Consider the following 144,179-nt stretch of genomic DNA (forward strand, 5'->3'; position numbering starts at 1 on the left):
TGTGTGTGTGTGTGTGTGTGTGTGTGTGTGTGTGTGTGTGTGTGTTGCTGCAAACTACAGTGTCTCTGTGGTGTGTTAGCATATGAAGCGTGTAACGGCCCCAGCGTTAACATTGGCCCTTTGGCCCCAACAGCACCCAGATACCCCCCCACCCCCACCACCCCTCAGCGTGACAGAAGTCCCTCTGAATGGAGCCAAGCTGTTTCTATTCAGCTTCAAATGAATTCTGCTGCCTTTCACCATCAGCCCCTCAGACCCCCCCCCTCCTCCCTCCTGCTCGCTATTCTTCCCTTTCTGCCCCCTTTTTTTTGCCCTTGGCCCCTTCTTTTCTACCCCTTCTCACCCCTTCTTTTCATTTTCTCCTCTCTCTTTGTCCCTGAGCTCTGTCACCAGTCTCTGTACATGTACAATATCACATTTGTCAGAAACCTTTGATTTAAGTTTAAATGCAGGGAAATGCTGAATGCCAGTGATTGGAAACTTGCTCTGGTCTGCCTGTTTGAGGTGACACGTCTCATCATGCACCAACATTACCATGAAATGAAAACACTGGTCACAAGTGTGAACGACTTGCTTCCTTTAATTTTTTGGGTAATTTCCAGGATGTTCTGCTGGCTCTGACCGCACTGAGGCCTGAGCCTGTGTCCACACTAACTACCCAAACCAAAACAAATGTATCCAAAATGTTTGTGTCTTGGTTGTAATGTAACACATTTGAACATCAAGGAAAACTGGGAAGATATGAAGGTATTGCTTATCTTGCATTCATTTAGGAATAATCGGAAAGATGTGGTTTGAGACTGCCGGGACATGTCCACAAGAACGTCCCCTTAACCAGAACGAAATCTGAGAAAGATAGAAAAGATTTCAGCACTTGACTTGCTAAGTTGGAAAACATGTTGATCATGCCAATGGATAGAAGGTGAAAGTACGTTTTTTGTTTATGCCAAGAAACTTGTAATGAAATCATTTATTACGTACCACTTTTTGGTCATGTGTAATGTCCTGTGGGTTGTAATAACTGGTAAAAGTGGTCTAGATTATGTCAGATCAATAAATTGTAACCTACAATCTTAATAGTGTCCTTGTTATTTCAAATAGTAAGACTTGAGGCTTGTGAACGAGTCAAGTTTAGAGGAAAAAACGTCCCCGTTCATGAACTCTGAGCATCCTTTCACCTTGTAAATTTAAAGGTCAACACAACCAGATAAGAAAGGAAGTTGTTTCAGTTTGTTTCTGTTGTTTGTCCAGAGACAATGCATTTTTAAATGTATGTTAAAAACGTTCAAACTTGTACAAGTGACTTTTAAGAGCTGTGACTACGTTTGAAAACATTAGCAATCACAGTGAAAGGTCAACTCAAGAAAAGCGTGTTTAGAAAACAACACTTTTGCTAACAGTATCTGTTTGTTAAACTGGAAAGCTGAAAGGAAAAGAAAAGGTGCATTTTCAGTTTCAGCCTTGTTGTCGGGTGTTGTTTGTTGTTGTTAAATTACCTTTCATATTGGTGCTAACTGTTAACATACACAGGATGCAAGTTATTCAAGTCTGAGTACAACAATGTTATCAACCCTACATGTAGTTACTGTGTTGCATTAGAGAACTATCGAGCCTGTTCAGTAGAGACTTTCTCTTCATAGACACAAGTCAAAGAGATAAAGGCATAAGTCTAGCTCTAACATGTCTAATAGATGGATTTTGCTTTTGTTGTGTTGTTGTGTTGAAGTGGTCCAAACACCAAAGAGGGCTACTCCACCATTGTCAGTTTGTCAATCAACACCTTGAGAAACCTCAGTTCATACATTCAAAGCTTGATCCAAAGGAAACTGGACAGGTTGAAGGCAACTTGATCCAGTTGCCTTTGGATCAAGCTTCAAACTTACCATGGCCTAGATGACTGAGAACCTACACAGACATCTCACCTCGTACAATGTTTAACAGGAAAAGACTAAAAAACACTGTTAGAGGTAGATTTTTTCACAAACACCAAACTTTCAAATCAGGTTTCAAGCCAGCAGCTGACTATTTGTGTTTCTTATTTGGTCTTCATTTCTCTGTATCCTCCTGGAAACCCCCATGACTTTCCTCTCTTTGTTCCTATTGGTTCATCTCCTTCAGCCCTACAGACATACTTGATTTCCCATGTGTTGCTTTACTAGCCTTGTTTTTTCTGTTTTGGGGCTCCTGACTATGTGATCAGTACATTATAGAGAGGCAAATGGTTTCTTCTCTCGAACTGCCTTGGTCTCTTTAGAAGTTTCACCTTTCACCAAACATTTACATGTCAGTCAGGTCTCATTTGCATATTAAATGACCCAATGATCAAGGACGAATGAGTAGAATCAGCTTTAATTATCAGATGTGTGTGAACAGAGAGTTTAATGGTCAGCGACATTTGTGCATTACCTCTGATTAATAAAATCCAGTCTGCATGTGGGGCGTCGTTGTACCTGCTGGGGGCGTTGTTTTTAGGTTTTTAAGTTTTTAAGTTCTTGCTCTGGTCTCCTTCAAACTTCAAGGAAGCCAGTCAAACGTCTTATAAAGTTGTCATACCATGTAAAAATCTAGAGCCTAATAAAAACGCTTCTTTCTCAAATGTCAGCCATGTGAAACTGTCCAACCTTAAATCACAGGACGGATTTTGAAGTCACGTTGAAGCAGTTTCATATTCTAAATCCCAGTCTTTAACATCCACCCTCAAGCCCCACTCCTCCAACCCCACCCTCTCTTCTCATTCAGCAGCTAATATTGTCCTCCTCCTTATTTCTTTGCCACCGGCTGCTCGTCTCAGACGGGGAAATCCTTTGTCCCCAAACAAAGGCTCACCACATGCACTAATCAGGTCTGGAGCTGGACGTGTCTGCGTGTTTTTCTGTGATAATGTGCTCACATGACACAGATTCAGGAAGTGAATATGATTTATCATGGACTATATTGTGTGAGAACGACAGTAAGTCAGACAGAGGCAGACAATGAGAGAGTGTCTGCAGACATTGCTGCGTTGCAAAATCTCAAAGTTAGCACATGATGCACAGGAAGTGTGTTTGTGATTGTGCTTTGAAAAGAGGAAGTTGGTAAGTATGAGAGCAGTGATAAATACTTTACCCACTAAAAGTTAAGTAAACAACATGAGAATGTAAACGTGGTAGTTTAGGATCTCTAACCCTTTATTTAAAGTATCTCACCTTTAAAGATGCTTTCATATGAACAGAACAATAACAATGAATATATCTTAAGTTTGAGGATTAACAGATTAGAGAAAATCGTGTTAATGCCGTTATAAGTGTGCCTTGGAAGGAGTAAATAACAGGAACGAAAAAAAGGAACAGAAGTGAGAAAAGCATGGGTACTCCAAGATAGCCATCTGCAATTTTTTACCAAAAATGTATTTGTTTTTAAGTATTTATATTGCAAGCCTAGGTCCTTCAGTGCACACATGCTAGTTAGCAATTACTGTAGTCTCTGCGGCATGTTGAGGTGCATCATCGCAACAAGCAGTAGGCCTTGTTCCGGCAGCAGAAGCCAGGCTCTCCAGTAGAGGTAGCTCCCCCAACCTTCAGTGAGGTGAACTGGCACCACTACCACCCGATGTTCCTGAGACCCAGCCTCCACCTTCAGACAATGTAGTCCCTCAACCACCGCCCGATGCCCAGCCACTACCATCTGACTGTGCCATCCCAACCATCACCCGACGCCCAGCCACCACCATCGGACTGTGTCGTCCTCTAAACCATCACGACAGCATCAATGAACGGCCTGCTCCGACACCACCTCAGGGGCTAGCTAGTGTGGACAACTTTTTTTTAAGGTAAATCAAAAAAAAAAGGTGTGTCTCACTTTATCTGAGGGGCAAGTGTGTGTCAGTAATCAAGCGCTAAATGACTTAAAACTTGTGTGTGAACAACTGAAGTAAAGAAACGCCACACATCTTGTTCCAATCAAACAAGATGAATCCAAAAATGTGAAGGCCATGAAGCATGAGGTCGAAAAGACAGGAGTGAAGAAAAGACTTCTGAGACAAAACAGGAGGAGCTGTCAGACTCCTGCTCACAGATAAAGACTGCATGCTTCCTTTTCTTATCACGCTGATTACATCTTTACGGGAGCAAGACCGCTCACCAGAGCTACACCCACGCAAACGCTCACTCACAGGTGAACGGCACGCGATGCCCTTGACATCTCTGTACTGTACACACTGTTCTCCAGGAGACATTTTCTCCTGGTTGTGGTGCTGCCGTGATGAAGGCTGTGGGCTTCTGAGTGCTGACTCAGTTTTAGGAAGCTGTGGGCAAAAGCTGCAGATAAAGTATTTTTTTTTAGCTGATGTAAAATATAATCAGGCCAAATATTATCAGGATAACCCTGCCTGAGTGACGCCAACAAGAGGCGTTATGACACCCAACGATGGCCGTCGCCATATTGAGAATGCTGACTCAAGCTAAATATAGGCAATCTAACAGACAAAAAGGTGGAGCTGAGGCAGGCTTTAAGTCTCCTGGCAAACGCTGCAACACACCAACCTGTCAGTCAATTCCGCTACATCCTTCTTCAAAAAGTATGCTAATTTATGAATAACTCTTTGCCATCAAAACAGATGAGTTATAGTTATACCCCTTAGCTATATACCCCTAAGACCTTAGCTATTGAGACCTAAACCACTTTTTGGTGCTGCTCCAAGATTCTTAGGCATTTAGAGACAACCACAAGTGGAGTTAAACTGCAGCTTTTGAACTTCGGAATTGACTTCATTTGGCGTGGGTGGAACTGTTATTGAGAGCAGGAAGTAATCATTGATACAAGCCAAGAACTCACATGGGAAAAGATGCAACACTATTTTTCTCCAAATGGCAATGTGAACATAAAAAAAGTGAGCAGCTCAAATGAAGAATAACAAACATTTACAGTGGGTCCAGCCTTCAATTGTTCCATAATTCCCCCTATTGGTTTGTAATAAATTAGCTTAAAATCCATTTGTTTTACTGATTAAGTTTGCCAGGATAAAGAAAAAGAATGGGCACTCCTTGACTTTCAGTGTAAATGACAAAAGGAGTGTCACTGCATCAATGAAGAGGAGACCCTTCTTCTCTCAACCCACAGTGACATCTCGTCTCTGCTGTGTCAGCCGCCGTCTCCACCACCCATTCACATGTTAATCACAGAAATCATTTGCACCTACATCACCCAGGGGACTGGGGAGCACACAGGGTGACACACTCAAGCAGACACACACACACTCAGAGACGCAGACAGGCAGGCGCTCGTGTTTCCTGTGTTGTGAAAACGTGTCCTGCTCTTACATACACACTTATCTTATTTCCTGTGCTGTAAGTTTCTGTGTGTCATTTGTGAAATTATGCTCACTAAAATGAAAAAATCATTTTCAAGGTTGCATGCTTACTACAAGTGTTCTAATGTGTTATGACACCCAAAAAAAGTTAACTGCTTTTATTTATCAGTTATAATGCAAGCATGTTGGACTGCATTTTTAGTAAGAAAACAACTGAAAACACACAAACACTTCCAGGGAGGTTCCCTCCAGCTGTGTCATGACAGCTCCAGACACACACCCATGGCCTAAACTCTGGGAAGACAATGGCGGCTCCAGTGTTATCAACAGCTCCATCACTCTCTGGTTCTGCTTTGCATCCCCTGACTGCTGTCCTGTTCTGTGTGTGTGTGTGTGTGTGTGTGTGTGTGTGTGTGTGTGTGTGTGTGTGTGTGTGTGTGTGTGTGTGTGTGTGTGTATGTGTGCGTGTGTGCGTGTAAGGAGTTGGGGATTGTGTAAAGGGCTTGGTCAGCTTCCATAAAGTGTATGCGTGTACGTGTGTGTGAATCCCAAAGAGAGGATTTCCCCTTCACTGGGTGTCCATCTCCCTCAGCCTTTGGCCCATTTCTGTCACTTTGCATTCGCACGTACATATCTAAAAAAGCCTGATGGACTCTCTCCTCTCACTTGCGTGCCTTTGTGCAGTTAAGCACTCAACTTACTATTTAATTATCAACCTAGATTTGGCAGTACTTTCCTGAAGAAGTAAAAGTAGGTCAATCATATTGTTTACTCTGATATGACCAACTTCCTTTTTTCTTCCATATCTTGTGATGTTATGTGAAAGATGTTTTTATGCAATATGTTGCCTTGAGAGAAATGTCAAGAGCCAACATCAGCTTAGTCTTTCTACAGTGTTTGCTGACCCTCGTGCACAGAAAGGAAAATTGAAAAACTCTATAGAAGAGTATATAACCACATCATCTGCATATAGAATGATGTTGATGCTGAAGTTTCCACACAATGTGGTATAAAAACAGCAGGAAAAAAAACATTCATTTAAACTGGTTTAGCTACAGTACATTTTATATTGGACTAACTTTGGACTTGGTAGTTTTAGTTTTAAAATGCTTTATTGTCCCGTGCCATTGTGTGTGTGTGTGTGTGTTTAGTGTTTCTCTCTCGCCCTCTCCTGTCGCTCAGCAGGTTGGGGCTCTCCCCACTACAGCTGGTGATTGAGCTCACCTGATGCCAACTATTAATCAAGGGACTCAGCATAAAAAACAGGGAGAGAGAGGAGAGGAGAGGAAAGGAGAGAGGTTGTGGGTCATACAGTCATCTTGTGGAAGCGAGAGCTTTTTTTACTTCTTCAATGGAAGAAGGGTGTTGTTGCCATAGTTAATAGTTTCTTTAGTTTTGACAGTGTTTGGCTTCTCTTTAGTTGTGTTTTAAAAGAAACTAGTTTTCAGTTCAATTGTGTATCCACTCTAAGTTGTTCATAAATAATTTAGTTTTCCAAATTCCCCGTCTTATTTCTTCAATCCTGATTTTCAATTTTTATTGTTACTCAGTTCATCCCTTAGCCATTTCGGGGAACGTAACATTTATATATGAACTTTTCCGCAAAGTCTGTGTAGCCGGGGCTACACATTACATTGTAAAGCACGGTTTCTAAACGGTTACCAATCACATAATAGATGGAAATTGCCATAGAGAAGCATTCCGAAATGCATCAGATACATTGTGAATAGTAATTTAGATATTGAGTTGAGATTGCTTTTTCACAACCACCAGCTGATATCAGCGGAATTTTTTCCCTGAGTAGGTAATGGAAAAGTCAAGGTGTTGTGCTGTTGGTTGAAGTGGACAGAAGTGCAGGACTGTTGCCCTGAACTTTTCACTACTGCGGCCTTAAGTGAAAACAGGAAACGTTTCAGTGAAGGGCGTCCTTTGAGAGTAGGTCTGCAAACAAACAGACCCACTGGAAACAGATGAGAACAAGCATGAAGAAAACAGGAAACACAAATGGGGAGGGGAAGGGGAGAGTTTCACAATGTTGAGCTGTGAAAGTGTATTATGAGTTTTAATGTGATCCTATTCTTTTTTGAGACACTATTTCAGGAGGACGCAATGGAAACGTTAGAGAAGGACAAAACAGGAAAGAGGAAGGGGGTAGAGGGGACAAGGGTGCAAGAGAGGTGCATTGACGAACCTTGAGTGGAAATATTTATGTAATTCAGTGAGAATTTTCCAAATTAGGTTGCCTCGCTTGCACAGAATCACCTTTGTTTATCAAGAACATCTTTGACATTCCTTGTCAGACCTCTGAAAAGACAGCGTGTGTGTTTCGCTTTCTGAACAGCTGTGCAGACGTCAGCAAGTGGACTCAATGTACAGGCAACAGTCACAACAAGACATGTTTGCACTTGCTGTAGATGCTCTGCCTGCTGTTGCAGTGTTTACGATTTTACTTTGTATATTTAGAAACTGGAACTGTGGACTCGAAAGGAGTGACATTGAGGACTTGTGGACTCAGTCAGACAGCGTGCACCATGCCCCACTGGGTCAGTTTCTGGAGCATGAGCACAGTGGAGCGCAGCCATGAGCAGCTGTACACACATCATAGGAGAACTACAAGATTAGGTGGGAATAAATATGCAAACAAGATGTTATTATGTCTTTCTGAGGATGATTTGTTGTTCGTTTGGTGCCTGTTTTGACTTAAAGTTGATAAAGTGATGGAAAATACAATCATGAGTCTGTATTTTGTGTTTTAATTTGAAATTGACCGGACTCATCAATCTATTATGTCAAGCTTGACACATGCTTGCAGCGAACTGTAGAAAATAGCCTTGCAGTGAATTTAAAACAGAGCAGAGGAAAGTGGTGCTGCTGGCACACCCCGGAGACGTTCTGTGGTGCTCGCTGTAGAAACAGGAGCGTTGATTCAAGTGGCGGCGAACAATGGCATATTGCGCTGAGTGGAAATTGGCAGTTTCTCTATAATTGTGCTTCTGAAACGTTGTAATGCAATGGGAATTCCCAGAATAGGACACCAATATTAGGCAGTGGCAGAAATCAATATGAATGTACAGAGATGTAATGACGGCGGGGCTTCGTTACAGAATAAGTCAAGTCTTTTTACGCAACTTCTTCAGACTTCTTGTTTTTCTCACAAATGATGTCTACTGCACCTCGTCAACAAGTGCTGGCAAACAGCTGCCGATGAAACAACAAGTGGAAATGTGCAGAGTCGTATGCATTACTGCCAGACAACACGGGTGTGTCTGTCCTTAAGTCCTCATCTTACACAAAGGGTCATTGTATCACTGTAATCCAAACTACTGCATAAACAAGGTGGACTCAGCGTCATCCGACCGCAACCACAATGTGATGTGATTGAATTGTCTCATCCCTTCCTGAAAAACATGCAGGAAATATTAAACACTGGAACACTGGCGTTAAACGATACGTAGCTGAGGAAACCCGGGGCTTTTAGTGATTTTATGACGTCTTGTTAATGTTGAATTTTTAAACCTTTATTAAAGAGAACAAAATTGAAGTTTATCCTCATAACATTGGGATCCTGTGTCAGGTGATGACCCTGATGAAGGCCACTAAGTGCTGCTGGAGCTTTTTGACCTTTTCAAGCCCTCTCCATGCAGAAAACCCCAATCTGCTTCTCCAGTAACTGGGAAACTTGGACACTGGTAATGTCTCATGTTGATGTCTATAAATATCTCCATTGGGACAAATAGGTGCCTGTATATAGAGTCAGAAAGAAAGACAACAAACTCCTTGTGACAGCAGATGATGAGGTCTGAGCTTGATTCATTCCGGCGCCGCGTGGCCTCCCTCAACCTCAATAACAACCGACTAAGCTTCACAACAGCAACCACAAGTCAGGAAATGAGTCGGGATCAGCAAGTTCAGGCAAGACCCCTCGCTCCTCGACAGCTGCTTCAGCCCCACACGCAGACACTCAGATATCCTGGCATGTTCTGGAGCTTCCCATGCAAGTATGGATGAAAAGTATGGGAGGAATGCGGTAAACACTGGGGAAAAGGAAGGAGGCCCTGAAGCAGCGTGGGTAATCACTGGGCTGGGAGGAGGAGATGGCGAGCAGGATGAGGGACATTATGTGGTTGTTTGTTGCTGATTTGCTGGTCGTTGTGTGACCTTAAGTGAAGTGGCCCCTGTAATTAGGATGCTGTAGCAGTTATTACTATAAGCATCTGGTTAGTAGGACAAACCAGAGGAGGAGGACCTGCATGAAGACAGAAACTTTGAAAGTCAACAATATATTTCCTTTAAAAAAATCCATAAAGCATTAGGCAGGGCCAGATACACAACATTTCATCAACATTTCACAACATCCCATTTCAGCTGTATAGCGTGTGATACAGACAAAGTAAAGCTAATCTTTATCTGTCTGAGTTGTTGTGATAAGCACATGCAGAGGTTGCCAGTGTTATCTGTATCTTTGCTGCAGAATATGTTGATTTTCTAAGCCAACAGCAAGTGATATGACGGACATGGTGGCCTGAAAGAAGAACAACCCTGATTGCTAACTACCAACAAAACTATACTACAAAGAGCAAAAATGCCATCCCAAAAATGTTTTGCCTGTTGGTGCCCAATGCATCCTGGTACATGTAGGCACTGCAGCCACGTATCTGCAAGCAGGAGTTTTTACCTTTCTTTCTCAGTATTCCTACCAACAAAGTAAGTGGATGCCTTGTGCGTCAACAGGAACAAGATTTCTTGTTGATTCCACTAAGGGAAATCTGTAAGTTATGAAAGAAAATATTCCTTACAGAACTCTATTGACATTTAAGTTTGTGCAAGGTGTGATCCTCTGCGCTTTTTGCAAAAAGTTTAAGAATCACATTTTTTACAAGTTTGTTAGAGCTGCAATGAATGATAAAAGAGGGCAAACTATTAACCAGACTTACAAGCAGAGAGCAGCACAACTTGAGCTGAGTTTGAACTCAATACATCCCTGAAATCACACTATGACTGCAATTTTTTAAAGAAACACTCGTGTCAAGTAGCTGTTTCAGGGAATCCCATGTGATTGGATAATTTCTGGCAAGTCCAAAATGTAAGAAGAACCCAGCTATGTACCATTTCATTAATGGAAAAATCCTGAAGCTATGGGATGCTGAAATGATTGTACACATACTATTATTTTCACACACAGAGCAACTCTATTGTGCAACAACAACTACTGACCCATGCAGACCTAGACATCAAACCTAACCTGAACCTTACCTGTTACCTTTTGGATGAATTCAAATGCAGAATACAAGCTATAAGCCAGGCCTCATCAACCAGCATCTATGACTTACTTCACAAATTCTTTTGTGCATGATAACGAGCAAATCCCTGCAGCAAGGCTCCAAAAAACTCGAACAATGCTTTCCAAGAAGAGTGGAGGTTGATAAACACCAACACCAAAATCTGGACACTGAGATTTTCAATAATCACATATGGGTGTTATAGTAACTCTTAAAGTTAATATCACACCATTAGACCATAGTTCGGACATTGAACAATTCCTTTGTTGTCCTCCAGTCAGGTTTTCAACCACATCACAGCACTGAGACTACTCTGGTTAAGGTATTTAGTTGACCACAATATAATACTCAACCAACTGGAAAACTGATAAAACAATAAGTGGAAATGTGCAAAAATCAATGGCAGATTAGACTTGGACTTTGTGAGAATATCTGGTATACGTATATGTACTATGGATATGTGTTTAATTAAAGGTTCTTCTCCCTATGCCGAGCTTTGCATGCTTTTACATCTCATGTTAAACCAACATTTGGGGGAATTCTCATTCTGTGTCAGATTGACACAACTCGTTGAATGTTTTGAGTGCTTTGTAAATGTTAACAAAAAGTAAAGGGTCTTTTCTATACAGCAAAACAAGAACTGACTCTGCTTGACTCGACCCCACAACCCCCAAGTGTTGTGTGGCTGTGGGCCACCCAGGCTGCCACTCACTCACACCACCCACACAGTGGGACACCATTGTTCAGATGTCTGGAGTCGGTCCAGGAGAACAGGCCTTGCTCTACTCCATCCCCACTGGAACAATTAGTACAAGGGATGACCTCTGACCGACTGAGTGGCAGGGAAGAAATTAGCTGTAAGGAACTTTGAGGGACGTAAAGCCAGGAGTCTTACACGCTCCTGAAGATAAACAATAACGTGGGTTTTTGGAGAGAGCGGGTAATTTGCTTCAGCTAAGAGGATGTGGTCTCCACTTTGCTGTTCAAAAGTTGGGATCAAAGATGAAAAGATAATCCAACATTTGCAGCGGCAACCCCTGAACTTTGGTGCAACGTGCTTGAGGAAATCCTGTTACAAAAGTTTGGAAGTCCTCTGAACACTTCATTGATAAGCTGTGCATTTCCACTTGTTGTTTTGTACTACTGCTGTTGCAATAAAGGCATTAGTTGATTAGTTGAAGCACATGCAGTACTTTTCTGATAGGCCAACAGATGTTTGCACTCTTCAGCAAACATATTTCCTTATATTTAGATATATTTATACAAAAAGACAAGCTTCTTTGATGGAAGTCGAATTTCTTGAAGTTGGACTAACACGCCAGCATAATACTGTTGGGGGTCAGTATTTGCTTGCAAGTATACACCTCTGAACAGGCCTAGGAGTTCTGGGCATGCTCCACAGTTCCAGCCACGTAAAAGACAGCTCGAAACCACCACGCATTTCTGATCAAATGTGGAGACACAGTTTATGTTGTGTCACCTGAAGGAGTAAGACATTTTGAAGAACATGGATTTAAGAAGAACATTTTGCCGAGTACTAACTTGTTTGTTGCGTGACGTAATATGTGTACCAGGAGAACGTCCAAAAGTAACTAGCTTAAAGGGGGCATATTACCACTATACTTTAACCGAGTCAAATATACTTCTGTCAATAAATCAAATTCTCCTCTAGTGCTTGTATACTGGGACAAGGATAAAAGTCAATTTAAATGGCCTTATCAAGCTATGATCAAAGATTGAATTGACTGTGCATGTAAACTTACTGACTATAAAATCATACTTCTGATTGCATATTTATTATTTCAATCCCTTTTTTTCTTTTCCAGATATTAAGTAATTTGAAACTTATTTAGATATTGATTAAACAGATGTTTTCCTTGAAGTCCACTTAACAACAGGACGTCTAAAGGCTAAGTTGCCTGACTGCAACTTGCCTTTTGTCACTATTACCATTGAGACCTAGAGTAAATATAACCATGTAAACATGGTAATTTAAATCCCGGGAAGCCGATTTTCTTTCAACGCTTTAGCAGTTGTGACAGTGACACACATAGATAGTGAGCAGTCTGTCACTTTACACTCAGAGTTGAAAGCTGCTAGCTAAATGCTCAAGATTCAGCAATTACCACTCTCAATGCTGGGCAACCTGAGTAACCAACTGTCACCAGTTGTGCCCAGCACGTGGGCACAAACGCACCAATACTTTTACATTCCCAAAAAACAAAACAAGCAGTAAATGTCTTTAGGTTAATTGGCCACTAAATTTATTCCAATCCATAAACGGCCCCTTTTATAGTCATCCATGCGTCATATTCATCACTCCCAGGACACACGTGCACTCCCCTCTCTCCATTCATCTTCCAACACATATTTCCGTTCCCACAGAGGATGAAAAGAAAAATACCCATAATCCTTGGCATTGGCACACCATATCCACCCCAACCCTTGCACCGGTTTTATTAGGCATTTGAACCAGGCCAGATTTGGCACCAATGGAATACTCTCCCCTGCCAATATCCCCATCCGACTGACTGACTCCCGGTGTAGCCACAACACTTTCAATCCCATCAGCCCTGCACAGGGCCAGCTGCCCACAGGTCTCGTGCGTCGCTGCGGTGTCTTAAAGGATCTCTGTGCCGCTAATGCCACTTAAGCACAAAGAACTTCATCCGAGGAAGGCTCAGCGCTGACGGTGCCCCACTAAAGATCAAACGTCACTGTCCGAGGGCCAGCTGCTCACTGACTGGCCCTTTGCCTGCTCAGCATACTACAGCAGACTGCCAAGACAACAGGAGTGGGGGTTACTGTACCACCGCCAGAGATGACTATATAGGCTACAGGTGCCAGAAGGAAAGAGAGCAAGGCCTAACTGAGGGCTGATGGCATGTGATGCTGAGGAGATCTGATGTCATGCTGCTTGAGTTTTCCTTAACTCTTATTTGGGATTATGTAAAGTTTTGAGTTAAGGCTTTTCTGTCGGAAACATTGTTGTGTAGCCTACATGGGGTTTCCATTTTCTCTCCACAGATATAAAATAAAGACAAAGTAATTGATACACAAAATTACTGCTCCTTAAAATTTGTACAAACACAGTACATCTTAATTTAATCTTTTGCGGAATAAAAGCTTGTCACCAGATTAATAGGTCAAAGCTAGATGAATGGAATTTACCCTGTTGTCTGATGTAGTGGGTGATTGTTCACCCTGTGCACCATCCAAGAAAAGGTTCATTAATGCACCACTTTGTCCCAATGTTGACATAAGACTTAATTGGAACCAATGCCAATGGTCTCATTGAATTCTTCAAAGATGGTCAACATCAAAAATTGCAATCTAAGAGCAAATGAAAACCAACCAACTTGGATACTGATATGGTTTATTTTCTCCTTGTTCCAATAATTGGTTAGTGAGGTCACATTTAACGCAGTTAAGTGTATCTGGTCCCATTATTTTTTTTCACATAAATGTTTCCTAAGACAGGCATTGGATTAATCCCAAGTCCCCCCCTCTGGCCCAACAACAAATTTGTGTGCATTGCTGAACAACTTAGGGGTCCCTTTTCTTTCATGAATCAAGATGTAGTGGTCATTGAGTAAGTGATGTAACTTCTAAAGTTAAAATTTGGGCTAGGGGTACTCCCATTACAGCACATCAAAAACTGTTATTTGGTCGATGTTGCATGCTTAACATTATTATTTTGTCTGTTTATGTGCTTCATCTGAACAAACAGCTCTGTGCCTCTTTCTTAAAAGTGCTGAATCTGTATTGTTTATGAGAAAAATTTACTTCCTGCCTTCCTGGCGCCTGATCATGGCTTAGCCACAACACAGGCCCCTTTCCCATTTCCCCTCTGTGTTCAGGAAGACCGGCTGTGAGGTCAGGAGGTCACAGCCTGTTTAGCAAAAAGGGACAGTACACGGTGAGATGTGTCGAGACAGGCACTTTGGGTTTGACAGGACTAGAGGTACCAGATAGAAAATAAGTGTGAAAATAAGTCTAAAGTTGAATCCATTTTCACTTCTGTACTCCTGAAATTTCTAGAAACTTTTAGGCAGGCTGCCTGAAATCTTCCCGACTTGCTTGTTTATACACGCACCTCACAGCAGAAGGCTGTCCCTGTCAGACGGGAGGTGGTGGTGGTGGGGTCTAAAGGCCCTGACGCACCAAGCAGACGGCAAAGAACTAGTAGCAACAAGGGCTGCCAACTGGGGCCGATGGATAGCGACGGGTAGAGGCCGAGCCAGACACACAGCAAAAACTAGGGCGACGACCGCTCACCGACGAGGATCGACGGCCCTTGGTGTGTCAGGGCCTTAAGGAGACAAGACACGATGTACAACACAGATCGACGGCCCTTGGTGTGTCAGGGCCTTAAGGAGACAAGACACGATGTACAACACAGAAGTTGTGAACAAAGCAACAGGGCCTAATGCTATAAACATTTTCACACTTGTAGAAAACTCCTGATATTTGCCGGAGGAGCTCGATGTGTGAACCTGAGTTTCTCCTGCAAGACCCCTAGTATTTTTTTTGCAGCAAGACCGAGTGAGCTGATATTATCTGGAGAATTCACCTCAAGCCAATTGGAGGGGGGAGTGAAATTTACAGTATATCCTGTGACTGCGTAGAGTGTATGCACGCGAGTGCTACCATCTCCGTGCATGTAATGAAGCAGCTACATTACATTTTCAGTTCTGTAGTATGTTGTTCTACTCTCTTGCGTTGAAATGGTGATTGCGTTGAACTACACGTGGCATTGATAAAAAGGCAAATATTCACATTATAGCATCTTATAGCGGACTCTGTTGCTTGTCCGCTACTTACGTTCTTTTTTATGTCACATCTTACCTCAGGAGACCCCCCTCTCGTCTGACAGGGATAGTCTCTCGCTGTAAGGAGCATATGAGAACAGCTAGGTCAGGAGAATCTCCGGAGCAGGCCTCTTGAAATTATGTAGATAATGTATATAGAAAACTGCTTATGATGACAATTTGTTTACGTTTTGTGCATGTGTGTAAGATCTGACCTGGAGATCATTCAGCAATGTCTTTTTTATTTTATTGCTTCTGATTTTGGAGTTTCAATGGGGATGAAAATGTTTTAATATTTAAGAAAATTAAATAACTCAAAACACTTGTAAAACTAAATATATTCATGGTAAACCTAAGAATCTAGAAATGCCAGAGATTTCATGAAGGACAAAACAACACGATGAAAATAAGATTTGAACAAGAAATTAAATACAGATGTCTTGGGAATCAGAGAGGAAGAGACTTTATCAAATCAATCAATCTGCTCAAGAGGGATTCCCCTTCATTGGTCACGGTATTGATGGCTTTCCAAATGGGTGGAATCCGCTTTGTGCTATCAATTGCTGATTGATCTCTGGTCCAGTGGGACCTCTTTGATGTTGAGAACAAAGGTTTCCTATTGGGTTACACGGGTCACGATTGATGATGCGTGAAATCAAGGCCTCGGAGGGGAAGACAGGGGAAGATGCTCATCTTCCCATAGGAAGATCACTAATTCTTCAACACATGGTATTCTACAAAAATGCTTTGTAAAACTGTTTACATCTTGAAAGGCTAATGAACAGATAAAAGCAAACTTCAAAGCAGTGGTTCAGGTTATTCTGTTGTTGGCAAAGCAAAGTGCCATGAGGTTGATGAATATCTAGAAGAAGGGCATTTTTTCGCCATGAGTGAATAAATATTTCTGTTTACCAAATCTGGGAGGAGACAGGAGCCATTTTTGACAAAGAAGCACTGTCTCATCCAAGGCCTTTGGCTGCTCCTCTTGCTTTCTCTCGTCTATCAACCCCTTCCTCTCTTCACTCCCCTTCCTTTCTCCAGTTTGGGGATAGATTCGCTGACAGATGGACCTAGGATGTCCGGACGTTTGAGTAGGGAGGGTAGAGAGAGTGCAGACAAGAGAAGGAGGAGGCTGAGAAGGGTTGATCTGGAGGGAGGGAAGCCAAAAGAAAGCGAACAACAGCAGAGGTTGCCAGAAACAAAGTGCTTCTCCTCGTGGGTGAGGAAGACATGTCTGATTCCAGGAATGGAGACATGATGAAGAGGTGGAGGAAGGTGAGGGTGGAAGGGGGTCAGTGCATGGGATGAGTTGGCCAACACCTGGTGGGGATTACTGGGAGTAGGGGGGCTCTGTTGTGTTCTTGAGGAAAGATTTTTCTTTTTTGGCAAGTTGCTGTATAAGAGGCTTGGAGTGGTTGTTGAGGAAGTAGAGCTTTCCAAAACACTCAGACACACACATAGGGTTAACAAAGATCATGTAGTGTAGGGAACAGCTATTGTTTTTCTAAGACTTAATTATAAGTTGCCATTAAAGGATGAAGCTGGTATTCTTCCATGTGTTTTAGGTATGAAAAAACAACAATGCATTGGCCAGTTTTTTAAATACTTTCCAACTCTCCTGTTAAGATTTGCAATATCACCAGGTCACACAAGTAGAAAGGAATATTTTTTTCAAGATCATATATTATTTTACTTTTGCCTTTACTTGGATAAGAAAGACAAAGTGTGACAGAAAATAGGGAGAGAGTTGGGAGTGACATGCACCAGACAGTGTCAGGACTGGGAGTTGCATCTGTGACCAGCTACGACAAGGACTGCAGCCTCCGTCCTGAGAGGCGCCTGCTCCACCAATTGTGCCAAACCAGCACCCCCAGTATGTACAATTGATTGCTATCATTGCCTGCTAGCAGATGTCAATGTGTGCACTGTCGACCAAATAATGAGTAACATCTGGTGGTTCTGAGTTGGTTATCTTTAAAAAAAATAATAATAATTCTGTTTGTTTTAGCTCCAAGTCATTCACAGCACACCACACAGCATCAATACATATCATCAAAGGCTAGAGGACAGTATTTAAGTATACTTTCTTTGTGTTTTGTTGTAAATTCCAAGTTTTAAAAGTTTGTATTTTGGTTCAGAAATAGTATTAAAGAAGTGAGTAAGAATGGAACCAACCAACCAATAACCCTAGCCCTAACCCAAAAGTCAGCTTTGGAGATATTTTGTGAGCTGGGAAATGTATTTAACATGCTAAACCTTAATTTAAGCCATGTTTTTCTTTTATGATTGACACGCTGACAGTTATTAAATTCAGTTAGCTTTGTATTTGTATAAGTGATAAATCTATTGGTAGCTGTAAGGATTGTTGCAAAGATTTAGCTGTGATTTAGGTTATTTAGGTAAGATAGAGGACTTGCCAGGTGACTGCAAAAGATTGGAAGTGACTCTGCTGTCCTGACATTCAGTGGAAAGGTCAATGAATCATTAGGGTGACGAGAAGAATCAAGCGGTGGCTGTGACACCAAAGCCTTGCTTATTAAAATCTTTCCCCTGAGCATGAACATTTGTCATTTTGCATCTAGCTAAAACAGGACATGGTATGTGTATGTGTGAGACAGGTACAGCTCAGAGGCACAGTAAGGTGTTCTCACTTTTTGCTGCAATGGGGGGAGGGGGGGTAGTGAGAGAGTGTCCAGTGGTACATTTCAGTTTTTGAATTCAATATTTTCCATGTTTCACAATGCCCACATCAACCCTCCTCTTACCAATTCAAACATGTTTTATATATGGTGCACCTATGTTTTTTGTCCGTTTATCATTTTAAAAATTGAGGATTCACACCCATGAAAAGGAAAGAAAAAACCTTTAGTTGCACGGCAGAAGTGGTGGCTTTAATGTTGGTTATAGTAGGTTCAAACTTACGTACATTTGTATTGACAATGTAAAGGTCAAATCTACTTCACTCAAAAAAAAATCAGCCATAAGAGAAGAAAGAACAAGAAACGACGTATAAGGAGGAAAGTCACAAAGGTGAGTGTGTTGAAGAGAAGAAAAGAGGAGATCAGCAGGTAAGGATATTTGCGTAAAGCAGTTGACAAACAGCAGAATGAAAGCAGGCAGGTGTCCTTTAAATCCAATCAGTGAGGGTAAGGAGGATGGAGGGATAAGGGAAGGTGAAGGAAACGAGGGATCAGGCCGGCCGGCGTGGTGGCAGGAGACACTACATTGACGTACAGGGAAGTGGGCTACACCACAGGTGCATTGTGGGAGCTGACCCAGAGACTGAACAGAGGGCTTTAGCTTAGTGTGGTGCTGAAAGTACAAGAATGGACAAAGTTATACACAGAAAAGTTATTTTCCATGGAAATATCATCACACATGTGACTGGAGGTCAAGTTGTAAACAAGCTTCCTTTCAGCATGTTAGCTGCATTTGCACGCACCGATGTAAGAAACTGTGAATCTTCAGCATTCGACCGATGAGTGTGTGGTAGAAAACATTAGCTGCTGTGAGAAGGATGTGTGATCCCTCCCTCTCCACACCTCTGAGGTGGACCACTCAGGGACAGACTGTGAAAGCAGGCTTAGAGATAAAACCAATAACCAGGAGAGGATCCTCGAGTCTGGAGCCAAACACATGACTGAGCAGACACATGGAGGCCTGACGACAGAGATAGAGAGAGAGAGAGAGAGAGAGAGAGAGAGAGAGAGAGAGGGAGAGGAAGAGAGAGGGGAGAGAGCACAGAGGCAACAGAGGGATGGAGATGATTCAAGTGACACAGTTACTCACATGAGGAGAGAGAGTATCATGCTCTCCGTCTGTCCATCACACAGCTGAAGACAATATTTGTTTAAGACTGAGAGTCTGTTGTTGGTGTTCAGACACAAGCTCAGGCTAATGGTTTTACAATGGACTAGTTAATAAAATCATCAGCCAGGAGCATGACACCTGTGTCCCTGTGTTTTACACTCTGTCCTGGCACAGGGCCTACATGTACCAGCATGCTTTGTGTGTGAGATTATCAATGGAAAGCTGGTGAGCATGTTTACCTAACTGAGTAAGCTTCTTATGAAAACTTCCAAGTGAAAGAAAGTCTTTCAGAAAATCTTTTTAATGGCTAATTTTGCAACTCATGACTTGATATTTTCATTCTCCATTCAACTTTATATAACTTTTTCAATAATTGATTAATCATCAAGAGGAGAAAATGTCAGGAAAAAAGTGACATATACCCCTTACAATGAGCCAGACCAAAAGCTGACATCTTCAGATGTTGTTCTTGTTTGGGTTTTGTATTTTATTTTATTGATCAGGTGAGGGTAGGTGGCAGTAATGCACTTGAGAAGGTTTAGATTTTATGAAGGATTTCCAGCATGGAGACCGCCATGGATGGTAACATTTTTGATACAGGAGTTTCACCTTCTAGTTTTTCAGTAGATATTTTTACAATGTTTGTGTAGTAACGCCAACACAAGTGTCAACAGGTTGTTTAGGGCAAATCTTAGTCCACTTCATTCAATTTTAAAGAATGATCAAAAGTTCTACGGGCACTAAAGTGAAAAATCAGAGATGATAAAATGGTTGAAAAGTTAAGGATTCCGTCGCAAAACCAAAGTGATGAGTATAATGTTGACCATTTGTGAATTAGGAAAAGTGTGTGCGTGTGTGTGTGTGTGTGTGTCGATAGGATGCGTCAGTCACATCAGCCACCCACATCCAGATGGCACCTCTTCCAAATCTGTATTCCTCGGAATCCACTGGAGCAGAAACGCACACTTCTGAGAAGGCACAAACTGTGAGTCATGTGAGTCACTCACTCACTCACTCACTGTGAGTGAGTGAGTGAGTGAGTGAGTGAGTGAGTGAAAGACAGAGCGACGCAGGACAATGTCAGGAGATTCTACAATGATTGGACAGGACTCACCAAACAGGTTGTGGACGGCCAGGAAGGAAAGATGTGTGATCCAGTAGAGTGACCTAAGACCTAAATGGCTCCGGACCAAAATACACCAATACGCCAGGAAGTCCACCACTTCCTTATCTGAGGAACTGAGAGTGTTCCCACGTTTTGTCCCTGTTCCAGAGAAAGAGGAACCAGATAAAACAACTGAAAACGGAGCCATGTCGGAAGCTCGGCAGCATTTACGGGATGTGGAGTTAGAGAGTTTGCTGTTTTGTTTCTGGGAATAAGACATGCAGTGAAGTGACTTGACGCACTCAGCCGTAGTCTTTGAGCGTTATAAAGTTACGGCATTGGGATATTTGACTTTCAAAGCTGTGTTAATAACATTTTTAAATTACTAAGACCAGTTTATGAAATGCATTATTTATTGTAAATAGTCAAGTGTGCAACTTTGTTTAGTCTAATCAAGTTCTGATTTTATTTTGATTTTATTTTTCCCATCTGTTGTTTCTTTTCATTTTGTTTTTCTGTTACGCTGAGGTCTGATAAAAACAACTTTTTGATCCTCTGTATGTCTGGCACATTTGACAAATTCATATGTCTATATTGAAAAACCAGAGGCCTCAATCATTTCGCTTTTGGATGTCAAGTCAAGAGCCCCTGAAGTCAAGATTTATTTTTTATTTTTTTTACTTTATGGGACTTCAGGGGCTCTGTAAGAATTCACCAAGCACTCTGAGACAACTAAGCCAGTGCTCAGAATGTGAGATTCTAGATAGATAGATTCTAGCACTTTGCTACAGGGCTTCACTGCTAATTTAAGTATAATCATTCTCTGTCGTACTCGTCCAAATGCTGATTTACAGCCTTGTTAATGTTTTCAGAGACACTTCCTTCCCAAAAAGCAATTGTGGTTTATCTTTAATCGTTTTTTTTGAAGCCTTATAAATGGATCGTCAAGGCTCAAACGAGGAATTATCAGTGCATGTCTCAGCAGCTAAACGTTCCCAGCTGTTTAGAAAAGTTAAACCGCAACAATGGTGGAGGAGACACTCGTCTTTTTGGCGGGAACATTTCCCAGGTGTTCAGCTGCTGCTGATGTAAGGACATGACTCCTTTACATAGTTTTCATGTTATTTTTGTGATAATTCCTTCAATTAAAGGCAATATTCAGCACCACAAACTATCTTAAACACACCGAAAGGACATTATTGAGGGAAGGAGAACTATTCTTTAGTAACCTAGCAACAACGAGCACTGGCGAGAAGCTCTCTGACAGAGGTCGTGGGCGCAGCCAGCGGCAAAAGCGATGTCTGTGGACACAGACCCTAAATATGAATTTTTTTTTGGACACATCTTGGTTAAACAACGGCTGTTTTAGCCTGTACATAAACATGGCTTTTTTTTTCAATGAATCAGTACACACTTGCTCTCTTCTTTGTATGATACAAATCAAGCACACACGTTCAGATAGTAAGGATATCTGTGTTTACTCTCTGCTGTGGCATGACCTGTGTGCTGACGGGGCAGATGGAAAACCAGCATTGAGGAAACATTTCACGGTCAGCGGACATGTTATGTAAATATCTTAAACAAAGGAATGCAAGAAGGAAAAGGCATTCAGCGATTACTGCAGTTAATTACTTTTTCCTAGAAAAAGGCCAAGGATTTGAGTTAGTTAGAAATACTTTTTAGTAGCTTATTGGAGTGTAAGTCACTTATGGACATTAACTGGTTATATGTCATGGAAATGAAACTATTTGGGGTTGTGTGCACTGTGCCCAGGATACAGGAAGTCTGAGGAGAAACAAATAACATTTTATTGGCTCACAAAGGAAGGGAAAAGGGTGAACCTGCAGCCAGAGGCCTTGTGTACATGCATCCCTCTGTTTCCTGTGAGTGAAAGAGAGGAACAGGAAGGCCAAAGAGAGGGACAGAGAGAAAACCCAACTCAGGGATCAAATGACAACAAACAGATCATGCAGGAGCAGAATTCCCTTTGAACCTTCCCCGTGCGGAAGTCAGCTGCTCCCCCCCCCCACCCCCACCACCACCCCCACCGTCCTCGCTCTCTCTTTTCCCCTCACTTTTATTTCATCCACCGTCCCGCTCCCCCTCTTTCCACCGGAGATGAGCTTTCAGCACACTAAGCCTTGTAAAAACAGGCCACGAGTGTTTAAGCTGAGACCGGTCTGCAAAGATGTCCTGACATGCTACGCTGCAGCAGGCTGCTGGTACTCAGGGCCACGTGTCCCTAAAAAATGTGCTTCCTCTGGACGTGTTTTCTTTGGGTGCGTTGATGTATTAGCAGCTAGTGCGGGGGAAATGAAGAGCAGAGACAACAACCAGTGTTTGAAAGTTTTCAATCAAATTACATCTGTTGTTTAGCAAATGTTTGGATTTTCATACAAGAATATAAATTGAGTGTTGTTGTTGTTGTTTTAAAAGAGTTTTTTGGTTTTTTTTTCTGCCTTTATTGGAGAGACAGGACAGTGGATAAGGCTGGAAATCAAGGAGAGAGAGAGAGTGGGGAATGACATGTGGGAAAGGAGCCACAGGCCGGATTTGAACCCGGGGCCGCCCGCTTGAAGAAGTACAGCCTCCATACATGGGGTGTGCGCACTAACCACTGCGTCACCAGCGCCCCCGTGTTGTTGTTTTTTTAAATTCAATTATAGGAACCAAACAGTGAGCAGAATATCCACTGCGTCTTTAAGTAACATTATTTACCTTCATATTTTGGAAACAAATCTGTACCATGGGAATATTTTCACTCATCTCACTGGAACCTATTCACATGGTTTTTACTTTAAGTACAGACAAATCTAAATACTTGTACACTTGCATATATTTGGATGTAAATGAACCTGTTACATAAACACCTATTTTCACCCTATAATTTCAGCATACTTTGCCCTCCTCACCATTGCACTGGCTCGTACATACTCGGACATTTTAATGTTAAATGTTTGTCAAAGTAGAAATTTAAACTGAAGTAGAATTGCTGGCAAATGAAGCTGATTGATGACTGATGAACCTCCTGAGTCAAATGTCCACGTGAAGTTGGGGTGAGCCGATGTGTGAAAGTGTCAACAACAGCAGATTAAGGGTGGTGTGAGACTTTTTGGAACAAATGCTCAGATCCTGCAGTCAGGTCATGTTGAAAATGTCAATCACACATTTGCTCACTGTTTCTCTTTGCAGACTTAGGGCACGGTCTCACTGGTCATCTGTACCGTGCTGTACTCAAGCACGATTGCCCGCCCCCCCCCCCCGCTGCGCCATTCCCACGCAGTTTACAAACAGGTGGACGAGAGAGAGAGAGAAAAAGAGACGCGCAGTTGAATCCGCGTCTGCACATCAGAGAAAAACACAGAGAGCATGACAGCTACTTTACAGCTTATTTTAAGCTATTTTAATCAGACACAGCCATAAATAAATTAAAAAATAAAATAGACGTGCGGCCGAGTCCACAGGCGAGTCCGCGGCCGCACATCGGCGAACAACACAGAACATGACAGCTGCTTAGTGGCTTATATTGTGTCATTTTAGTCAGATACAGCCATGAAACTCTGGAGTTGTCCATAATGAAGGCTGTCAGCGTTGTGTACCCGCGTGCTTGTGCATGAAGTGTACCGTGCCGAAGCACACCTCTCAGAAGTGTGCCAAAAGCCAAGGAAGTGTACCGTGCTTGGGCACGGTACGGGTGGCCAGTCTAGTTCCTGATGCGTATATTAATCCTGTGTTTTGCTGTATAAATGTGCACCTAAAGATCAAGCCTGTGCTAATTTGTCTCCTGTTGGAAAGCCAGGGATTGCGTTTTACTGGCTCAGTAGTAAGAACTTTAACTGCCAATCATGCATAACTGAAAACCTGTTTTGTTGTTTTTATGAGCGAGGCAACGGAAGCAAGTTGTTAAACCCTTCTGGCAAACAGACGGCTTTTTATCCGGCTGAGGAAAAGTCAAACAGAGACATAAAAAACAAACAGAGGAGCCACTAGTTGAACAGTGCGCAGGTTTCAATATTTATCTGTCCCCTACTGCACCTATTTGAACAGGTGTCACAGTGTGTGTGTGTGTGTGTGTAGCTGTGTACATTAGATAACCTACAATCAATTACTGCTAAGGCCACATCCTGAGTTCAGAGGTAGACTCACTGTAACTCAATAGGCGTGGGTGCAGAGTCTTCTTCTCCTCTAGCCTGTCTTCCTTCTGTCCTTCTTTCTCTCTCTCCACTCCCTCCTCCTTTGTCTCTGGTCTCCGTTTATCGCATCATCCCCTGGAGGGGGTTAAGGGGGAATTTCCGAAAAGATAATCCTCCTTTTTTTCAGTGACATGCAGGAAGCAGCAGAAGAGAGAAGAGGAGGAGGAGGAGGAGGAGGAGGAGGAGAATGTCTGTTGATTCAGTTGGGAGCAAAAGATAATGTTTACCTTCCGTCTTGTGCCAGCTATGAAGCAACAACTCTACCATGTGGAGTAAAATGATGATGAATGTTTTTTAAATTATCATCTGACCTTAGATAAAAATATTTCTGGACAAAAGCAGTCAGAAGGCAACATTTTCTTAAAGTCAAGGTGGAAAAAACTCAAGACAGACTCAAGAGCACAGGGATGGCTTCCACTTTCCCCTGAAACAAACATACTAAATTCTTGTCAAATTATCAGCTGTTTAAACTGAAGATGACTTTAAGGAGCAAAATGTAATTCTGACACGCAGCGTTTAAAATGAGTACTGCAGTCCAACATTCAACATAATGAAGAGAGCTGTCTCTCCATGCCTCCTACTCCCTGGAGTCCATGAGCATGCAGGTTGCCAAATCGTGGACACAGAAGCTTCAGTGTTTAGCCAGCTCAACATCAGTCTGTAAACCTTTCTGTGTTCTAACCTCTCTCCATTTTTCAAAAAGCATCTCCAATATTGATCCTAGTTTGAGCACATTTCTGCTCGTGGAGCTTATTAGAAACATGCAGAGGCTTTTTAGGTCGGGTACGATCAGTTATATCTGAACCAGATTGCTTGCCCGCCTCCATCGCTGCAACACCTGTTGGTTTGCCTGGCAAACCGAGGGGCGTCCAAAACTGTGGTGTTTGGCAGATAACTGATATCTGAATAAAGGATCATTATTAGTAACCAACACAAATACACATGAGATAATTGCCTTCAGAAATACCTCCACAGCCTGTGAACTCAAGGACAAACATACAAATACAAACACACTCAGCTGAGCGGTAATGTGCGAGCATGCTCTCCCCCGGTGGCAACAGCTCTTTACTCAATATCAACAGGAAGCCCCTCCTCCAGGAAGCTATTAACAGCTGATGTGATCATGTTTACCACACATAAAAGACACACACACACACACAAGGCTTTACACCAAACTGGTGTATGTGCACTCTTTAACAAGGCCTGTGTGCACTTAATGAGATCGAAGTGGAAGTGAGGCTGGAAATTGGTCGTTAAATGTTTGCTCATGACTCTGCCTCCTGCTTTCGTACACAAAAGGTTTTACAGCACAGTTTGTTTTCTGTTCTTGAGTTTGAGGCCTTCAGGGGCCTTTCTGCAAAATGAGGTAGTTTTCTTATTTCTTGAAGGAGTCGCTTAAGTTCACATTTACCACAGAACAAAGAACAAACCACACACAGTCCCCGCTTTCATTTTATATACCAGCTATACGATTTGCAATCCATTGACGTCTTGATATTTACAGGACAGTTACATCATTGTGGTGATTATATCCCATCATGCTCTTGGTGTAAATGTCAGTGAAGCAGGAACAGAAGTGGTTTCTGGCTGCAGCTGACCTTGTGTGTGCAGTGGTTCGTGTTTTCTGTAGTGATGGAGGCTGTAATGTTAGCGTGGTTGGTTAGGTCTAGGTCTAGGTTGAACTCCCCACACATCCAAAACACATACAGCTATTTGGTCAAATTCTTTTGTTTTCAATCATACAATAGTTTTTCTACTGTGTTACAATTAAACATTAATCTTAGAGCACATTTAGGCTTTTTCATGTACATTATTGTGGACAGGGGAAGAAAGGCAGTGATGAGATTTCTGCACAATGGACAACAGAAACAGAGACTCTGCAAGTTTCTTATTTTGGCATTGTCTATGGCCCACAGAAGCCTGTGTCCCCCCCCCCCCCCGAACCGGTCCCTTCTCTGAGCAGGCCGCTGCACTTTATGTAACTGGAAGAGAAAAAAGAAAAAAGTAAGAAGGAGGAAAACCAGTAAAGCCAGAGAGGAAGCGAAGGATGTGGTGAGGAGAGCAAACAGCAGCCAGCGGAGAGCTCCCTCTTTGTGTGGCTTTTTTTTTTTTTTTTTTTTTTTTTTTTTTACAGCTTCCTCCCAAGCCGGCCGCATCGCTCACCACATGTCCGCTGCTGGAAAAACATAAACAGCTAAAGTCTCCACGCTGGGTGGAGGCAAGACAAAACATTTCACAGTCAGCGGTAGAGACGAGAGGCGCAATGACACGTATTACACGAACAAGCTTTACAAGATAACATCATGGGGTTACATGGCTTTATGGAAGACAATGACCAGCAGAACAATGATAATTACAGCAGAAACATTAGTGTTGAAGAGAACTGCAGACTAATGATACTTCAGTGGGTGAAAATGTCAAAGTAACTAATAAGTGACATTGCACTTGACCTTCTCTGTTCATTTTAATGCACTATAGGGTCAATATTCTATATGGAAATGACTTTAAGTCTGCTTAATGAAGACTCAGGGCATACAATAAACTAATGATAAACCCTAGCCTTTTCACATGTTCACCTCACAGCCGGAGACCTTCCCTGTTGGACAATCATCTGATAAAGTGGGGAGGGGGGGATCTCAGGAGGCAGGACGCAAAAGGATGACTCGGAACTTGTCGATGAAGCAAAAGCCTGCTATGACAGTTAAAACAAAACAACTACGCATTTTTGGATGTATTAATATTATCATCATAATCGTGGTAAAAATCAAGCAGAAAAATGTAGATGAAGCAGCTTCACTATTTGCACATTTATTGCACCGGTTGTTCACCGATCAGATAATGTAAACTTCATCAACCACGCTTGCTAGCTCTTGTTAAGTAGTCCTGATAATTACCTGCTGAGTTCACACTCACTCCACCTTCCTGCTAACATTTTACCGAGGGGCGTGATGAAGGAAAAAGTCTGGGTAAAGTCATGGTGACAAATTTGGAGTTAGCAAAATAAAACATTTATGCAGTATTGTATCTCATTTATTGATATGAAACCTGTTTTATGGGATGTGTAATTGACGCATTATAGAGCACATGCTCATTTTAAATGACAAAAAAAAACCAGACACAAAAATGCGAAGGACTTGTGTTATTGCATACACAGCCGACTGCTAATAAAACATTTGCTAATATACAAATGCACACACGTTAATACACACACATTAAGAGAGGTCATACAGCAGACATGCACCGTCTGTTTTCATAGCTGCAGCTGTCCTCGATGGATGTAACACGCACGCACACACACACGCACGCACACACACACACAGTGGAATGTCCCAGTCAGACTGAGCTACGGTGTACAGCTGGACATATTTAAGAAGTGAAGAAAGACACGGAGAAGAGATGTTAGTATCCTCCCCAGCACACACACACACACACACACACACACACACACACACACACACACACACACACACACACACACACACACACACACACACACACACACACACACACACACACACACACACACACACACACACACACACACACACACACACACACACACACACACACACACACTTCAAGCCCTGCCCAAATCCTGATTTACCCACTGACCCCTGAGAGAGACCACCTAAGTGGACATCAGAAACCTCATACAGACACACACACATATATATGTACAAAAGCACACGCTCTTGAGCAGTCTTTGGAGTAAGCAGTGCAGTCTGTGTCTGTTTCCCGCGGTCCTCATGTGAATTCTTCAGGCGATCCATCCGACTCCTCGCTCTCCGTCCTCCGCCTCTCCTCTGACTTCTGCACGTCTTTGAGAATCTGGGACTGGTTGAGGAGACACTCCTTCAGCTTGTCCTCAGTGAGGGTGAGACGCTCCTCCAGCACTGAAACCGTCTGAGCGTTTGAGGACGTGGGAAAAGAAGGAAATGAGAAAGCAGTCACAAGCCGTTTTCACATATGCACCCCTTAAAATATCTCGATAATATCAGGAGGACTGCTCCAGATATTCTCCTGACCTGGCTATTCACATATGCTCCTCACAGCAGGAGACGATCCCTGTCAGGTGGGAGGGGGGGTCTCCTCAGGTAAGACGTGTTATAAAAAAAACGAGGCAGAAGTAGCAGACGAAGCAACAGAGTCCGCTACACAGCGCTATAATGAGAATATCTGCCTTTATATCAATGCTAGAATCAGACTATCAACAAAATAGCGGAGAACAACATTCTGTTGAACAGAAAACATTATGAAGCTGTTTAATTACGTGCAGAGAGATCGTAGCGGTCTCGTTCATTAAGTCTATGCACTGACTCCAGTCACAGGATATAAGCATCACCACTCTCTCCTACTGGCCCGAGGTGAATTCTCCTGAGAATATTCTGCTGTGTTCTCACATCAGCTCACTCGGACTTGCTACAGAGAACAGACTAGGGGTCTGAAAGGTGAAACTCCAGGGTTGGGAGTTTGAGTGAAAAATGTGACTGTTTGCATTCACACATACGGCAAATATCAGGAGTTTTTCAGGAGTTTTTCAGGAGTTTTCTGCAAGTGTGGAAGCCCTAAGAGAAGAGTTGTGGACGAGGAAAATCAGAGGAGCAGAATCAATGGAAAGATTCATGAGATACAAGCTGAACGTGAGCAAATTCTGAGCAGAGAAAGATTTTAACAGATGAGACTGAAGACCTTGAAAAAAAATCCATGCCACAATAATGGAAAATTATGGTGACATTGATTGGTGAAAATGGTATGTTTTTTTTCCAAGTAATTGAAGTTTCATTTAAGTAATTATACCTTTTTAAAAAAAAAGATGGAAGCAGAAATGCAGGAAATACTTCAAAAGGCATTTTGTCGCGAATAGAAACAGAACAACATTTTAGTCTGAACACAAAAGAGGGGAAAACAATTCATCAGACTTCACTGCTTTGTATTCTGTGAAGGTTCCACCTTGTCACTTTCGTCTGCTGACAAACAACAGAATACAAGCTGCTGTGTGGTGGGATGGCAAGGAAAGGTGTTTTTATAACCATCTAATCAAAAAATGTAAATGTGTTTTAGATCTAAAATAGTCAAAACCTTCTTTTATTGTCTTCTGTGTTGTTTGTTTTTTATGCATATCTTTGTCTGGGGGAGTTTATAGCCTATTTTGGCATAATGTCATATACTGTTAATGTTCTTTTCTGGTGATTTCACACTCTGCTGCTGACTTGAATCGACAGTTTGGGACTTCACTTTACTTCACTGACCTGTGTGAGAATATCCAACTGTTGCACGATGTGCTGTAGAGTCAGGTCCAGACTTGATGGATGACCAGAGACGACTTCTAGTGGTTGTGTATGCCCTCTCCCCTCTTCATCTTCCTCTCTCCTTCCTTTCCCTCCCCCGCTGACCCCTGTCTGGCTCCCGGTGGCGGCGGCACCTGTCCAACAGACACTTTCCTCTCCCATCCATCCTTCCACTCTTGTAGTGGCCATGTGACACGGCGGCAAACCGTTTGAGTGCTGACTGTTGGTGGCGGTCTGCAGGGGGAATGAGTGTGTTTGACCACTGAAGAGCTGCAGAGCAAAAGACAGAGCGAGAATGTTTTGTTTTTTTTCTTAGTTGATTGAGTTGTGGTGCATTCTGCTCCTCGCCCGTTCTACAGGTGTTACCTTTTTGCCTTAAGTGCTGCACATATAGGCCCGCCATGAAGTTTGCCTGCAAACCAAATGCCAAGCTAACACTATCAAATATCCATTGTGACACATGTAATATCTTTGAAGATGCCCCTTAACGCCCAATATCCCTCAACAGCCTGTTGGACATTTTGACAGGCAGCGAAAAAAGGACCAGATATTCCAGATGTTTCTGAATATAATGTAAGTGTAATTATTGTCACAATAGACCAGACATATAAAACACCCTCAATGTCTTAAAATATTTAACATAGCCTGTTTCACGCCCCCGTACAGAAGCAGTGGCCATGGGTTAGAAACCAACCTCGACACTTTACCACTCTCTGCTCCCAACATTTCCTGTCTCTCTTCAGATCTCCTATCTTAATAAAGTAAAACACTCTCAAATAATAACTTAGCAAAAGTAATTTATTGTAAAGAGACCACGAACAATATTAAACATACATGTTATGTCACTTCCCTGTTTGAAATGTACAGAGGTCCAAGTGTAATTACGCAGGCTAACATGGAAATAGTGATAAATAAAGCTGTTCAGGGTTAGACAGCACAACATCGCTCCTGATTCATTGTTGTGTGGCGAGGCCTTGAGCCTGTTCTAACTCGGCAGACTGAAGGAGGGCGATGACTCACACTGCTGGATTACTGACTTAACAACTGACTTTCTGATCGACTGACTAACCTGCTGGCTAAACACAAGTTCACAAGGTTATTTTGTAATCCAAGGCCTGGAGAGCTAAAGCCACAGATAGAAAAAAAAAAAAAAAGAACTACGACTTTTTTTTATCATCTTTACTTTTCTTGGAAATGTGTTTTGAGAAATGGAGTATAATGAGACTTGTGGCGATGGAGACTGAACAAAGTGAGGGAACATGCTGTTCAGCTTAACCAGGGACAAGTTGAAATCATTCATCATTTTTTCCAGACAGGGACAACTTAGCGTGACCTCATATTTATATTGTTTCACACATCCACTTGCACCTTGATGATCTTGTTTTTATGATCGTGGGAAGACAAAATTGAAATTGGATTAATTTCCCAGCCCTATCCCCGTGTCTGTGTCCTTGAGTCTAAATAAGAAAAAGCACTCAACACATAATGAAGTAAAACAGAGAAAATCCACAATGCTCACATGTATGTGGACCTGGAGACTGGTGGTATTACTTGATCAGTAACAAAATTATTTAAAGTGTACAGTTATAATTTCATTTCAAATAAATCAAGTAAGTAATCATTTCCGACCTACCTAAGACATCAGCATTAGTTTTTAGTTGAACATTTACACACATTAGCAGAGACTCTTTAAACAGCTGGACTACATCAGTGTCGAGACTGAAGTGAAGAAATGTTGGGATATATCCCAAAATAATAGTCATGTTTTGTATAAAGGTTTAGGGCGGCAGGTGGTGTATGGGGAAAAGAAGGTGAAAAAAATGAGAGATGTGTCAGGAGGATGGAGGAGGAAGGAAGAGGAGGGAGAAGAGGAGGAGGGTGTCACACATTCTTGGCCTAATGCATGGAGCAATCGATTCCGACTTGCTTCCTGCACACTGTCCACACTTCAAAGAGAGCGCGGAGGGAGGCAGGAGAGGAAGGAGGGATGGAGGGAGGAGGAGAGGAAGAGAACACGAGTGTGTGTGTGTGTGTGTGTGTGTGTGTGTGTGTGTGTGTGTGTGTGTGTGTGTGTGTGTAAAGAAAGGAAGGAGGGAGGGAGGGGGGGGGGGGGAGGGTTATGCTTAATTTCTGAGTAGAGGTGAACAAAGCTGTCAGTGTGTGGCTGGCAAGTCTTACTTGCTATCTAGTCTTGTTGCTCTCTAGTCTTTATTTTCTTCTCTCTTTATCCCCTCACATCACTCCTCCTTGGCAACATCTGGCCAACATCTGCTCAGCTCATTTTACACACAACCGAGGCAGACCCCCCCCCCCTCCCCGCCAGGAAGTTTGGGGGCAATCAAACATTAACAGGCAGGATTTCCCCGCTGGCCTGAGTGTTGAATGCAAACATACGAGCTAAGTGAAACCTATAAACACACAAACTCTGAGATTTAAAGTCAGTAAAGTCTTGAAAGTTTCTGATTGGCCAATTGTAATATTCTACAGTCTTTATATTCAATTCAATTCAATTCAATTTATTTTGTATAGCGTCAACTCATAACAAGTGTTATCTCGAGACACTTTACAGAAAGCAGGTAAAAGACCTTACTCTTTGTCTTTTAACATTACAAAAGAGCAGGTAAAAGACCTTACTTATTGTTATATTACAAAGACCCGGCCTATCCATCATGAGCACTTTATAGTCAGCGCTATATAGGATAAATCAGACACTGAATGACAAAGCTCACACCAAAGACTCTAGAGGACTAAAATCGATCAGCAAAAAAAAAGAGAGGTAAACGTAACATCAGTCTTTTGAAAAAGATAGTGGATAATGTGCTTTATGGTCGAGTGCTTACTGGAAAATAAAATGTTTTGGCAAGAACATGTAACCAAAAGTCAAGATAGAAGAATGTAGGCAATCTGTAAATTGAATGAACTCACTGAAGCCTAATTACCGACGGCAAACCTGACAGAAGCCGCAGAGAACATATTTGTGCAGAAACAACTTTACCAGGAGATGAACTATATTACAAACTCACATGGAGTTAAGATTGTACTGTTAAAAACAGAAGACATCATGTAATCTCTGTTTTTCACTGTGGAATGTCAGGGGTCACGGCTCGCAGTGGTTGCGGTCAGTAGTGACGGGAATGCGGAGATGGCGTTGTGCCAGCCAGGGGGTTCATGTGCGATGGGAGAGGAGTGGGTGGTGAGGCTCGGGTGGCAGAGCACAGCAGAGCAGAAAGTATCCGCTGTGATCATAAGGGGGCCGTGGGAGTGACGTGACAGTGCCCCCACTGATGGTCGTGAGGACACAATGTGCATGTTGTGGACGTGGCGTTGGGAATGAAGGGCTGATGTATATTCTTTGAGATACAGAGGCTCTGTGCAGTTTAGCTCGACTACAATACATTCAGTTTAAAATAAAATGCTTAATGTATGACATGAAGACACATTTCCACATTATTCGCTGGATAGAAAATGTGGTGTTGAGGTGCTGGTGGCGAAGTGGTTAGTGCGTGCGCCCCATGTATGGAGGCTGTAGTCCTTCAAGCGGGCGGCCCGGGTGCAAATCCGGCCTAGGGCTCCTTTCCCACATGTCATTCCAAACTCTCTCTCTCTGTTTGATTTCCAGCTTTATCCAAGAAGAAATTACAATTCAACGCCACAAATGATAAAAGTGGAATTGGCAAAAATGTAAAACTCACTGAGGTATTTACGTCTTCTACGCTGTTAAAATGAAGTGATAGGACAGGGATCTTGAAACCACATCTTTAGTTGTACATTTGTAGAGATCTTATAATACAACTCTGACCTCTTGCAGCGGGGACTCCAAAAAAAACAACCCCTGAAGGTGTTTTGTGTTATCTGTCTTCAAGATGTTCGCAACAGATCTTTTTATTTCCTATCTCTCCAATAAAGACACAAAAAGCCTGAAAATAAATCTTCAAAAAAAAGAAAATGTGGTGTTATTAGAGTACATGAAGTAGTACTGACGCAGCATTTGTCTTTGTATTCAAATGTTACCTAAATGCTACTTTTTTTTTTTTTTTTTTTTAAACGGGAGTTTTGAGTTTTATTGCTTGAAAGTAACACTCGGGTATGTTTTTTTTTTCCATACACAGAACTGGCTTAAGTGTTGCTGTTGTTCTAATAGCAGACTAATAATAACAGGCTAAACCGAGAGATGGGTGAGGACTTGACTCGTGTGACTCGCAGACGGTTTACCTAACACGGCGATGTCATGAGAAGAGCGGCTCTCTTCAAAATGTCAACAGTAGCTGTGATGTTTACGACCAAAAGGATCCCGCGGCGAAAACCGATCAAAAAGGAGTCCATCCTTCTATTTCTACATCAAATCACAGATGTCTGATCAAAAAAACATGATTAGCATCAGCTCCAGAATTAGCTTCCTCTCTCTCACTTGGCAGGACAGCTCGCCCACTGTGACCCTCACATAAAGAAGCTGTTTGATCTTAATTGAAGGGCCTCTCTGATGTCGAGCCTTTCCTCTCCACCTCCTCTGCTCTACCTGACTTCCATCCTCATCTTTTAAAAAACGACCTGATGTTTATTACTGAAAATCCTCCGTGTCAGTCAGACTTTTTACATTAATTGTTCCTATAGTTAACAGTGAAAAGTAAGGTTGCCGTTTGATACTGCATCTTTTAAAAAAACAAAACAATCTCCAAACTGTGGATTATCGACAGTACATTACAGACGACAGAAGCTTTAAAACCTAAAGATCGTCAGTCATATTATTAACCAAAAGCAGGCATGAGCAGATGACAGAGAGCACAAATATATCTTCAACATTTTGATATATCAGCAGAAGTGACTCTGATGCTGCATGCTTCTTGCTGTAGGTCAGGCTTACTTTTTGGGTGACACAAAATAGCTGAAATCTAAATTGTAAATCTGAATCAGAAGGTTGAACACGGCTCATAAGGTGGTCTGTCACGTTGGTCGGAGCATCCTGTCTGTGCTGGAGGAGACACAGATGGGCTCTTCTGCCTCGTGATGTTTAATATTCAAACTGCCTGCCCCTCATGATGCCGAGCTCTGAGTTTGAGTTCTGTGTTAAGCAAGGAGTTAAGGTAGAGATTTGGTTTCATTAAAAGCCACTCCATGATGTACATCACACGGTATATTGGATATTTGTACAAAAACAAACATTTGACAAAGCCTTTGGTAATCAGACTAGGGAGGGATGTGTGCGTTTAGTCGACTAAACCTGTTAAATATCATCACCCTCGCTAGTCGGCCCCTTAATAACACGATGGTTAAATTGATTATCAATATTTCTTCATGTTAGCTGCTGATGCTGGTCAAATGTTATGCTCAAACTGCAACACAGCCAACCGCCAGTAGCTGGGGTTGTAGTCATAAACTGGCTGTATCTGACACAGCGCCTTATAGTGAAGGTGGCTGCCCTAACGACACGTTCACTCCACCTATACCGTTTTAGAAAAAAATACGTGATGACAACATATAGGTTAAAGTCCTCTGCGTCTCTATGTGAGAACCAACAGATGCTCCATTAGTATCAGACCCGCAAAAGCCGCACGTGATCCATGGAAACGCGACTTATCTCTGTTTCATCTCACTGTGTCTGTGTCATGCAGGTATCAGCTGGTGGTTATAGGTGACAACAATGAGAGATTTATCACGTGTTACGTAACAACCTTCTGTAGTTTGGTGATTTGGTCACTGGATGTAAGTCCAGTTCCTTCTGCTTGTATTAATATTGTTCTATTTTGTATTTTGTATTTTGCGCAAATGTTCCTTGTGTAAATACAGAACGCTCTCCACGCTCTACTACCCGGATGTAAACAAGTAGAGTGAACAGCAAACATTTTGAAAGATTTAGAAAGATTCAAAAATAATGCTTTATTAGGAACATTTAAGTTTTTTCAGCAGAGTAGCTTGAAGGCTTCAAACAATCACCAAATCAGAATGCGTTAATAATGGTTAATAAAGCTGTGTGTGTGTGTGTGTGTGTGTGTGTGTGTGTGTGTGTGTGTGTGTGTGTGTGTGTGTGCTTTACTTGCTTTTGAGCCCTTATCAAGTATGTCATGATGAAATGGCATGACATTAATCTACTTGTTTATGTGAGACTTCTAATAAGATTCAAGATATAAAGTGTTTGTTGGTGATAAAAGTGCTTTGTGTCTCAAATCAGGTGATGGCTGCCTCATGGTTTGGAATTGAGGATGAGTCATTTTGTAAATATTCAAACTGTTATGTAACTTCATACATGTAATGGAAACACTTTTTAAAAATACAAAATGTGACATTTACAATCATCCAAGCTCTTTATCATGCACAGAAAAATACAGACATCTTTTAAGGATTGTTTTGGCAGGGTCAAATTAGAATATATTTGGACAAGAATTATCAGCAGCTTTCCTTGACGCTTTTGTAAAACCCAAGTTTGAAAACAGACCGTAGCCTCGGCTCATTTCCTGAATTAAATGGTTGCTGTGGCACACTGAAATTGGTCTTGTGATGGTAAGGGGGGGCGCGGTTTCCTGGTCACAGGATGCCATGTAATTCGGTTAATAAAGCAGTCTCCACGGAGGGAGGAAATCCTTGTTAAAATTCAAAGGCGCTATTAGCTGGCCCTGACCTTCCACCCTACTTTCACTATTTTTGACGACCAACACACAAAGCAGATGGAAACCTCTTTGACACATGCACACTAAGCTGTATCCACACACACACACACACACACACACACACACACACACACACACACACACACACACACACACACACACACACACACACACACACACACACACACACACACACACACACACACACACACACACACACACACACACACACACACACACACACACACACACACACACACACACACACACACACAGAAAGAGTTAATCTCTCAATTACTACCACACACCTTAATTTAAAATCCTGAAGTCACACAGAAGAATCCTTGATCTCTACTTGATTAAGAACAGCAGTTAGGGAACTTATTTTTGTAATTCTAAGTCACATGGCAGTAAAAAAAAGATGCACGGTGCTGTGTGTTTCTGGTACCTGTGAGCAGGGAACTGCTGACCATGTTGGTCAGTTTGACTTAGTTGAATGTTTATAAAAGCTCATCAGAAACCAAATCAGTGCTTTATAACCTCAGCAAGTTGACCTCTGCCAGTTAAATGCAAGACCCTAGAATGTTTTTTTTTTTTGCTAGTGACTACTGAATTTGTAAAAGCAGTCAAAGTGCAAGCCCAGTATGTGTAGTAGAGCTCTATTATTTGTACAAGATACACCTCCACCTCCTCCTGTTCCAGCTCCTTACCCAGAGAAGTTCAAAAAGTCAGCACTACAAACTGCTTTACAGATGTGGAACCAAAACTAAAGTGACCCCTTCAGGCAACAAAAGCTGCATGTAATTACAAGCAAATTGCAGTCAAGTTGTGGTGTAAGTTGCAGAAGCCGCAGCAGCTGCATGGCAAGGCAAATGTTGGGACCCTTACTTGCCCTGTATGACATTTGCAGTACCCTCATTCATATGAATGGTGCTGTAACAGTGCCAAACAGAGGCCTGAAGACAGAGACCTCCAGTCCAGAACCTGCCTTCCAAAAAAGTTGTGGCTTAAGTTTCAAACACATTAAACGTGATAGAGCATCTGTGAGATCAGATCACCAAAAGGCACTGGACACCAAAGTGAAGGTAATACTTAATAAGTGAGTGGCAGTGGCAAGGTACATGATGAAATATCGAGTTAGTAAAGATTTAAACGTGTCATTTACAACGTGTCACTTATAATCAGTGGCGTAGCGGTAACAGTTTGGCTTCAGTGCAATGTAAACAAACAGCAGTAACTCTGCATGTCGTCTTTGGAAGATAAAATAGTCCTCTGAGGAACTGCGTAAAAATGACAAAAAAAAAAAAAAAGATTTACAAACAAAGTAAAAGTAGCAGCAACAGTTTCACATGCAGTAGTTATATTTGGGATTTCAACACAAGGAGCAGAAGTAAAGTATTTGCTGTAAGAGCAGCAACAGGAAACAGGAAGCAGTATCAGCACACTCTGTATAGACTCACTGCTAAATATAAAAGGAACCCCCCCCCCCTCCATTCTGGTAATGACCAAAACACACCCAACATCCTCCTCCTCCCCTCCCCTGCGCACCTGCCCTTAGACCTCAGTCAGGTGGAAGTTAGAACTGGCGAGAGATCTGAAGTGTGTGTGAAGGTTGTTTCCTGTCGGTATTGCCAAGACAACACATCAGAGGATTCTTTTTTCATTCCTGTCTGTCACACACCCATACCCAGGTGCTCTACCCGCACCCACACTATCACAGCGTAGCGCACACACACACACACACACACACACACACACACACACACACACACACACACACACACACACACACACACACACACACACACACACACACACACACACACACACACACACACACACACACACACACACACACACACACACACACACACACACACACACACACACACACACACACACACACACACACACACACACACACGGATGTCCTTGCCCACATGAAAATACACACGGACACACCCGACTAGAAGAACAGGTAATCAAACTGTCACATGAAAACAAACACATAAACACAAGTCATGTAACCATCATTCAACTGGAACCACTGATCTGATGTAACAGTGATGAAGTTAGGTTGATATTTTTTTTATAACGCCTGAGCTAAAAGACGAGTTGGAAACAGAGAAGAGGTTCATGTGGCTTTGAGGAAGTGGATACATCCTCTTTATTTCTCACTTTGCCTTTCTCTCTCTCTCTCCTATCTGTCTGTCTCTGACATCCACACAGCAGCCGCCCACACACTGAGACGAAAATATCCTGCCTGCCGCTGGATTGCCAATAGATACAGTGTGTTTTCTGACCGCATCTCACACACACACACACACACACACACACACACACACACACACACACACACACACACACACACACACACACACACACACACACACACACACACACACACACACACACACACACACACACACACACACACACACACACACACACACACACACACACACACACACACACACACACACACACACACACACACACACACACACAACTTCGGCAAGGGGTGAAAGAGCAGCAACAACCTGCATGGTTTAATGCCAGGTGAGCCAGAAATGAAAACACTGGTGTACGCCCATGAACAAAAAAAACAAAAACAAAAAACACAAGTAATTACAATTAATTTTAAACAGTAATGAAAATAACAATGGTGCTGTAAATTAGCTCTCAGATAACATGATAGGCCACTGAAATGTACACTTGGTCTTCATTATACACATACCATCGATAAGGACAAAAAGAACAAACATAAACACACACATGCACACAGAGGCACTTAAAGTAACTTGTCTTGTAATCATACTAACTGTGGAACTAATAAACTGACACACATAAAAACATACACACACACACACGTCAGAACAACACTTGTCCATTTCTCACACATTACAAGGCTACATGCCAGTAAGCAACACAAAACAATAATTCCTTCAAGAACACAAATTCTATGAGCACCAAAGGCGTTCATTCATAACAAATGCTTCTCACTTAGATTTTTGTGTGACAAAGGGCTCATGTTGTCTCACAGTGTCAGCGTTTATATTCGATAAGTTACTGTGCACACAATCGACACCTCAAGGTTCAAGGTGTGAATTCATTTCCAATCCAAGCAGGAAGTTTAGTATGAAAATGTGTGAAAACTGACACCTGGAGAGGGAAGAAAACACAATCCTGGCAAACGGAGACAAGTGTTTCATTTTATAATAGTTGGTTACTTCTATTTCCATCCATCCATCCATCCATCCAACCCTACTTAGCTAAGACCAGGTCACAGTGTCATCAGGGCTAAGCAAGTTTGTCCTTTTCAGCTCATCATGAGGGATCCACAGGTGTGTGTTTCAAAGCCAGATAAAATATGTAATCATGGATAACATGGCTGGAAAGAGGGATGTCTGACCTAACTAGCTTGGCCTGCTGCCAATGCAACCCTTCCCTGGTAAAAGGGCAGAAAATGACTGAATTGATATGGTCAAAATAATGATGTAATTGTTCGGTTGTGAAAATGCATGTCCTGCACAATGCTATTACAACAAGTCTTTTTTAAAACATACCAGATCATTAAATTAGATTCCAATCATTTTCAGTATCCTCTTTGTTTGATTTGTTTAAATCAAATATATCCTCTGAAAATAACTCGAGTCCCGCTGTCTGTGACGCTTTCCGAGCCTTCCGAGCCGTAGCTTCACTTTGTTTACATCGCCGGGCCGGCCGGCCGGCTCATCACCTTGCGTATAAAAGTTGTTTAATTGAGGGACTAGAGAAAAGAAGAGTAACATAATGAACTCACTGCTTAATTGATGATAACGCACGACCTGGCACTGTTTAGCTCACTGAGAGAAACAGGTACATCGTTTATCTGATCAGTGTTTTCACTCCTGTAAGAACAGGAGAACTAAATCAGAGGATGCTAGATCAGAGGAAAATAGAACTACTGGCCAAATAAAATCAGTCTGACCAGTCAAAGTGTTTTTGTTAGGACGTAAATGTAAAATAGATCTGATAAGGTGTTTAAAAAGGAAGGAAGATTCAGGTTGTATTTCACTGTATATCCTCCAAATGTTCAAGAGTGTTAGGTATATTTCATGAAAAACATGGTTGGAAAATATAAATACATTTCCCTCAGTTGAAGTTCATGAAGCAGCAGTTATATAACACATAATGGTTTATAGTTTTTTGTTGCTGCTTAATGGATAGAACACAGCACTTACACTGATAGGGTTACAGGTTCCCACTCATGCTAAACATGAACGCACTGTTTACAATGGAGGGCCGTCGTTGAAAGCATCCTCCAAAAAGGGTTGCTCAGTGTTCATTAATTATGATCAAGCACTCGCAGCGTTGGCTTGGAAACAGGCTTTGTTTGCCATGAACTGGTTTTGTTTTGAGTCTGCAAGAAGACCATCCTCTTTATGTTTGCTACTTTTTGTCTGAAGACCCCTTCAATGAATTAACTGCATTTTAAGAAAATGAGTCACGCTGGAGTCGTGATGAGGACCACAGCCTTTTGAAAAGCCCTCATTATCAGCAGTTGTCTGGCTCAAAAAAAAAAAAAAACTTATGTTAATGGTGAATGCAATACAAACCTTTGATAAGTCCAACATGATCTAAAAATAGAGGGATTGGTTAAGAGCGCACAAATGGCTGCAAATGTCCTAATATGGATATTAAATCTGTTAAAGTTGATTTAAGGTGAATGTTGAGGTAAAACAACAAAAACAAACTCATGAGAGTCAAAGACATGGCATGAATAAATAATATAATATAATTTCATAATAATAATTTGATGCACTACATATTGCAATTTGAATAAGATTCAAACTGACAAACCATATGTGCAGGTACTTCAGTGAATCTATAATCACAGTTATTAAGTCAGCCAGCTGTTAATGCAAATGTCCATCTCCCTCTCCTTCATTAAAAAAAAAAAGTGTCTGTCTATGACCTGTTGTCCCTGCGCTCAGTTTTAAGAGGACACTCCACTCGCTTATATAATAACACATAATGCCAAAGATGAGTCATTGTCATGGGACACAGAGGTTAAGCTTCCTGCAGCTCCCATGAAAAGCAGTGTTACTTTCATTTTAGCGATGCCGCTGAAAAACATGTATTTATAGATAGAAGGACAAGGAGTCGTGCCCAAAGACGCACATGCACAAACACATTTCCATAAACATATACAGCACACTGAAACGTTTACCAGTACGCACAAGTACGATAAGAAGCAGCAGTGACATCGAGCACAGATTTCACTGTTATTCTGCGTTTTGGGCTAAAGGGCCATTCCCTTTTCACAGCCTTAATTCCATTGTTCTTGCCATCGATTTTGATTAAGATGTAAAAGCAGTTGACTCATCGAGTAAGGTAGAATGTGAAATGTTAAACCAATATTGCATAAAGCTGGTCTCACCATTTTGGTTTGTATCTTGTCACCAACATTCGAGCACCAAGATATGCGCTGTATAGTTTGCAGTTGGTAATGCCAAATCCCCTGATTTAAATGGAAGTAAATGTGTCATTGACCTCAAACACTGATCCTGTTTTTAAGAAAAGAAAGGCAATTTGACATGGCCATAGACTGTATAAACACGAACATGGTCTCATTGACGTCAACCATTGGATTCTGAGAGAGGCCGCCTTATTGGAAATGCTATCTCAACCGAACTCTTGACTAAGAGGTAGAGCTGAGGCGGGCCGCTACAACATGTTGACATGTGCTATTCTTGTTTATTTCTGCTGTTAAAAATGAACAGTCTCTAATGAGGATCTCTTGGCTTTTGCAGCCAGCCTCAAGTGAACACCCAAAACGAACTGGGTGTTTTTGGACTGCAGCATTCACTTCCCTTTTCAACACTGGATGTCGCCGTTTGGTTTCCAAATTTAAATCGCGTTGTTTGAAGAGGATGAATTCCGGTTGAGAGACGACTGACTCTACCAACTGAGCCACAGCCACCCCAAAATGATGATGATGACAAAGACTGGATGTTTTCATACCATAGCTTTGATAATTGAAATACTTAATTTCCAGAGTTAAAATTTACTGTTTAACAGCGGTGTATGTGCCACATTCTTGGAGGTGACAACAAATAGAGGGACACATTAATGCCAAGTATATTTGATGTGCCTTTTAATTCTGCAAACACACAACAGAAAGACAATTTTTAACAATTTACAATCAACTTCAGCATATTTTTTTTTAATTTTCAATTCAGCATGATCTCAATAATTGCTAAAAAGTCATATAGTATGTGTGTTTTTTTGTTTGTGTGTACTTTTCAGTGCAAAGGTCATTCTTCAGGCAGGCTGTGGCGGAAATAAGAAAGCATGTGTGGCAGTGTGGCTATAATACATGAGAGCAGGAAGCTATTAACATGGCATTACCAGACCAACAAGGGGCAGGAAATTAAATTTGGCTGCCTCTGAGAAGGTTATGTCCCAGCCCTCCCTCGTGGCGGGTAATTGATTATTTTCCACAGCTTCTGTTCTATATATTTTCCGCTCCACTATATTTTCCACTCTATATTGACAGAGGAAAAGGATCATGCCTTAGCTTTGTAGGCTGGTTTGCCACTCTTTATCAAAATAAAATCATTTTGAAGTTTTAATTAACTTGACTGACTTGGAAAAGGACAAAAGGTTGAGAAGTGTGATGGGTGGCAAATGTTATTTTCTGTTGTGTTGTTTACTCTGTTAAAGGGTGTCTTTAAAATGTAATGACAAAAGTAAGAGATTAGTCCATATGTCATTTGACTTTGAGCAGGTACACAAACACTATTCTTGCTTGCTCCAATTAAGAGCACAGACACAAATCATTATTCAGGCCGTGAAGAAAATCTACGACAAGCGATGTGACAATTTCACACACAAGTAGGGCTGCGCCAGTACTGCTGGTTCCATGCTATCTTTGTGCTATCTTGATACTTGTGTACAAACCATGCTTAAAACCAGAAGGTGTTCAGCGTTGGCTACCGCCCCCTAAACAAAGATACAGTAGAGGCAGCTGAGTGCAAGTGCATAACTAAGTGTCAAATTGTATTTTAATGAAGCACTTTCCTCTTGTTATTCCACCAATTGGTATTTTAGATCTTCTTGTTTAGCCAGATAGAGAGGGTAAATAAGGCCTCTCATTCTTGTCTCCAAATAAAACTTCATGCCCCCCCCACCAGCCCAGTCAACAAAGTGTAGCTCAGCCCCTGGTGCCAACTTTATATACAGTATATTTCAATTTTTATGTTTTGCCACTCTGCAAATGTTGCACCTGTTCATTTAAATTTAGTCTGTTTTTTGTTTGTTTACTTTGAATCTTCCCAATTTGAAAAAAATCAAAAAAGATTTAGAGGTTGTATTTTATAAGTCATTTATGTAAATACAAATAAAATGACGTCCCATGCCAGTTACAGGAGAACTCTTTAAATCATTTGATTCCCTAGACAAAAGAAAAGTGAGCAAGGTGAACAATAAAAGGTAATTTTGAGACTTCCACTTGTGATTCAATTCATCTTTAAGGGGGCATCCACATCTTGTAATCTCACATTTAACTTTAAAACTTTTATATCACTATTTTTAAAAGCTCATGAATCACTTAGTATAACTTATGAAAATGAAACCGCTAAGTGGGACATAAATAGAGCAGTGATATCACTTTTTTCCCCTTGAAATTATAAAGAATAATTTACATAACAATGTTCTGTCTACCTCTGAACATGTATTATGCTGAAATTATGTAACTTCTGCAAATTTCAAAATGACAGTAAACATCACCTGACATAAAGCTTGCTGTTGATTCATTTTGAAACATCGCTCAATTCTTGTCACGACTTTCTTCACACCAAGCTGAGAGGACAAAACAAACACAACCTCGACTCACCGAAATTATGCAACCAAAAGGCAGAGAAATGTCTATACCTAGCATGGTGGGGGTTTTATGTGGAATTACATTTATAGACACGAGCGTAACAAGGCAGTCAAGGATCAGTCGGGGGCTCTGAAAGGCTTAAATGTGATGGTGGGTGTGGTGGTGGTGGGGGTAGCTAGCTAGTGAAATTTGTCTAGGAGAGTCAGAAAGACAGACGAGCATGCCATATGCCAAGAGTAAGATTACGGTGGCAATAACACCTTGGTAAGACTGTAGACGTTCATTCTACAAACACCCACAAAGCAAATATACTTTTCCAAAACTGAAGGTGTACTTTTACCAAAATGGATGCACACGTCGTCGACTCTAACACACAGCCACACCTGGCACGTCAGTTTACACACTCACACTTGATCCCACCCATGCAAATACACCCACACACGAGTCTGCCCGTTGTCCTGATGCTGTTAATTGTGTTTGCCAGGAGATACAGAGCCACCGTTTAATGTGTTTAACTTCAACCATGTTTTTTTATTTCCAACTTCCCCTCACCTGTTACTGTAAATTGGACTGTTGCCCAACAAAGACAAATTGACTCTGCCTGAAATATGTTTTTATTTCAGCGTCAGGCATCCTATTTTGCCTCTGGCAGTCTGGAATCTCATTACATGTAAACGTAGAAACAGACCTCCTTTACCCCAAATTATTATCCCTCTGTATGAGGACCCACAGACGTACAAAATCAAGCAAACAATAGCCCTTAAAATACTGATGAGCCAAGGGTTCAGAGAGTTTTCATATGAAGGCTAAATGAAGACTACAGCCAGCATCCAGATAATGAGTGCACACGGCATGTTGTGTCTGAATAACACAGAAGAACAATTTCACAGTCTGGGTTTGTACGCTAAAAATAATACTAGTGCGTGCACCATCACAAATAAGTTAAACAAGACAAAAAAGTAGATTTAAGCAGCACATCTGATGACAATTGTTGTATTCAATACATGGAATAAAACAGTCATTTCAGGAGTATGAAAAGTGCTCTACACAGCTGTCAATCAAATGCATTAAAGAGCACAGTTCTGTTCTTGTCATTTCTCTGTATCCGTGTTATAAATACCAAGACCAGGCTATGTTCACTCTGTCCTCAAGGACAAGTTGAGACAGAATCTCACACATTGGACACAATGGAAATGTTGCAACAGGAGCTGGGGATCCGACCTTCCGGTTGACAGACGACTGGCTCTACCACTGAGCCACAGCCGCCCAGTTAAGATTCTAGACACCTTAAAAGTGTTAGGAAATGGATTGTAAGTGGGAGAAAAGACACAGATTCCCTGTGAAGAAAAACTCAAACAAATCATTCCATCAATTAAACGTGTTCTAGTAAACAAAAGGAAACCACCATTAAGGGCCTTCTAGTGCAAACAATGCATTAAAAACACATAAACTACAGCACACTTATAAAACACTTTTGTGATGTTTTGAAGTTCTAACAAGCTGTTGCACTATTTTGACCTATATGATCTTTTGCTAGAGGAAGTTCTCGTTTTTCCTGCAACTGCTCCTCGGGGAGGTCAGAGGTCAGGGTCAGCAGCAGAACAGTACTGCTGGAATAATCAGTGTTTTGCTCAAGGACAGTTCTAGAGGATGTTTACAGTCACGGGGACTTGGACACGAAACATGACCCTCCAAGTTCACATGTGAGCGGTAGATTTAATCAGCGATGCACATGTGGACAAGATTTAAGAGTGACATTTCTGCCAAGCCGTGACCCATGCACAGAGCAAAGCCTCACTTCAGGCATACACGTAAGCCCAATAATTTGAGTCATCACACTTGAGGGTGTGTTGATGTTTTTTCTTCCCCTTTGTTGTAACTTTCACTTCCCTTTTCTTCATTAGCTCTAATTTTCTTTGTACATCCAACGAGCCAGTCAGCAACTCTAGTTCCTTTTATGTCATCCAACACTCATTTTTTCCCTCTCTGTCTTCTACTATACTTCCTTCTTCCACTTCCACTTTTCTCTCTGCTACATTCAAAATGGCATGGGCTCTAGTTTATTATCTGATTCCCAGTATGAATGTGTATGCCCTACAATAACTGTTAGATAATCATCAATGTAGGACACCAATGACAAAACAGCCCAGTTATAAAAATGGGTGGACAGTGTTTGTTGCTTTGGCAATGATAGACAACAGTCATAAATCACAAAGTAAAATCATATTTAGAAAGCGTTGCCAACCCTGTGTGCTATGACTCACTACAAAACATTCAAAGTTATGTTCTAGGGTTTTGTGATTAGCTTCCTGTCACCTAAAGGCAGGGTTGGTCATTTTTGAAAAAACTAGCATGATTTTGAAAGTAGCATTCCCTCAGTGCCCTGTCTGCACCCACCCCTCCCCTCTGTGCTCCCTCAAAAGCCACGCCCCCTCACTTACATGTACGAGCGCCATTGTTCCAGAAGATCATCGCTTACATTGTGTAGAAACTAACTCGTCTCATGTCTCATTCAGCAGTAGACTCACATTATAAACACCGTCATAGGAGTGTGGGCCAGTCCCAGCATGGGGTAGAGAACGAGCAGGGAGACAGGGAGGCATGTTTGGTTCCTTAAATTGGTAACTCGTGTCAAAGTTTTGACATGATTACAACTGCTACAGATGAGGGATTTTCTTTGTTGCTTTTTCAGAGCTCATGAGTTGTTAATTTCCGTCAGGACCTAAAGACAATTTAAACCAAAATCTTCAAAAGTGTATCTGGAGATAGTTATAAACCCTGCCTTTAAAGTATACACTTTTATCAAATTAATTTAGATAATGTTGAAGAGAAAGTAGTCAGTGGTTGAATTGTTGTTAAGCTTACAGTTAAGGACAAATACAAGAAACAACACTTTGTATTTAATCTATTTTACGAGTAGCATTATTTTTACATCTTCCTTTAGACGTTTCCAAGCAAAGTTTCTTGGCAGAGAAGAAATGAGGCTTCACTGCGAAGTTCAGCGGCTCATATCCCGACCTGAGGGTTTTTCTTCAGTTTCTTTCCCACCAAAGTCTCAAGCGAAGGCGAATCGTTTCACGGCGAAGAAGTGAATGAGCGTCATTGTGGCTTTGCACGGGATTAGCCCATTTTAAAGCCCCTTAGTAAGATTTGCCCACATTATTCGCATTTTAATGGACATTCCCACCCACACATGCACACGATGCCTAAAAATCTAAATCCGTGGTAATGAATAAGGCTCCAGGGGGCTTAATGCAAGGAAGAAAATTTCAAGGTTCATTGACCTCACTCACTATTTTGCAGTTACAATGAGAGCATTGAGGTTTTTACAAAGAGGATCACAAATATGGTCATTGTATCTGTGCATGAACATACAACATTATGTCGACATGAAAAGCAAATTTGAAGCTAGTCTTACTTATTGAAACATAGTATTTTATCCTTTATATAATTGATCAGCTAGTGCACACACAAAGGCTGAAGTCACTATTTTAACATATGATATATTCTGGACACAGTGTAGAGTTGCCCTTTCACAGATTCATCACACAGCAGGAGACTCTCTGTACCTGACATGTTCTCCAAAACGGGAAGTCTCGCTTTTTGTTTTGGGACATGTCTGTTGCCATTTTCAACTCAGTGTTCAAACAAGTTCAGGAGTGGAGGTGCAAAAGGGACTTTTATGTCCACATTAAATGTAATGCCATGGTTTGACATGTGCTTGTGGTAATATTTACGCATGAATGGTAAGTCCCTATAGTAACCAGTGAAACTTGATGTAAGGGTGGAAGAATTCTCTCCCTTGGCAGGCATTACAGCCTCCATCACTGGAGAGTAAACTAATCACAGGACATTTTGGAATTGATATGACTTTCTTTATACCAGTGGATCTCAACTGGTGGGTAGGGACCCAAAGGTGGGTTGTGAAGCCATGTTCAGTGGGTCCCGAAAGTGAGAATTGTGTCAAAAAATGAAAGGAAAGTAACTTTTTTTGAAAACTTTCATTAATATTTGAAATGATGTTAAGGATTTTTCATAAAAGACTTGGTTCTGCATACTTAGGCAAACCACTGCTTTATAAATTCTACTATACATGTTTCTAATACACTGTTAATTGAAATGTACATGCCATCATGCACCCTTATTGTCAATATAAATCTTGCATGCAGCATATTCAGTGACATTTGGCCTATGTTTACATAAACAGTGCATAATCATTCACTCCATGTGTACCGATTTGGTACTTATTTTCTTTGCACTACTTAAAATTTTACGATTGGTGTTTTGGTTATAAAGCACTATGAATCAACACGTTGATAAATGCATAAATTAGGTAGGCCATTCTGCCCAATAGCTTCTGTGTAAAAGGTTGACGAAGAATCCTGACTTAATTATCAGTCTTTTCTAGTTCAGCAAAGCAGAAGCAGTACTAGAGGAGAGCGTAATAGTTAAAGATGCAGCAATTTGGTGAATGTTATCTTCATATATCTATCATGGCAGAAAATGAAATATTGGGCTTGAAAACAGAAATGTCAACAGCAATCAACAGACAGCCCTAACACCCTCCAGTCCCCCTCCAAAATGCCAACCTGCAGGTATCACTGATAACGGGTGGCTAAATGAGTGACAAGAAAGGCCAGCTGATTGGGGCGAGAGAGGCCTTTCATAGAGGAAGCAGCAGCAGCATCAAAGGAGGGAATAGAGGAGAAAAGGCTGGGAGGGTTACTGGACTGATTGGCAGCTGGAGCAGTGGGATAGTAGAGGTCATGCTGTGCCTTTGCCCTTCACTGTACAGGCAGGAGGGAGCAGAGAGAGCTGCTGCAGGCCCCCAGCAGCCGCAGGTGGGCTTTGTGGTCTATCGTCATGGGTCCTGTAGCATCAAGCTGCTTCTCAGCCCGCTATCAGAGAGACAAACAACAAGCAGGCTTATCTGTCCATGTGTGTGTCCACAGATTTCCATATGTAACTGTGCTGTGCTCCCTTCTAATGAGAAATTGCTTTTCATTTTTGTGTGGATGGTCAATATAATGATCATGCATCAGAGCAGCAGCAAGTCACGACGCAACACCTTCAGTTGCAGATCAGGTATTTAAGCCTCTTCAGACATTCAATCTGTAAATCCTCTGCATCATTCAGGTCATTGCTTTTTCCCTCCCACACATGTTACACATCCTAAGTTTTACATGGACACAGCAGCAGTGCTCACATTAATGTCCAACATTTCTTGGTATTTTGTCTGTTCTCATTTTGTGCATCACCCTCTTGAAAAGCTCTTCTCTGGTGGCAGCACTGAATGTCAGATTAGACCACAGTTTGAAGCGCTAAATTAGGCTGACTTCAGCTGCTAAGACCCTACGCATGAAACAATGGTATGTTTCTAGGACTATGATAGATTTTCTGAGAAAAAGAGGATCATGTAAAGTGACTGGGTGCACATGTGTAAGCTAGAATTCACAGAATCCCGCAGACGAACAAAACTTTAGGAGCAGTTTGATCATTTTGGCATGATCGCACAATTTTTCAAAACTAACGTTAAAATGTATAATGCAAAGGGCTCTGCTTTTGTGACAAACGAGAAGTGATGTGACCTAGAATAAATTCCGGGAAACCTTTAAGCTGCAGATCTCAGTTTATATTAAGCTCCTCTTCTGAGATGTTAGAAACATTTAACATTTTTTCCCCCCCGATTACTTTGTCTGTAGTTTGAGAGGAAGTCCTGTCTGGACAATGCTAAACCTGTATACTATGAGCTTTATGAGATTACCAAAAAACAAAGAGATTACTAATTTAATGGTGTACCCAAAGCTGATTAAATCTAAGTTCAGCCCATTTATCTAAGCAGACAATTGCCACTATTCAGAATGGGACTAGGTAGTTGATATTACATTAGATTATCTATTAACTATGCATTTTAGGAGGCACAGTGAGATTGGCAGGAAACATTTTTTTGGTAACCCCTTTGACTCTTCTGAGCTCACCCTCCTCCTCTGCTCAGAGCAAAAGGCATGGTAACGCTAGATGCTGTGTTGCCAAAATGTATCGTTCATATTAGCCTACAAGGACGAGGTGACTGTCAGTCTTCCTGGATTTGTGCAATGCTAAGTCTTGGCACCATAGACTTTATAAGAAAAAGACGTATTCTCAGTGATGTCACCCAGTAGTTTCTGAAGAGTTATTTCGAAGCTGAATGACGGCAGTTGCCACATTGAAAACGCTATCTTCACCAAACTTTTGGCCAATCTAGTATCATGTAAAGAGTTGACGTCAAGGCCGGCCTTAAGCCTAATGGCAAATCACTACAGCGTGCCCACCTATCAGTCAACTTGTCATGTTCCTGAATATGCAAAATGATGCATCAAAATGGATGATTAATAATAAATAAATGAGCTACAACGACTAAAACTGCCTTTAAACTAGTCTGTAAACATGGTTAATACTGCTGTAAAAAATTGGCATTTTAATTTAAGGTGTTCATGGGGTTTCCTTGGCTTTTGGGCCCAGCCTCAAGTGGACACTCAGAGAACTGCACTTTTTGCAGCTCAGCATTGGCTGATTTTTTAAAAACAGGAAGCTGCAGTTTGGTTTGCACTTTGAAAATTGGAAATGCAATTTCTAAATTTGCGCTGCATAATAAATTGTATCATTATCATTGGACTCATGATGGACAATGTTACAAACAAAAGTAATGTTTAAAGACTGCATAACAGCTAAAGGCATTGTTAAGTGACATCTTAAAAGCTGAGAGTCAATCATCATTAAAACATTAGAAGAAATCTCATTCGTTTTACAGGAAACAATCAGCCAGTTGGTCTGACCTTTTGCCTACACCTACATGCAAACTATTAGGAAGTACAGGCCTACACACAGGTGATTAAGTATGGGTCTGTATCTAGTTCCTCAGGAAGTTCATGTTAAGTCAGCCTGAAAAGGTCAATAAGAAGACATGATATGATGTGCACTCGAGTACAACCTGGAAAAACATTTTGAGCTGCGCTTAGGTCCAGGTGTGTTTATGATGGTGGGGGAAGTCACCCTACAGACTGGTTATCTATGACATATTGTATTCATGTGTTATTTTAAAGAAGGAGAAATGTATTCAACAGCTTTGAAGAAAACTTTGCAGAGGAGGGACAACTCTCCAGATGTAGGAGAGGTTCTTTTAGGCAATCTTCTGAGAACCACAGAAAAAAATCTTCGAGACAAGGAAAGCATTTTAAACAGTGGAGGCCTTATTGTCATTTACATTGAACCACCTCCACAAGGGCGAGGGGTTAACATCAAACAAGCCAAGCCTTCAAGCCCACACAGTCCTGAAACAGGTGGATCAACAGACTGTCAAATGTTTCCTCCTGGGCACTTCTAAACACCAAGGTTATTGTGCTCCACGAGTATGTTAGGAACAGAGGAAATGTGGTCCACTGTAAAGGCAGCAAATTCCTACTGCCTCAAGCCATAGACAATAGGAGAGCGGGTTGAAGGAGATGTGAATACAAGAACAAAGATGAAGATACAGAAAAAGAAAAAAAGAATAACTGGTGTGTCTGCTGTAGGAGCGGCAGCATTATGATTACATGTCGCGGAAACCATGTTTTCACTGGAAGGATGCCGACTTGAGCTTCCTTAAATAGCATATCCTTATCCCTGCATAATGTTTTCATCCTATTTGCTAATTTTAAATAAACTTCTGTTCCTTTTTATAACCCCGTTTTTAGGTTTACATCTTTTATGTTTAAAACGGAGATACTGCAATTTAAGAAGGTAAAAGACTTTGGCTGACAGTTAAGTAGTAACAAGATATCATCATTTCAGTCATGCATCATTATTGCATACGCTTCTATGGATATAAGAACAAAGATGAAGGGATGAGAGGAGTATTTACTTCCAAGACTCTTTTTGTTGCCAAGATGAACTTCTTTCTATCATATAAGGACATTCTCATCCCCTAAAAAAGACCCGAGTCTGTTGCAATTGCACAATCTTTAGAATGAGCTTTTCTTCTTGATCTGAAGGCTCCTCTGAACCCTTACTACAGCTATTGATGCCTTTATTCAAAAATTGAAAGACCACTGAACTGAGCAGGATTATAAAAACATACGCACCATCCATGGGGGAAAGTTAGACTGACTGGATTGTTGTCTTTCTTTTCAGTGGATTCATGGACATGAATTTGTCGTGTTAGCTTGGCCTCTTATTAATCGCGCTCACATGAGCCCTTCTGCACATAGCTCCAGCTGTGTCACACTAGTTTATTGAATTTATCTTATTACGGCCAATTGCTGTCGGTTCAGGCCCAGGCCTTTGAAGTGCTGCAACTGATTCATCAGAGCAGCAAAGGGACTTTCTAAGAATAACCGTGGGAAATAAATGGGTGACTTCCTTTCATTAGGCTCACTTAATTGCTCAAATATATAGTTGGTCACAAGGGGAGCGTCTGCACAAAGGTGGCATGTGGACACTTTGAAAAAGAAAGCGGTGATCCTGACTTTGTTCCATTGATACATTTTATTCCTCAAATATGCTTTAAAAGAAATAAAGATGTAGTCACTGTTTGGATTAGTTAAAAGTTAAATGTTGATGATTTGTAACTGAAGAAATTAGTTTGAGGTTGTTGAACTTGCACTTCCAGAAATCCAGAAAGTTTTAGATTGATGCAACAAAGACAACGCAAAAATCATCATGTAATCTGACATGTTGGCATATTTTCTTAGACTTCAATGTCAGGAATTTTTATTTGAATTAAACAACAACTCTTACATAGAACCTAAAATCAATTCTGGTCTCTTTTTTTTTTTTGAAGATGTATTTTGGGGCTTTTTGTGCCTTTAATGGAGCGGTAGGACAGTGGATAGAGTCGGAAATCAGGGAGAGAGAGTTGGGAATGACATGCCGGAAAGGAGCCACAGGCTGGATTCGAACCTGGGCCGCCCGCTTGGAAGACTACTGCCTCCATACATGGGACGCGCGCACTAACCACTGAACCACCAGCGCCCCCAATTCTGTTATCGTTACCAAGTTGAGTTCAGAGGACTTCTGGTAAAGTCCTGCACAGCTGATTATTTATGAGAAGAAAGATTCAGATTCATGCTCTGTGAACATCAATGTAAAGGGAATTTGAGAGTATATGGTTCCCCAAAGTCACAATAAATGGTGCACAAGAAGAACATTAGATAATTTACACGTTTTTAATGTTGGCTAGAAATGCTTTCATAAACTGAGTCTGAGTTTTAGACTATGATGCTAGTCACACATCTAGCGTCTCTGAGGAATACAAATCTAAAAGGATGCAGTAAATGCACCTCATATTTCCCCAGTGTTTCCAGACACAGACTATACGGGCTAACAAGGAAAATTTGCGAATCACTTTTGAGTTTCAATCGCCATCTAAGATCATATCAGGTAATAAAACAATACATCCCCTCATTCTATACTCACCACACAAGTGTGTGTGTGTGTGTGTGTGTGTGTGTTTTATACAAATGTAACTGTTGTTTTTTCTATAAACTTCTTACATTATATTTTATCCCTTTAACTTTCAGATACGTTTTCATTACATAGATGAGTGAATAGATGAGTTACAACCATATCACGTAATACCAACATCCAACATGAGTTTAGCACTACAATTTCTGGAGACTGAAAAACATATATTGGTCGGGACCCATTCAAGTTTCCCAGGGACCCACTCGAATAAACACCCCTGGGACCCTGGGACTCACTACATTGTAAAAACCTATATCAACATTACTGATGACTTCGATAAGATATCTTCTGATACCATCGTTTCTTTTTCCCTAGATGGATCATCTCCATTTAATGACATTATTTGGAAAGATAAGAGAAGCATTAGTTACAGATCATGCCCAACGTTAAGTATGCGGAACCTGAGAGCACATTTCTTATAAGTCCTGGTCAAAATCATTCAGATATTAATTAATACCCACATCACAAAAAAAAGTCAACACTTGACATTTGTCCCTTTTATTCCAAATGAAGTGAAGTCCATTTAAATGGGACAAAACAAATCAGCATGTATTCTACAAATCATACAACTTAGAAAGTCAAGCATCTTCCATTTATGTAACACATTATTTTCCAGCAACATCACATTCACGTGTGAACTGTCAGATAACACTGAGGAAGTACCAAGCAGCCAAGCGTAACGCAGCCCATTCACAACGTGCACTGTTCTTCTGAATGGAAGTTACATAATTGTGCTCTGCTAGACTGAGAGTTAATACTTGAACAAGTGTGTTGTGACTGTCTGCAATAAACACGAGCGGCAGACATGGAAGCCAGGACACAGAGAGACATCTTAGAAGAGAGTGAAGGAGCAATCCAAGGTTTTTTTATTTTAATCTTCCTCATGCCTCTATAAAGAAAACAACTGTCTTAACACCAGAGGAAATGTTGCTTCTCGAGTCTAACCCAAACATTAACCCTAACCCTCCCCCTTGCAATTTCCTCATTTTTACAAGTCAACTTAAACTGAAATAAAAGACAATCAGGATTTCTGTTTATAGACCATTGTGTTTGCCATACAGTATGGAGGGCTAAGATACATGTGGGACAGCATGGTGGTTCATCTTTCCATTCATTGACATGACTCAAATCAACCTGGAGAATGATGGAGATAAATGTACAAAAAGCAGATGTTTAGATTGAAAGTGTTGTGAAAATCGCGTACAAATAGGCTCATACGCCATGAAAGGTACAAATAGAGAGGACGAAATATTCTTCAATAGCTGCAAAATGCACCAAAGCAGCTATTAACCTCTTTAACCCAGCTGCTCACATGGGCGGACTGGTGATTGCGGCGAAGCCAAGCTTTGTTTTAATCCACAGAAACTGATGGAAAATATCACGTTCTGAATATGAAGGACAGGTACGCACAATGATGCCCAAGACATCTCGATATTTGGTATTTGACATAAAAATGGCACCATGGCTATGAGTCTTTACTCACTGTAAGTATGGTGTAGTATTATAAAGGCAGGGGCTCTTCAAGGAAATTGATGAAGAAAATGGTGAATATCCATAAGGGAGATTAGACTGAGTTGCATTGCCACACAAATACCTGCTAATCAGCTTCAGCACTTCAGCAGCTAATACCAAAAGGACTGCAAAGTACCTGTGGGAAACTCATTTGCTATTCAGGATAACCCCGCTGCTAATTGCTAATTGTTCCCCTGAAAGACAATGCGAGCTCAAGGCTAGCCCTGATCCCTCTCTCAGACTATGCTAGCTAACTAACCTTTCCCACGTTCCCACACATACCGGGCTCACAGCCACCGCAAAACACTTAAGCGTCTTTCACCAAGAGCATTACAATCTGAAACTTAACAAACGGTCAAACAATAATAAAAAGGTATTAGCACTCTGAATCTAACAATATGAAAACATTTTTTGGAGAACATAATCGCAGCTTTTTGGCATAAATCTGCATTCTTTTCAAGCCAAAGCTACATCTGATTAAGATTTTCTCACAAGATCAACAGGTTTCAATTAAGTCAAGAAACAAGGTGGCAATAAATATAAAGGCAAAACAATGTGTTTCACAGAAAGTGAAAAAAGAAACAATTACAGTTACAACAAGTCAAAGTGCAAATAGAGAAAAGAGTTATTTCTAAGACATACGTAGCTAATACCTTAATACAGTCAAGAGAAGTACAACAAGCACACCGCACACTAAAAGCTTAGACACAAACTGATGAGAAAAGAACAACTTTAAATCTGCTTTTAAGAATGTTCAGTGTTGTGGCCTATCTCAAGCCCTTAATGAAACACCTGCCTTGGACCTGTGCCCACACACAGCACCCACAACCTGATTTGTTTCAGGGTGCTTCTCACCAAGCGCTCATTGTTGCTAGGTTACAAAAAGTTACCTTCTGCTCCCATCTGATAATGACAGTTCTGTGTTTTTAAGATAGTTTGTGGTGCCTGAAAAAAAACATGAAAACAATTTAACTTTAAAGTTTTCAAAAGGTGTACACATCAATACACTTTAAGTATTAAAATAATACGTTTCACCAGATGGTTTTGTGTGGACATTTCAACATAAAAAAAGAGAATGTATCTATAGATGGTGCAATAGGCTGTTTGAGGCTTTACGATGCAGTAAAACTGTATTCAACATATGTGAAACGGAAATGGGAGGCAGGTTACAAGGGAAGTCTTAAGCAGATAAAGTAAAGAGATATAAAGAGATCAGATTAGATTTGGAAAAGGAAGAGGAAGTGAGTGGATACATCAAATAATAGAATCCTATTAAAGCCATCCATCAGGGCAGCTGTGGTCAGAGGTGGGGGATCCAGTTATCCCTCTCCAGGGAACAGTGAGATGAATGACTTCCTAACAGGTGGACTATGAGCTTAACAGGAGGGGGGGCTGGCTAAGAGAGGAGGTGAGGTTTAACCTGGGACTGAGCCAGTGTTGGGTTACAGCTGTACCTCCGGAGAGACCCTGACCCCGTGGCTTTCTCCACTCACAGGAAATGGATTTGCTTTCTGAAACCCTTTCCCACTAATCCCCCCATCACTGACACACATAAGGTGGTGCAGACACAAGTGTGAGGATTCACACACACTGTAGGAGTGTGCACAGAAGACAAATGTTTAATGAAATATAATGCTCAAGCACATTCTTGTGCAAAAAAAGATGAATTGGGGCGGTTGCACATAAAAAAGGTTTTCCACAAACAGATCAAACACAGATTAAGAGAAAATGAGCCACAGTTACTCCCTATTCCCTCAAGCAAACAAGAGACCAGCCTGACTTTCTCAACCCACCACCCAGCAGAAACTACCTAACTGTAATTAAAGTCCGACTCTTTCACTGCTCACCTCACCTGTCTCAAGGTAGATGTCTCTAAATTGTAGGAAAAAAGAAAACACAAACACATATTCTGGAAAATCAATCATTTGTTTTTCCAGGAGCCTGGATGAGCTGTACAGAAATAATCATGGCCAGCAACGGAGCCATGAGGCGTCTGATCTGCCTACGCGGTTCACCGGGCCACATCCTCTCTTCCTCCACTCGGGGAGAAAATAGCCTCAGTGAGCAACACTGCCAGATACTGAGGTAGTCTGTTATTTCCACAGATACACAGACACACTTGTGCTTTCATTATGTCGCTGTCACAGCAGTCGTCTGCCACAGGTAATTTTAAAAACAGAACATTTTGTCATTATGACTTCATGTGTTAGCCTGTCTGCACGTTTAAGACAATTTCAAGAATATAACAGACAATTTTCGACGGCCTATAATCTTTATTTAACGATCCAGTTAGAAAACAGCAGTCGGAACTAGGGCACCAAATGAGAATGGGAGTGAAATTCGAACATATTCTCAAAAAAACAGTTTCAATTCAGCTGATTTCTACCAACTTTTGATCCCAGTGGAACAAAAAAAACCATGCTTGTTGATAGCCCCAATATGTTTTTTTGTTGCATAAGCATCTGTACAAATACATTTTATCCTTTTGAACTAGGTCTCTTTTTAGGTACACTTAAGTGCCTGCTTAACCTCGCGAGTTGTCCTGTCTGTTTTAAGGACCCCTCTCTAATGTTTTCTTCCCTTCTAACCTGTGGTTTGTTCAGTTTTAAGGGACCCTAGGTGTCTCTTGTATTGTTCCTTTAAGTGTCTCTTCCGTTACTTTTACCCTGTGGTTAGTTCTTTTTAAAGGTGAACATCAGTGCCTGTTTTCTTCATCTCTTGTGTTGTTCTGTAGGTTGTGTGCTTCCTTTAGCCAATCTTCATTTCAGTCAAAGGTTAGGTCTACTGTTTGGTTCATATTAAGGTCTGTCTTTTCTAACGAATGTTTGGTTCTATTTAAAGGGGCCCTTTTTAATGTCTGTTGTCTTCCTTTACAACATGTGTTTAGCTCTGTTTAAAGGTACACTCCCCCCTTACCTAACCTGAGCAGTTGCTTTGCACTTTTAATATTGCTGAGGATAGATTTGCCTAAAAAGCAAGTCAAGAGCACAACATGCCTCATGCAGATACTAAAGGGTACCTTGTGTTTTTTTATGAGATGCTGCTGGTGAAAATAAAGCATCTGTATGACTCTGAGCATGACTTGGGAATGAAAAGAGAAAATGTTTTGCCAACAGGACAGTCGGTAAAAAAATTTACATGTCAATTTATTGTTACTCTTAAGAAAAATTCTGAAACCTCAGAACATGACGTAACATGTTTGTTTGTTTTGGTAAATGGACTTTAGCTTGTATAGTGCTTTACTAGTCTTCAGACTTCTCAAAGCGCTTTTAAACCGCAGGTCACACCTACCTGACCATCAGTATTAACTAATCCCATTCATACACATTTACATGCAGCGGACAAAGCAGTGGGAGCAACTTGGGGTAAAGTGTCTTGCAGCTGCAGGAGCTGGGGAATGAACCCCCGAACTTGACTCTGACATCTGATCCATAGCCGGCATTTTCAGAAAAAATGTCCCTTTCATTGGAACAACTGAACGGATGGTAGTGAGCTAAAGCTGTTTTATTTTATTACAAGAGTATATCGATGTAACAAACAAGTCATGGTTGTCTAAATTTGTTTATAAAGCAATATAATAATTTTGCAGACAAAGAAACACATGTTTTTATTATTTGCCAGTCCTCACTACCTTCTCTGGGGCTCAAATACCAGAGAAGCCTGAAACCTGGCATCGAGAGAACAGATTCTAAAAGCAAGCTTGGAATTATTAAATCACATGATCACACGGGGAAGGCTGGAGTACTCTCATAATCAAATCTTGCGTCTTTTTTCATCTTATCAGACTTCTATTTTCATCTCCCTTCCCAGCCTCATCCTATTTCTCCAGGAGGGAATAACAGCAAGCAGGGAAGTATATAAAACCCATCATCTATGCCTTTCAGGTGTCCCTGGTACCTGCAATAGACCTGCCTGGTTATTTTTAGCCTCCTGTCAGCACGTTCTTAGTAAAGGCCCCTGAGGACACTCGCTGTACCCTTGAGAGAGCACATTCAGAGCACTGGGGGTGGGCAGATATGAGGATGGTGGAGGTGACGTGAGACCAGGGAAGCCCTATGGGACTGAGGGTTTGCAGCTCTCAATTCATTGTTGTCTATAAGGAAAAAACAAGCTAACTCTACCACTGAGCCACACCCGCCCCTAAAGCTTGTAGATTTAGAATTAAAGGTCGGAGTGCAGAGGGCTCCAAAGAAACAAGTCGGGGTCAACCAGGCAAAAAGATTAGCTCAAATGAAAAGGGACAGAAAAAACTACATTATGCTTTCTTATCCCTGACATTACATGTAAATATGTACTACATCAACGTTTAATTAATTTGCACTTTACACAAAGGACCCCTAAAGTAACAGGGCATCTGAATAATGTACTACTTCTATTAGTCGTCTCTGTCCTTAAATTGCTCTTGTTGCTGTATCTCTTTAAAAAGAGAAAAAACAAGATCCCAATCTAGATCTTAGGGATACCATAATCATCCAGTCACATGCATCTACATGTCGCACATTCTGAAGAAGAAGGACTCTGATGTCCTTGAACACTATAAAATCAAAATTTTCAATGTTATTCTTGAGGTTCGTTTTTGACTTTGTCAAAAATAACTGTTTTTTTTTAGCTCTGTGATTGATTGGCGAACAGTCCAGGGTGTAACCCCGCCTCTCACCCAATGACAGCTGGGATCGGCTCCACCCCCTCGCGACCCTAAACAGGAAAAGGTGTGAAGATAATGGACGGATGCATGTCTCATTACTTCATGACTAGTTTTCATTAACCACTTAATGATTTTGTTTTTGAAAAGTTATTTTCACAGATAGAGCCCAACTGTTCTGTTCGTCCAACACAACACAATCCCAAAATATTTGATGACAGTTGTATAAAATGCACCAGGGCACAGAGGCACAAGATTGTTTTAGCGATTCAATTACACAACTGTTCATTTTTTATGGCATATGTTAGGGTTATTTAATAAAGAATGGACAAGAAGAGGTCGCTCATCAAAACATTTCAATGGGAAGAATAAATGAAGTCTGTTTTCCCAAGACTACAAAAACTCAAGTGAGAGGTGTCACAGGTAAAGATAACAGACCATGCAGAGGGAAAACAAAGTCCTTGAAAGCAAGCTTTCAATGCTGTTTGAGTGCAGATTTGCAGGTATAACGAATTTGTTGTGCTGTTGCAGCTGTTATGTCTCCTCCCACTTCTATTTTTCTCGCCCTGTTTCATGTGTCCTCATTGGCTTTCAGTCAGTCTTTGGCGTCATTGCTGGTTTAAATATTTTTCAAGCTATTGGATTTAGACTGATTCTGGACATGTTCCAACATCAAACCAGCCATATGTCTCTCAGGACACTGCAATTGTTTGGTGCATATCTCAGATCATGTGTTCAAAAGTTCAGACATTGCAACCACTCAAGTAACCAGCTGCTTCCTTTCAGTGAGTGTTGTGTAAGGTATGGATAAAAGACCAGAGGTACAGGAGGAGAGAGAAAGGGGCGGGACAAGAAGGTTGGGAGAGGTGAGGCAGGGGAGAGCATGGGAATCCAAAGAGAGAATCCTCTTGAATAAGTGATAAGGCTTGCCCTCCTCGTGCATTTTTGATGAGGAAGATCAAGTTTTTTGAACACTTGCATCCAGCGCCAAGAAGACTGGAGCAGCCTCAGGGAGTCTCGCAGCAGAACACAGTGTTACAGGACATTCACCGTGTCCTGAGACAGGTTTCCACTTAGACTCCGGTGTCACTGTGGTGATTGATTAGTCAGGAGGTGTCATGCAATATTTCAGTTACGCAAGATCCCATCAGATGCACTCAGGGTTTTCTGTCCATTAAAAAGAGGAGCTCATATAACAGATGTTCTTCTACTGAGAAAAAAAAAAAGATCTATTTTACTCGTCCAGGAGATTTAGAGCAACATGAGCCGTCTCTTCTTTGTACGACACCACAACATTTTGGTTTTGATGTTGAAGTTAAGGGTTTACTTTTCTTGCTGTCTTATTCTGAGTTTGGACTTGAGCTTTTCTAGTCATCTGACTACTCAAAGTGCTTTTAAACCGCATGCCACACCTATCCATTCACAACCGTTCACACACTGATGGCAGAGGCTGCTATGTAAAGTGACCATCAGTATAAACTTATCCCAATCATACACATGCATACGCAGTGGACGAAGCAGCGGGAGAAACTTGGGGTTAAGTGTCTTGCCGAAGGCCACATTGGACATGTAACTGCAGGAGCTGGGGATCGAACCCCCAACCTTCTACAGGCGACCAACTCTACCACTGAGCCACACCCGCCCCTAAAGCTTGTAGATTAAGAATTAAAGGTCGGAGTGCAGAGGGCTCCAAAAAAACAAGCCAGGGTCAACCAGGCAAAAAGATTAGCTCAAAGTTTCTTCAGTAGGTCAACTTTGCTATCCAACACTATCTGGCAACACATTGCCCTGCTCGATCAAATACTTGGAAGTGCACATATATATATATATATATATACAATATTTTGTAGATTATCAATTCCTACAGCTTGTTAACGAATTGTTCAAGGGGCAAAAATACAAGATGCAGCCTTGAGTCTAAGACCAGGTATATTTAAAGGAAGTATTAGTTTGTTGTTCACTGTTCACCAGGTCCAGAACGGGAGGAGAAACATCTGCAGAGGTTTTATCTTTTCAACAACATCAGAGCCTGTAATTAAACTGGTGAACACACTGAAGACACAATAGAAAGAGCTTTGTGAAACGCCAGGAGGAGAGGGTGGGGGGACGACATGCAGCAAAGGGTCGAGGCCGGACCCGGAACCCACAACGAGGACCGCAGCTGAACCACCAGGCTATCCCGCAGCCCCCAGCTGTCACATTTTTCAACTATTGGCCATTTAAGTATTTATTTTTTATGAAGGGCCGTTGCCGACTGGCAAAATAAGAAATGACAATAAGCTAACAGGCTACAAAGTAGGTAGTAAAGTAGTATCCCCAAATCCAGGTGTGAAAAACTTGTTGCATCATTCCCAAGAAGACTCAAGGCTGTACTAGCTCAAAAGGGTGCTTCTACTCAATACTGAGCAAAGGGTCTGAATACTTAGGACCATGTGATATTTCAGTTTTTCTTTTTTAATAAATTTGCAAAAATTTCTACATTTCTGTTTTTTTTCTGTCAAGATGGGGTGCTGAGTGTACATTAATGAGAACTAAAATGAACTTTTTGGATTTTAGCAAATGGCTGCAATGAAACAAAGAGTGAAAAATGTAAAGGGGTCTGAATACTTTCCGTACCCACTGTAAACTTGATTCTCAGTGTCACTGTGACGATTTGAGTTGAAAACACCACCAGCAGCAGGCTCAAATGAATGTAGTTAATTCCATACAAGGTGTACAAATGTTCTGTTTGGCTGTATGTTTTGTTATAATATGAGTTCTGCATAAGTTAGAAATGTGTAGTCTAGCAGTGAATGGGAAACTACAGCATGAATGAACCAGTCTGGCTGTGCTTCCACTGAGTGTGTCTGCCTGAGTTTAACAGTGTACGTTTGTGTGTGTGTGTGTGTGTGTGTGTGTGTGTGTGTGTGTGTGAGGGTGTTATGCAGCCTCTGGGAGCCCTTGTCCTGGTGGAAAGTGAATCCCTCCCCTCCACCCCGAAGCTGTTACTATCTTTAGCTCGTTTCCGTCGTGTCTTGTCACTTGTGTTCTCCTCTACAGCACTTAAATCTGGTATCTAAACCTCCGGGCCATCCAATATCCTGTACTTCCCCTGAACAGGAAGCTTGAGAGGACTGGGGGGTGGGGGGGGGGGGGGGGGGGGGGGGGGGGGCAATCCATTTAAGTACACACTGCAACTCCACAAACATGCATAGCCCTGTTTATTGATGCACCTGAGTAGTCAATATGAACGATGGAAGAACAGAAAACTTCACATGATACAAATAATGCTCTCCTCCACACACAGTGCAAGGACAAATAACACACACACACACACACACACACACACACACACACACACACACACACACACACACACACACACACACACACACACACACACACACACACACACACACACACACACACACACACACACACACACACACACACACACACACACACACACACACACACACACACACACACACACACACACACACACACACACACACACACACACACACACACACACACACACACACGACAGGAGGCTTGTAAGTAGAGGACACCTTGTCTGGTCAAACTGGCGTCACAGCTAACGTCTGCAGGGACACGAGAGATGGAGCAAGAAACCAAACCTAACCTTCTGCTATCCAATCACATACACACACACACACGCACACGCACTGCAAAGGCTGGGTGCTGTTTTTTTATCAGCAGTATTACTGAAAACATTTAGCCTCAACTCTTTATTCATGGACTTACCAATTTGGACATTTCAGTCCTTACAAAGATAGGCACACCATGAAACACAAAAACACACACACATTATAACGCTCGGCTGTCTGCTGTGGCCTCATTTCACGCTTGCCATTCTTCATGTGTTTCACAGCTGACTTGACGTCTGTTCAGTGCGATGGCTTTGACACTGTGCCTGCCTTCGCCTACTCTCTGCTGCCACTCATCTACAGGACAGTCTGAATCAGCACGCAGACTGCAATACATTTTTAAGAGACGACCAGTTGCACAAATTAACAGTGTGTGTAAGAAAGAAACCACGGCTCACTTTATGAGTTTTCAAGAAGCACACAACATGCTTCTTTGTCTAAGAAACAATTTCCACCACTTTTCAGGTTATTTCAAAATGCTGAGTCATATTGCTGAATGTGTTCCTGAAGACACATTCTTCATATCACAAATGTACAAACTGAAAATTAAAAATTACAATTGTCTACCTACTTCTATTTGAAAGAAAAGATGACTTCTAAAACTTAGCCAGGTCTCATTAGACTGCCTGCACCCACTAAGCCCATCAATTTGTGACAGATAAACAGCAGTTCTGAACCAATTTTAGATGTACAATTTCATTTTCATTTCAAATCTCTTGTTGACTTGTGATGTTTGCGTTGGCTTTTGAATGACTTTTGTTTTATTTGCTTTAAAAGCCGTATTCAGACTGAAGTTTCGAGCCACAATATTAACATCACTGTGATAATTTGCCTTCAATCTGAATGTCCCAGAGGCGTAATGGGGGGGGGGGACGAAGTGATCCCACCTCTGTACCGTCTTCAGAGGTAGTAACAGAGACATTACAGTGGCTAGACGGTTTCAGCGGGGGTAACCAGTGCTATGTGTGTGTGAACATGTGTGACTGTGTGTTTATGTGGAGCTCCCCATGTCGTGCTTCTGCAAGCCATAACGCAATGTGAATGTACAGACTGGGACACCAATTTAACGCCGTCACAGAATCAATATGAACGTACAAAGACGTGATGATGACTGAGCTCAGTTACAGTACTGAAGAAAAAGCAGTCTGAAAAGGGCCACAGCTTTCTACCTCACCCTCAGACAATCTTTTATCTTTTATCTATCAGCGTGTACAGACATACGTTTGTCTCTGTGAAGCCTCACACGCAATGTGTAATGATGGATACGGAATGGTGGGGAAACGACGTTCAACCGGCATCACCTCGGAGGCTGAAAAGCACTAAGTGTGTGTGCATGCCTGAGTGTGTGTGTATGTGAAGCTCCCGCTGTATTCTCACACACAGTGCCCAATTTTGGCTACCTCAACGCCGTAATGCAATGTGAAATCACACAGTTGAACACCTATATTACGTCGATGTTTCGGAACAAAGAAGTAATGATGGTGGAGCTTCGTTATGGCGCTCTTGTGTGGCTCATGTGTTTTGTTCTATGTTTATTTGTCTAGAAAATTCACTAAACTAAGTTAAAATTTAAGATCATTTTTATTTGATTCTGTCCAGAGGCCTCTCAACTTGACATCCCTATAATTGAATTTTGGGAACATGTCAAAAATTAGACTCAAGTTGTGTCGGACAAAAACCAAAAAGAGTCATTTCAAATTGCTTTCATTGAAAAAATGAAAAGTGATATTTTTAGATGAATCTGCTTTCCAGAGTAGATCATAAAAAGAGTATAAAAGGTTGCAGTGCTCAAGGACACGCACACAAAGCAGTTATACTTGTTGCTGTTTGTTTTTTCAGATACGTCACATTATGGCTTCTGGCATGTCAGTCAAAGCTCTGTCATGTCAATGGAGAGTAAGGGCACCACCCTGGGCCTCTGGGTGCTCTGTAATGACATAGAGTTTGCTGATAGCTCTCCATTCAGAAGCACTGAGCCCTGCCAGTGACGCTAGCTCACTGCAGAGCTGAATGGTTAATGTAGAGAGAGAGAGAGAGAGAGAGAGAGAGAGAGAGAGAGAGAGAGAGAGAGAGAGGGAGAGAGAGGAAGAGGGAGAAAGACAGGGTAAAGAGAGAGAGAGAGAGAGATAGAGAGAGAGAGAGGGAGAAAGAGAGGGAGAGAGAAAGAGAGGGTAAGAGAGGGAGAGAGAGAGAGAGATCAAAAGGACAAAGCTACAGCTGATGCCACATCAATGTCATTGTGTCAATACTGACATCAACTCCATACCAATTCAAACTTTACCTTGCACAGGACAGCATGTGCACAGGTCTGTCAGCATGTGCTGCATTTAGTGCCAGTGAAGCAAATCAAAAGAAAAGTAAAATAATGTAAAAGTGATAACAGGAGAGGGCAGTAAATTAGGTACACAAAGGTCACCAGTGGGAGCAGGAACTCACTGTGAGTGCAGGAACTACCCCACATCAAGCCACCCACGTCCTCCCTCGGGCCATTCGCATCTCCTGTCCCTTCCCTCTTTCAGTTTCCGCCCACACTCGGACCCATTAAGGCAATGGGGGGGGGGGGGGGGGGGGGGAACACGGATGCAGGGGCGGAAGGGGAAAGCTCTTAGAGGACATCATCAATGATGGAAGAAAGAGGAGGTAAGAAAGAAAGAAAAGACTGGAGGGAAGGAGGAGAGAGAGGAGAGTTCCTCAGTGATGACAACAGGAGCTGACAGGAGGAGTAGCACTGGGTGGGGGGGGGGAGGAGGGGGGGCTCCACGCTCTGGGCCGAGCTAAACAGGGATGACTCTCACACGCACATTCACACTCCAAAGCTCAGTGACTCATGTATGCATATAAAAACAGACTCCGAGTACATTCAAACACACACATAGGTTGGCACGTTTGCCGAGATGCACACACGTGCAGGCTCATTCACTCATTCACTCAACGTATAGACTCTCAGAGGCTACGGCAAGCTACAGGGGGCACTCGTGAGAGATGGATGTGCGATGAATGAAATCAGTAGCTCCGTGTGTTGCATTGTGAATTCTAGTGCATTTCATTTATCTAAAGCACCAACAGTGAGTGGGCATGTATGAGCCCGGCATTCATGCTGCTATTTTTGGCTCAGCTAAAAATAATGTTCATGTATTAAATGTTTGTGACACCATGGTGCAGAGAGTTAGTCAGTGAGTTAAACAGGCAGGCACAGTTCCAGCTAGTCTATTATTAGAGCTGCGGCTGCTGCTGCTGCTGCTGCTGCTGCTGCTGTGGCGGCTGCTCCCCGGTTGGGGCCCCCCTCGAGGAGCAGTGCATCGGCACGTGGATTCCTGCTCCCCCCACCCATCTCTCTGATCTCTCTCTCTCTCTCTCTCTCTCTCTCTCTCAGATCTCTCAGGGGTCTTTCCATTCAGGCATGCTTGGCTGATTCATGTCGGGAGTGAAGAGGAGCTCCTCCAAAAAAAGAAGAGGGGAAACAGAGGACGGTGCAGAGAGGATGAGAGAGAGAGAGAGAGAGATAGAGACACATCTGAGAGAGACCCTGCTGTGTCTGCCACGCAGTGTGAAAAAAAAAAAACAGTTTCTAGATAAATGGGATTTGCAACAAGGAAATCAGAAAGTGAATCCAATAGCACTCAAATATTTTGCACTAATGTGTCTGAGCTTTTTTATCTTTCTTCATCTTGTAAGGCAATGACTTAACATTACATCGTTTCACAGCTAAGAAAGTAACCTCTGTCCTTTCCAGAAGGTTGAGGCTGCACATTTTCCTAAAATAATCACATTCAACTTTGGTTTAACGACATTCATTTAACCCACGTGCAATTGTTCAGGAGCTGTGCATGGGTTCAGTTATCAATGCACTGTATGAATCAAGTAAAATAAATTAAAATGCAAATGTAAAAATAATCCAAAAGTCCATTTAAAGACATTCCTTTGTTTGAAATGTTACCGGAGATGATCTTTTAACAGTACATCCAGCCATTGCATAGTCAAAGTGAGTTCAAATAACTTCCCTTCCTCTGCCCATTCATCCACTTACTTTCATGTTAACAACAGAATGTTTCTGGTTATGAATGGCTTCTGCGCAGGCCTGTGTTTACTGGAAGTCCTGAACCAAAACGACTTATCTGACTTGGCCATCCTGATTCTAAATGACTTCCACTTGGCTTGGTCCATTCATGACTTTTCCTCCCACACAGCAGCCAAAGGCACAGAAGGAGACACTAAGAGAAATAGTGCAGCGCGCTAGAGGAACATAACTTCAGCTGTAATTTCCTAAAAACTGTTCCTTCAATTGTTTTCTTGGCTGGTTAATGGAAGGGGGGGAAGGTATTGAAAGTGAATTCTTTTGTATCTAGGAATTTTTATTTTCCAACAGCATAACAAGAAAGAGAGTAAATGAATGGGAATGTTTTTGCTTATCCGTCCCTCAACTCTGAAAAGAACACAAAAACCTCTTCACAACTTTCATTGTAATTTAAAAAGAAAAGTCACAGCCCAAAAAAACACTGTTCATCATTTCACTTTAGGAATTAGAAAAGGAAAAAAAAAAACATGCCTCAATAGTGCTCAACAATAAACATCAACGAGCTGGAGCACGTTCACATGTGCATGCTGAGGGTTTGGACATTAAATATTAGTTACCACTGAATGCTCCTTTAAATATTTGATTTGCAATGATGCACTAATAACATAGATATGACCGATGACTTTCTCTGCACCTGACTGAACTTCTTTATGTTATTAATTGTGTGACGACCTCTGACTGTCAGTGCTCCTCCTGTTGCCTTGGGTCTCTCCCCCAAGGTTTCCCCCATTCAGGTTGCTTCCAGGTAAATAGGGACAAAGGCAGGTAATTGGATTTTATGCGCCTGGGCACACTGGGCCTGGTTAATTAAGCTCTCTCTCTCTCTCTCTCTCTCTCTCACTTGTCATCATCAACTTTGGTTTGTTGTCTTTGTTTTGCCATTGCAATCAACACTGATTTACAGACTGCATATCATTTCATAAGGATATTTTTGCCTTAGTTTTCAATCAATAATTGTTTAAATAAACTGTGTGGTCTCCCTGTTTGTCCAGCTCACTGAACATGGGTTGTGACAATTGAGCGATGTAAATATAATCCATTGTTATGATTGTTTTATGGTGTATGGTTTGTTGTGTTACTGATGCTGGCTAAGTTAATGCCTAATGCACAACTGGAGGAACATCAACACGGTTATGTGTCAATATGGATAAGGGACCTGAGTTGAGAGTACATGTAAATTAATTTTGTCTTCAGAGAGCTTGATTCTTGTGACCCTCAGAGATACCACAGATGTTCTGTCATTCTACTTTTCAACAGTAGGGGGCACCTTCCTACATGAACTACTTTGAAAGAATCCTATTTAAAGATGAGACATGCTGCTAAACCCAACTCTTACTGCGCTTAGTAGCCACACTTTGGATCTGCAGCATGTTAATGTTGTTGTAAGAAATGCCTTTTAATGGATTCAGATGATGCATGATGAGACATTTTGTTGGATGCAATGATAGAAACAAAAATGTCTTGCATATTGACATAGTTTTTCTAATGCTCAGTAAACCCGTGCATCAAGATCCACCTACATAAATCTCATGTTTCTCCACGTTTATCCAGGATCAGCGTTTGTGGAGTAAGCGGATAGCACTAATTCACATCCAGGATTTCACCTTGCAACACATCGTGAACTTGGCTGCTAATCAAGTTCAAGGCCAGGTCACTGCCCTGCAGCCCCACATGGGTTCTGCTGAGCCACAATAACAAACTACAGAGAGAAATGATCTAGTAAATTCAACGTGGCATTCACATGGTTGAGGGGAAGAAATGCAAACAGCAGCTGAAAAAGTTGGTCTTTTATGGTAAAGTGTATATTTGCCTGCTGCTCTGACACAGACTCTCAGTGGCTGGCTGTGGTTGTTGTTTGGCAGTACTGACAAAAGTATTTACCTAACGTAATACACACCCAGCCTTTTGTAAGTTTTTAAATGATTGTTAATAAAGAGTTTAGCAAATTCCATGATGGACTTTGTTTTTTACCCACCATGAGTTGGAAAAATTTCAGATTCCCTCAAGTGGCCTTTTTTTGGTCGTTAGAATGCCACTACGAAAGAGTTAATAAACTGTTGTTCAGCTTTCAACATCTCAAAGTCACAATTTCTTGTAACTTATAGTACACTTTATGACTGTAATCTCTGCAGTGATATGACGCTCTGCAGCACTGACGTGTAGAGTATGAAGATATGAGTATTGTGTGCGTCTTTCTGAACATGATGCTAAAGGAAGGATTTACAAGAATAAACACAGATTTTAGAAAGAAGACAGAAAGCAGAGTGTTGCTTTCTGTCGGCATTGATGTTTCTGAAGTGAATGAGCTGTTGTCCTGTGACGCATGTGCATTTAGTGAAGCATGATGGGAAATGTTTCGAGCAGTCTGCACTGCCACCTGGTGGTCATTGGAACACATTGGTATTCCTGTTCATGCGCTCCAGTAGGAACAGGTGTTTGAATGGATGTAATGGATGATGCAGGCTCCTTTTATAAATGTGTTTTGGATTTAAAAGTGGCTTTTGAATCTTTTTAACAAGTTTGTTTTCTGCTTGTTTATTTTTGTCTTGACATTGAGTTTACTTTTGTATGAAATGGGCTATACAAATAAAACTGAATTGAATTAACTGAATCCATGTCAATATATTACACACTGACTGCTTATATCGTATTTCAGGGATGAATTTCCAGTGACTCCCTATATCTTGCTTTCCACCGCATTACTCTCCTATGTAACTGTGCTTGTAAACATCTGTGTGCTGCTATCATTGTACAACAGTTTCTACATTGTCTGTCTTTGCATCAAGTATCACTATCTCTCGAGGAGGCTGTTTTCCCATGGCAGTGTAGAGAGTTCAGTTCAGCAACATGATTACGTGCATAACCTTAGTTTGATCTCACTTTCTTGTAGAAATGTGACTGTAGATATAATAGGCCATCTTACCTTGGCGCTGTGAGCAGCTCGGCCCAACTCTATGACCTGAGGATCAGTGGACTGTGTGTCTGCCACCGTTTGACTGATCTGTGGAGAGAAGAGAAAGTAAGAAGGTTTACATAAGATAACACTTTATTATCCATTTGCACAGAATTTTGTCTCGGATCACAATCAAATCACAACACACTCAAAACGCCGTGCATAAAAACAGCATATGTTACATTTAAAATCACAGCAACCAGATATATCTTGAGAGTGCAGTGATGGCATGTAAACAGGGTCATTGTAAACTAAGCAAGAGGTAATGATGTTTTCTCAGGCAGTCAAATATTGTCAAGCCATTTTGAAAAGCGACCGCTAGTGAGCCTGAAGTGATTGACACGGTTTTCATTCATGGACTTGGGAAGTTTCTCTTTCTTCCAGTTAGTTTTTAAGGCCCAGTAGATAATGTTGTTGAAGAATTCACCACTGGCAGACCTGAATGGCTCTGGGCTGCTGGCGGTGAAGGTGGGGTCCTCTGGGGTGGATGTCAGTCAGGTGTGGCGGGGGATCCGGGGTGGACCTCCGGCTGTGCTGCTGCAGGACGTCCTGGTAAGATTTGGCGTCGAAATTTGTCCTCCACATCAGCACCTAGGGGGGATTGAGGGACCAGAAAAACTTCGGTGACCCATATTTCTCAGATTCTCTTCCATTCAACGTCAAAGTAAAACCTCTGAATATAAACGTTATTGAGTCATGAAACACCAACCTTACAATCAGCTCCCCCCGAGGCAAACAGATCTCCAGCCCTGGAAAAGGCAACTGTGATTACAGCACCCTGAAAAACAAAATCAACATTATCAGAGAAGTTAAAACTCACCCTGACAAAAAGCATAAAGGTCTAATTGGAACTAAAACTGGAACTTGAATTAAGCTCTTCAGATTGACAATTATATCTGATACTGTGTGATGATGTTTGCTGTGCTGCTGTATGACCTTGTGTCCATGCAGGGTGTAGATGAGGCGCCCTTCCAGCAGGTCCAGGATCTTTACAGTGCTGTCAGTGGAGCCACTGATCAGGTAGTTGTTGGACGGGTGGAAGGAAAAGCTGTTGATTCCTGCACTGTGGACTGATACAAGGTAGAAGAGGAAGTCAGAGACTGAAACAGAAATAGTTAAATATCTACATAGTTTGAACATCATGCTGGAGAACACTTGGGTTTATTCTACAGCTGGAAACTGTGACTACATGGACAGTGTTGTATATTATAAAGACATCTCTAATTAATTTGTTTTGTAATCACAGCTCTGATGTGTTGAGATACCTTGATAATGCTGGATGAGCTTGTTTGTCCGTAGATCCCAGATCTTTAGTGAGCTGTCAGCTCCTGAGGATGCTAGGCAGGTGCCACTTGGGTTGAAATCAACGAACGTTGCTGATCTGGAATAACAAGCGTCACTCAGTGAGCTGCTTCAGTTTCAAAGTCTTGTGTGTACTGTATTATACAGCTAAACCATCTATGAAAAATATGAAGCTATTTAGTTTTACATCAGACTTGTAAAGCATTTTGAAGAACTCTAACTATCTTAAGTGATATTTCAAATTATAGTCTAAAATCAAAATCTATATTTTCCTTCTCCTGGAATCCTGTTTTCAGGGGCGTGTCCAGACTTTTTTCAACTGGGGCGGCCCACCTGGAGCACTGACTTATGCAGGGGTGGCATAATGTTTGTGGGCACATGAACCCAAATGAATTTAATTATTTACTCCTTCTATCCTCACAATTTGATATGTAAGTAACGTATAAACCTAAATAGCTCAAATCTTTAGGGACTCAAAAACAAAGTTGTATGAGCAAAGTCAAAATTGTATTGATTACCCCAAAAATTGTGTGCTAACTCTTGTACTCTGTCCAACTTGCAAAATTACATTTATTGGCAAGTACCGGTAAGTAAGTCCATTACAAGTAAGACAGCGTGCATGGAAAGTATTTGTTTACAATGAAAGCACCATTAGCCTGTTGGAAACAGCCAGAATAGTGGATTTGTAGTCCCGCCTCTGATTTGGCAAATAGCCACTCATAGATTTTGATTTTGAGGTGGCCAATCTAATTTTAAAGGGGGGCCCATGCGACCCCTCTGGACACGCCCCTGCCTGTTTTGAAATGTACTGGTTCTTGTGTGAACGTACTCGTGAGCAAAAACAAACACGTTATATAATCTCAACCCCAATGACCTATTATCACCATCTAATGACCAAACATACACAATTATACACACACTAAATTGACTCCTACAGGGGAAAAAGATGAGAAGGTACCCTACATACAATTACAGCAAAAAAGACTATTTGATATGGTGACTGAAACAGAATTAAAGTCCCATAGCTATACCTGAAAAAGAAGCCAAAAGTTAAGAAGAGTTCAAAGTTTGAGCTAAGAAAAAGAGAGATACAATAAAACTGTTTTTTTTCAAACCTACTCTCCATAGTCAGTGAAACAGTTGATGCAGTGTTTGGTTGACGTGTCCCACAGTCTGACGGTGCGGTCGTCTCCACACGAAGCTATCAGCCGTCCATCTGGAGAAAACCTTCATCAAGAAAAGACAACACATGATTATCATACAAAGTGAGGGAACATCAACTTCTTAGTAATCTTCTGTTTAACACTCCTAATGTTATAAACTTCACCAGCTATTTTACTTTCTTTTCACATTTCAAACACACCGATAATGATTAGAGTGCCAAATATTTTGAAATAGTTCAGATAAAAATCTGTATCCAGAATCGGTGATATCCAGAAGGTGCTCTTTATCTCCTTAGTTTATGATACTAAAAAACTTGTAGCAGGGCCTCACAGCTGAGCAGGAAGTGGTCACCACTACACTATGTATGAGAATGTTAAGTAATACTGTATGTCGAGGAAAGCCTTCTTCTGAGCACCTAATAAAAATCTCCATGTTTGAAGATTACAATTTGATCAAAATGAAAAGGGTATTTCTAAAGGAGCAATATGTAACGCTGACACATAGTGGTTAAAATGGTTATTGCAGTCCAAATTCAAAACATTGGAGAGAGCTGTCTCTCCCTGCCCCCTCCATCTTAGAGTCGACGTGCACACACCTTGCCAAGTCAAGTCAAGCTTCAGTGTTTAGCCAGCTCTGCATCGTTCTTTTCTGCGTTAACCTCGCTCCATTTTTCAAGAGCATCTCATTTTATCCATGTGTTTGGTTATGGAGCTTATTAGAAACAGGCAGAGGCTTTTTATATCGGGCAGTTATATCTGAACCAGTTCACTCGCCCGCTTCCATCGCTGCAACACCTGTTGGTTTGCCAAGATAACTAGTCTCATATCTGGCAAACCAAGGGGCGTCCAAAAAGGCCTTTCAGGCTGACTTAAATCTGCCTACCTTCTCTGGTTAAAACAAAAAAACAGACCATTCAGGACCAGAATCTAAACTTAGGAGGAGGACATACTGGCTGCTGCTTTGTTGTCAGAGACGCTTGTATTTCAACATAGCATGTTTCCTTAATGTCTGATGATGAAATATGTCATTTTATGATTTAATTCAGTAGAAATCTTACATATTGCTCCTTTAAGTTTAAAAAAATCCTAATAATACGTTTATTTTTCTACTCTAAAACCAGTATTGGTCTTAAATTTTAAATTTTATATGTGTCAGGCTCTATTTAAAAAAAAAAATAGTCTTGAGGTGAATTTTTGTTGTATATGCAAGGATAAGTATTTGACAAAAAACTTGTACTAAAGCAACTTTTTAGACAACCTGTTCAACACACTCACACACAAACACACGTCAGCATTAGAAGATGGAGAGGGTACCTGGCACAGCGCACCCAGTTGGTGTGCTGGCTGAGAGAGTAGACAAAGCACTGTCGCTCAACGCTCCACACTTTCACAGACTTGTCGTCAGATGCTGTCACCAGTCTGTGGCCATCGTGGGAGAAGGCAACACTTCTTACAGGAGCTGTGTGAGCTTTGAACACAGTTGACTCTCCTTTCCTATGAGACGCAGACACATCAGAAAGGGGGAAAAAAACAGATTAAATACCAAGCCTCAAAAAGTCCCACATAGCATGCAAAGTGGTAATGGTAACTTGGGCCTACATGGAGGGAGTCCACAGTCGGACTGTTCTGTCCTTGGAGGAAGTGGCCACAAGGTTACCAAAGGGGGAGAACTGCACAGAAGTGACAGCATCTTGGTGGCCAACAAAGCGGAAAGCCCTCCCCTTTGGAGCCAGATTCCAGATCATCAGATTCTTATCCGCTGACCCAGAGGCTATAGGAAGAAAAAAGAAAGATGAGTGGAGAAAAATGTTGTCAAGAATTACACAATGGATATAATTACTGATATTCAAAGAGGCCATGACATTGAATAAAATGATCTCAGTAAGGCTAAACTGAAACAGTTGTTGATGAAGTCTCTGTTAATTAGGGATTCATGTTATTGGAATTTGGCCAGTACAGTATTTGAATATTTTCTAAATCATTTTGGCAAACTGACATGTATACAACAACTTTTTTCCCTTAACTACATACTGTAGACCATCAAGTCTCTTTTGTTGCAGAATTGACATGTAGTTATGACCACTCTTAATATACAGGCCTACAAACACACACAGACAGACTGTTCACTGAGACAGAAAATTCTTGGAAAACTCCTATTTGTATGTTTACAAATAGGAGTTTTTACAAGAAGTGGAAGTGTGAAAGCCCTAGGAGAGAGCCCCACCACTGTGAAAGAAACCAACATGATCATTCTAGGAAAAAAAAAGTTTCCCTCTATGTACAGAATGTCCAGCATGTGATCATTTTCTAAAGGTGCACAGTCTCTACATAAGATCTAACGTATCTACGGTATCATACCGGACACAATGGCTGTGATTGTCCCTACTACACAATTGTGCACCAATTAAGTTGTTTTATGGTATAGGAAGTACGCAAATACATGATTTAACACTGAAATCAGTATTCCAAAATGTGTGGGAATCAACAGCATAATGTGTGACTGTGAATGAATACAGGAATACATCTGAGTAGCATCTTACCCAGTTGTTTGCGGTTTGGGTTGAAGTCTGTGCAGGTGACAGCATCTTTATGCCCTTTGAAGTGTCGCTCCAGGGTTGGGTCGTCCTGCAATCACAGTGCAGAGTGAATCAGTGAAACTACCTACTTCATCTGCATATTCTTCATTTAACAATCAGATTGGGGAAAAAAACAAAAAAAGTAAGGGAATATCGACATTTCAATGTAAAGCATAAAAAAAAGGTGCTTACAAGACTTTAGGTCTGTTTGATGAAAACTGTTGTGTTTGTAATATTGGAGGGCTGTGCATGATAGCCCCAAATGGTACACAACCCGTCTGAGGACAAGAAACAGGGCGGAAGAACTTAATTTCCCAACAAATGAGGCTTCAATGTTGCAAGGACCCTGAAAGTATTTAACACCTCCCAATCAGAAAATCCAATTAGTTGTGCTGCAGCTCGCAAACTCGCCGACTCAGCTGCTTTAAGTACCAGTACACGTTGTCAAGCTACACACACTCTTGTTTAAAAAGTTCATTTAAGTACTAAAATAAATATGCACTTACCAAAACAGACGCCATTTGTCAGAAAAAAAACAAATGTTGTTAAAAGGAAAGTCGAGCCCCCCCGCTGCTTTGTAATGTTACTTCCATGTCTGTCAAACAAGTTCGCCTTCAGCAACTGACTCAGACCAAATCTATCGATCTCAGATCATACGAGTTCCGGTCGACAGTCTTCTAGCAGCCTACTTTTAATCGTGTGGAAGTTCATTGAGAGCAAATGTGTTAAATTGCATAAGGAGTCGAATAACATCCACTGTTTCTACAGCTACACAACTATCTACCTGTGGCTACATTTTGTTTGGCAAACGAAAAGACAGCCTGTGCCGCATTCAGGAGCAATATGAAAACGAGTGAACGAGAGAATCCAAGACGAAAATTCAAATCACAACTTGAAGATAGCATTCGTAACAAGATGTAAATTCATATGGCAACCTAACAGTACATTCGTCGAGAGTTGATCAAGGCATTTCTACATCAATGCGGCATATTTATTCGAAAGGAGCTGCCATATAGTCAACTGTAGCCTTTAAACAAGTAAACACGTATAAAAGAATGGAAATTAAACAGACATATAGTATCGGATACCCATCAAGGTTAGAATAAGTGGACATTTCGACGGAGCCGTCAACGAGTAGGTACTATCATTTAATATACCTTGTATTGCTATTGCCCCCAAAAAACGTATTTCTTCCTCTGAGACTTGAACGCGGCACGTCATTAAGGTGGAGCGTCTACCGCTGCTAAGCAACTAGCCAGCCATATCATACGAAACTGCGCTGAGGGAGCGGTGACCCAGTATCGGCTTTTCTGATTGGCCCATGAGACAGCGGGGACAAATCAGCGCGGAGAATGTTAAAAAAAACGAAATGTAACGTTATGTATTGCAGTTTAAAAAGATGTCGCTCAATCGAGGAATCGGCAGTGTTGAGGTAACGTTAGTTTAATTGCAACATTACATTACTTCTGTAACCTGGCAACGTGTGACATTCTACTGTCGATGATTTTATCTGCCGTGAACACAAGCCTGAGCCAACACAAACACATGTAGCAGTCATAGTAAGCTAGCTGGTTAGCTGCAGTCAGTTTCAAGTTGCCATATCAACGACAGTGCGCCGGTAATAACATAACGTGGACCTCCCAGGCTACCTTGATGATTTGTGTCATTTGTTAACCCGTATTTGTTTATGGTCGTCCAGCTAACTTAACATTAATACTTTGTTGTCTTTTCCTTCTAGTACATGAAAAAAAGGACACCAAAAAATGCCAAGTATCAGCATGTTAAAACAAGGCTGGATACAGGTATGTTGTTCATCTACTGGTGCACAATAAAGTGTCAAAGTACTCTCTCATTCACTCCATTTTTAATAGATCAGTGTCTGTTTAATTTAGCTGATAGAGGGTTAACACTCTCAGTCTTTCTATTGTATGCATGTGTCTAAGTGTGTGTATGAATGCGTGTATAGGTTACTGTATATGTGTTTATATTTATTTTTTTATTTGTGTCTTAAGAGGTGAGCTCCCTTGTCTAAGCCTGTTGGCTTCTTGACCTCTCCTGACACACCTTTTTTATGTTTTTGTTAATCCTATTTTGATGTATTCTTATATGTGTGCTGATAAATTAATAATAATAAAATCATTCATGATCTTATCGATATTCCAGTTTGAATGTAACAGTCCTTTTCATGTTGTAGGTTGCAGCCTCTCAAAGTATATGGAAAAACTCGAGGAGATTAAAAAAAGTAAGTAACATGTGTTGTCGAGAAATAAGAACAGCCAAGTGTTCTGCATGTGTTAAAGTGACCTCTATATATATGTCATGTTGTGCATTTGTAGGATGCACTGATACATGTCAAGGTGTTGTCTGTTTGTGTTGCTTCTGATTAAGAAGAAATGTTTCATTTCATTTGATTTTTCATTGTCAGACAGAATGAAATCTTTCAGATTTAATCAACAGTGTAGGTTCCTCGTACATGAGGATACAGTGGTTAACCCGTTAAAGAATAGGGCCTGTCTCTGTCCTATGGTTTGCCTTAAACTATCGGCTCCATGACGTTAGTTCAGTCTTTTGGTGTCTTTGGTGTCAGCAAATGGATCCCCTCCTTAACGTTTTTCTGTGTGGATGTGAATGAGAGGCATTTGCTAATTTGGCACTCCCCTTTTCCCCATGGATTGTTTGTTCCTTTTCTTTGTCTTTCCATGTGGAGTGGGAGCTAAACTGCAGAGTCTCTACTCCCTGGTATTTCCCAGTTGAAGTAGTTCTTTGCGGACAGTGATCTTTTTGAGTTGACTTGTCTCCTGTTTTCTCTGCGATAAAGTGAAAGCAATTCCTTAACAGTAGGTGCAAAGTAAGCAATTTCTGCCACTAATACGTTTTTTTGTTGTTGTCTTTTTCTAGATTACAGATATAGAAAAGATGAAATCTTTAAGCGGTTGAAGGTGACAACATTTGCACAGTTGGTAAGAATGAATGCTTTTTCCCTAGCACTACTTTAACGTGCTGCAAGACTTGTGTCATTTTGAATAGAATATCAAGCTGACAGAAAACATGACTCACGTATAGAGCTTTTTATTGGAAGACTAATGATGTGATTAGTTCTGCATGCATGTGAATTACATTAACTTGGTGTGTAACCTACATCTACAGACTCAAAGGCAGCATTCTTTTTGCACTCACAAATATTATCAGTTTTCTTCTTCGCATTAGCATCTTTGGTTTCCCTTTTTTTGCACCAGATACTTCAGGTAGCCTCCATATCAGCCCTGAATGAAAGTGAAAATGACGCTGACTCACATTTACCAGAAGGTAATGTAAAAAGAGCCGGATGACTTCACTGAAACACTGTAGATCTTTATTCATCTCTTAAACCGATCCTCATTGGTAACTTACATGAATTTACTTGATACCCTGTAATACATAGTGTGTGTTATTTGGATATAAGTCTCTAACAGGTCTGTTGGGGACTATCTGTTGCTTTGCAGACAGTGTGTCAGCGGTGTCTGATGCAGACCTGGAGAGTCTCTCTGAACACACCAACGGCTCCCCTCAGGTGTCACCACATTCAGATCGCCAGGAGGCAGGAGACAGCAAGGACATCTGCCACACTGCAAGGTCAACACTACTGAGGTACTGTTCGGCTCGTTATCTGGTAAAGCGCCACTAAACAGCTCCTTTTATACATTATTCATAGTTTTCAGTCAGGTGACCGGCGTGGAGGCTTGGAGGGCAAAAAGAGCTTTGGAAAGTAGCAGCCACCATTGAACACTCTGTGGAGCGGCGGCACTGGTTTTTAAATTTTTTTTTTTTTTCAAGCTATATATCTGCTTGGAGAATCAGGACAAAAATGACAAGATTTGTGTTTTTGTACTCAAAATTAGTTGGCCCTTTCATTTTTGTGTACACACCGTGCAGCGAGCCGTTCAGTCACACTGAAGTCCACACTCTTAATCCCGCCCACAACATCTGTATCAGCACTGGATCAAACTGTGCTTCCATGTCTTGTCCCTGAAGACATCTTCCTGTCGCACGCCCCCAAAACTCCTCACAATAACCCTCCTTTAATTTGTGCTTTACATCTTCTCCTCCTCTCACCTGCGTCTCTTCTCCACCTGCAGCCTGAACATGAACCCCAGGAGTGTAACTCTATCTGTGCTCCCTTCAGGGGGGGGCACAGGACTGGGCCTCTGTAATGACAGAGCCCTCATATTGTGGGGAGGATACGTAGACGGAGAGAGAGTAGGGCATTGCTTATGTACAAATACACAAGAGGATAGTGGTGTGTCTTTACAGTTATTGTTTGGCTCAGCTCCATATGTCCATGTGTTGCATTGACAGTTTTTCTTCTTGGCTTTGGTTTCCCCCTGATTGGTTTGATACTCCACAGGTCATCTTTTCACTGTTTTCAGGAACAAAATCAGTGACTGAACCATGAACCAACAGTCACAGGGGAAGTAGAAGTGGGGCTCCAAACATGTTCACCATAGGAATGACCTGTCCCAATGGCCAACAGGTGTCAATATATATCTTAATTGGGATTTTTAAAGACTGTAGAGCTTAGCAGAAAGGTTTACAGACCGATGCAAAGCTGGCTAAACACTGAAGCTTCAGTGTCCAGGACATGGCAACCCGCATGCTCATCGACTCTATGAAGGACGGGGCGGGGGGAGACAACTTTCTTCAATGTTTTGACTTTGGACTGCAGTACCAAGTTTAAACTGTAGGTGCCATAGTACAAGTCCTTTTAATGATGCTTTTATAAGTATGTGTTGCATTTAAAATGTAAGGAATGTTAACAATGTAATGCCCCCAACAAATAAAAAATAAAAACTTATTCTCTTCTTATTGGTAAGGTTAAAAATGCAAAGAGCTGTTCGGAGCAGATCCCAGAATATAATGAGTTAAATATAGATTACAAAGGCACACATCTATACATAGGTCTGTATTTCTACATGTATTACAGCCTCTACCTTTATTTTAAATCACTTACAGTGTTATTAGTGGTGTGGGAGAGCTGAACCTCGACAGGAATATTCAGAAAAAGGAGAATGAGTTTGTGTTGATCTCTGAGCCAGTTGACAGGCCCTACCCAGACTGCCCCTACCTGCTGCTGGACGTACGGGACCGGGACTTATACGACCGCTGCCACATCATCAGCGGTAGGTGCAAGAACATGAAGCCAGGTCGTTCAGCTGCTAGTACCAAAGATATGAACTGTTGTTTCATTTATCTCTTTCTGCTTCAGCACACAGTTTACCCATCGCCATGCTATCTCGAACCATGAACCCCTACACAAAAGAAGTGCTGGAATATGTATCCTTCAACACAAACCTCACAAAAACTTTAAGTACAAATGCGTCTTTTTGTGTATTGTGTTGTATGTAATGCGGTTGCCACTTTCTTTTAAATCTTCTGAACTTAACCCACGACCTGTGTAGAAAAATGCTGCAGGGAGGATCATCATTGTGTATGACGAGGACGAGAGGATAGCCAGCCAGGCTGCCACCACCATGTGCGAGCGAGGGTTTGAGAATCTGTTTATGCTGTCTGGAGGTAAGATATACTGCAAGCTGTCTCATCTACATCTACATAAATTAATAGATTACAAAGTTAATCAAGTCATTCCTCATACATTTGACTTATTTGTAATGTCAAACTAATCCTAAAGAATAATGAGATAGGGGGGGAAAAAAAAAAAAAAAACGGTTGCAGGCTCTGTGTGGTGAAAGAGTTATCATGCCTCTTCCAGGTCTCAAGGTAATTGCTCAGAAATTTCCAGAAGGCATGACGACAGGTTCCATCCCAAAGTCCTGCCTGTCCTCTCCGACATCATCGGGCAGAAAGAAGAGCTCTGTGCAGCCGGTGCACGCGGCAGAGAAGAGATGGAGGTTTACTTCGGAAGAGCTGGCCAAGCTTCATGAGCAGATGGACGAGATCCTCATCCCCAGTAACTCCAGCAGTAAGACAGAACATATATTTAAAACATTCATTTGGGTGTCTGGAATATCCTTATAAAAAAATTAGCTGTGCAATAGGGTGGAGCGAGAATGACCAATTGGTTAGCCATATTAAGCCGACTTATAAGATTGTTTCTATGCTGATTAGAGCTCTCAAGAATTGCCGTCAATGTTGTGCTTTGCCTCTGTGCAATGCCTGTCAGCACCTGTGTGTCCGATCGGACTCAAAGCTGATCGTTTGCTCTTACTGACATTGTTCCCTAAAGCGTCTGCTAAGTGAATTGTAGAATTATGTGCCAGTCGTAGATATGGAGCTAACCTTCAGGTTCTTTGAAACATGTAAATATTAAAACCTCATCAATAAGGCTGACTAAGCACTAGATTATTTTGAACACTTTACTAAAGCAACAGAGAGGGAAATAGAAACGGGGTGTCGGGGGGGGGGGGGAGAGGCGAGCTAAGAAAGAAAACAATAGAATCAAGCTGATTTTTTTGCTGGTGCTCGCTTGCATCGCCTGCTGTTAGGACAGAGAATGTTTTCATCGTGTATTTTCTTCAGAGTATCACAGCTTCACCATGCGTTAACTATGTAAATTATTAATGTATATACTCTGAGATTACATTTTTGTGTTTAACAAATATCTTTAATGATATCATGTCTAAATTGCTGCACAATCCTTCAAATGGTTTCCATTAGCGAGACCTGGCTTGGCAGTAATCCGTGAATATTTCTGCACTAAAATTTGTATCTCCTTGACCTAAATGTCAGTCCTACAAATCATATTTTTGTTCCCTTTGATGGCTTTGCTTCCCCTCAGTATTGTTTGTGTTCACTGCAGGCCGCATGTCCAGCCGCATGTCGACCAGCAGCTTCCAGTCTAAAGCGTCCAGCGCCCCGAGTCGACAGAGTTCCTGCACCGCTGGGAGGGACAGCGCCCGGGTTCAGAGCAGCAGACCGTGGAAATAATACCCAACACCCAACTTCTTCATCCATGATTTAAAAAAAACAAACATACCTCCAGAGAGAAGTCCGTTCATTAAAAAGTTGATTCTATCTGCTCCATAGCTTTTAACAGTCTGTAACATGATCCTCTGAGATAAAGCTGCCCAGTAAGGTGGAATAAAAACAACTCCACAATCCTTTATATATTTACTCAAACACAAGAATGTGCACATCCACATGTTTCTAGTTCCCTCAACTACCTTTATGTCAGAAGTTCTTATTACACAGCGCCTAAATGAATTCTTCTCTGAGGTTTTGTATCATTTCTAAATGTGGGAAATCAAACACACCTCGAGAAAGTGGGAATGTAATCCGCTCAATTTCCCTTCAAAATCAACTTAGGCCCCGTGTCCTCCTAGCGTTTTATGCAGGGGCAGAAAAGTGCTGACTGTGCGCTTGGAAGCTCTTGTATGAAGCGTTTGTGCGCTGAGAAGAAAAACGCAGCCCGTCCATCCCGTCTCTATGACAACAGTCTGTTGGCAACGGCCGCTGTATGATCGACACTGCTCTGTTACTTTGTACTGTATCTTTTTTTATTTAAGATTGTTTATTGACCAATCAGACACGGAGCAAAGAGGATGTGGGTGCAAGACATGATCAGTAGCCGGCAAAACTACGGCGAGTATCAACATTACATTTGGAAAAATGCCCCTGTGACGCCAAATGTGGCTTTCTGAAAAGATGAAAGATTTTCAACTTCAATGCTAGGAGCAGTCGCACATAAAAAAGTGCTCGTAAAAAAGACGCTGTGCGCCGGGCTTTTTCTCCAGACGGCCGCTTGATGCCGCACGGGCGCTCTCTACTCATTGGAAAAAAAAGACGCTGGCGCACTAGGTGGACACGGGGCCTAACTCTCGAAAAGATTGTGGGATCAAAACAAAATGTATCATTTCAGACTTGGTGCACTCTTCATGGTCTTTTGAAAGTTACGTCAGACAGAATCATGTCACCTTTAATGTTGTTTTTAATATATATTTAATAAATGCCGTGTATTTGAATGTCTGCACAGTGCCTCATCTGTGAACCTGAAAAGTGATGAATCTGTTTGCACTCGATTTAAATTTTTCACCTGACGCTAATCTCATCCTTTTTTGTCTTTACCAGTCAATGAACCTGAAGAAGTCAGCACTCATTTTGAACGGTTACCTGTTTAATTGTCTCACTATTTTACAGAACTCTCTCCATACTGACACGACAACCTCCCCATTGGTCGGTGGCATTCTTATGTGACTTTTTGTTTTGTTATGGAGACTGAATAATTGAATGTTGATTTGTGACATGAAGGATATTTTGGGATGTACTAAATGAGGATATAATTTATCATACTAATGTGACAGAGTTTGTTCTATTGTGTAAAATAATGAAAAGCTGTGCTGTATTTTTGTAATTCTCGTCACATTGTCCCAAACTGACGACTTCTCAGCCTTCACCTGCGACATGTTTTGGTCCTGTGATGCTGTTACTCGATGATTATTTGTGTTTGTGCATCACATAACCTGATTTCTTGAAGCTTTCACGAACACACAGACTATAAGTATCACAACATGGCAGTGTCACTAAAGGAGGGAAATGGGCATTTTGTGATTCCTGTTTGACAAAAGAAAAAAGAGCAGCACTTGCATTCCAACAGATGCATTTTTAAAACAGTATTGCTAATTTGTGGCCTTTTGTTTGGTTAGCGTGGTTGTGACGTGTTGCGTGGTTCATGAGCGACTTTCCCTGAATCCTTGAAAATGTGTAAAAATTTAAGGCTTTGTTTGTGATTTGTTTTCACTATCAGTCTTAACACACACACACACACACACACACACACACACACACACACACACACACTAATGATCTGATCACAGGATTTAGTTTGTAAATGAATGTTGAATAAATTATATAGATGTTTACTGTATCTGAATTATTTCTTAGTCTTAACAGTAACTTTCGGAAATGTTGATAGAATATATTTAATAAGCCTTGAAAATCATTGAGGTTTACTTCATTTACATGACCTCATGTCGAGATACAAATAAAACAACAGAGGGATGATTCTCAGTAAAAACAATCACACACTGTGGTTAAGTGGTTTGAGGTAATTATCTTCATTTATCCAAGAAAAACGAGACTCAATTTTGAGAGTTTATTGTAAATTATTCCACACACACACACACACAAGTATATATAGCAACAATGACTGATTATTTCTTGTCCTGTAACTTTGAATTAATTGTACTTAAAAATGCCTTCTGTTAAGAGGGAAGGCTGATCTGTTGTATCAATCGTCACACCAAAGGTCAGTTTTAGAAAATTGAAAAAATGCTTTGAAAGAGACTCGTTTTTCTTGAATTAATACATTAAGAATTGTTTGTTTTCTAACAGCGTACACCGACATCGGCTCAAAGTTGAAAGATGAGACGGGAAGGAATAAATTGGGCTCAAACTAAATTAAATAAAGTTTTATTTAAAGCTACTGTGAGGAGTTTTTAGGTTTTGATGAAACAGAAAGACATTAATATTGAGGCCTTTATACGACCAACAAAATCAAATGAGATCATCAGTGATAACATTGACCGATTCTATATGGTCATTTTTAATGTCTGAAAGCAGTGCTAGGGGGCCGGTGTCAGGAGAGAAGTGGGTTACAGGAAGCTGCAGAAATATCCTTTGATTACAATTAACAGCAAATATTCCCAATAGTGATATAGTTGACTGTTAAAAACAACGCAGGATGATAAGATTTGTCAGAAAACACATCTTACACACGCACAGGAGGAGATCGGAAAATACATAAGACATACTCTTTTGTCAATAGATGGCGCTAAAATCGATGCAAACAGTTCCTTACTGGAGCATTGTAATGCCACACATAATTAAGCTGTATTCTTATATTTAAAGTTTAATTTTGTTTTTGACATCTGTAGGTTACTTTTTATTCTTAGACTCTGTAACTGTGTGCTGTCTCCACCGGGTACTGCTAAAAAATACATTTAAGTTTTAATGTACTTCCAAGATGAGTTAAAGTCTCCAAAAAGCAGATACGTTTGATTGGTGATCTTCTCAGTACGGAGAATTTAAAATAATTCAGGAGTGATGCAGACAGGTGGGGGAATGCAGAGGCAGAATAAACGTGTATCCAACCTAAGAGGCTGTTAAATGATAAAGAAAGAGAAACAGCATTTTTACAGTTTGATCCTTTATTTGTTTGTTTATGGTGTTCAATTTCTCAGATGAATCATGATGATGATGTGATGAAGGTGATATTAGTTATATGGAAAATAGTTTGCAGGTGTCTTTTCCAAACATTATCCTTTCTTCAGGGATTTCCACTCACACACACTCACTCATACACAGATTAGTATGGGTTCTTGTAGGTGTGATCCATGATGGCCATCAGAGCCAGCCAGGTCTCGGTGGCTGTGGGGATGATCTGATTGGCTGGCAGGATGAAGCCATAGCGGCCGGTGTCCCTGAGCTCGAAGGTGTAGGAGTACTTGATGCCCTGGTTGTAGGTCCAGTCCACGGTGCTTCCACTAGCCTGGTCTGTGGTAGGTAGAGTAGGTTCAACATTGGCTTTAAAATAAGATTGCATTCTGTGTAGACTTTAAACACAGTCTTAATATAAATAGAAGCCGCTGGCCGCAGCAGCCAAAACACAGGACCGGCCTGTTGGCAGCAGCCGTCTCACTGCTATATTTATATGTATATATATGGACGTTAAGTTTCGTTTCTGGGAGTGAGTTCCCACCCACTGATCTGTGATAAGTCTGTAGCTTCAGTGGTCGAAAAACTAGCGTTGTAGTTTCACACCGCTAACCGCAACAGCTTCCAGTGACACAATATGACAATATTTGCATCACTGGAAGCTCCTTTACAGACTTAGAAATACAGAACTTTCCAGTCTCAGGGGGAAATGAGGCCTGGATGCACGACCATTCAAAAATACTACCAGTTTACTACTGATACAATGCTTAATGCAAATGGGTGAAGTATCCCTTTAAGCACCATTAAGGGGAAGTGATTAAAGCCTTGGACTTTCCCTTCTTTCAAGACATCATGTGGTATTTCCTGATGATTATTGTAAGGTGAGATACATTAGTATAAATCTTTATTATAAACAGTTAAGCTGAAACTTACAGATGGTGTTGATGATGCTGCCATATCTGTAGCGAGTACCGTACAGAGAGGCCAGGTCAGTGATAGCCTTCTTAGCCAGGTTGTGCTGTAAGAAGTGATAATTATGGTCATATTTTACTTCTAAACATAGTTTCTTATTTTTCTCTTAACATATTTTCACCTTTCATAACATAACAAGCAAACCTTAACAGAGACTACAAAACAAATGAGCCTGGAGAACATCTCTATTTTCCTAGTTTGGTCTAATAAATCAGTCAAAAAAGGCAAGGGGTTTGATTTTTACCAGCTCGACTTGGTGCTTGGCTGGAGTCCTGGTGTAGCCATAGGGGTACAGGAGCATCTGGGAGTAGGCATGGATGGAGACGAAGGCCTTGATGTTTCCGTGGGCCTTCACAAAGTCCACAATAGACCTGACCTCAGACTCGGAATGAGCACTGGGTCCATGGTAGGTCTCTGAGCAGGGGTTGCCACTGGCACCAGGTCCTAATAAGGGATGACAACTGTGTCAAAGGAATTGCAAGAACACGGAAGCCACCATCCGTCTTTAAAGTCCTTCTTAACTCTTGGTTAAGAAGGAAAACTTTACCTCCAAAAGCAGCATCCCAGTTCCTGTTGGGATCAACTCCAACACAGTTGGAGCCGGGGTTGGGCTTTCTGGTCTTACGCCACATACGGTTCTAGATGGATCAGAGAAATTCATTATATTACAGTCATACAACTTAATCTCCATAGAAACAAGATTTTGCTGTCAGAAGCTCTTGTTTAATGTCTGTTGTTGTAATGCATGGACTATTAATCAACCATTTCTTTCATCAAGCTTTAACTTTCATTCATTCATTTTCAAGCTTACTTACATTCCTATTCTATTTGATTAATATTTGATTACTATATTTCCACTGCTATATCGTATATTTTGGAGCAACTGAAACAATTGACTTTCCCTCTGGGAATAATAAAGTATTTCTGATTCTGATTCTGATTTTGTCCGATGCAGGATAACAATTCATGCTCGGGCAAAGGATGCCAGACCAGTTGGTGATAAAGTAACCTCAGCACCCATCAGCTGACCAAGATGTAGCTTAATTATTCTCTACGAGACACATAGGGAGCCCAAAAATAGTGTCCATTGCTCCCAGAGGAAAAACCTTTTTAAAACATTAACCAATAAGTTCACATTATTATGAACAAGCTTTTAATGTGTGATTTAATGTGTGATTTAATGTGTGTTTTTGTGTTGTTGATGTCTTTGGGTACTTGAAAAGAGCTTAATCAATAAAATGTATTGTTATTCTTATTATAATGCCATTTTTAAGGCTAACCTGGTGAAGTAAAAAATAGCAAGAAATAATATTGTCAATGAAGAACCTAAATGTGGCAGGAAATGCTTCTCACTGTTAAAAATTATACAACTTTTGGAGACCCACACTGTTGTGGCTGTAGTAGAAACCATCAGGGTTGGTCACGATCTCCAGGAAGATGTCCATCTTGTCGAGGATGGCGGTGAGAGTGGGGTCAGTCCCGTAAGCAGTCACAATCTAACCACAGTAGTGTTAAGAGCAAATTAGTCAATGCATCAGGGAGGTGTTCACAAACTGCAATGTGAGCGAGAGAAAAAACATAAAAATGATGGCCATTAAAGCACCTTCTTGGCGAACCAGGTGCCGCTGGCCTGGGTGACCCACTCCCTGGAATGGATTCCAGTATCCATCCAGATGGCGGGGCGGTTAGATCCTCCAGTGCTGAACTGTGACACAGAAAAGGTAAAGAAAAGTCAAGCAAAGCTCCAGTTAAAGACCATATATGAATCAACATACCTAAATGAATATTTTTGTTTTTATTTACCTTGAGCACATTCAGGGGACGACCCTGGTAGCTCTGACCGATCACAATCTTGCTGACAAAGTTGGGATTCTCAGCCACCAGCATGTCCTGGAAACTGTAGATCTAAAGAGAAAGATCATATACAGATCATTTTAATGAGAATCATTTGAGTAAGACAATTATACAAAAAAATGACTGTTGCCAAAATGCTTTACTGATGTAGATCACCAAGTAAGCCCCTGTAGTTTGCCATTAAGGTGGACTTTTATAACACAAAGTCACTTCAACGTCTGTACTTGTGCCTTTATAATATTCTTTTGCAGTGTCTTCAATCATATACACACTTTTAGTTTGATTTTGGCGACTAAGGGGCCATTTAGTCAGGGTTGGCCCAGTAGGCTCCTGAAGTTGCAGGCTGGCAAGAAACATGTAGCCTACCAGGAGGTCTGAAACACAGTAGTTTTAAAGGTTGCCAAATACTGCTTGGGTGGGTTAGGGGCAGGTTGAAGTGTCTTGATGAAAAAGGACTTTTGGTTGGTCTCTCTAATTCTGGCGAAACATCTGATTGGGAAGGTTCAGGGTACAATTCACGTTGTGTACAGTAGTGAGGGAGATCTGCTCAAAACAGATTCAAGGGCACCTTTATTCCCAGGAAAGGTCTCCGGGGTAGTCAAGAGATGCCTAAATGAAAGTTTACAAGTGAATTGGACCAAAGACGTTGAAAGTTATGGACTTTGTTGGCCTGTCTTTTATGACTGGCCAACAACGTCCTCATCTACATTTTAAAAATGGGGGTCAAAGTCCTTAAAGTGTCAGCGTGTCACACTGCTCAGCCTACCTGGGAGAGAGAGGCTATTGTACTTTTAAAGCTTTCCGTTTTTTTAAAGTCTGAAAGAACCAAGTGAAAATTTGGGTATTCCTTTCAAAAAAAAAAGATAACCAAAAATTATGTAAAATCTACACATATAATGAACGTAACCTTTCTCTTTAAACATTACATGGATTAAGTTGAAACTATTTAATAGTAGTTAAAGAAATGATACATGTACAGACAAGGTGAGTGTGAGTATTTACCTCATCGATGGTGTGGTACCTGGAGTAATCGAAGCTGTCAGTGTTTTTGGGTTGAGCGACACGAGCAGCAGACTCCATCTCCTCCTTCTCCTCATCCAGCATGGCCTGTATGACGATTAGTTATAAATATTTCAGCTTGTTGGTCTACACGTTCTTTATTCTAAATCCATGAATAAGATGAAGATTCTGCCAAAATTGAAATTGAAACTTGTCAAAATGTAAAAACCATGTGCACTTTATTCAGTTTTGAGTCTACTGAAGCATGGATTAGAGAATCCATGGTGGTCTCTTACCTGAAGGTCTTTGATCATAACGGAGTAATCAATTTCCTGAGACTCCAGGTAGACTTTGACAGACTGCAGGCTCTCAAAGGGAACTCTGATATCCACAGGACTGGCGACATCGGTCACCCCCCTCCACATATCCAGCTGAAAGACAACACCAATATCATGTGTTTTTTCAAAACGTCCAAACTAAATTTAACATACTACTCAAGTGCTAAAAAACAGCTTGTTATGAAATAGGAAATCAATATAATAAAGAACAAAAGGGTGTCACCCATTTTTAACTTCTAGACTTCTAGTAAGTGGCTGATAGATTACGTTAAACTCGATCATTTCCTCCAGGTCCTTGATAAGAGCCAGCTGGGCTTCATCCTTTGCAGCAATGCGAAGCACCTGATGCCTGCAAAAAGAGAACCATGCAGGGCTTCACATCCTTTGACTCAACTCAAGATCCTCAACCAAGAGAGACGTTGGCACACACTCTAGATGAAGTACAATTTGTCAGGGCTGGTTGGTTCTGCTTTTGCCAAAGCTGCACCATTAGAACACAATGATCATTTATTGTGCTGTTTATTTGTTTCTTCTGTTTGGCTGGTAAAGTGACGTCAGGTGTTCAGGTACATTTTTTTAGATTAGGTCATTAATGGGGAATTGTTACTCTTTGGTATACTAACTTATATTTGCGTATCTGACTCTATAGTCCATTGATAAAATTGTTATTTTTCTAAAATGATTATTATACATATAAATTATGCCCACATTTGATTGTTGGGTGTAAATAATTAGAGATTACTGCAGGTTCTACTGGATTGATCAATGTTTTAGTCCAAAATCAGACTAACATAAATCTATGATATCAAATAAAAAATGATATACATAAATACAAAATTGTAGTTGAGGGCGGGGGGATTGGTGAGAGGAATAAAATCTAGAAAAACAATGAAACAGAAATGCTTAATCTGATTATTGCTGCTATTTACAACATTTGCTTTAGCCAAATTACAAAATTGAACATGATAAATCAATGTCTCCATCTCACCTCACACTTAAATTGTATTTTGGATGGAGGTACAAATCTCACAACAAATGTTAAAACAAAATGATCTGCATGGCTAGATACATCTAAAGCACAACGAGACAACATAAAGGTCATGCATTCCCCCTTCAAACTCCCTTCATGCATCATACAGTCACAAAACCTCCATTGTTGGATTTAAATATGAGTCAGTGTATTTAAAATAATAGAGGAGTTCTTTTATGGCATGATCAAATTCACATAAGCAGGAATCAATTGGATGGATTCAGCCAAAAGAGACATTGAACAGGGTTCTGTTTTTAAAGGCACTGTTTATGGATTCAATTATCATTTCACATGCATGCACATTTACACACATCACTTACACTCCACACAGCTCATATACAGGGGCTTTGGCGGCCCACCTACCCCTCAAACGTATCCTTGCCGAGAACGGCCACAAACAGCGCGGTGAGTGCGAGTAGCCCCCTCATCATGACCAACAGAGTGAACCTGGCAGAATCAAACACACACTTATATGTCTGGGAAAGTCAAGGTCACGTGTCCAAACCCTCAACCTTGCTTAAGCTGATGTGAGGGTTGTGTCAGCGGCTGGTACCTTTCCCAAGCCGGAGTGGCGATAGGAAACCAGAAGTTGCATCATGCACTCGTGTTTTTGAACAACTCTGAAGATTTGTTCAGTTTAGAGGAAAAGGAAAACCTGTCAGGGTCTGCAGACATTTGTGGAAAAGTCTTCGATAAAGATGAATAACTGTATTTTTGAATGTGTCAACTAAATAAAATTGAATTGAACAGGGGACCGGTTGCAGTGGATAACATCATGTATATTTAAGTATCGATAAAAGTGGTTTATAATGATTATTTTAGCTGCACAACCAAAATCCCTGCCTTCATACGAGACTTCTTTTTATGAAAAGTGTCTAAATAGCATTAAAATGGGTTCCACAAATTGTATGTGACTATCAAAAAGCTCTAAATTAAATCATATTTTCATACATTATGTTTTACTTTTTTAGCTTTTGCTCTTTTTTGATGTATATAACCACGGTTTGACAAGAAGGAACCACAAATTTAAACTTTAGTGGGTCATATGTATAAGGGGGGATAAAAGGGAAAGCTTTCTGGGGCCCAGTCTCATGGTGAGGGTCCATGAAGGTTAGCAAAAACATGGTCCATCATAGCTCGAAGCAGCAATGACCAAACCTTTTTTTTACACCTACATACAAACCATTCCAAGACCTGCACAAAATTAGGATGACAGAGCAGAAATAAGAAGAAAAGTAGGGAGCTTATTCTCGGATATTTGACCCCAATGCTCTCAAGGCTGATGGGAGGCTTGCCTATTAGGAGCAAATGTTAGCCAGGAGGCTAGCACTAACTAAAAAAAAGGATTTATTTTACATATTTAAAATACATTTAAAATCATCGTTGTTAGACTAGCAGTTCAACGCTGCTCGATGCCTTTAATGCGACATATTGCACAGCCTGACTTCATATTTTCTCTCGTCTTAAATAGTGCGAAAGGGAGTTTGTTTTTTAATCGGAATGTTCTAGAAAATTTACTTTGTACAGTGAACTGCTGACAGGAAACAAAAAAAACAACACAAGGGAGGTCAAAAAATCCAACGCTGTCCGTGAAACTAACACTACTAATCGAATGTGTTCATACAATCAAATCCCTTTGACGATCCATTCACTGGGCCGTTTCAGGGGGACAGCCATTTCTGTGGACGGGCCTGGTCATAGGCTATGATCAGCCGGCATCAAGTGCAGGTCTGAATTCTTTTTACAGCTCAAGATCTCTTTGTTTAACAGGAAGCAGCAGCTACCCTCCGTATTGTTTCAGCTTCCTCTTTGTTACTGTTGGGGCAAGGATTATCAACAAGCTAAATTTAAACCAGCTGCTGGGATGCAGAACATATTCTGCGAACACTACATGTCAGCAGATAAACACCAGACAGTTTGCAAGTTGAGATGTCAGCGTGCAAAAATTCACATCTGGTGCTTTCCCAGTGTTTCCTTACAAAATGAGATATGTGATACCAGCACAAACACACCAGAAGTACATCACAGTAACACCTTAACATAAAGCCCAAAGTTTTGCCTTCTACTTCTGAAACAGGAACAGTCATTGGGAATGTTTGAATACTGTGGAATGGACATAAGATAACACTTTAAGTATTGTTAAAGTGGCTGCCCGCTTTATATTAATCCTTGTGTCCTTATTCGGAGAAAATATACATAGATCTAAGAATTTAATCTTTTAGAGCATAACAAGGTACAGAGCTTTAACGTTACTCACTAAATCGACGTCTCTCGGCTGTACATTCCCCAGAATCTGCAGGTTTGGGTTATGTAACCAGGCTGATAAAGACACTGCAGAGGTAAAGTAAATACACAAAAGCCAGGACAGAGTCAGGTGTGGAAAACACCTGCTGGAGAGTTTCTCATTCACAGAGACTTACAGCAAAAAAGGCAACGTTTTCAGCCCCATCCATGCGTCTTGGTGAAGTGTCTTTGACCTGAACGCAGAGCTCCTACCTGCTTGGTTTAGACAGTTAAGTGCATGAAATAGAGACGTGGCTTAAAGATGCTTTGGCCACAGTGAAGCAGCATTTAGTGATGGAGTTTGTAACTTCCTCATTTTGATTTGTGCTTTCGATGCAGAAAGATGTAAGCAAGAATTATTTGTTTCAAACGGTGGTTTGGCAGGATTTTGCCCAAAATTAAAATACAACACTTTAAGAAACACAAAGAAATACACATCTTATAATGCATCAAACAATTCTATGAAGGCTTCCTACTTGACTTCTGCTGAATTATATCTTTGTTGATGTTGATGAAATGCTATTGTGTTGGATGACCATTGATGGGAAGTATGGCCTAGATATTAAGTGACCACAGATATGCTTTAAAGCTGCAAACCACAACTTACACTTATTCAAACAATGTGGAAATATGTAGTAACATGTAATGACCATGTAGGAAAGTCTTTGATTGCGTTCTTGGGATCAAAGGGCCGATAAGGCAAGAAGTAACAGAAGAAATCAGGCCCAAAAACTCTTAATATCCATGTCTTCAAACATCAATATAAAAGTGTACTTAGTATAAAAAGATAAAGAGCAATGCTACAAATACTTCACTGTCAGCTTGTCTTTATTGTCATCATAATGCCATTGACATGGTCACTATGCAACTGAATGAAAAAGTCCTCATAACATAAGAATAGTTATTCAAAACACTATGACCATCAGAGTGTGGATTAATTTTTAGTTTTGGACAATTTTATAAAAAAAAGATGGTCATTGGGGCAGCTGTGGTTCAATGGTAGAGTCTGTCGTCTCTCAACCGGAAGGTCGGGGGTGTGATCCCCAGGTCCTGCAGCCATGTATACAAAGTGTCCTTGGAAAAGACACTTAACCCCAAATTGCTCCCGCTGTTTCGTTGGCCAGGTATGAATATGTATGAATGGGATTAGTTATTTCTGATGGACACTTCACTTAGCAACCTCTGCCACCAGTGTGTGAATGTGTGGGTGTGACCTGCGGTGTAAAATTGCTTTGAGTAGTCTAAGATTAGAAAAGCACTGTACAAGCTCATGTCCATTTACCATTTACCATTGTGATAAACTCAGACATCAGGTGTGAGGCTGTGTATACTACATGCAGGTGAACTTTAGAGATCTGGTTTTTGGCGCCACCTACAGTCAAGAGCAAACAGGACAAGTGTAAGAGGAAAACAACTTCATTACCCTTTCCAGAAAGTTGCAGCCTCCACCGTGAAGCACCGTCTGCATTCACATACCTTCCTTCAGATCAACTGATAAGATGGGTTTATTTTCATCTGTCATATCATTGTTGTTTAAGCTGCTCTAAACGTACCACTTGACATCACTTACATGCTTACATAGCACACGGTAGCACGTGAGGCTTTAATGATAAAATTATTTTAGTTTCATGTATATTTCGTGTTTTTTTTGTTGATGTCTTTGTTCTTCATGTTTTTATTACAATTCCTCACAGGACAATAAAGGTTTCATTCATTCATCCATTCTTTTTAATAAAGAAACACGTTGTAGATCAAGTTCAGATGAGGTGACATGAGTGCGTTTCTTTCTAAAGCAGATACTTCACGAGTGACACAAACTTTGTATCATGACATCATACAGCTGCACAACACATGGGAAACGACATCTCCGGAAAAGGGGGAGAAAAAGCTATGAAGTTAAGGACTCTATGTTACAGATGTTCATCCAGGCATGTATACATCAGACGTCACAGTGAGTGTGGCTGACAAATAACACCCACATCACAGTCATCAGCCCCGGTGCCCTGACAGATGACACCGTCCGACCAGTCAGGGTGTAACAAATAGTATTTTCTGTGAAAAGGCCAGCAGCAGTTCACAGGGGAAGTTGCAAACCACATTGTTTCCTGTGGCTGAGGCAACGCTGCAGCTGTTTGACAGGCGGTTCAGCGCAGAGGAGCATCAGCTTAGTAAAAAGAAAAAAAAAAAAAAAGAGAGAGAGAGGGAGAGAACAGAAAAGCCAGGGGTGGAGCAGCGATTTTAAAAGTGAGGGGGTTTTAAGGGTAGGGCAACCTTCGACCCCCCCTAATTATTATTATATGTTAAGAAATAAATAATTTTTGAATCTATACACAGACTTCAAACAGGTCCAGCTGTCATGGTACTGGATTTTTTTCTTAAATGTCGGTTGGACTCTCTTGGTTTTTACATTTATTGGAAAATACAAAATATCTATTAAGTTTGACCTTCGGCCCCCAATTTAAACTTTACAATATTCGAATTTAAAATGAATGTATTTTATGCAAATGCATTAACATCAAGTTTCAAAATGTAAATTGCAGCACAGCACACTTCACTCCAACATCCTTTTCAACACTTTTCAAATACCATAGTTGTTGAATTCTGCAATGATTTAAAACTTTTTAATAATTTAGCACAACGTCCATCTAAACCATGTCCATGACTCATACCCAGTATCAATGGGTGATATTTTTCAATACAGCAGCTTTCACATTATATGTCTCAAATCTATTTTAAATCAGTCAACTCAAAACCAGTGTCAGAAAAAGAAAAGTTTTTTTTTCAATGAGCTTTTTATTGATTACTGAAAATAATTAGGATCATAAACCATATGTGTCATTCAGCCTCAGCCAAGTGCTGTGAATACAGTCAGTGTTCTTAATACTCTAATACCAGTGTGTCCACCTGGTACAAGCCGCTCACATTCTCCTCCCTTGACACACCGCAGAGACAGACAGTGTTGGTATCCTTGTTCATGAGAAGCTCGATGTCGCTCCACATCGCCATTTCACGGAGCTAGATACATGAAAAGAAATGTCAATCTCAGTGTTTGTAAGTGAGATTGACAAGTGTCTAGGAAGGTGGTAGGAAGTCAACTCAGCAGATGACGATTTTCCAAGAGGTGACTATTTATTTACAGTGATTAAACCAACACGTGTTAACTCAACAAAACAACAAAAGTTCATTGTAAATAAGGCAGCTTAATTCATAATTAAATCAGACTAACAAACAAGTTTAAGGCAACATGTCCTCACCTCTCCTAGAACAAATGCCTCCTGGCTTTATAGACGGCCCAATTAACAAAATGGCCACTGCTGGGTGCAGCACAACTCAAATAGTGGGTTTAAACTTTTCTCTTAAAGCAAAGAAATCTAAATAAACCATTAAATTAACCTTAGATCATTTGCTCAACTAAATGAACTTTAAATCATTAAATTACATCCTACCAGTAACTTAAACTGCTTTTCTAATATATTTAAGTGAACAGTTAATCAATTACTTTTGTATCTTCATTTAAGCACAGAATACTTCAGCTGGTCTGACATCCTCCACAGAAGCCAAGCATAAGTTGAAATCGTCTGTTAAAAGTGATTTATCATGGGATTTCTCTGTAGGTTTCATTAGAGGATTGTAAAAACAAACTATTGTTAACAATACAGTCTGGTAAAATAAAATCAAAAATCACACTGACTCACACACCATCAAAATGTTTCATGGAAAGGGGATATTTTCTTTTCCATTTTACAATCAACAGAACCGAAAAAGAACACCTTTAAGTTAAACCTTAATCTGTACGTCTGTGTACAGTGGTCATGCTGGGGTGGCATAGTTTGAAGGAACCTTCTCCCTTTTTTCACCTGTGGGCACCTAATGGGCTGCTGTTTATATGTTCATGTATGAATATTCACTTTGAAAAATCTTGATTAAGCTTTGTGGTTAAGCAGATGAATTCATCTGAACTTTAGTAAATGTATCCCTGCAGGTTCAATTGGATGTAATTTAATATTTTTACAAACTGAAGTAGCAATAGTTTGTTGTTTTGTTCTTCTTGTCAGCCAATCAAGTTTGACTTAGGCTATTTGTAGACATTCATCAATTCATTCTTGCTCGTAACACAAAGACCAACTGTGTGACTTTATTAGTTCGCCTTCTGAAGCCAATCACTTGCATCCTTTTATCAGACAGCTCCATCTCCAATTGGTCGGAGAAAAAAAGAGTTCTCCTTTTTTCTTTCTTTCAATTTTCCCTTTCCAGTCACTTATTCTGAAGGACAGATTTGTTTCCCCCCTATTGTGAGGTGTCCTTATAAAATCACAGTGGGCCACGGTTGAGACGAGCCTGGAAACAGCTGTGGTGTAGGAGTTTGTGTCTCTTGTTAGTTTAAGACTCATACATTTTGAATTAAAAAACTATCAAAAGGCGCAATGGGCTACACAAATTATATATATATATAATAAGTAAACTCTTTAAAAACGAGGCAGCACATTCAGAATTAGACTTACAGCAGGTTGAATATGTCAAAATACTGTAACGTCCTTTGTTATGACAAGAACACGCCCATGTTGCTCTCTGATTGGTCGTCCTACGCTCTAGTGCCCACATTCTCTATTTCTATTGGTCGACAGGAAACTCTATCAAAGCGGAAGTGTCGCCTCGTAAATCAATGAAAAGTGAGCGAGAGTGAAAGCAACGTCAAGCTGGACAGAAAACACAAACAGGAATACGGAATTAAGGAAAAGTTATCTTCACAATAAAGTGTATAACTAAAGCGCAACTGTTTCACGACACCAAATTATGTTATGGTAGATATAATGTTTTCTTCAAACTAATTTACTTTTTGTTTTTTGTTTTTTGTTTCGTTTTTTGGTGAGTTTATCACAACCCATTGAAGAGTGTGGGATACTGCAAAGACTTGAAGATTTTTGCATCAATTAGAAGACTATGGGTATGAGTGAACTTGTAAAATACTTGTATGTAGCATATATTCAAATCTGCACACTGTAATAAAGTGTTAACATCCATCTAGGCTACATGATACATTATTTCAGCAAAAAATATCCTTTTTGAAAGGTTTACCATTAATGCCTTCATCTAATTGGAAAATTGGCTTTTAATTAACATTTACACCATACTTAATTTGTGTACATTTCATTTGAATTGGGATGTAGACCTACTTATTAAAATGCCTTTCAAATATTGATATTTGGCGTAGGCTATTTAATGCATTTTTTTTTTTTTTTAATCTTTCATATTTTGTTTTTGTCTGATGCTAAACATATTGTTTTTTTTGGGGGGGGGGGGGGGTTATTACATGTTGTTCTAAATTTGTTTGCATTGACTCGTTAATTAAGAAGTTAGCCTACTTCGTCTGGACAGCTCTTCCACGTAAGAGCTTTTATTTTGAAAGCTCCCACCGGAAATCCTTTACTTCAGTCTGTTGACCTTGTCACGGTGCGGAGCAGGACCTCCGACGAGGAGTGAACGAAAAGTGGACGGAGGAGTGAACCGGGTTGCGGTTTTATGTTGTCTTACTCGTTTTTTTGTCTGTTCCTGGATTTGACGGATTTTACAGCTGCAGTTCTTTTGTTCACCTCTTCTGAACCGACACACACACACACACAGACTCAAACATGGAGATAGAGAAGGAAGTAAAGAAGGTAAGATTTCCCTCCTGGTGTTCCCCCCTGTCTCAGACTGACCGGGGAACGCCCTGAAAAGGTGTGTTGAACACGGGGGCAGGTGGCGACACAAGTTCAAGTAGCCTACTATTGACAGACCTATTACTCTACTGTTGTTTTTAAATTCTTGATACGAAAATAAAGTGAAAGTGGCATATAGCCTAATTGTAGAACTGACCTAATTGTAGCCTAGACTAGTGCTGCTATTCCTGTGTAGAGTTCAGCATTCAAACTTTTAAATGGTTCGTTGATATGTTCGGACAGGGAGGGAGGGTCATTGAGACTCACAGGAAATGGTTAAATTGGTTTTAGGTTTTACTGCGTACTACTACTACTCATCTGGTATATCTTCAGTAAAACTTCTAAACAAGGTCGATTATTGGTTGGGATGAAAGTGGTCCCTCTTTAAACCGTAACACCGGACGTGGATTTCAATTTAGAGCGGACTTGAACATTTGTATGGATCTTTATGAAGTTGAGATCTGAGGGTGAATTACAGAAGAGCATCATTGTAGGGCACACGCTGTGTTTAATGGAAGTTTTACATTCATTGCATTCCTTCTGCTCTGCTTTGTTCCACTCATAACCCGTGGACTATTTGCTTTCACACAGTTATTGTAGGCTATGAAAACATTTGCATGCCAGAAGTTAGCGAGGTTGCACATTTATTCCCTGTATGTGAAACATGCAAAAAAAATCTTTTACCTGCTCTCTAAGAAGGTAAAAAAGACTACAAATGTTTCAAGTAGACTTCTATGAGGATAAATAGGTCAGTTGTCATGGATGACGGCTCATGGAGCATCTTCAGATTGCTCAGATTGCCAGAGTGATGGACTTTATCAGCCAACATTTTTCTGACATTAATTCATCTTGAAAGGAAACTTATTTCATATAGTATTTACAGTCAGTACTCCTGCCTTAAAGTGGGTCTGAGCAGCTGGGTGACCCAGACAGACCCGGTCTGACATCTGCTTTTAATCCCTGGAGGAGATAAGTCATCAGCCTCTGCAGGGTTTCTGGCTGCAGCGGCTGCAGGTCGCCTTGATCAGCGAAAGGGTTTCTGTAATTACTGCCCTTTTCAAGGAACACCAACCTGTGTGTTAAGGTCATATTATCCTCAATTACGCTCATGCCATCTCCCGAAATAAAAGAACCAGTTGAAGTAATAAATTGTGACTATGAGCACACTGTGTACGGGCAAATCGTCTGTAATCACCGTAATTCAGTTTCTGTTGGTGATCCAACTCTGAGACTCTTGACTGAGTCATGCTCTTGTCTAAACACCTCACTGGTTGCTGAAATTGCCACAAGCATCATATCTGAGGAAGAGTTTTCAACAGAGCAGAGTGGCGTAATCCTCCTCTTGCTGAAATACATTTGAGATTTCTAAGTGATAAATCATTGAGCTGTCGAAAGTGTCAAATGGAGCGAAAAAAACAAGACAGAAAACTGTCTCCAGATAACAACAAAATACTGCACTAAATGGCTGATTGCCTGCTTGATGAATTGTAAGAGAATGTTTTCAAATTCAGCAAACACATCCAAACCCTTCCTTTTCATAAAGGGACTAGAGATAATCTCAAGGTCTGCAGAGAAACACGAAGGGAGGTCGCACCACAAACAATTAGAGGATGAACGTAATCCGAGAGAAGTCTCTTTCTGTTGAATGTAGACTCACTTATACCATTGTTTAGTTTGAGGGTGTTTACATCTTTGAGCTACTTTCATCATGGCTGCAGTTACTTAGTCCTTCATTTGAAAGCGATGATAGATATGAACTTCAGACAGATGGGTGGGTGGAAGCTGAAACTAGTTCAACATATTAAATGGCTGAATACATTCATCATCTTCAACCCTCTACATTCTTAAAAGAAGGAATCGTTGCACAGCAGAGTGTATTTTAGTTGTATTGATCAACAGTGTTGTGAAACCACTGCTACAGTGTCATGTAGGGAAGTGCTATGAAGCTAAACTGTTGACCTTTTACTTGCCTCTGTTATTCAGGCATGTTGCTGCTCTGCATTAGAACTAAAACATTGAAGATTATATTCAAAACAACTAAAATAATCATTCAGTTTGTTTTCAACTTTTCGAATACCGTTAAAACTTCTACTGATAGCCAGTCGATAAAATAGAGCCCGACCGATTAGTTGACCAGCCGATATTAGCATACTCTGAGACTATCAGTATGGGCTAATTATATCGCAGATATTACAATATTTATTCACCAGTCAAATAGCATTTCATTTTGATTATTGTTGAATTATTACTCTTTCTGGCTGTCACCAGCAGAGGGCGCTTTATGGATTACAACAAGCATTATCACTCTCCAGAGTGTCAAGCAGTGGCGCACGAACATGTGCAGTTACTTTCCAGTTTAGTGACCATCTTGTTTTCATTATAAATCTTTTTCACAAGTGTTCGATAACTGCATTTGAGGGATTAATGCAAAAAATGTTTATATCTGTCTATCTCTACAGATTGAACATCCATCAGATAAAGATATCAGCAGGTTAACGGTAGTGGGTTTTTTCTCTTCCAGATATCGATATCTACCTGTACTAAACCTACTATAAAACGACGTTGCCTTTATGTTGGACAGGCTTGAACATAAGATGGGCCTTTTAATTATTTTCAAACAAAACTTGTGCAAGCCATTGATGGGAAAGACGATAAAATTGTGAATAAACACCAGAAATACAATGTATCTGTGTGCAAAATTAGGATATCAATAAACAAATTAAATATATCGTTCATTTAAAAAGAAAAAAAAAAAACTGCATGCAGACCTGCTTCACGGCCTTTACACATAACGAGCATTATTCTGTCGTTCTTGAACAGATGTTGTAGTTTATGTTTAATTTTCTTGCCGTGCTGCTTTTTCTTTTTACGTTTGATCCACAAACTAGGCGTCAGGGCCTCTTATGAAGGCCTACTTTAATTTATCAAAACATGCAGCAACACCAGGCTAGTTAAAGGATCTGGGTCTTCAATTGGGGAAATCTTTTATTTGAAGCTTTACAGCATTTATTTTGATGTAACAACATGCTGTGGTCTAAGAAGCAGGTGGTCTGCTGACATTGAAAAGGCTCCATAGCCAGTGACTCCTGTCATTACAGCTGCCACTAACTGCTGCAACAAGATGACTCATGAAGATGACTCAGAGGCCTGTACTGGGTCTTCTTTCTTTGTGTCTGAATGACCTCTCTGCAGAGTTTGTCACCAGAATTTATTAGCCTAGTTTGTGTAGTCATAACAGAACGTCACCGATCAACATTAACTTCCAACGAGTCTGTAAAACAGGGTTCAAACTGACACACACTCCAGTGACCTCTGCCAGAAATGTCGCCCTCACTGTGCTCGAGATAAATATTGAATCCTCCACCAGCCGGGAGCACTTCGTTTGGACTGCTTTAAACCCCTTCACTTATTTTTTGAGGTTTTATTTCATGCCGAGTGTCTCAAAGTAAACTCAGTACATTCTCTGAAACGAGCTCATCACAAACTTTACAATGCAGTGCAAATGTGTAGCTCTGTCTGAACTCTGAGGGTGGTTTCAAACTAGGGATCCGGGTGCGGATCCTAGTTAACTTGACCCTAAAGTCTGGGTAATTCGATCAGTGTGAACACAAACGTACCGTACTCGGGTACAAGGCCCGAGTCTGCTTGTATAGAGGTCGTCTTGGGCATGATTTATGTGTACTCGAGTACGGAGATATGAATGCAACCATGCTCAAACAACTCAGAAATAACAAAAAGCCTCAACAGTTAGCGGCATGGAGATAGCCAGTTAGTGGTTGCCACGGTTGCTCCTTCTTCCTGCAACCTTGTGCATACCGCCACCTACTGTATCAGACTGTAGACATAATACGCAAGGGTACTCGAGCACGGAACAATGTTATAATGTCAATGCAGACCAGCGGGGGAGAGGGCGGGGGGGGAGCAATGCTTGGGTATGGTACGAACCAATTGTGCATAATGAGAAAACGCCCTGAGATAAGTGATGGTAGAACTCCATCAAAGACCTTTTAGGTACAGAAGTTTGTTGTTGAATACTTTGTCTGGTTAGAACTCAAGTTTATTGAAAAATGTTTGATTGTGCAGTTTCATACGGGCAAAGTTCTTAAAATGAGTTGAGACAACATGCAAGAATGAAAGTTTGTCTTGTTTGTTTTCCATAGCTAAAGCTAAAAGTGATAGTTTAAGAATCTCAAGTTGCGTCTTTGTCTGGAGCTTCTCTGAGATCCACTGCTGTATTTTCCACTTTAATCATGTTAAAAATCTTTTCTTCTGCTCCTCAACGGCTGCTGTGGGAGGAAAGTCTCACTGGTTTAATGGATGCAGAAATATTGTCATCTTGGCCCCGCTGTACAAAGCAGGAGTTGCTGTCTGCATTCCATGGTAGTGAGAGTCTTTTGGGTCAAAAACATCCTCTGACAAAGGAGCTGCCTGCTGGGATCCCACAGGGCTTTTTAACGTCATTGAACAGTTGCCCATATATGGTCATAAACAGCAGTAATGGCTTAAGGCTGAAAGGGGCATTGTTTGCTGCTGAAGCAAAGGGAAGGATGAAGACGACTGGAAGAGAAGTGCAGCGCAGAGTCACATTCCGAGAAGATGTTAAAAAAAACAAAATAACTGATTTTAAGCAACGAGAATTTAGGAGCAATGTTGCCAGATATTTCAAAGGCAACATCAGAAATCATCTCAACCCTGATAATAGGGGTTAAAGTGACTTTAAAAGATGCTTTTTTTCCGCTAAACTGAGACTGTATTCAAGAAGAGGACGTCCATCTGGTTGCAAAAGTGGAACTAATGCAGAATTGCCTAAACACTTGCATTTTTGTAACGGCCAGCAGGGGGCAATTTAAAGGGTTGCAAAAGAAGTAAGATTGTGTAGACGAAAATGAGTAATTGAACTTCCTTCTCACTCAGTTTATTCCCTCAGTAAACATTTTCCTTTTTAGTTTATGGTCACATGTTAAAATCATCTAGATAGAGGTGTAGCGATGCATATCCATCGTGTCAACAGCGCACAGATTATTTATTAATTCTTAACACCTCTAAGATTATCGAGGAGTCATGATAGTATTAATTTGTTGTCTCCATTACTTGTCTGCCTCTAGGAAACTGATCATTCCCTTTTAGTGCTTAAGCATCTAACACAAACTGTGATATCTTAAGTAATCTCTCTCTCTTCTGTTTTCTGTTTACAGATGACCCTCGGACACGAGTTTGGCGCTGGGGCGGCCTGTCTGAAATGCAAGGACAAGTGTGAAGGCTTCGAGCTGCACTTCTGGAGGTTTGTACAGCTTCTGTCAAGCAGCTTAGAACCATCAGAGGAACAAGTGTGACAGTGCAGGGTCAGCCTCGATTCCACACCTCCTCTGTCTAGACTAGGGACAATTATTTAGCACAAACTGCGGTCAAAGAGCATCCAGAGCTCTGCAGAACATTGACGCTTATCGTATTGCAAAAGTTCACCCGAGCTTCACTCTGCTGAGAGAAATCTTTGGAGCAGCCTCATGAAGCAGGAGGGGCACGCTGAAGCATGCCTGGCAGTCATAAATAAAGTCAGAGTTACTCTACAAATATGAGCAAGTTGTGTTGAGACATGTCAAAGTGCAGGTTTTTGAGTTCAACACTGAGCTTGTTGTATTGATACAGCAGTGTATGTAAGGTTAGAACATTTAAAAAATTTTAAATGCAATGTGCCTTAAGAGAGCACAGTTTTATTCATCGCATTCCAGAAAAGTAGAGACATTGTTCCACACTGAAACAAGCATCTGTGTATTCAATCAATTGTTAGGGTTTCACTTTTATAACACAAGACAATGTAAATATCCAACACATACACACTCAACCAAAGTAAAGCAAGCTTTCTCTCTGGCTCTGTGAAAAATGTCAATAAATCTCTAAAATATCCTGAATGCTTTTCGTTCCTCTGCAGAAAAATCTGCAGAAACTGTAAATGTGGCCTCACAGAGCACAACGTGCAGATGAACTCGGAGGAGAACAAGAAGGTGGGGAAGCTGTTCGAGGACACAAAGTACACCGGCCTCATCGCCAAGCTGAAAAAGGACGGCCTCCCCAGCTACAAAGGCAACATGGTGACCATCACTCTGCCCAGTGCCTCCACTGCTTATGCTGTACCGCCAAGTGCTTTTCCCACCATTCTGCCCCCCTCTGCAGCAGCCGGGTCTGTACAGCCTGCCGGAGCTGCCGGAGCTGCCGGAGCTGTCGGAGCTGCCGGAGCTGCCGGAGCTGCTGCACGTACAGCGGCCAGTGGTGCTCAGGCTCCCGCTCCAAGCCAAACACCAGGTCAGGCTCCAGGTTACGCTCAAGGTCAGGCACCAATTAGGCCAGTACCAGTCGGCGTCACTGCTGTCAGGGCCAACAAAGTGCCGGTTTCTGTGAGTGCCACATCAGCCAATGCTGTCCCAGTCCCCAAAGACGTGCCAATGACATCTGTCACCTACGAATGGGCTCCTCCAGTGGCCAATAAGTATCTGGTAAGAGTTCAAACTCAAGTGATCAAGAGTTTGTTTGTTTTCAATATTGATTTATCAAAAGGCTCCCAATTAAAGCCAATTTAATCCATTTGTTTAACTCAAAATGAAAGTAAATGATTGTTAAGGGAGATGCCTTGCAAACAACTTGTGCCATTTGACTCATCTCCCATTTGGACTTTGTAAGCTTTGTAAGTCTTCTATCTATTTGTTTAGTCTAGTCCTGTTTCTGTAGGACTTGTTTTGCATGTCTATCCAACCACAAGCCTCTACATCTTTTTTTTTTACAACAATTTCCCCCCTACTCTCTTACTGATTGGTCGTTCGCATCTCTGTCCTTCACACAATCTTTCTTTACCCTCTCACAGCAAAACAATTCTTCTTATTTCTCATCTGACTTCCAGGCGGTGCGTTACATCCAGCTGCTGCCAGCAGAGAAACGTCCGGTGGCCGGCACAGAGGGAGCTGCCTATCGCAGACAGCAAATGGCCTGCCAGCTGCCCGAGCACGACCAGGACCCGTCCAAGTGCCACGAGCTGACCCCCGCGGAGGTCAAACTAATGCAGCAGTTTGTCCGCAAGTACAAGGACGAGGCCCTTGGGGTGGCAGACGTCATGCTGCCTGAAGAGATGGCTCTGATTCAGGCACAAGGACAGGGTGGGGCTGGAGGGGCACTTGGGGCTGGAGGGGCAGGGGTTGGTGCAACTGTAGCAGGTGTTAGTGCCGGTGGTGGAGTTGGGGGGGCTGGCTATAGACAGGGTGCTGGGGCTGGAGGGCCTGGTGTGGGGCCTATGGCTGGGGCAGGTGTCGGTGCAGGTTTTGGACCTGGAGCTGGGGGTGCAGGGGCTACAGGGCCTGGTGTGGGACCTATGGCTGGGTCAGGGGTCGGTGCAGGTTTTGGACCTGGAGCTGGTGGTAGCACGGCTGGAGCTGGAGCTGGAGCTGGAGCTGGAGCCGGTTATGGACCTGGAGCTGGAGCTGGCTATGGACCTGGAGCTGGAGCTGGAGCTGGAGCTGGCTACGGACCTGGAGCTGGAGCTGGAGCTGGAGCTGGCTATGGACCTGGAGCTGGAGCTGGAGCTGGAGCTGGAGCTGGCTATGGACCTGGAGCTGGAGCTGGAGCTCACTATGGACCTGGAGCTGGAGCTGGAGCTGGAGCTGGCTATGGACCTGGAGCTGGAGCTGGACCTGGAGCTGGAGCTGGCTATGGACCTGGAGCTGGAGCTGGAGCTGGACCTGGCTATGGACCTGGAGTTGGAGCTGGAGCTGGACCTGGCTATGGACCTGGAGCTGGAGCGGGACCTGGAGCTGGCTATGGACCTGGAGCTGGAGCTGGAGCTGGAGCTGGCTATGGACCTGGAGCTGGCTATGGACCTGGAGCTGGAGCTGGAGCTGGACCTGGCTATGGACCTGGAGCTGGCTATGGAGTTGGAGCTGGTGTTGGACCTGGAGCAGGACCTGGTGCTGGCGGTGCACTTTCAGACCCTGCTACTGGACAATCTTTTGGATTTGGACCAGCAGAAGGAGCTGTGGGTACCACTGCCACAGCTGGAGCAATGGGGGTCCCTGGAACTCAGCAAGCTGGACTACCACAACAGGCCTTTGTAAGTACATTATATTCATTTCTCATTCTACCTGTTTGTCATTCTCCTCCACATTTACACTTTACTGGCATCCAGGCCAGATTAGTGGATCAAAACCCTGTCGACAATACTAGACAAGTATATTTATTGTAATGCACTTGTATGGAAAGTGTACGAATATCTTGTATCATCATCGCTGATTGCACACATTTTCCCCAGCCTTAATGTCATAATTTGCTCAGCCTCTTTCACTGCAGTTTTCATAATAGAGCACTTGTGTGTGGAGTTAGTATCCAAGGATCTGGTCTGAAAAGAGTTATGTCCAGCGAGAAGGAAAATGTGACGTCTTCATTTCTTTTCCACCCTCTCATTCTGGTTGAATGTACTCTATGTACTATATATTTCAAGGACACAACTCATGAAAATGGTTTTGACTGCAAAGTAGTAGCTAGAAAAGTGTCAAGTTGACACAGACACTCCCTAAGTGTGAAGAACAGGCGCGAGCTCCCATAATAGCAGACATCCGGCCCTTCTTTCCACAGAGGGTACTGTAACTATAGTGGGCTCATAATGAGAATGTCAAAACTTTGATACTGCGATACTATTTGATATCATGTGTTTTAAAATGATCTTCAGTCATATTATTCTCCAAAAGCTGCTCCTAAAAAGCATGAGAGCACGGTCTAAATTGTTAAAATACATTTGCTGTACCATAACATGGACAACACATTTGTACAGTTCAGAGTTTTCCTTCTTTTTTTAGTTATTAAAGTTATGAATGACTCAATGTTAAGTGCAGAGTAGGGAAGAGTAGGGTGAGATGAGCCAGTGGGTAAGTTGACGCACCAGCTGTTTCTAGGCAACTATTTCCATTTCCTCGTCATGTGACCATACATTCAGTTGGCACTTAGTCGTTTCTATCTGGCTGTGAAAGGAAGAAGCACAATGAAGAGGGAAAAAAAAAGTCACCACTTCTATCTCCAAAGTACATTTTGTGCATTTCAGGGATAATAGCTGTTAAGTCACAGCAAAGTAATCCAGGTCTAAAGTTTTATAGGACACATGTTTGTGATTTGCTAACATATAAAAAAAACCATTTGAATCATTAAGCTAAAGATTAGCCCTGAAGTGCTAAGCCAGGACGTTGTTTCTAAAATGTTGGCTGTGGTGCAAAGTGATGCTGTGAGGTAAACTGAACCAGTGGTTCCCCTGCAGCCTTCATAGATGGAACGTTGACTTGTTGTTTTCATTATGCAGTGCTCTTAAAGCTCAAACTGCTATGTTTTCTCCACAAGTTCCAAATCTGTAAAAATGTTTTACAAAATGTCAAATCAGGACTGAAACTACTAGAGGGAAATGACTCATTTTCTCTGACCAAACACATTTATTTATTTATTTATTCATTTATGTGACTGGATGATAACTGGAGTTATTTGAAGATGAAATGATACCAAATATTAAACTTCAGTATGATTTTGATAATAATCAAATAAGGTCAAAACCTGTTTTATTCAAGGTAACTCAAATAGAACTCCTGGACTCCCAACATAAGGTTAATTTTTTTAATTTTATATTTTTAACTAACATTGCAAGTAAACTCCATCACACTGTCCTCATTGTACAAAAACATTTACAACCTTCTTCAACCAACAGTCATCCAATATCTCTTCACATTTATCCAGCCCCTGCTTGGGGAGGTCCCCATACATTGAAGTGATTCCTCAGAGTGTAAGGAAATTCAAAGGTTGAATTCAGTGAAAGTAAATGTGAAACCAGACAAGTACCAGTGTTTAAATAGTTGTATGCATTTTTTTCAGTACATTACTTTCAGTAACAAAACAAAAATGAGTGTAGGTCACAGTCAGGACACTGGAGGGCGACATAAGACTACCTTTAACTCGGGCTTCATTGCACACGATGATGAACGTTGGTGTAATTATGTGTCATAAGTCACCAATGTAGTTTATTTAAAGATATCATCATTCCCACATGCAAGCGGCTAACTTTCACTGTATGGAGCCCGCTGATTTCTTCCTGATTTAAGTGTTTCTGTGGCCCGTGTCTAAAGAAGGCTCTTCATATTGAAGCAATGATCAGCAGTAGTTATGCAAGAATCAAGAGGACATAAACCAGCATCTACTTCAGTGTGTGATATCTTAATTGTATTTACACTTAAGTTATTTTTTATTTTGTTGTTCTCGCTCTTTTTGCTTCCTCCCTCCTCATCTTTCCTCTCAGTGTTCATGGCTGCACAAAATCTAGTCTACCCCCCTTCCCTCCTGGCAGAGAGTGTCTTTAACAGCTTTATATTAACGTATCTCTACCTTCACCTGAACTCCAACAGCAGTCATCTCTTCTTAATTAACAGCACCAGGGTCAGGTCACAGTGAGCCTTTCCATCCATTCAAAGCAGTAAAATGTGCCATTCTCCACCATGCAGGGAGTTGTTCAGGACAAGAAGTCCAAGCACATGTTTCCAAGTAAAATAACCTTCAATTCAGTTCACAGGAGATGAACTTGACTTTGAAATGGACTCAAAGAGGAGGAGATTGGTCATTGTGTAAATCTGCTGAAAAGTTCTGGAAGGATGTCATAATTCTTTGTTATGACTGAAGGGGATGAAAGAAAAAATGTTTGGGGACAGGATGCAACTGACTGCTCTCACACAATGTATTCATCTATATAATACATGCACTGTGTCATAAATAAGAGACCTGAATAACAATCAAGGCAAATATGAGAACAAATGAGGGCTGAAACAATCTATGAATGAAATGATTTGACAAAAAATATAATGATTAATCTAAAGGGCCAACAGGGTACCCCATCCACAGTATATAGGTGCGCATGGTTGCAGAAACATACCATGATTTAAAAAAATCAAAACTCTGTGGCACGCTGAAAAAAACTTTTATTTTCAATGTGCCCCAGAGTTTTGATTTGTTAAACATACCATGGTCGCATCTTCTCCAATCTGACAATAGACTTACTCTGAAGACATATTTGATCACCATTTCATCAACAATGGGAGAATTAAAACCTTATTTATGATCAATCAGTAATGGATCCCAGGTTGCAAACTTTTTAATGAAACTAAACAAAATTAAGAGAATCAGCTTGACATTAAATGTAACATATTATGTAAAATACACTTTGCAATGGTTTTCTAAAACTCTTATGTCCCTAGTCTGTCTACAAACCCCCCAATTATGAGTGAAGTCCAATCCTCCATCTTTGGCCTGCTCCACTTTTCAGAAAATGTGTGCTTAAAGGCCGTTTGAAGATTTTTCCTTTGTGACATCACAAAGGGCAGTAACCCCTCCCCCAGGTGGATGACACTCCCACAACTAGGTGTCTGTTCAGCCCTCTTAGTCTGCCTTCTCACTGTAAAAAATCGAGCATGGTGAAAGTAAGCCCTAGGCCAACCAAGCCCTTCCAGAGGGGGCGTGGTCAGACACTCCTCATTTGCATTTAAAGCTACAGAAACAGCCTGTTCTGAGCAGGGCTCAAATAGAGGGGTTTATAGACATGATCAAATACAGGATTTGAGTGTATTTATAAAAATAAACTTCATAGACATGTTTTGGGGAGCTCTGAGACATATTTAAACTCTTTGGAAATGTGTATAATATGTGATCTTTAATGGAAAGTTTAAGAACATTACATCCACGTGTCAAAGTGCTGACAGAGATGGGCCCTTACATCAGATTCACCATCAAACTAACCATCTCTGTCTTTCTTACGTAGTCCTGCCGTCAATGCCAGCAGCCGATGGGTCGGGGCGAGCCAGCTGTGTACGCTGAGCGCGCCGGCTACGACAAGCTGTGGCACCCAGCGTGCTTCGTCTGCTGTACCTGCAACGAGCTTCTAGTGGACATGATCTACTTCTGGAAAAAAGGCAAGCTGTACTGTGGACGCCACTACGGGGACAGCGAGAAGCCGCGCTGTGGAGGCTGTGATGAGGTGAGAGAGGACATGAACATATCAAGCATTTCAGAGTTTTGTGAGCTATTAGTATTTTGTGATATTTTAATTTAGACATAAATATTGTCTGATTTTGGAAGCTGAATGGAAACTAATCATGCATGCATCAATTCCTCTGAGGTTTCCAAGGTTCATTTATTCTTCATTTTTCATTTGTCCCTGAATGCTACACACGAGGGAACCTTGAACCAGGCTGTAGCAATTTTCAATCAACATTTTATTGGGTGTGTGTGTCCACAGCTGATCTTCAGTAATGAGTACACTCAGGCAGAGGGACAGAACTGGCATCTGAAGCACTTCTGCTGCTTTGACTGTGATTGCATCCTGGCTGGAGAGACGTACGTCATGGAGAACGACAAGCCCGTCTGCAAGCCGTGCTACATGAAGAACTACGCTGCGGTGAGACGCACTTTCTCTCTGTTTGTTTCAACACTTGACATTCCAGGGTTCCCCTTTTTGCGAGGCTGTTTTTGCAAACTACAATTTAGGTTTTTTTGGACCTTCATGGCACCCATCTCATTGAAAATCACGACAGAAGCCCAAATATGCAAGTTCTGTTGTGACCTGAGAGTGATATGTGACTATGTTTGGTTCAAATAAAGGTAGATACCTTGAAAACAACAGGGGAGATGTGTTTATCGCTTGAGTGAAACAATCAACTCGAGTGAAGTAGGCAAACACAAAAAGGTATCTGAGGCACTCTGTTACTTTACAAACGTTCAAAAGCCTTTATGAAGCTAAAATTGTGTGGCACAGTGACACATTTCAGCTCATCAGAGCGTTCATCAGGGAGCACAGGTCATGGAAGTATTCATGTTAGTCATACGTTAGAGTCATCCGCCCAAAACATATTTAAACAGTAGTGTACAACAAAAGTACTGAATATGTTGAGAGAAAAAAAAGTACATAGTTTATACAGTATGTGTGTGTGTGTGTGTGTGTGTGTGTGTGTAAATACAAAAAAGGACATTTACTTTGTTGCTGGTTATCTTGATTGAGGGCCCACGCAGCTCCTAAACTTTGCTGTTTTGAGAAGAAATGACCTCATGTAGATCTAGATCCTTTCTGACTTTAAGCCGTGACTTCATGTTGTTGCCTCCCAGTGGTATCGTCTGAGAAGAACAACAGTCATCATTATTTGGAGCAATGCTGTATATGACATGTTCTTCTTGCAAAAAAGGGTCTCACCAGTGGCGCCAAGTAGTTAGCGGGCACCCACCATGTACTGAGACTGAAGTCCTCGAAGCGGGCGGCCCAGGTTCAAATCCGACCTGTGGCTACTCTCTCTCTGTCCCTGATTTCAGACTCTTATCAACTGTCCTAACTCTAAAATGAAGACATAAAAAGCCTAAAAATAAACCTTAAAAAAACCAAGTCACACACACACATTGAAGAGGAACATCATGATAAAAGTCAAAGTTAAGAATAGCTGTAAATGAACACTGGCCACCCAAAGTCAAGAATGTGAAGCACTCTGCATGTGCTTACATGATTTACCCAACATAATCCCCCGCAACGCCACAGGTTTGATGTAACCTGATACTAACCTTCACTTCTGACTGTTTCTCTTCTAACTGTATGAAGAACTACGTGCTCAATTTAAGTACTTACACCGGGATTTAAAATCATTTTCAAGTTGATTTTTCTGTTATGTCTCACTAATTTCTGGGCAAAAATAAGAAGACATTTTTACTTATTAATTCTTTTTAAGGACCAAACATTTTAAGCTTTTTAATCTTATTTTTCAGAAAAACAATTTTCCACAATTAGCAGTACTCAAAAAACGTTTTGTAGAAAACACCACATTCCAGTATTTGTTATATTTTACAGTCCCACTGCGTTTGATATGCTCTTTGTATCTTGTTTGTCCTTTTTTTTTTTCATCTATTTACTTAAGAGAAGTTAATTACAAAAATCAAAATCTGTTCATAAAGCACTATGAAAAGGAAGTAGACAAATACAGAGATGTAAAAAGGTGACTTTGTGACTTGACATCATTGTATCCTGTCACCCCAGAAATGCGCCTCCTGCCAGAAGGAAGTGGAGCCCGAGGCCCAGAGGGTTTCCTACGGCGATCACCACTGGCACGCTGAGCCCGAATGCTTCAAGTGCTCCGGCTGCTCCAAGTGCCTGACGGGCCAGCGCTTCATGGCGGTGAAGGCCTTCCTCTTCTGCTCTGTGGAGTGCAAGAAGAAAATCATAACTTAGAGGGCCAAACATCTTCTCCAACACAACCACTTGTAAAAACCAGAACAGACTGAACTCCAACTAGAACCAGAGCAGGGAAATCAAACACTGGTGCAGATGGATGAGGGCAGATGATATAATAATGTAGTTTTGTTAGCAATACAGAGTGCCTGATATCTCGAATGTAGCGATGTATAATAATAATAATATTGATAATGATAAGTCTATTTGCTATTTACATTTCCGTTTGTCCTCTGCCTTATTATCAGCCGTCTGTCTTCAACAAGTACTTTTTGTTGCTTTTCTTGCACTGTATGTTTTTCTACTGATGAGATTCTTTTTGTATCGGTTGGAGAAAGAGATCCACTATTTAGTGTCTATTAATAATTCTAATGTCTATTAGTAATAATGTCTATTAGTAATTGGGGTCATTTAACCACTTAAGAATCGACACTTTCTTTCATATGTATCGCTTCCATCGTACAGGAGACTACTGATCTTCACTCTCCTCGATGCAGCAACGTGATGAGCAATAATAACCAGGTTTGTTTTAGCTCCAGTGCACTGTGTCAGATCCAACTCAAGTGAAATAATCATACCTTTCCCTCACATCATTATGCGACAGTATTTCTGTGATTTAAGGAATTCAACATGATCACAGTGTTGAGAGGGTTGGAATTAAATTGCCCACAAACTACAATTGCAGTGTTTTCTTTTAGCCTCAAGCAGCAACTTTTGGTTTCAAATACTTCAATGAAGTGAACAGTAGTGTTTTCATTCATAGAGTTTGGAACAAAATAATGTAAGAGACCTTTCAGTATACACTGATTATCAGAGTATGAGGTACAGCTGTAGAAACTATTGCTGTCAGCGGTGTAATGACGAGTGGTATAAAGATACGTGGGTTTCTTATGTAATGTCTCCTCTGTAAGGTCTGGAGCCCCTAAAGTCCAAAAAAAGTAAAAAATAAAAATAAATAAAGGGGTGTCAAATCATTCAAATTTTGAATGAAATTTTGAACTCTAAAATTCAAAAGTTAATCTTGATTAATCACATTTTTAATCGCATGTTTGACATTCGACTATTTACATTTATAAATAAAAAGTGTTAGGCTTTGCTTTTGGAAGTTTTGTACTGTCTTAAGCTGCGAGTCGTTTACTTTCTGTTTGAATTGAACACTGCTTTTATTTTGAAATAAAGTAGGGCCATTCTGGTAGGTCAAAGGTTACGACATTAACATATCCACAGAAAATGTATCAAAGGAACGGTAAAAAAGTTCAATGTTTGATGTCATGAGGTGGATATGACTTAGGACTCACAAGCTGAGAGTTTTTTTAAAGTGAAATGAGACGTTCAAAGATGCAGCAGTTTTGTTCTTTTCCATCACTGTGACTACAGGGAATCACTGATGAGCCTTAACTACGGTGGCTCTAAAGGGACAAAATAGCCTGTGATTAATCGTGATTGAAAAAAACTAATGCATTAATTTCAGACCTTAAATAATCATGATTGACTATTAATGGTGACAGTGAAAGAATATTATTCTGTATGAAAAAAATAGTTTCACATGATAATAACATATGCACACAAGATGATAACTTGTGCACAAATTATAATGAGAAGAAAATCACTTTTTGGGACTTCTGGGTCTCCGTAGTATGGCTACATGGCTGAACAAAGTGCTTAAAATGTACTGAGTTACATTTTATACAATGAACTGTTTACACTGTATTACAGTTAAATCTAGCTACTGTATTAGATTGGAGTTTATTCTACAACTGGGACAAATAAAACACATACACATAAATAGTATAAGCAATTGTAAAATAAATAATACAAGTTGTCCAATATATTTAATTTTAAAAAAAAGTGAAGAAACCCATAATGAAGTGCAAAATATACAGTTCTTCCTTGTGTACTTAAAAGAAGTATAAAATCATCGTAAATCATTGTACACAAATAATTGCCTTATTATTATTATAATATATATTATTGGTATTATAGTGCCAAATAGACAATGGAAACTGCTCCATATTAAACGGTTCGTGTCTTTTCTTCACAAGCACCAATCTGCACTAAAATGATTTCTTTCCCCAAATAATTTCACTGTAATCAACTATTGTAGCAAGAGTTGAACGCTTGACGTGTAGATGAGTCTTTCAACTGAAGGCACTATGAAGCTACAGCCGACATAAACAGTTTCCTCTAATAGTTGACTAAACTGTAACTATGAAGACGGCTCCACTGAAATCTAATTTGCTTGCCTGGTACGTTTCTTTGAACCTGTTGCAGCAGACATACTTAGTGGTTCCATTCAGGGCTCCTGTAGAAACATGGAGGTGCAACATGGTGGACTCTGGTGGAAGTGGATATTCTCTCTTTATACTGTAGATATAAAGAGATAATTTTAAGGTAAGGTAAGGTACAAGTCTGTTCCTCAGTGGATTAAAACAAATTAAAACATACTGACACATATTTTATTTTTTTTATTTTTTTTCAGTGCTCCTCTTAATGTACAGTAGCTTTAAAGGTTAGCGGCTAAGTAGCAGCACAGCTAATCGCATGCAATATTAAAAAAAACTTTTTTCCACGATTATATTTCTTCCATGAAAAGAGTCTCTTGGTTCCTACGTGTGGTGACATCATGTTATTCCCAACCTGAGCAGAGATCTAACTGGAAACACCTGTGTGATGTGCGTAAGACTAATTAAAAATAGAACAAACTGTGTCACAACTCATGTAAAGTTGACTTTCATATAGTGTTATATGACTAAAGTGTATGATTTGTTATGCCAGCTGATGTCCGTTTAACTGGAACTATAACGTATAGTATGAAGATCTACTCATTAGACTCAACAAAGAGAAGTCACAACAATTTTTAAGTTTTTGTTTTCCTGAAGAGTTAGAAGAATACTTGCTGGACACAATATTTTTGAATCCCAATACCCAATCTCTTACACCAGTATCCCAACATGTGAGTATGTCCAAATACATATATGTTTGTCAAATGCATTATTCCAAATATACAAGGACAGGCCTATGCTACCATTCTGTTTTGGGAGGATTATTCATTGGGATATCGGCCTATCAAAATACATTACCTGTGAAATGTAAAAGACGTTTTAATATATTCAATACAGTTTCAAATATGCTGTTTATAATTTACAAATACAAGAGTTTGTAATCCAAAATAACACATTAAGACTTTGTGGTCATGTAAGAATTGTATCTCATACAAGAAAAGTATCATGAGAAACACACAACTGGAAACGTAAATGTGTTTTGTAGTGGAGATTCTAGAGTCTGCTGGTCCCTAGGTAAAAAAAATAATCGGGGGCCTCTTCAACCAGTGTACATATCCATGATGTTATAAGTTCCTCTTCATGGTCCTTTCATGTTGACTAACATTTTCACAGTAATAATGCACATGACGCTTGCATTGTGCATTTTTTGCATAATAACACAGTACAAACTTTACAAGGGCAGCTGCAGAATGCACTGTATTAAGAAAGGACAAGTATGCTATTAAAAGTGCAGGGTATGTTTGTGTTTCATGCAGGAAATCACAACAAACAGCATGTTTCATGCTCCGCGGACATGCTCTGATAATTTTGTTTTGCAATAGGTTGTGGGCTAACAGTTCATAAAAACTAATAAACATACAACACGTACATTCATACTTAAAAACACGTTTCTTTTACATCAAATATAAACCTCAACTCAAAAATCTAAGGCATAAGCTTTCAAGCTTCTTCTTGTTTTAACACACCAAAAGCTTGTTTTAAAAAGCCAAATGTGCAGATTACTCCTAGTCCTCTCTAGTAACACAGTAAGTACTAAGCAGACATCTCCTTGAATCAAGAGTACAGCTCAAGGTGGTACCACTCTGACTTATCAGCTCTTCTACTCAGATGGGATCTCTGTAGCAAGACCACCTTGATGGAAAAACCACCTCTGAGAGGCTCGTGTTTTCATTCACTATGTGGAAACTTTGCACAATTCAAGGAAGCTCCATCTCCTAGAAGCCCCATTGTCTGAAGTGGCACTCAGCCCAAAGTCTCTCTGTTATTTCCCCTCTTTCAACCACAACTATACCAGACCTGATGTGACCGAATCACCTGGCCTCCTCCAGGATCAACCAGTCATAACCTCTCTACCCTCACACTGCCTATGTTCTTTCTTTAAAGTTATGTGTCAGATATTTCTTGCTTTTTTTAATATCTTTCATCACAGGAACTCTGAGCATGTTTGGCATTAGACCTGCAGTGTTTTCCTGAGAATAAAACGTTTTGTTGCAAATGTACAAATAGATTTCACAACTTGAAATATGTGTAGAGCTGGGTGGGGCCTTCTTCCTGTAATATTGTGTGCTTGTTGGAATTTGCATGCGATTGGTTTCAGCCTTGAATTTGCTTTGTGCTGCAGTTTAACGCAGGGATTTGCATTGTGATTCATTTCTCGATGGGATTTGCATTATGTTTGAGTTCACTTGACTCCATTGAGCATAGCTCTTTCCATGCTGTTGAGCTCGCTGGGGTGGATCTTGTTTTGCTTCTACATGAAGAAATGGAGCTGAGATTGTGAAGTGTTGATTTGACTGTGGTTTGCCTCACTGACACCACAGTGATTAATGTATGTGGTTCTCCTGAGGGGTCTGGATGATGCTGATGTGTAGCAGAGAACTGATGGGACTAGATGACAGACAGGAGGCGCATTCTCTGCCTACCAAGCATCCTCTGAGTCTTAACAGCCACTGGTCAACTGCTATTTACATTAATGGAATACATACTGAAGGTTTTTTATTTCAGTAAAATGTTATAATCTAGGCCAAAAAGGAAGAAAATAAATTTGAGTGCAAAGAAAACTTTTTAGCTCACATCACTCAATCCGGACAGGTTAGATGCAAAAAAAAATGTTTTAGAATCAAGAAATATAACATAATAATTCACATACCACATGGTACATGACACCAGTTGGATGGCATAAGAGGCATTTTGAGACTGACTCTGGCAACCCAACAGTGGTGCTGACTGATCGAGGGGTGACATGAAACATGTGTTTGCGCATATGCTAGAATAATATTTGTATAAACGGACTTTCTGACTGACATTTCATACTGTAGGTCTGTAGTGTTTGTATAAAAAAGGAAGATTATTCTGTAAAAAGTACACAGACCACACAAAAATGCCCAAGAATGAAATTCCACAAAAGCTACAATCAGCCTGTTAAAACCATAGACTGTATAAAACATAGACATAGTCTTGATGACCTCACCCACTGGTGTGTGAGGAGGCGTTTTGAAGCCAAACAAAGGTGGTTGCCATATTGGATATGCTATCTCGCCTAACGTATAATCAGACTAGCAACAGGCAAAGAGCTACAGTGCCCCCCTGTCAGTCAAATCATTCTGGACCCAATTTATTCAGATTTATGCAAAACTCCTGGCCTAATGATCTTTTAGACAAAAAACGTTTTTTTCGGTAAAAATGGGACCTATGGGGGGAGTCCTTGGCTTGACATTTTTTAAGACAGGAGTTTGTCGCTTGGTTGAATGACAGCCCAACTATTTGGTTTGAACATAAGTCTGATCTCGTAGATAGCCAGTAATAGTTGAGTTATATGAAGTAGCAACTGGGATTACCAATCAGTTTTCAAGTTGGCCTACCTAACCCAATACATCCCCTGGGCTCACCTCTTAATAGCAAGGTAGATATGTGTGTTGTCATAGAACGGCATTTGCTCATCTACACCAATGAATTATACATGTAAAAAATAATCTAAAGGATTCAATATTTTGTAAAATAATGTTAAAAATGCCTTTCTTGCAAAAAAAATCCATAATCTCCAGTAACATCTATGTTGATGTAGCCAGGGGCGTGTCCAGACTTTTTGGACTGGGGTGGCCCAATTTGGGCTTTGATTTGTGCATGGGTGGCCTTATGTTTGTGTGTACACATGAATGAAGAGCATTTATTTACCCCTTCTCTCTGCACTATTCACATAATTTTTTATTAACACAAAATAACAGCAACATAAACATCTTCTAAGCTTTGTTCTCCGAAGACTCAACACAATATGTAAAACTATGAGCTGCCTGTTGCAACACAGCCTAAATGGTGGATTTCAACATAAGCCCCACCTCCGGCAAGGAAAATAGCCAATAATAGTTAAGGATTTTGGGGTGGCCAATAAGATTTCAAGGGGGGCCCATGCCACCCCTGCCAACCCATCTGGACACGCCCCTGGACGTAGCTGTATGCTGATGGCAAACTATTGTTCTCTGTCTCCTGATATGTGGAAACTTTGCCCAACTTGATGCCAGAGCCTCTCTCTTATTCACTTGTGCAGACAGCCTGATCCCTTAAAGAAAGAGCATGCGCTCAGGGTCATAAATCACAGTCATTAAATGAATGAATGTGGTGCAGCATCTACGCAAACTGTATCCAGTGAGTAAACAGTGAGTCAGAGTCACACGAAGAGAGATGGGAGATTAAATCAAGATGAGATTTGTTCATTATTTGGAATTTCCACAGCCTTCAGCGACAGTGAGACCGAGAGGAAACACCACATCAAACACAGAGCCGACAAGTCTGTTCGATGATTTTATGCTCCATTACAACACAGTGTAATATTTGTAATGCTGTTTCATATACAAATAGTCAGTTTCATGAAGTCCATCTTTATAAAATGAGATATTGTATTTCCTGTGACAAAGACCACTGACAGGACTTTTTATGTGTAGTCACAGTACTGCAGCATTTACTCAAACAGAGTTCCTCAGTTCTGATTCTGGCTCCAAAACTAATCACTTATTTTAAGAATATGCTTTAGCTGCATGAAAGAACAAACAGTACCAGTGCTTTAAATGCCAGCTCTCTGAATCCTGATAACTCACCACCCACATTCCTGGTAGAGAGGGAGGCGGCAGTGAGCGGGAGAGATTCATTTTTATGGAATTTCATTATAGAGGAGGCCTGCATGGTGTTACAGGCTGTGATCCAATCAACAGGTGCCATCATGTCCAATGATCCAGTCAGACAAACTGTGTGCATGGGTGGCTTCATCTCATCTAGAATAACTGCTGTACTTTTCCAGTAGCCATGATTAACTAGTCTCATTAATCTAAACATAGTCAGGTCATCTGAAAAACAAAATACCAGATGCTGTCACTTCTCTCAAATCTCATATATGTGTGGGATGAGGTTTTGCTCAAAGTCCTGAGTAATCTAGTTCATCGAGAGACCTCTTTATGGCCGATAAACTGATTGACCACTTGAATGTAAGCATGTCTTTTGGGAGTTTTGTGGGAACAACTGATTATGTAGTTTTTCTTTGGAGGATGGTCTTCAACCCCACTGAGAATCTCTGGGAAATTTTGTAATAACAATCCTCTTCTTCTTCATCATCATCATCATCATCATCATCATCACAAAATCAAATAATAGACCAGATCGTTGAACTGTGATGTTTCTTGCATCCAGTAGAATTTAGAGACTTGAAGAAATTGTCTTAAAGACCAGTGAAGCTTATTCTGAGCACCAAGGGTGGCCTTTTAAACATACCCAAGACTTGACCAATAAACATCAAATCAGCGTCTCAGTGTCTTGCTGAAGCGATACTCTTTAGTCTCTCTTTAAAATATGCATGAGAGGTATGACTACACAAGATGTAATTTTGAGGCAAAGCATTGTTCAACCGCTAGAACTGGTTTCATGAGCTGCTACAAAATAAGTAACATAAAGCGGCTTCATTTGGTTGTTTCCTTTCAAGTTTAAGCAAGTTGTCATTACATGATTGTGGTTGTTCTCCATTCCCCCATCATCTCGCTTCATATCTTCTCTCAGTTCTTCAGTGTTTCTTCTTCTTGTCTCTTAAAGGTCCTCTTTCTTTCTGATTGTCTTCATCGATCTTCCAAATCTCAGTTAGCGTGTTCATCATCCCTCTCTTCACTTTTCTCCTCTTGTTCCTTCTTGGCTGTGTTTTATCCCTTGTTTTTGCCATCCCTTATCCTGCTCCTCAATTAAAGAGATGCTCTGGTGGTTTATTTTTGGGCTTTTTAAGCCTTTAATTAGAGACGGGACAGTGGATAGAGTTGGAAATTGGGGAGAGAGAGGGAAAGAACATGCAAGAAGAAATCCACAGGTCGGATTCGAACCCGCTCTTGAGGACTAAAGCCTCTGTACATTGGGTAGGCCTCAACCGCGAGGCTTCAGGTGCTCCCAGAGATGCTCTTCTTGTCCCTTAATCTGCTCTTTTTGTCCTCCCCCTTAAGCTCCATAGTTATCTTCACCCCTACACCTTTTTATTATCATCCCTCTAATCCATCCTGATCGCGGTCATTTTCTTTTTCAGAACATGAGAGCTTTAATGTGAGTTACAGCTACCATGTGTATGTTTCTGCAGCCCTGACCTCTTTTTCTTTTTCTTTTTCTCTTTCTCTCTGTCAGTGCCCAAAGTCTGGACAGAGAGGATTCAGGTGTGGATCATATGGTATCCAGATTTTACATTTCTTCTTCAGGTCGGAATCGTTCTAAGGAGAAGCCAACAGAACATACTGATCCCAGTTTTGACATCATGATCTGTCTTTCATAGTACCAGTTTATTTTGCAGGGAACTTTTGATACTGTGAAGGCAATGCAAGCAAAGATAAATGCTGCAAAATGCTTAGGTCGGAAGAAGGAATGGAATCTGTTTTGTTTGTGTCAGTGGAAGAACCAAACAGAAAAAAACATGAAATGCAGTAAGGAAAAAATAGAAACAATATACTGTAGTCTTTACAGTAAGTATTGCCTCTGGTTCTCTCATGCAAAATGCCAACAGAGGTTGCAGTTTGATGATGTCCTAAAACGACATATTATGCAAGATGTTTTCTTCATTCACCACTATTGCAAACAGCACTGAAAATCACGTGCCAGCACTCAAAGCAATGATAGCAATTACGTTGTCAATAGGTTGGCTTGACAACATTTTTCCTTAATTTCTGGTGTACAGTATAAAGAATCTCAGAGTCTCAGCTTTGTGCAACAAGATATGCCTATTCTTTGAGTTTGGAAAAAGGCTTGTTGCCCCTTGTGGCCAATGTGGAAAAAAACACCTGCAACAACTGCAAAGTATTATCAACCTCCAGGTATCATCTATAAGTAAAAATTAAAATACATCCCTTAAAAACTTTAGGGAGATTTAAAAAAAAAAAAAAAAAAAAAAAAAAACATCCAGTAGGAGTCACTCTTTCCTGCATGTGCTTTTACAATCAGACCTGGGGTTTGGACTAAAAGGGCTTTTAGAGTCTGCAGGAAGACTTTACAGTCTGCTGCCTGACAGTGTGGAAGCACCTGTAGAACAACTGTCTAACAGATATCTATCTTTACAGCTCTGACTTTAATCCTGACTGACCAGCCAACATTTTCTCTTGTTCTGACTGAGGGCTCTGCTTTTGCACTGTGTCCAGTTTGAGAGTACAAATATTTTCATTTCTCAAATTTAGAAAAAGCAGATGTGGGGGGGAGAAAGAAAATTAAATACTCATAGAAGAGAGGTGACTCCACTGTTTTTTAAAACATTGGTCAGTATTTGTTGGGATTCATCAATTAGTCAGCACCCTTGATTAAGGAATCCAAACTGTGCTGGTTGCCAGGAAGCTGCTGTTGCCATAGCAGCTCAGACAGGCCCAGACATCTTGATTATGTTTACTTCTGGAAGGCTAGATTAGCGGTTAGAGAACATTCAGTGACTGGAGGTTGTTATGTTCGATCCATGCAGCTATACTTAGTCAAGTCAAGTCATGTTTGATCTGTATCACACCAAATACTTATCAAATACTACAGTATGTGTCATCAGGCCCAGCAGGGGCTTGCAAACACTACAGACTAAATGTAAGCTAACCTAGGAAAGCTTGTTTATCACTGCAATATAAAGTTAAGAGGTGATCATGAAAAGCTAAGTCTGAGCTGTCCTAAATTTTGCAAAGACAGTTAAACCAATGATACATATTATTTAATAAATTAATGGTTACTAGTTTTTCAGTACACCAGCATTAGCATACATTGTCAGGAAACATGTGCTCTTCCTCAGGTCTGTTTCCACCGTTTGTCTTGACCACAACTCAACCTGGAGTTTGTTTTCATCGGGGGTGGAGTAACAGAGAAAAACTCCCATGATTCCCCACCTCATCACTGTCTTCAACAGTATTTTATTGCTCCATGTTGACTTTGTGTTTCATGGTCGCTGTTTACATTTCATGATAAGTTCCCCAGTTAATGACTCTGTATCACAGATGGTAATATTTGTTTCAGTTATCCTGCTGGCTTTGCTACATGATGTGTATGGAATTATTCAAATGACCTCCCACCTCTTCTCTTTTCCAACTCTAACTTCTCACTCTTTACTCCTGAATGTGAAGATTGAAGATTACAAGTGGTTGTGGAGAGGGTAAGCAGGTAACAGGTTGCCAAGGTAACTATTTGCACACAAATGAGGATGTTGACATAGGCAGGGAAACTTATAAGGAAAGTCTCATGCAGGGGCGTTCCAGACTTTTTTGGACTTGGGTGACCCATCTGACTTATGGCATGAAGTTGGTGGGCACACATTCCCAAATGTATTTCTTCCTTTTTTTAATTACCTTTCTATTCCCACTAAGAATATGTGTATCATTCAAAATTCTTTGGGGACTTAAGAATAAGATGTAGGTCCAAATTCACAATTTAAATACTTGTAAACATTACATGCAAACTCGGTCTAACTTGTAAAAATATATTTATTGGCAAGCAAGTCCATTGCAAGTTAAACTGCATGCAAGAGTTTTTGCTTGCCAAGTCTTATGGAAAGAACAAAGTTTGCAAAGTTATAATATACAATTGATAGTTCTAACAAAAAATATTTTAAATCGATACACAAAGAAAAACACCAGCAGCCAATTGAACAGCGCCCGTAAAGTTGATTACACTTAAGTCCCGCCTCTGATTACGCAAATGGAAAATAAAATGAACTGAGATTTTGGGGTAGCATCTGGGGTGGCAAATCCGATTTCAATGAGGGCAAATGCCACCCTGTGACCACCCCTCTGGCTGTGCCCTTGGTATAATGAGTACATTATACATTTCTAAGTATTGGGTTCTCATGTCTTTATCACAGGCTAATAACGTATGTTGAAAAAACAAACTTCAGCCTTTGTAGATGAGACTGTATTAGTCAAGTTTATGATGATAATGATGCCCACAGAAATTGCATTATTGCAGAAAGAACATTCAGCCGTTTAATCAATTTTTAGGTTCCAGATACCAGATAATGCTACATTACAGTATGAGTGCATGGAGTCCAAATGTGCTATGAAGAAAAAGTTTGGAAATCTAAAAAAGTCATTCCCCCATTACCACAGTGATGTCCTGTCCTCCATCGTCGTGCCTACAGCCAGATTTCTTATTACAAGTTTCCCTTTCCCCCCATTGTCAAACACACTCTTCCTCTTTTTAATGCTGTAAGCCTGGAAAAAACTGCAGCTGAATGTTCACAGAGGATATCAAAGCTTCACTCAAGGTTATAGTACATAAAAATGATAACATGTTAATGGTGATTGTTGTATCTGAATTACTGGACAACTAAAATAAAGACTTTGAGTTTAGCTGTAAAGCACTTTCTTTTTCAAAACAGTTGTCTTCTTTGTACTTTGTCAGCTTTCATGCTTAACATCGTGGATTTTTAGATAATTTTTAAGAACATCCTCTGAACAAACTGACTAGTGATTGACCTTGAAAGCACCATTACTGTATGTGCGTCACTCATTCAAGCTATTTACAACTTTAATGTTCCTTTCCCCCGAACACTAAATGTGAGTGTTTTTAACTAGAAATCAACCAGCAGTGACCCTGTGAAAAATATTTAAATGTTCCCCTCAACATTCAGTTATAGCGTATTCTAATTACCAATAAGTAAAATGAGGGGCAAATGAATGGGGGGAAAAGGTGTAATAATAATATCTAACAAGCAAAAAAAAAACAACCTATAGAGTAAGACCACTGCTAGTTCAGAAACACAATTAGATATTAGACTTCTATATATTTGTAGCTCCTCCACTCTAAGCCTATATTGAAAGGAAAAACAGTGAAAAACATTTGGCTTCTGTGCAGATGGTCTGTAACCTTGTCAGCTGGAATGATCTGTCCATGGCTTGATGTTTTTTGGTCATCAGACGTCCAACATCTAATCAGGTGTTTGTTGACGGTCCTCAGAATAGGCCTAATCAGACATTTATGGTCAGTGGTAAAAGTGTTCTTGAATGTGCACATGGTGCCCATGCAAGGATTCACAGTATGTGTGTGTTTGTGTATAAAACCTTGTTGGATTTGTCTCTTTTTACATCTGCCTTTAATGAGGGGATTCCACTGTTGTGCCAGGCAGAACAGAGCAGTGAAATCCAACTACACACATGCACACAAAGGAGAGACTCAACTCATGATATGGAACAACGCTCTGATTCTGAAGAGATGCACACTGGTATGTCAGTGTAGGTGTGTGTGTGTGTGTGGGGGAGTTAAAGCTGACATACCAATGTCTCTCCTTAAACCAACATGGATTAACCTGCTGACCTTCAGGCATATGGAATCTTGACCTTTTTGACATCAAGTAGAATTACAGCCTCCTGATTGTACACCTTCCCAAACCAGTCAATTCACAGAAAACATCCATCAGTGTTTCCCACAGAATGAATACATCTGAAATAATACTCTAAAAACAAAAACCCATTAAAAAGGGCTCTCATTGGAAGGAGAGATGGCACCAAATAAATTCCCAAGAAGGATATTATATCAAAGAACGTCTTTCTCTTTTGTTTTTTTGCAGTGTATGTGATTGCCATTAGACCTTTCCACGTCAGCCAAATGATGTCTTGGATGCCATAAGTGTCTTGAATACATTATTTAAAAAATTAAATTACCATGAAGCAACAAAATAACCTACATGCATTGTTTGGATAAAACATTCACAACTATTGGTTCATTAAAATTCTAGACAATGTTATTTCTAGAAAATGATGAAGAGTTTTAAAGTTAGCTTTTTAATTTTTGGTTAAAAAATATTCTCTTTCTATTATGTTCTATTCAAAAAATGGTGCGTAATTTAATTATAATTAAAATGCTAACTCTATAGGAACCAAAATACAGATGGTTGGAAAGACTGCAAAAGTCATAAGGACATTGGCCGGGGCTATTTTTGGTCAAAATGTATTAACTAACAAGTGAAATCCCAAAGCTGCAGATTCCACAGCATTCATGTGAGCAGCGTTCTGTCTCCGCCATGGTTTTTCTATGTAACGTCCTTTGTGAGAATGATTCACTGTTCATTTGGTGCCTGTTTTGATGTAGTGTTGATAAAGTGATGGGATCTATGATCAGGAGTCTGTACATTGTGTTTTATTTGAAAATGACCAGATGCTTTATGCTTTGCCTTGTCTGAATTACTGTTCAGTTCAATCTGCTCTGTTCAGCTTTATGACAGTAGTTTTTGGAGTGGAGAGTGCGACATCAGCTCCTGAGTGCCCAGTGAACATGGCACACCTGTTGAATCTGCCCATAACTAACAAGTATAAGCCCTTCATAAATGTGTCTCTCTGTTTCATATATGGGAATAACCATGCTTTGATTGGGGATAAATACAGTACATGTGTTTTTTTTGTTATAACGTATCTGGACAATTTTATACCTTTAAATGTTCAAAATCCCATCTGAACATGTTTTGGTGACCTGCAGACCTTTGAGACAATCTTTCTTTTCCAAACCAAGATTCCCACAATAATTTCAAACTATCCATGTGTACATAGTATCATTGTCTACACACGCAGCATGTTTCCACTGAATCCAGTTAGTCATCCTGGGTCAGTAGGCCTTTGAGAGGAAACTTTTCATTCCACATTTACACTCCCATACACTCATTTGATCTAATTTTCTCCCCACCCTTTTGTGTTCTTATTAACCTCTTCACACATACTAACTCTTCCTTCCACCACTCATCATGCTCCCTTAACTCCCTCCATACAGTGTAAAATAAATAAATGTCTCCTGTACTGCAGCTAGATAAGAAAGTACTTCCCAGAGTTTTGGCAAGCACCAGGAGCAGAGTTTAAGAGCCTGTAACTGTCCAAGGCAGGAATGTGAGGCTGCCTTGTATGGTCATAAGAATTGACTGCTGGTTCTTTTTTTATACTCACTTAAGTCTTTTTTTTTTCCTGAGAGGATCTAGGCTGGCTTTGATACACTCTAACAAAGAAGTACAGAAGGAGGGTAGAGTTGGAAGAGTAGGTGAGGATAAAGGGGGGTTCCTTGACTAAATCCATCAAGCCCTCGAGAATAAGGTGACAGAAATGTGACATGGAAGATGTACCAGTCTACATTTTCATTTTTATCAACATTCTACTAAAATACTTATTTGATAAACTCAAACATGTTTCTGAATCAAGCTGGGGTTTCTATCCATAGCAGCTTTAACTATTTTAGCTCAGCCCAAATCTGCAAGTGGTTTCCCCAGGCAGAAGCAAGTCCACAATGCCAGGAAAGCAATCCTTCCATATGTCAATTTTTTTCACCTTATCCAAGGCCAGGTTTCAGTAAGAAGCTCTACAAGTCAACCCAGATGTCCAATCCCCAAAGTGTGCCCAGGCTAGGTACGATGTTTAACCCCTCCAAGCTGTGGCTCTACCCTGGGATCTCCTCCCAATTGGACAAGCCCTGAAAGGCTTAAAAGAAAGCCATACAGAATGTTTACTAATCAGATGCCTGAACCACCTCAACTGGTTCCATTCAATTCAAAAGGGTAGCATCTTTACTCCAAGCTACCTCTGGATGTCTGAGCTGCTTACTTTATCACTAAGGTTGAGCCAAGCCCCCCTTAGGAGGAAACTCATTTTAACAACTTGTGGCCATAATCTCGTTGTTTTAGTCGCTACAGAATAATCATGGCGATGGGTAAGGGTTAGAACATACTGTAGATGGACTGGTAAATGAAAAGCTTTGCATACTGGACCAGCTCCTTGTTCAAAACGACAGTCTACTGATCTGGTGAAACGCCTGCATTACTGCTGATGTTGCACCGACCTGTCTGTCAATCTCACGATCCATTTTACCTTTACTCATGAACAAGATCCTGATATACTTTTAGAATTATTTCTCTTGGTAGAGACTCACTACCCAACCAGAGGGACCAAACCAAAACAGTTTTTCTAGATTGCTAGCCTCTGACCTGGGGTTCCCACCAATAAAGTTGATTCTATTCTATTCTTGGCTGCAAACAACCCCCAGTGCCTGATTGGTGTCAACCCTGAAGTCAACCGAAAAAGCAGAGATGCCTTTCTGAGATCCCTAAAATGAACATTCTTTTTTCTCTGGCTGTGTCTTGAGATCTTTTATAAAAAATGTCACAAACAGAATTGGTGACAAGGGACAACCATGGCAGAGGCAAACTGCCAACAGAAAGGTATCAAGGATGTGGACACAGCCCTCAATCTACATTAATAGGGAGAGGATTGCTTGCATCAATAGCCCTGGCCCTGGTAAATCACATTCCTGTAGTAACCCTTCATGATCAACCAGGAGACACATTCATAGGCCTTCTTCAATTGAACACAACATATGTAGACTGGATTAGCAAACTCATACCTCCTCAGTGGTGCCGCAAGGGTACACATCTGGTCCACTGTTCCAAAGCTGGCAAAGAAGCTGCATTGTTTCTGCCCAAATCTGAGTGTATTCAAAGTGTTTGAAGGATAGGGCAACTGACAGAGCTGCAAGATGTGATGAGTTAGGATTGCGAGCTTTCTGGGACCTCACTAATTCAACAGCTTTTGCATTTCAGCACAACTCACTAGTGACTTTAAACAGCTCAGCCTTGATACACTACATTATTATATTTTTGAGAAAACAATGAGCTCATGAGTTAGTCTATGTAACTTTATTATACTTCATTTTTTGCCATGCCTGCCACTTCATTTTTTGCCATGCCTGCCACTTCATTTTTTGCCATTTATGACAGCGAAAGAGTTGTTTTTTGGGCAAGTCTTTACATCCTGCAAAGATAGCCCAAAAAGCCACTTTACTCCCCTAACTCAACTCACCTGTAATGGATGTTTGTCAACATTTAAAAGTTCAAGAAAAAGTAATAAGACAAAAAAGGAAACAGTTGTAAACAAAAGCAGGGCAGATGGATTGTAGAGACAGGTGATGGTCTTTGGTTGGGACATAAATGGAAAAAATGTGAAGAATCTCAGATGTACACTGCATAGACAATTACAGGACATCTCACATAGACACAAACAGTTCTTTCTCTCCTGTTCTCTGAACCAAAGTCTTCACATGCCTCACCGACCCTCCCACAGACCAGTGAAAGGCTGCTTCTGGTTGGAGGCCGAAGCCTTTATAACCCTGGGTATGTGTAGTATGTGTGTGTGTGGTTAAGAGGGTGTGATGTTTACAGATCTGTCCAGGATCATTACTCTCCAATTCTCCTCCTTCTCTGCTTTCCCTCTTTCTCCTGTCTGAATTACCATCATGCACCACACATAAACCCACGCTCACACTCCTGTCTGTTTGCTGTAGGTATGGGAACAGTATTATTTACTGAGAGGACATGACAGTGGAACACTGACACAGGGCCGCCAGTTTGAGGGCATTAGCTTTTGTACATGGGTTCCTTTATTTCTTTCTGTTTGGTTAACTACTTTACTATGATCAGAAATGGAGCTAAAAGATAAAATAAAAAACTCTCTGTCAGTTTTCCTCACTCACAAATTCCTTGAGTGAAAGCAAGGTTTTGTGCTGTCTCTAACTCAGCTTTCACCTTGTGGCCTTAGACTTTTGACCACACCCACCCGCCAAACCACTGGTTGGTGTCAGAATCCACGCTTCTGCTGTTTAAGTGAGGTAATGTTTCCATGGAGTGACCTGCATGGCTGCATTTGATGGATAGCTGCAGGAAACTCAAATACACATCCACTACAGAATAAAATAAACATTTAATTCAGTCATCAGTGATATGTTTGCATATGGAGAGAAATGTAGACACAGATAAGAAGACATAGATTATACTCTAATCTTTTTCAAGCCAAGATTGGACTGGGTCCAACTTGCTCTGTGTTGTTGTTTTTTTTACTCTTGGATTGATGTTTTTCCACATGCTGGCCTTCCCCTGCATAGACAAAAACCCAAGAAATCAAGGACCTGATCTCCGGGGGTAGGGGTCGATTTCTCACAGATGGACTGGGATGTACAGTATTTCTTAGTTTGTTAGCATGATGCTAAAACATAGTGTAAAAAGCTATTAACTGGCTAACAGAATTATCGTCACATCATGGTAATACTAACTTTTTATTTTGCTTAACATAACATGCTCATATGCCGTTATCTCTTGTATTGAAAAGGAGCAAATGCACATGTGAGAGTCAATGGAGGCCCAGGACGCAGCCCGGAAACATGTCACCAATCAGAATTTTTATACATGTAGAACATTCAAAAACTCAACATTTTTATTACAGATTAAACGTTTTACTCAATAACGAGATATACACTTTATATTTGAGGTTTTTTACGTCTACCTGCACTGTTGTTAATTTACTTTAACAGGGACAAATACAGTTTTTGGAATTTGCATTTTGAATTTGCATTTGAATATTTAACTTGCCATTTTAAAATAGTACATGTATGTAAATATTTAGGACTCATTTAAAAAAATCTTACGGTGAATGTCTGTTATTCTGCTTGTAGGGGAATGGTGGGGCGGCGCCCTAGCACCATCCATTGACCAGCCACCACTGCAAGAAACAAAAAAAATCCAGGTAAATGCTTTATGACAAGACTGAGCAAATAGGAAACTATAATTTACACAAATAAAAAGATCATAATATTTATCAGAGATGGGACAATATCCATTACACCCACATAAGCTTAAAACTCTATTTGGCCTTTTGGAAAAAACAAGACTCTGGATTGAGAGCAGCTTTTCACCCTTAAGTTGAAAATACAAAGCATATCATATTTTATTAACCTTTTTATCCCTGTGAAAAGTATTACCAACTTTGAAAATTGTTACTAAACCTCTTTACACACTGCTTGACTCTTTTTGCAAGGTTTCTTAGTCAAAGATATCACTTAGGAAATGGAACAAAAGGGATAAAGTTAAACAAAAATGACTATTTTTGCATTTATAATTTATTTTCATTGCATTTCTAACAAGACAATACAACATTGTTCTATGCAGGTTTCATTTTACTGAATGTGCAGTACTTGTTTTCTCAGCTCTCATTCTTTGCATGCCTCTCATATTTACAATTTGTCTTACATTTCCATGTGATGGGCTCTGGCTGTCTGCACAAAGATCTGGACTAACCTGCTCTGCATCATCTGTCAGTGCTGTATTACCAAACACCAGCTTCCTTTTGCATAACTGTCATACTCGTGAGGTGAAGGAAGCCTGTAAGAGCTCTCTGCTGCATGATGTAAAGCTGAGTTTGACCTTTAAAGCCTTCCAGCAAAGAGGCATCACAAATCAAGAGAGTATATTTTACTTTTTATATCAACAATAAACCACTGATGTCAGAGAAGCTGGATATGTGAGAAAACAGCCGGTTAATCCTTGAGGCTGTGCTGAGACTTAGCCAGCTTTGATCTTTCTGACAGTGACTTCAGAGTGGTTATTTTTCTGATACAGGTGAGACGTATCAAAAGTTTTCTCTTGGCAGTCGCTCGTATCCTTCCTCTCATTCTTTTTGAGTTAGGTAATCGTCAGGACACATTCAGGCTTGATGGGCAGAACCGAGCATGTCTCTTGTTTTTTGTTTTGTCTGCTGCATAACCTCCTTGAGGCATCACAAGTACAGCACAGACAACATCTTGAACTACTCATTTAGTAAGAATGCTGAAACTAAGATCACACATATTAATTTACCTGCTGTGACGATGTAACTTCCCAAAATGGATTATTAGAATATCTGTTATTTTCTTACAGCACAGCCCTTTTTCACAGTTGCCCAAAATGTCTGATTCTGATGCTGTAGGAACCCCTCGAGCATAACTTTTAGATCCTTTCTCAAGCTTATTGATTTGATGTGCCCCTGAATTTATGATGTCATAACTTTATTCATAACTACCTTCTGTGGTTTTCTCTAATGCAGTTTGAAGAGGAAATGGCTGATTTGAATGCACCATTTGTGACTGCTGTCGGTGTTTTCACTTAACATGTGGTTAAGATAATTGGATTCAACTGGTAATTTGTTTAAAAAGGTACAAATTTGGGTTAAAACTGCAGGTGAAATAAAATAAATACTATAGCTACATAAATAAGTCCAAGTTGAAAAAACAAGATTTCCCATAATGGTCTGTGTACACTGCTCTATTTGAATGACCTTAATTGCAAAATTACTTTGAAAAAACATGCTTCCTCTCTTTCAATAGATTTCACTCAAGTTGACAAATTGCTTGACATGTTGATTTGGAGTCTAGATCTGGGTTAAGGTGACCCTTGCAGACTCCTGTGCTGACTGGCTCTTGTGTTTCCCCCATAGCCGTCCAGACAGACAGTCAGACGGCGCTCTGATACAATCCCCCAGTGTCCCTAAAAACAGCCTTCTATTGAGCCAACCAACACACTTTCCACAATGTCATGGACTGACTCCTGTCAAAGTGGGGGCTCTCCTGCCATGATTGGGCTCAATTAAAGCTAGTGAGGCATGTGAGCAAAGCCTCAGGAACATGGAAGTCACACAGGCACCTATAATTGTTGTAGTTGTATATTTTCCACCTTTTGCGTTAGACTTGGTGACTTATAGCTGTACTTTAGCTCCATCTTTTTCAGAAAGATTCGTTGGAAAAAAATGTCTCTACTTGTGATAATATAATATAGCTATAGATTGGACAATCAGTGATTCATGGATAACAGCTTTTTTTAAACTAAATTTATTTTCTAACACGTATTAAACAGGGAAGTTCTCCTGTAATTCTGCAGACTTTTTCTTTAAGGGAAGCACCAGAAGTTCTTATCCATCCAATCCAAACAAATACAGAATATCATCAGTACTGTACCAAGGAATTAACATGACACCATGACACTTGGTTGCCCCCTCTCTGCTCCCCCACCGTCTCAAGGTGGTACATCCTGGTTCAGGGACGGTCTGAGCCGATTAGGGAAGGACTTACATATCTCTATCGGTATTTGGACAGCTGTGGTGATGATAGATAGAAGGCAGCTGTTGTTTAACATGGTGGACTAATGAGCAGATAACTCTGGTACTTCATGAATGGGTTATATTCCATATTCTATGTACTCAGAAATGAACCACTCCTGAAGAATCAGTCTGAGCGGGTTTGTTAATTATAGTTATTATCTGTTAGTCTGAAATGTATTATTTGTGGCAGTAGATGGTCTGATACCAGGTATTGATACAGCCAAACCTATCATTACACCATAGTTATTTCCCCCAAGAGTACTAGTGTTGACTGCCACTCTAGTGATTCATTTCATACATTTCTACAGTGACTACAAGTGCTGAATAGTTTCAATGTCATACAATAAGTTCATGCTAAACAACTGGTTGTAGACCGTGTTCTTTATGTTACTGATAGGAAACGTGGGACATTGGAAGATGTTGGTGTTTACAAACCCAGAAAGATAATTCCACCAATGAGGATGCTAATCGCTAACTTAGGTGGATGTTGTGTTCCCCTAGATGGAGAATAGAGAGGAGGATGAGGAGGACCGCGAAAGAAGCCTAGTTTCTGATTGGGCTGCATTAAAACTGTAAGTGAGCATTGTGTGTTGAATGTAAGCTATTCTGTCATGTGCTGTGTGTCTAGGGATATTCTTGTCTACAGCTGGTAGGCAGCTGCAAGCTAGCAGGAGTTTTGTGTTGCTAAATTCATCGCTAGATGGTTTCTGTTTTTGCTGTGATAAAACTTGTTACACCACATCCTTTGGCAGCCATATGGGGCTAACGACAACCCACAAGTTGACCCAATAAAACACATGAAACGCCTCAACAAATAGAATAGCCCTCGTCAAGCACAAGGGCTGCACACACACATAGGAATAATAATAATGTAAAGGCAAACATTAAGCGCAAAGTTAAAACCAAAGGATTTATTATTAATAGAAAAACAACTAAATCATTTAACAAAGATCAACTCAACATATTTAACAACACACAACACACAACACACAACACACAACACACAACACACAACACACAACACACAACACACAACACACAATCCCTGCCCGAGCGGCAACCCGCAGTAGTCCCAAAAGCCTCTATCCTCCTGAACTCAGCACTAGGCTTTTAAGCTCTGAGGCCAGGTGCATCTCATTGAGCAATCAGTAGCTTCACCTGGGCAGAAGGTACAAACAGCACAGGGAACAAACAGATGAACATACACAGTAGCATTATCCCCAGGAGTGATAATAGCATTGACTGCCACGATAGTGACTGATAGATGTCTATGAGTACAAGTGATGACTGTTTTTGTGACTTACAATAAGCTTGTGTAAATTAGCTGATTATGGACTGCTACTTTCATTATTGATAAGAAAATGATAACGTTGACAGACTGCCTATTCCAGCACTGAGGATGCAAATTGCTGTTGATATAGAGTGGATTGTCTGAACCAGCTGCATTAATACTGTAAATGAACATATAGTGGGCTAACGGTAAACGTCTTCAATCATGTGCTGGGTGCCTTTAGCTAATTTTGGCTACAGCTGGCAGTTAGCTGCATGCTAGCAGGATTTTGTGTGGTTGTTTCCATTTTTAGGTGCTTTTTGTTTTGGCTGTGATTTGTGAATGTCTTTGTTTGTGATCCTCATTTTATAGTTTTTGAATGTACTGTATTTGATTTGTTTACAATGTACATAATTAACTGTGTCTATTACATCAAAAAAAATCATAATCATCACCTGATTTAAACAATCCACAATACCATAGCTTCCCTTGTAAAAATTTAAATAATATACTATTACAGAGAATTTTTCTAGAATATCAAATGGCTTTCATTAAGTTGAACTTTATACAAGGAAGAGTAGATGATGAAATGTGTGTGATTATTACCGGGGGTGTTAAAATTATTTGGAAAATTCACAAAAATAACTTGTTAAAGTTGGTGTTAGGGCCCCTCTTCTGTGTTTTTTCCCACAGTGATGGTGGGCTGGTTATTAATCCACTGTAAAGCCCCTGTAATTTCTCTTCTAACAGGACACATGAACAGGAGTCTCACTGTTTCTGTGTGGCTTCTCAAAGAATACACTCGGCCCCTCTTGCAGTAATAAATCGTATCTACTAACAATGTGTGGCTCCATGGAGCTGGTGATGGAATTGAGGCTTTCCGCGGTCATAGAGGCCATGAATACTTGTGACTGTGGTGCTCAGACTGCTTAGACTGGGAACTCAATCTGTGTTAGTGTGTGTGGACCTGCTGCACTAAAAAGTGCATAGCCAACATGTCTTAGTCCTGGTTCCATCCTGAATGTAAGCATAACTTTGTGTGTTAAAGCTTTACCTGTTGTTAAGCTGTTTTGAGTGTTTGTGCCACACCTATAGCTGCAACCTTTCCAGATGAACCCAACAGACTCTGTTAAAGGTGTCTTCCCTGATATTATCTCTCCTCCTTTGTTTCATCTGTTTATACTTCCACCGTTTAGGGCATTTTCTGCATTCCTCCACATGAGGTTTGTGTAAGGTGCATTTGCTCATCAAACAAGGAAAGTTTACACTGTCTGTCAGCTACTCCGCTGCCCTCCCCTAATTAACCTAGAAAGGACAGCTTGTGTGTAATGTGTCATAACATATCATAGACCCATGACAAGGATATGTTCCAGAACATACAGTATATTATTTATATAGAGGGGTTGTATATTACTTATTTTCAACATTCTCTTTTTTAAGGTAGTAAGGTACTGATGACTAGTTTGATTGGGGTAATACAAGTTATTATAAAACCTTATGTATAGCACCTTTCATACACCTTTTTTACATACACCAAATTTTACTACCTGCCTTTAATCCACTCGAGTGTGATTGGTGGTATTATTGCCTCCTCATAGAAAAAGGACCCTCATTAAATGTTCAATTGTTTAGGAGGAAATTAGGGGGAAAACAAAACAATTTGCTCAAGCTCTATTCAAAGAGACATACTTCTCATCAGACACGCCAACTGGAAAAGCCTTGATAAAACTATTTATGGAGCGTTTAGCCATATGAATACAGCTTCATATATCCTGATTTGGACTGGAAAAAGCACATCTTTACTTATGGTTTAACTTATGGCAGCAGAAAGGCAATGCTTTGATTTGAATCTCTTGTACTTGTGCATAAGAAAAAGCAGACCCAGCAATGGAAACCTCTTAATTAACTCCAGACTTTAGATTGTTAGCAGTAGGAGGAACATTTGATGAATGAGCAGGTCAACTGGGGACAGCAGACCACACTTTGATCATAGGCAGAAGTAGATTAACCCTGTATGGGAATTAAGTAGAAACCAAGAGGGATCTGGGCCTGAGGCCAGCTACCCTACTAACAAGGGAAAACCAGAGAAGACAGTAAACCCAATTCTGATTCTATATAGAATAGACTTCCTTGTTTTTTACTTTGGTTTATCCAAATGAAAATGAACACACTCTTCAAACTTCAAAGTTCTTGATAGTTGAACAGATCGAGAGAGAAAGTATTAATTTATTCACCATAATATGGCTTATAAGCCAGTTCCTCTCTGTAAGACAGGGGATTTAAAGCTTCATGCTGAATAACTTTACAAGCTGAAAAAAAATAATTTTGGCCTCAGATGGCCTAGCCAAGTCCTCGTCCTCCAAGCGTGCGGCTAGGGTTCAAGTCCGACCTGTGGCTCCTCATTCCTCGCTCTCCCGATTTCCTACTATATCCACTATCCTATCAAATAAAGGCAAAAAGCCCAAAAAATAAACCTAAAAAACAGAGATATGAATAGGTTCCAGGAAAGTCACCATTTTCCTGATAATCCAACACGGCCAGCGTTCAACTCTAAAAACCTGTCCCTTTTAAACTACTATAAACACTTTGTCTTTGGACTAGAATGGGATACACATTGTGCAAGCAAGATTTTTTGTGAATCCATACTCGTACATTAATGTTCACTCGTTTCTTCTTTCACTTGACTTCTCAACTCCTCTTGTGGTTTTTATTTTTTTTCGGAAAGACCACAAAACCTGGACAGATAAGCCATACTTCTAATGAATTAACCAAATAACCTGCACCAGCCCAAAGCAAGAGTTTATTTAAAGCACTACATGTACAGGACCCTTCCGAGAAAACCTTGAAAGATCTCAGCTATGTCATTAGGAAACAGATTGTTCTGGGATGACTGTTTTCAGGCACAAGCAAACACATCAGATCACATCAGCTCTTTCCTTAGCTTTCCATGACACGACTTCCCCTGTCAACTCTGAGGAAAAAGCAGTGTCGCCCTCTGGGATCATTTCCCCCCACTGTGTTTTGATATTTCCCCTCCTGATTAACTTGTTTTAAAAAAAAATCTATTGGGGAAGTCCTTGCCAAAGCTTTCTACTGTACCCCCACCCCTTGTCTTCTCCAATCCCCTAGTCGTGACAATACACGGAAGCAGCCAGCTGAGGCCTATTTGGGTAACAGAGAACATTCTCTGGGGTATCGTTTTCACATCAGAGGTCCAAAACATGCCGTCATATCCTCACCGCTACCAGACGGCATACAATACTCTGACACGGGACGCTGTGAGCCAGAGGAACAGGGCGTGTGCCGACATGACCGGGCTCATGGACAGATTTACACACATCAACTGAAGCCCCATTAGCAACGTTCCACTAACAGACTGAGGAAATCCCTGCTCCCGACCCCTACGTGTCCAGCCACACAAAATATATTACAACACGGTTCACTCTCCCATCTGGACTGGACCACGTGGATGTAGGGGTGTCCTCAGACATGCAGGGATGCAAACGGCTCCATTTGTCAAACAGCTGCCTCTACAAATCTTTTTTCCACTGTTTTTTTCACTCCTTTAATCTACTGTGTGGTTCATTTGAATTCTATTGTGTGGACGTGTTGAAGTGTGTATGTGAGAGTTTGTGTGAGGCCTTTTGAATGCATATCTTTGTACGTTTCAGTGTGTGAGTTTGTGTGTGTGTGTGTCTGCGTGTGTATTTCTGTGTGTCTGTGGTGAGCAGCTTTGGAAGGAATTTCATGGGATGATAGGGTTTCCCTGTCAGGCTTTTGACAAACTCCCCTACATCCTACGGAATTCCCTCACATGTGGCAGACGACATCACCAGTCTTTCCCCACTCATGCCTTTTTCCTGTTGAGTTCCTGATGTACACGGGTCCTGAATTCTTTCCTGCTGGCCCTCACAGGGATCTTTCTGTTAACTTGAGATTATAATAATTTTCAATAAGATGACTACATAATGAAAAACACTGTAATGCCATGCACATTTCTAAGTCTGAAAAGATGGTCTCATACATTGACTGTGTAAAACATGGAATTAGTCTTAGTGATGTCACCCATTGGTTGCTGAAGGAGAGTTTTTAAACCCAACAATGGTGTTCCCTTATGTTCGAAATGCTGTCTACAACCAACTGTCAGGTAACCTAGATACAGGCAAAGAGCTGAGGCTGGCCTTAAGCCTCCTGGCAAACACCTACACCATGCTCACCTCTCATTGTGCATAACTCTTAGCCTAAAATGAAACAGGTAAATTTCAGCTGCTGTCAAAATGGGCATTTTAACATGGATGTTAATGGGGCTTTCCTGTTTTGCAGCCAGCCTCAAGTGGACACTGGAGGAACTGCAGTTTTTTTTACACTTCCACATTGGCTCCTTTTTTAACACCATTGGTTGCTACATGTTCTTAACTTAACTCTTAACTTAGACTATGACTGCTGGCTTTATCTCACTATGTGCTGTAAGTGTAGAGCAGTGTTTCTAGTGCAGTAAAGCTGAACGCCAATGTGAAGGAAAGATTTTTTCAAATTGGCAAATATACTGGAAAAGTGAAAACTTTACAGAGATTTAAGAAGATGTAGGACTTCCCTTCAACGAAACGTAGTTTTTTTTGGTATCTGTGGCTCCAGGCCACATTGTTGCAAACCGCTGCTTTAGTTCTGGTCTTTCTTTGGTCTACAACTCTCACATCATTATTCCTACAAACATTTTTCCTCTTAGTATAAACCTCTCTTTAAAATGCTGTTAAGTCCAGTTTAGACCAGGCGTATAAAAACGGGCTTGTCATTTACTCTCTCTGTGGAGACCTTACTCTCCCTCTGATGTCTTATTTTGGAACAGAATTTTTCCCGTTTGGCCCGAGTCTGCCATGTTGTCCCAGAGCCCAGTACAGTATCCAAACCCATCCTGTCTTCAAACCCACAGAACCAGTAGGGGAGGTAAGAGCCAGTCATGACTCCCTTATGTAACATGTTGTCATGGCAACCTAGTTTTGTCATAGCAAATGGACGCCAACAGTTACAACTAGAGGAAAAAAGTAGGAAACACCGGTGTTGACAGAGAAGGGGCTTAGCTGAGTATTCGTGGCGGGGTAGGACGTTCGTCATATGCAAAGTATTCTGACGGGCTGTATTGTGGTTTCACAGTAATTGTGTAAAAATGTGTGTATGAGTGGGTGGTTGGAAGTGGTGGGGGCAAGGTTTGGTGACTCCTTTTTTGAGTGAATAAGCATCCCATTTGTTCTTTTAGCATTTGATTATGCTCGTCTGTCTACATGCAAACTTAAAAACAGACTCGCTGTATATTGGTCGTCCTTGTGCCTTCATGAGTGCGAGAGGTTTTGAAAGCTGAGTTTGGATCAAGTGTGGCCTTGTGGTTCCATGGCGTGCTGAGTGAGGAAACCCAGTTGGCATCAAGAAGACAAGAAATGCCAAAGATGGCCGCTGCCGGATGTCTGGTTTCAAGGCACTTCGTAGTTTAACACTTTTAGCCAGAGCCTGGTTTCTTAAACATGCTCCTTCATTTCAGAGAAGGAAATCCGTACTAGCCTATGTATCGTCCTACCTCTGAGCCTCAGAGATAATTGTTGTAGAACCAGGGGGAGAAGCAAATTAGAGGGCAGTTTTTTAGATGTATAACATTCTCAAAAGCAAAGGCAAAGCATTTATTTAGGTGACTGATTTGGAGCATGCTGAGAGATAATTTGATTAAAAGAAATATGGTGCAAACAAACTTGCAGACTTTAGGAATTTATTCAAGTAAAGTATACAGTAAGTAAGTATACAGTAAAGTCTGTTACATATACAGTCCTCTGGGTTTCTCTCTTTGTTGAAGGGAGCTATTGTGTGCACACTGAGAAAACAAATATTTCATTGGCCTGCTCTGCAGAAAAGGAAGAAGGGAACTCTGTTATTCACAGGCAAGACTGAGTCACCAGCAACTCAGGAACTCAGGAACTGAGGAACACCAGAGAGGAAAAATGCCACTCTTACTTCACTGCTTCGGACCAGCTAGAAAGTTAGTGAGAGAGGTAAAGAGAGGAGATTCTAAGAGGTCGTTAATGAAGAGAAACAGATAATAAATGTCATAACATTAATTACTTCTGGAGTTGAGGACAGAAAACAAAAATCCTTTTAAAACGTTATTAGAAAAGAAAGTAGTAGAGCGAGTAGAGCCATGGAGGTAAGAAATAAAAGCCCCTTTCATACATTCATATGGTGATGTCACTTTAATTGTACTTTATTGTGACCTCTAGTTTGGTATTATGATTATCGCCATCTTAGTTTCCTGCAGCTGGAATTTACCATTCTTGTAGGTAGTGGCTGGTGAGTCATGGCAAATGCACATGGTTCATTCATCAGGAATTAGTTAACCACCCTGGTTTCTACAAGCTTAGATTCTATTGGTTGTTGTTGACCAGAAACTTTATTTATTAGACTTCCCATTTATTTGAAGAGATTTGAAGAGAATAAAAAAAGTGTAATTTTTTTTCTTGCACCAAAAAAACTTTTAATTCCAAAGAAAAACCTCCAAATCACTTCAGAATGGCTGTCTGAAATACATTAACTTTTATGAACCACAAACTTTGCTAACAAGAACGGTATTTTAACCACAAAGCCCAATAACTGAAGTAATTGCTAAATGATAAATTATTCTAAAATACCCTAAAACAAATCAGAGCACTCTTATTGTTCAGTCTAATGAACCACACAGTAAGTCATATTTTTCTCCAGTATTTGATGGAAAAATGTCTTTCAGGTCGAAATGTCCACGCCCCTTGTAATGCATGATTTGAAGCTCAAAAGGAAGTGTGAGTGATTTCTGACTCCATCCCCTTTACTGTGTTCATAAATGTGAAAATAAGCTACAGAGTCAAAACTAAGAGTGAGAATGAAAGGGAGAACAAAAAAAGTAAAGGAAGAGAAATAGAAGAGAGGAGTCTATATTTTCCCCACACTTTGTCCTGATAACAAAGGCATCCCGAGAGTTTAGCAGATCCCAAAGGCAGGCAGTGTGTGCATTTCTCTCTTTCACTCTCTGAATGTGTGTGACTGATTGTGAGAGTGTGTGTTTTTGTGGTGTTTTATTATTGTATCCAAGGCAAAGCAGCCGCCTCTAAGTTTCCATCCTCCTTCTCCGCCTCCTTTTTCCTCCTCCTCCTTCTTTGGAGCGGCAATTTCCTGAACCAAGGCCAGGAAACTCTGCGTCGCTCTGTTGGGTTGAGAGGCAGAGAGGATTGTGGGAAGAAGTGGTGGGTGGGTTTACAGTAACCACTTAAATACTTCAATGCAGCTATATATGCTTACAGGGCGTGTAAAGAGATATTTCTAAAAATGTGAGAAGAAAGAATAGGAGCGTGACATGACACAAGTGGGTGAGAAATGTAGTGAAAGGGTGATGAGAGATGAAAAAAAATCATAGGTGACAGGGTGAAGAGCAGAGCAAAGATACTTAAATGTGAAAAAAGAACAGACCAACAGAAGAGAAGACTGACAATTAAAGAAGCACAGACAAGCTGCACCAGGAAATTCATGAACTATGGCTGTTACCGTACCTCAGCCACCCATCGGCCATGGGTGAATGAAACCATTTGACCCACCCACCACCCACAGCCATAGATCAGGGAATGGGCACTTTTTTCTTGGACCACCCACAGCTTTTCACAACCTTTTCACAATAACTTATAATGCATTAAGGGACCTTTGATAGATTATGCATTATAATGCAGGATCCGTAAGCGCATTCTGGTTTTTGTTTGGAGAACGAGAAGTAGTGTTCGGTGTGTCAGCTGGAATTAGCTGTGTGCAGGGAAACAGTCTGTGTTGAGAGCAAATGTGAGGAGCGCAATCCGCCGAAAAATGCTGCAGAACCGATCAGTATTCATGCAAGAACAATCTAGCTTTAATGATGTCATGGCTGACTAACAATTTGCTCTTTGCCATTGTATTTAACACCACCTCCTTTATTACTACCCAAGTAGCTAGTCCAACTTTAATCATTTACTACTAGATCCACTGAAGAGTTGGCTGCTGGTCCCAGAAGCGTTGACAGACGATAGCTTGTGGGTTCTGAAATTGCATTTGCATCTGCCCAAAAACATGTGCTTTGATCGTCTCCATAAACTGAAACAAAGAAATGGTTGTAGATATTGTGCCATCAACAATCGTTTTTTTTCTTTTACCAGTGTCTTGAAGCATTCAATTTAGCATTATGGCACTCATCTTGTTTTTGTGGAAGAAGAAAATAAAATTTTTACAATTATGTTAGCAAACAATTACACACCCAGTATAGGCATGGATGCAGCATTAGCACTTACTCTTGAGTATGTCTGCTGCCATCTGAAGAATGTAAGTCAACTACTATCACTGGTTTGAGCTCTACCAACTTCTTGGGAAAATATCAGATTCTTTATTTAGCTAGTATTAGTTTCACTTTCGTGTTAACACTATGCCGATACTACAGTGGTTTTGTGTTTTTATTAATACGTTTTTTTAAACTCTTCTACCATTTCAGCAATTTTGTGTCCATTTTCAGATAACAAGAAGCTTGCGGATGGACCCAGCTACAAAGTTGTTACTGCTCCTAAATGTTTGTGAATTGCAAACAAATCTGAGATGTGCATGCATGACAACTTGACCCACAACTTCAACTAAATTCTTTCACATTACAATGGAGCTTTCTGTTCAAAGGATACTTATCACGTCCCCACTCTACTAGAGAGCCCATATGATGACGTCTCCCAGTTCTTCAGCTGTTCAGCCTGAGGTCTGACCTGTGTTTTCCTTAGGGGATCAATTAAAATATGTCGACCGGAGGCCTGAGGGTCCGAGATAACGGCTCTAATTTCATGTTCAGCTGCACAAAGAAAACAAATCTTACACACTTCCTGGTTGTTGTTAATTAGCCTTAGTTTGGCCACTTGTGTTGCTTATCCAAGATTTTGTGGCTGATGTTGCACACTTAACTACACACCTGCCCCCCCCCCCCCCTTCCATTTGCTCGTTATCTGCCTTACACCACTTCCTGAGTGGTTGTTGAGGAAGGGCTCATCTGGCACAATGTTGACATCCTTGGCACTGGGAGGTGGTGTTCGTGCGTGCATGCGGGCATGTGTGTGTATAAGAGTGAAACAGACTGAAAGAGAAGAGGTGAGATTCCCGAGAAGTGAAATCATCTGAAGCTGAGAGTGTTTATGACTGAGCTGAAGCTAATTAACACTACTATTCTCTGAGTACAGTGGTGATGCTGACTTGCAGCTGTGACTGAGCCACAGACTGGCATTGGTTTGAAATGATGACCATGATTATGGACTTGAAGTTAGCCATTAATCATTTCTATATGTTTTGAGACTTAAGAGAACAATTGAGGGTACATAAACCTGTAGATATTCCCAAGTGAAATACCTGTAGTGAAAACTTTTATTGAGTGTGACTCAACGGTTTGTAGACTGACTGTGCATATTAATCTGGCATTGAAGTCCTATTTTAGACCTCCTCCCCTGCCTGTACTATCGGTGTTCTTTTCAGGTGGACCTGTTGGAGTATTA

The 144,179-nt window shown here is 40.8% G+C and overlaps 4 protein-coding genes across 5 annotated transcripts; 2 read left to right on the plus strand and 2 right to left on the minus strand.

The window, feature by feature from the left end:
* Positions 1-26,786: 26,786 nt before the first annotated feature.
* On the minus strand, positions 26,787-76,417 carry poc1b (POC1 centriolar protein B). Of its 2 annotated transcripts, XM_020637210.3 has the most exons (12): positions 76,102-76,417; positions 75,560-75,644; positions 74,619-74,790; positions 74,334-74,513; positions 72,976-73,083; positions 71,820-71,935; positions 71,491-71,624; positions 71,264-71,332; positions 70,993-71,145; positions 70,525-70,602; positions 29,735-30,043; positions 26,787-28,388 (listed from the first exon to the last, which is right to left on the minus strand). In XM_020637210.3, the coding sequence occupies exons 1-12, from the start codon at positions 76,114-76,116 to the stop codon at positions 28,230-28,232; spliced, it is 1,578 nt and encodes a 525-aa protein (XP_020492866.1). In that variant the 5' UTR covers positions 76,117-76,417; the 3' UTR covers positions 26,787-28,229. The 2 variants fall into 2 exon arrangements, with proteins under 2 accessions (XP_020492866.1, XP_065813031.1); XM_065956959.1 differs by lacking the exons at positions 26,787-28,388; positions 29,735-30,043 and adding an exon at positions 48,921-49,140.
* A 488-nt stretch (positions 76,418-76,905) lies between these two features.
* On the plus strand, positions 76,906-85,876 carry cep41 (centrosomal protein 41). The gene is made up of 11 exons (XM_020637198.3): positions 76,906-77,027; positions 77,334-77,397; positions 77,790-77,837; positions 78,494-78,555; positions 78,832-78,901; positions 79,078-79,222; positions 80,585-80,751; positions 80,838-80,905; positions 81,031-81,145; positions 81,342-81,551; positions 82,389-85,876. Exons 1-11 carry the CDS (start codon positions 76,995-76,997, stop codon positions 82,514-82,516), a joined length of 1,110 nt encoding a protein of 369 aa, XP_020492854.1. The 5' UTR covers positions 76,906-76,994; the 3' UTR covers positions 82,517-85,876.
* Positions 85,717-93,398, minus strand: cpa5 (carboxypeptidase A5). Its single transcript, XM_020637196.2, has 12 exons — positions 93,355-93,398; positions 91,298-91,381; positions 90,172-90,253; positions 89,863-89,997; positions 89,570-89,674; positions 88,517-88,618; positions 88,317-88,418; positions 88,099-88,209; positions 87,261-87,351; positions 86,958-87,157; positions 86,675-86,759; positions 85,717-86,080 (listed from the first exon to the last, which is right to left on the minus strand). The coding sequence occupies exons 1-12, from the start codon at positions 93,381-93,383 to the stop codon at positions 85,893-85,895; spliced, it is 1,314 nt and encodes a 437-aa protein (XP_020492852.1). The 5' UTR covers positions 93,384-93,398; the 3' UTR covers positions 85,717-85,892.
* A 5,264-nt stretch (positions 93,399-98,662) lies between these two features.
* tes (testis derived transcript (3 LIM domains)) lies at positions 98,663-113,858 on the plus strand. Its single transcript, XM_065956937.1, has 7 exons — positions 98,663-98,874; positions 104,112-104,197; positions 104,846-105,407; positions 105,809-107,008; positions 110,735-110,950; positions 111,212-111,370; positions 112,988-113,858. The coding sequence occupies exons 1-7, from the start codon at positions 98,848-98,850 to the stop codon at positions 113,177-113,179; spliced, it is 2,442 nt and encodes an 813-aa protein (XP_065813009.1). The 5' UTR covers positions 98,663-98,847; the 3' UTR covers positions 113,180-113,858.
* The last annotated feature ends 30,321 nt before the right edge of the window (positions 113,859-144,179 follow it).

The sequence above is a fragment of the Labrus bergylta genome, chromosome 7 (genome assembly GCF_963930695.1).
Source record: "Labrus bergylta chromosome 7, fLabBer1.1, whole genome shotgun sequence".
Classification (NCBI taxonomy): Eukaryota; Metazoa; Chordata; class Actinopteri; order Labriformes; family Labridae; genus Labrus; species Labrus bergylta.

What these genes read in the sequence shown, in the direction of transcription:
- tes (XM_065956937.1), top strand. Translation starts at nt 98,848, where the DNA reads ATGGAGATAGAGAAGGAAGTAAAGAAG. An exon ending in TTCGAGCTGCACTTCTGGAG is followed by an intron (nt 104,198 to 104,845) that starts GTTTGTACAGCT and finishes GTTCCTCTGCAG; the next exon opens with AAAAATCTGCAGAAACTGTA. An exon ending in GACTACCACAACAGGCCTTT is followed by an intron (nt 107,009 to 110,734) that starts GTAAGTACATTA and finishes TTTCTTACGTAG; the next exon opens with TCCTGCCGTCAATGCCAGCA.
- cpa5 (XM_020637196.2), bottom strand. Translation starts at nt 93,383, where the DNA reads ATGGGGCTGAAAACGTTGCCTTTTTTGCT. An exon ending in TTATGATCAAAGACCTTCAG is followed by an intron (nt 89,675 to 89,862) that starts GTAAGAGACCAC and finishes ATCGTCATACAG; the next exon opens with GCCATGCTGGATGAGGAGAA. An exon ending in GGTACCACACCATCGATGAG is followed by an intron (nt 88,619 to 89,569) that starts GTAAATACTCAC and finishes CTTTCTCTTTAG; the next exon opens with ATCTACAGTTTCCAGGACAT.
- cep41 (XM_020637198.3), top strand. Translation starts at nt 76,995, where the DNA reads ATGTCGCTCAATCGAGGAATCGGCAGTGTTGAG. An exon ending in GAGGAATCGGCAGTGTTGAG is followed by an intron (nt 77,028 to 77,333) that starts GTAACGTTAGTT and finishes TTTTCCTTCTAG; the next exon opens with TACATGAAAAAAAGGACACC. An exon ending in CAAAAGAAGTGCTGGAATAT is followed by an intron (nt 80,906 to 81,030) that starts GTATCCTTCAAC and finishes CGACCTGTGTAG; the next exon opens with AAAAATGCTGCAGGGAGGAT.
- poc1b (XM_020637210.3), bottom strand. An exon ending in CCCAAACCGCAAACAACTGG is followed by an intron (nt 74,791 to 75,559) that starts GTAAGATGCTAC and finishes TTCTTCCTATAG; the next exon opens with CCTCTGGGTCAGCGGATAAG. An exon ending in AACTGGGTGCGCTGTGCCAG is followed by an intron (nt 73,084 to 74,333) that starts GTACCCTCTCCA and finishes TTCTTGATGAAG; the next exon opens with GTTTTCTCCAGATGGACGGC.